General features: G+C 41.5%; 2 protein-coding genes across 4 annotated transcripts; one reads left to right on the top strand and one right to left on the bottom strand.

Moving 5' to 3' along the window:
• Positions 1-14,234: 14,234 nt before the first annotated feature.
• On the top strand, positions 14,235-29,782 carry LOC147199528 (inactive pancreatic lipase-related protein 1-like). The gene is made up of 13 exons (XM_086122015.1): positions 14,235-14,309; positions 14,402-14,456; positions 15,700-15,844; positions 15,954-16,080; positions 16,966-17,100; positions 20,742-20,850; positions 21,065-21,184; positions 21,944-22,060; positions 23,841-23,959; positions 25,853-25,982; positions 27,140-27,254; positions 28,714-28,881; positions 29,669-29,782. The coding sequence occupies exons 2-13, from the start codon at positions 14,402-14,404 to the stop codon at positions 29,736-29,738; spliced, it is 1,410 nt and encodes a 469-aa protein (XP_085978141.1). The 5' UTR covers positions 14,235-14,309; the 3' UTR covers positions 29,739-29,782.
• A 14,520-nt stretch (positions 29,783-44,302) lies between these two features.
• Positions 44,303-105,564, bottom strand: hspa12a (heat shock protein family A (Hsp70) member 12A). Of its 3 annotated transcripts, XM_086122037.1 has the most exons (13): positions 105,299-105,564; positions 87,375-87,451; positions 81,541-81,668; positions 76,631-76,817; positions 75,411-75,515; positions 74,343-74,459; positions 66,682-66,853; positions 66,557-66,571; positions 62,927-63,016; positions 61,053-61,157; positions 60,708-60,966; positions 53,618-53,721; positions 44,303-51,234 (listed from the first exon to the last, which is right to left on the bottom strand). In XM_086122037.1, exons 1-13 carry the CDS (start codon positions 105,327-105,329, stop codon positions 50,603-50,605), a joined length of 2,022 nt encoding a protein of 673 aa, XP_085978163.1. In that variant the 5' UTR covers positions 105,330-105,564; the 3' UTR covers positions 44,303-50,602. The 3 variants fall into 3 exon arrangements, with proteins under 3 accessions (XP_085978163.1, XP_085978164.1, XP_085978165.1); XM_086122038.1 differs by lacking the exon at positions 66,557-66,571; XM_086122039.1 differs by lacking the exon at positions 87,375-87,451.
• Between the last annotated feature and the right edge of the window lie 14,263 nt (positions 105,565-119,827).

The raw sequence follows: 119,827 nt of genomic DNA, 5'->3' as shown, positions 1-119,827 counted from the left end.
TAAGATGACTACAGTACAGTGATTACCGTGCAACATTTTGGCGATTTTATATATTCTGCATATTTTTAAAATCAAATCTTAAAACCTCCTATGATATGTTTGCTATTAATTAACATTTAAATAATTTGATCCAAGGTCAAACTAGTGACATTATAATACAATTATTAACTGTAATAGCAATTTTGAAGTCAGATGTTTTTTTTGTTTTTTTTTTAAAATGCTCAAGAGTCACAGGTAGTGAGTAAAGCAACACGGACTGAACATTGCTGATGACCGAAATGAAGACAGTTGAATGCGAAGGTAAGTCTGTTGTAGCAACACTGTTTCCATGTTTATTATTTATTCTGGTTATTCTATTCAGTATTATGGCACAACAGCTAAAAATTGAGGAGGGAAATACTTGTAGATACAGTACACCGCATTATCCCATGGCAATCCTGCACATCAGGCAAATATGCTGTTGAGCAATTTGACTGGATGTTTATTAATTTTCTGGTGTGGTAAAAATCAAGAAATAAATCAATAAAATGGACTGCAAGTGACAATATCACAGAAATTATGACAACATCATGGAAACCAGGTCTGACATACAGTATATGGCAGTGGTCCCCAAACTTTTTCCTGTGAGGGCCACATAACTTTTCGCTTCTCTGATGGGGGGGCCGGGGTCAGTTTATAACAGCAAAAGTGTGACTGCAAGAGAACCTAGACGTAAAAATGTATTGTTTCCCAGAACCCCACACAAAATCAAATAACTTTTTTTGATACACTCGCGGTATTAAAGACGTCTTTCTTGTCGGGACACACCACCTCTGCGACAGCATTCATGCATTTCTTGACAAACTCACCTTACCGCTGCTTGCTATCAGTTGAGCAAACCGAAAGCTAGCCCAAACAGATGGCTGGTTCAGCTGAGCTTGGCGTACAAATGTATTTTGCTGAGCTAACGTTCCTCTTTTTAGCGTTGACAGTTTGTCTGCTCTCATTTGCCCATGCAAAAAATCGTACTTGTTGTTGTGACGGGATTCATAGCGTCTCCGCAGATTGTATTCTTTGAATACCGCCACCGACAGATGAGACAGACAATCTTTTCTTTGCATTGAAAAAAAAAATCGTTTCTCCATTTTGGGTTAAATTCCCTGTATTCTGAATAATTTTTTTTCTCTTACCGCACCTTTTCGCCATGATTACGTTCTCTTTGAGAGGGACGGGTTTAGGATTTTTTTTTCTGGGGTTGCCAGATAACGGCACAGACCGCAGAAGGATGGAACAAATGTCACATTATACTGTATGTGTTTATGAAATTGTTACTAGCTAATAGTTAATCACGAAAATAGTTCATAACTAAGGAATAGTTTATTGCAAAAGCCAAATTTTATTATAAAATACAAATATACATAGATGAAAAATAAATCAAAAGACTCACTGGTATTGTTCAGGGGGGCCGGACCAAATGTGGAGGCGGGCCGGACCCGGCCCGCGGGCCGTAATTTGGTGACCACTGGTATACGGCAATGGTGACGGACAGTCATTAGCTGGAGACAGAAAGAGACATGGAGAGATATCGATGTTCCCAATTCTGGTTCTCTGATATGGTTGACCTACACTCCAGGAGGGAACCACAGGCTATCCACTAACCAAAAAGGAATTCACAGAGGTCCTGTCTGTGTTCATGCCAGTCTTAGATAAGGTTCTCAAGGAGTAAGTGAGGTGTTTCAGTCGAGCGACAAATGAGGGGTTAGCAGCCCATCAATCCCCCTCACCCCCTACAGCTGTTTATCGTGCTGACATTTCACCAGTTCAATCTCATTTCTATATAAACTCTAAATGTCATGTTTACAACTTCACACGACGGTGACTACTGAAAGGAGAATTTAACTCTTCATTCTATCTATCTTTGTATCTCTCGACAGTATGTATGTATCTATCTATCTATCTATCTATCTATCTATCTATCTATCTATCTATCTATCTATCTATCTATCTATCTATCTATCTATCTATCTATCTATCTATCTATCTATCTATCTAGCTAGCTAGCTATCTAGCTAGCTAGCTATCTAGCTAGCTATCTAGCTTTCTATCTATCTAGCTAAATAGTTACCGTGAGCAATATTAAAAATAATAACAAATAAACACTTGATAAATTAATGAACATATAAATACACAGACCAAAAACTGATGATATTATGGAATGTAGATGATAACATCTCGAAATTCCTTTCAATTGTACGTTGAGGAAAATTGTTCTAAAACTGTTCTACAATTTTCTCATGGAGGTGTTTACAAAGAGGTGAATCTCACGTCATCTTTGCTTGTGTGTTTGGCAAAAAGTACATCATTTTCTGCTGTGATGCTTACTCATACCCTTTTTCCCCCAGAACCTATAATACTCTCAAGACAACAGAGTGGATGACTGTAGCGCTCTTATTCCAACAATAAGCCGTATGAGGAGAGCGCAAAGCCAAACCCCAAATTATGTACAAAAAAACTTGCCAACAAATGTGATACATAATGTATGATTGTGTAGATGCATAAAGTAACATAACACGTAAGCTGCTGACAGTTTTTCTCAATTTCTCAGATCAGAATTGAATTTTTCAAAACTCAAACGCAAAACAACTACTTGCTACTCGCGTGCAAATCATTTTGGACCTTTTTCAGAGTTTCCGACATCTTATTGCTTAGGTCATGATCAAAATGGATGACAATGGTACTCAGTTTCATTCTTTCACAGATTTGGGCAAGTCTTTACATGCAAAATAGCTGAACAAATTGGCATAATTCACATACAGGAAATGAAGCTTTAACTCTCAGGCCAGGGTACTGAATATGTCATTGAAACTTAAGCGGCAGTTTGCATCAGAACATCCTTCCAGAGTACATATACCTGTATTCGTAACATGACTAATCAAATCTCATTCTTACACAACAACACGAACACTTGCCGTTTTTTTTTTTTTTGCTATATTCAGCGACACAAATATGAGTACATTTTGGGAAAAGATTTTGAGACAGAAAATGGCTTTTGCAGGGTAACTATGATGTTTTGCTATTCGTATGAATAGTTTTGAGAAATGCACTGTTTTCCAAATTTCAAGTGTGATCTAAGAAATGTACTAAAGCAACTGAGAAAAAGTGGAAGACAAATTCAAGACATCCCTAATGAGTTATAAATGAGAGTAAATCTTAATAAATAAATAAATAAATCAGAAATCATGAAAGGCTTATAGCAAACTGAATACTGGCCACTCTCACCAAATACAATAAAATGAAAACAGGCTCCTCTAATTAATTTTAAACTTTTGTTCGTTTAAAATCAAACATATTGCTCATAATGCCCATTTATGTATTTTACATAGCTTGGCCAAAATGTAAAATAAATTGTAAAATGTATATTTTATATTAAACATGAGCAAGCTTGCATGGATGACAAAAAATAAATAAAAACACCCCAAACAATATTTTGATGAAAGCAGCTCTAAAACATAACAATTCAACAAAAACAACATTTTATTTTAACTCACTAATGTATACTGTCAAAGTGATCATCTTCACATATTTCATAAATGATGATACATTTATTCAACTTGTATTTTTCACCCTTGATTAAATACTTACTGGAGATCCAACTCAAATACTGGCAGTGGGTAGTTTTCTGAATGCTGAATTGTGGTCGAAATCATCCCTAAGACCGAGAAAGAAACTCGGTTTGTGGAGTGAGGTATGGCGGTCACACTATGTGCTCCTCGCTGTTAAATGCCACATTCTAGGATCAATATTCCACCAGAGGGAATGGGTTTGCTGCTGTCTCCGTCTCAAAAGTCAATAAAGGAACACCGACATCTGAAGAAAAAAACCATACAGTAGTTCTAATGATTCCCTCAGAGGATGGTGTTAGGAACGAACTGAGTGTAAATATGAAAACCTGGACCCCCTCATATGTACTTAGAGACGCTGCAATTGTTTATTCAACCTAAAAAAAACGTGCACTATTAAAAAATGCTGTGCAGTTAATGTATGCATTATAATTTGTACATACACAAAACAAACTTTTTTTTCTGGCAAACAGCCACATAAATAAACATGAGAATACTCGGACATTGCACGCACAGAGGCACACGCACCGACGCGAACACCCACAGATACACACAGCTGCTTGCCCGCAGCCCACCAGACTCCGCATGCCTTGCTTGAAAAATTTTTTTTGCTATGAGTAGACCACATTTTGGTGATAGTTTTGTGGCAAATCATTTTTACATGATTTCTAAATATATTATTTTAAATGGTCAAACTAAAAATGTACATGACATATGATATTGACACCACTTTGAATATGAGCCAGACAACATCATGTCAACACAGAGGTGACGACTTATAACTGAGATGTTTTACTGCAATCGGATCTGATGGAAGCCTCTTGGGGCATATCAAGGACAAGATCGTTTTTCACAAGTCACACCAGGCTGCTGTAACATTTCCCTCTGCAACGAGTCAACAGTACGGTATAGCACAGCTGACTGTCAAATTATTGGAGCACACTGGGAGTGGCATTTATAGAACTCCACGGGCAGTGAACACAGTTTTCTGTCACACTTGCAGCTATTAGTCTATTTTACAAATATACACACACCGCCAGCTCGTGTCATTATAAAGATAATGGACTTGACGCATAAAGTACTGGTTAAAATATGAACCTGTTTATCGGATTTGTAAAATTGAACTCTTTCAGAAATGTTCCAGTGAACGGACGTTTAGTGGCTTTTTCCTTCACATGTACGATATTTCCATGGCTTGGTTTATTATAATTTCAGGAATTACATTCTGTTTGCATTTCATCACTTGCCATCCTTCATTTGACAGAGGAGTTGGACTTTTACAATATAATTAGGATTCGAGCTGAAAACACCTTTACAGTCATTACTGTTGCAAATAAAATGAAGCAAAGTCATTTTCTCCTGACTGTTTGTTCCTGCTCGGGTAGGGATTACAAAAAAATTTGAACAGGTTGATACTTGCTTTTCAAAGTTATTAACGAAACAAAGTGACTTTTGGTGATACTTTTTATGAACTGTTTGTTCAAGCTATTGAGTCTTAATTATGTCAGGAGCTACTTTAAGTGGAGGGGGGGGGGACGATGAACATGTGACGATAAGAAGATGAAAAAGGTCTATTCATATTTCAGTTTAATTGCTTTGGACAAATCTTGTCCAAACATTGTCACAAAGTCCAATCATTTATTACACTTGGAAATGACAATATCAGTTATAATCTGTTCAATACTAGTCATAAATATAGCCAGAGAAGAGATTGGGGCTGATGGCTGGACCTTCACATTCAACATGTGAGCCTTCACCGGGTCTTTGAGTCTTGTCTGAATGTTCCCCACTATTCTGCCAAGCCTTTGCAACTGTCGAAGTTGTTTTCACAACAGCAATGTATTATTTCAACGACATTTAACCACCGTACATTATTTCCTTTTCCCTAGTTATTCTCTAGTTTTTCTCAGCAAAGAATCGAAAAATCCTAAAAGTAAAGCAATTTGAAACTGTCATGATTTGGCTTGGGACCAACAGGTGGCACTGTAGGGCTCCCCCTGCAGCTGCACACCTGTTGGTCGTTATGTAATTAGTAGTTGTATAAGAGGACTCCCGCCCGAACACCCAGTGTCGGTCGGGTCATTGTTGCTGTTGGCTACTGTCATGTTTGTTTGTTCAGTCATGTTTCGGTCATGTTTTTGTTATTGAGAGTTTTTAGTTTCTGCCATGGTTTTGTTTGTTACTTTGGATTCATTTTGTTCTTCGGACTTTGTTTTGGTTTTAGTTTTCTCTGTTTTAATACAATTTGTCAAGTGCACCACCACCTCGCAAACGTGACAGAAACAGGCCAGAGTTAGGATGTCTCATGTTGCCTGCCTACACAAAAGATAGCCTCTAGTCAATATTTCAGAATGCTTCTCTGGGGGGATATACAGTATATATATATATATACACATTTTCTCACAAAAGCTTCAACCAGATGGTCGAACAAGTAAGTGATAAATATATATATATACATTTTCTCACAAAAGCTTCAACCAGATGGTCGAACAAGTAAGTGACAGGAAAACGACCAAAGGAAAAAAAATACCTGTGTGTGTTCGAAAATTTTTTGTTTTTTCTTCCGTGTGGCCGACGAAATACATACTTAAATCTCTGGAAATATTTTGTCTTGACACCAACCCTCCAACAAAACACATCAAATTGGCTGTCAGACTGGACACACCATAAGTGCTATTGTTTCACAAATACTTCTCGGATGTCCTTTTTTTTTTCCAGATCTCCACACACGTTCACACAACAACAACTAAGGTTACTCGGTAAGTTCTTGGGGATTTGCCCAATGTATTGTGAGGCCTTAGGGCAGCACATGTAAACAAACTTCCACTTGCAGTGCTTTTCTCCTCTCCCCATCTCAGCTTTGTCTTCCATTTCATTCCTCCCCCACATGCCCAGCTCAATTCAGGCCCAAAGCAGTCTGTGGTTCTACTCATCCTCCAACTGTAATACATTTGGAGGATTAAAATTCCTACAGTAAGCCAAGCTTTTCTGTGCTCACTCTCTTAGGACGCTTCAACTTGTGTTTTCATGCATGTAATTTCCCGTTTGCTTTAAAACTTCTTCACCATCCCAATACAGTAATCGTTCGCAGTATGAATGTGAGAAACATACAAAAGGTGAGTTGGTGTCAATATAGTACAGCTAGTTCAGGTTCCATTTGTAAGAGATTGGACTGGTTCAGAATTGTGTCTATGTTGATGTTAAAATAATTATTCCTTTCTTGTGTGATTTCCTTGCTGGATTTTCTGTTTTGGTGCATTCTCTTTTTATTTTCTTCGTGCCATTGAAGGTATCATTAATTTACATTTTTCTGAGGTAGTCTTTGCACGCCTCTCGAACCGAATTCAGAAGAGAAGGCACGTTGTGAAACCTGATTGTATTCGTTTGGTAGTTTCAAGAAGATAATCAAGTGTATGCCTAAAAGACAACGCTGTTGCTCTTTTTGTGTCTTAGTGTAATGAATGTTAAGCTTTGAGTGTATTCTTCAGTTAAACTCTTGAAAAAAAAAAAGATTATTTTACATGTACAAGCTATTCACTGTCGTAGCCCGCCGGGGGTGGGGTGAGGTGCAATCCACTCCTGGAATCAGCTTGGACACCCACAGGTACCACTCCAGATAATTCAAATGTCACGGCAACTGTACCACGCAGATCATTACTTTCACAGCGTGTCAACTCGTTCAAATGAGTAATCAACATAACATCAACAGTGGTCTATTTTCTTTTAGAAGTAACAGCGAAAAATGGAGGGGGGGGGGGGGTCGGTGGACAAGCGAAGTGGAAACAACACACATTACAGCCTAATGTATTGGACTACTTTTGTATTACAGCAATTAAAAGCTATGTTGAACTGAAAAAAAAGTTTGTTTTCTGTATTTTTGTGACATTTGTTGCCAATGTTTTAGATGAAATTGCTCATTAATTGACCCGTCAAAGAAAGCAAAGCTTAATGACATTATCAAGACGTTGGACCCCCCCCCCCCCCCCCTGCAATAATTATGTTTAAATATGCACTTCAACAGTTTTTTTAAACATAACTCTCGAAATAATTTCCATTGTGTTCTGAAGGGGTGGGCCACGGTGGACGCCCGGTTAGCACGTCCGCCTCAAGTACAGAGGTCATGTGTTTGATTTTCGGATCGTGGCCTTCTTGTGTGGCGTTTGCATGTTCTCACCGTTCTTACGTGGGATTTCTTTGGGTACTCCGGTTTCCACCCACATTCCAAAAATATGCCTGACGGGTTAACGGAACACTCTAATTTGCCCCAAGGTGTGATTGTCTAAATGGTTGTTTGTCTGTGCGTGCCCTGCGATTGGCTGACAACCAGTTCAGGGTGCATCCCGCCTCCTGCCTGAAGACTGTGGGGATAGGCGCCAGCATGCCCGTGATAAGCGGCTCAGATAATGGATGGATGGATGAGTCTTATTTGTCATATCATATCCTTAAAAATGGTTCCTACTAAAACATTCAAATAAATTGGGCAACTCTAATGCCAGGGCATCAATATGCCATATAGATAACAAAAGTGGCTCGATGTGAAGCAAATGGCACAACAGAAGATATTTCAAACAGATGTTATCGTTGTGAGAAGCCCAAAGCCTACACACATTATTCTGCACCATTAACTTTGTTCTTCTTTTATTTTGTTCCTCACTCTTTTGCGGAATTTTCTCATTCCAAAAATTCACGATTTTACCTCAAAATTTTCCATCAAAAACTCTCCATTCATTTATAATGCCACATTCCACATGACACATTCACATTGTTTCTATTTGAAATTTATAACATTGAGTTCATTCAATTCACCATGGGAAGGCCTATCAACATTCCAAAACTTCACACATATGAAAAGTTAACCCTTCATGCACCCTGTAACCTGATAACATGATAAGCTGTCCACTGTAGTAACCACTATCCATGAAAGGGTTAAAAAAAGTTCACAGTAATATTCAGATATTTTGACCCCCCAAAAAAATCACAAAATGGTAAATGGGCTATCACTTCCTTAGTGCTTTTCTACCTTGGCAACTCAAACCACTTCACACTGACGCAGCATCAGGAGAACTGGGGGTGGGGGTGGGGGGTGTTCAGTATCTTGCTCAAGGATACTTTGACATGGTCACAATGGACGGGGACTGAAGTAGGTTCGGAGACAACCACTCCACTTCTGAGGCTCCCAAATTCACATACCCTGCATTTATCACTTTTTTTTAATATTCAATCACACCATTCCGATTTCAACCCCCTGTAAAAATTCATGCTATTCACGGCTGCTATTTTTTCTCATTTCAAATATTCATATTTTGCCCCAGATGCAAAATGTTTCCCGGAATTTTTCTATCAATTCCCAATAGCACCTTGAACATTACACATTTACATCATTACCAATTGAAGTTTAAAAACTATTCAGCTCATTTTATTCACTTTGGGAACAATTTTCAACATGTCAAAAATTAACATTCACCAAAAATTCTATAGTTTCACTATTCTATTACCCCCACCAAAAGGTCCTTATTGATTCTAAAAGCACATTCAACAATACACCTTTCCAACATTCCAACTTCAAATTCAAAACATTCATCTAATTCAGTTCATCTTGGGGTTTCTACATGACGAAAAAATTACCATTCACCACAAATCATTTTCACAATTAAAATACCCACACAAAACAGTCCCTCTTCATTCCCAATGGCACATTCAAAAAACAGATTCACATTGTGCATATCAAATGTTCAGCCCAAGATTTCACAAGCCCAAAATTTAGATTTATGAACAATTCTACATTTTCCCATCAAAAATTCCCAATAGCACATTCAACTAAACAGACTGAAATTGTTCCTGTTTGAAATGTGAATGATTCCGCTCATTCAATTCACCTTGGGAATGTTTTCAAGAAGGCAAAAAGTCATTTTCACCGATAAAATCCCCACCCAAAATTAAAAAATGGCAATTTTTCATTTTTGTCCTGTAATTTCTACATTTTTGACCGATTCTAATCATTCCAACTTTAAACTCTTCACCTTCTTGTATTGGCGTACACAATAACATTGCCATCTTGGCCAAAATATTAGATACAACTTGGGTGCTTCTTCCCTTGCTCCTCTTTTTCTAGCTTTCTTGCTTCCTAGTTTCCTTGTGTCCTTGCTTACCTCCTGCATTGCTTGCTTGTTTCCTTTCTTCCTTGTGTGGAGCATCTTAGTTTCCTAACTTTCTTGTTTCCTTGCTTTCTTCCTTTCTTGCTTTCTTGTTTCATTGCTTACTGTTTTCAATGTTTTAAAATAAAAGTCTAAATAAAAGTATTTTTACCTTTGATTTCAATTATATTTGTTTGGCTGATGCTGTTTGTAATTTAATCAAATCTATTCACACATTTAAAACAAGGCCATTCCAAAGACCACAAATATTTTGTTTCACTAGTTGTTTGTAATAGAGCCGTTATCATGACACACTGAACACTTTTGGATGCTGTGCAATTTAGGAAATGTAAAATAAAACAAGTCTGTTTATTTTTATTTCAAGCTTTTGCAATGAGGAAATCACCCCCCCCCCCCCCCCCACACACACACACACACACACCATGTCTCCAACCGAAGCCTGACACTTCTAATTGGCAGATATTTATCCAGGAGCCGAGAGGCATCAAGCTGTTTTCACATGGGATTAACCCCGGTCCAAATCTTAGCTCACTTCATTGAGAGCACAACAACACTCCAAAAGCATCATTTGGTCAAGGTTAGCCCCTGCTGGCCTGTTTATCTAGTATGACTCCCACTCTGCTGATCTCCTGCAGATGTCGCGTTCATTGTTTGAAAGATATTAAAAAACATATAGCCTATATACGGTATGTGTGGCTTATCTTTTGTACGTGATGTCAATGAGCATTGAAATAGATCTGCAACGAATAGCGGTAAAGATACGTGTAAAAAAAAAAAATTCAGCATTTTATTTTTATGTCTTCCCATGGTGGAACAGCCACGCTTAATGTCCTATTATAAAATTTTGGGTATTCAAAGTACAGGCAAATATAGAGCCAATGGACTGAAATACATGAGCCGATGACATCAGTGAGGCCACCGTGCCACCCATATTGTTTCACTGCGTAAAAATTATAAGCAAAATACCATGCGTTAAATAATGTAGCAGTCAAAGGTGTACTGCTTATGTACAATTTACTCCACATGTAAGACAGAATTTTGAAATTTGGTTTTGTGTACATTTGCAAGTGCAAATCTTTGGAATAGAATAGAATACAACTTCATTGTCAAATGTGCTGTATATGTGTAACTTACAGCACAGATAAAATTTCTTTCCTCTCAACATAAAACAAGAGGAGCCGCTGCAGGTGTCTGCGCCACCATCTGTCAACTAATTCAAATAAGCATGAATAATGTTATCAGTATTATTGAGAAGGGACCGGATGATGTTTCTTTACTAGTATAGGATAGATAGTATGGTAGAGTAAAATTAAACAAACAAATAAACAACAACAACAAATAAAAACATCTTGGTTGTTGCTGACGTGTGAAATCAGTAACAGTTGTTTCTGGGTCAATCTTGCCAGCTCTCACAATACTTCTGCTCTCAGCTGCGGCTGTTTTCTTTCATCTACTTGTTCTCTTTTTAACACGTTGATTACACAACTAACTAGTCTTAATGTAGTCTTCAAAAAAACAAATCCCAAAAATAGAGAAGAGGCGATAAGTGTGATTTCTGTCAGTCACATGTTCCAGAGCTTTTGTTCATATGAAAGTACAGTAGATGTTCCCACATTCAGTGGCCCTGGAATGACATCTGTTGGGCATATTTGGAATGTACAAAAATCTGAAGTTCCAAGGTATTGAGGCATCTTTCACCAAGCTTCTTCTGTCATGAACAAGAAAAAAACCCTCAGTGAATTAGTCCCCCCCGCGTTTTACATTCAATACTATTATTATTATTGTTATTATTCTTATTATTATTGTTATTGTTAGTGGCAGTGTGAAAGAAGAAGCTTTCGAGATATTTTCAATAAAAAAAAATCCTCCTTAGGATTTCACCTCATTATGGTGGAATTGCCAGGGAGGGTTGCATGCCCATGATAAGAGTCACCCAGGGCAGACAGGTCCTAGATGAGGCACCCAAGAAATCACAGCTCTGAAACTCCCATGACATAAAGTCCATAATGTAATGGGATGGGGTGTGAGTTAGTTGCAAGGCATAGGTAACTTCCACATCCGTAGTTCGCAGACCTGAGGCACTGGACAGGGGCGGAGGAGCTCAGAGTGGTAAAGGGGGGCAAGGCCATTTAAAGATTTGAAAATTTAAAAAGAAATCTAAATGTATTGTGAGCCAGTTGAAAGGACGCCCGAGTAGGAGCTATGTCCCCGCTCTTCCGAGTACCAGTCAAGAGGCGAGCAGCAGAATTTTGGACCACCTGGAAACGCTTGATGGAGGACTGTCTGACTCCAAAATAAAGTGCATAATTGTAATTCAGCCAAGATGTGACAAAGGAATGAATTACTGTTTTACAGTGCTGTTAAGAAAGCTTTACTCTAGCCAGCTACCTAAGATGAAAGAAGCTGGATGTAACAACAACACCAATTTGCTGGTCCAATTTAAAATCACTGTCCAGTTTAAGACCCCAGTTTGAGACTGTTGGCTTTAGACATGAAGCCAGGAGTCCCAAGTTAACAGGATGGGTTGCAATGTTCCTTCTAATTTTCCATGCCTCTGAGGATTCACACAAACATCCCGGAGCATTCCTTGGACCACGGTGAGCAACATCAGACATGCACACGGCGGCCAAACCCCCCATCACAACTGTTTAAAACCTGCGATCAAAACAAGCTAAGTGATTTAGTATGTTATGAAAAATTTCAAATGACCTTTATATCGAGACAGAAGATACCGGTAATTGAATGGACATTTATTTATTTATTTATTTATTTATTTTCCAAGATGGCGCCCGAGTAGGCAGCCTTCAGCAAGTGCTCTTCAAGAGCCTTGCTTTTTTGTTCTTTTTTGGCATTTTTGTCTTTTGTTTTGTCACATGTTGTTTGTTGTTTCATCGTGTGGACCTGATATGGACTGTTTTCAGCGCTTTTTGGCCACGACATTCGTCAAAGGAGAAGTATCTGTGCTTGGTGGTTGCACCTTCTCGGCAGCACGCCTGTACCAGCACAGATGTTGATTTGGAGGAATGTCGCCGCCATTGACTGTCGGTGCTGGACAGACCTGGGGTGCTTGTGTTTTTTGCGCCTGTAATGGGCAGCATTTTTCACAACCCCGTTTTGTTCAGTGGCTATGTCGGCGCTGTGGGACAGTCGGCGTTGGTGCGGCTGGATGGATGGCTGCTGAAGTTGAGGATGAGGAGAGAGGAGCGTTGGCGCAGAGCGCCGATGCGTATTTGGAACTGAGAGTCGCCGCTTGGAATTGAAATGGATTTCCATGGGACAGGAGAAGTGAACCAATCTCTTTTTTCGTCAATGGATGCTACAGCTTCTTGTTGACTTTGAAACTTAGCTTGTAGCCGACGTGTGCACATTTTGAGCATGACGTCTCTGATCCACTGGTTAAAGGACACTTTGATTCTCTCCTCTTTCATCTGAAACTGCTTCAAACAACAAAGCGTGTGACGGAAAAGTGGTTAGGACTGCACGACTGTCCGTCCGTGTTTTATGTTATGTGTTGTGTTTATTATTTTACTTTACGTTAACTGTTTTGTGAAGCGCTTTGTTACAGCTGTCGCTGTTGTGAAAGCGCTATATAAATCTGCATGTATTGTATTGTATTGTATTTATGAAACAAATAAAACTGGCCCGATTTTGTTACTTTTATTGAAGCACACAGGTTATTTTAAGCATACTTAATTAAGCTAGTCTGTAATAACTATGGGCGGTTAGCACGTCGGTTTCACAGTGCAGAGGTGCAGGGTTCGATTCTGGCCTACCTGTGTGGAGTTTGCATGTTCTCCCTGTGCCTGCCTGGGTTTTCTCCGGCACATCGGTTTCCTCCCACATTCCAAAAACATGCGTCGCAGGCTAATGGAACACCCGAAATTGTTGTTTGTCTTTGTGTGCTCTGCGATTGGCTAGCAACCAGTTCAGGGTGTCCCCCGCCTACAGCCCGAAGACAGCTGGGGTAGGCACCAGCACGCCGGTGACCCTCGTGAGGCTAAGCGGTTCAGGTAATGGAAGGATGGATGGATTTTTGGCACCACAATTGAAAGCCTTCCCATTCAACACTTGAACCATACCACCACAAATTCCATGGAAACACATAATTCTACCAGCAAACCAAAGGATAGGATGTTCTGTGTTTGTAATTTCTTCTTGACTTATCTTAGAAGTACAAACTCTTTGCTGGTTCTGTGAAGTCATTCAATCAACAACTGGAGATAAGAAGTCTGACTGTATACAAGCAAATAAGGTACTCTGGCATACAGTGCATCCAAATTGATGCAAGACTATGTTACGTGCATTATTATGTACGTTTGTGGGTCGGGGGTGCTCACTACAGGTTTCTCCACTCCACACTGATTACTGTGATCCAAAGTAGAAGGTTGAGACATGTAGGAAGCCCATGAATAATTACGTTGTATAAGTTGACCAGGTTTTCTGCCATCTGCCCGTTTCCCACTAGCTCATGTGAACTAAGGCATCTGGCTGCAAAATTTAAAGCAGTCCTGACTGAAGACAGTGTTGTTTTGCAGTCTTCTTGCCTGACTTTACGGTAAATGAATTCCATCATTATGCATTGCTTCATCACTTACTTACTTTTTTGTAAACAAATAACAAAATAATCTCCTGTCAATTTAATGTCAGATGTCGCCATTGTGGAGTTTAAGTCTGCTCTGCTTACTTGCTGGTGCATCTTATGGTAAGTTATCTCTTGATTTTACGAGCCAGAAAGATATGATGTTTTTTATTTGTTTGTTTATAGTACAGGTGGATCTCAATAAGTTAGTGTTTTTTAAAGAAATTGAAAATGTGTTGATTCACTGCACATACATCAAAGGTAAAGAATGTTTTCTTTTTCAGACGATTTATTATTATATCTTTTTTATCATTGGATTATTATTATTTTATCATTGGACTGTTTGTAAACTTGCGACATTGTAGTAGTGGATTTGGTGCAGAGGGTCAACAAGGTGGTGCTCATGGGCACCGGGTAGCCCCCAAGGACTGCATGACTGGCCCATGAGCCACTTCAAAAAATAGCTCACCAGTGATGGGACATTGTGAATTTCTAGGAATGTTTTAAAAGCGATAATTTGAAAAAGTGAACACTGACAAAGATTTATAGCAATAAAGTTTTGCATGTTGATACGTCTCTGTTTCCTAATTATTGTGCGAAATCATTGGCATGATCAGTGTCTTTGCATAAATTAACATAATTAATGATGACTACCATTATTAAAGGGAATTTCTGCAGTTTTTTGGGTTCAGAAGTGTTCACTCATTCATCATTACCCAAGAATTTGCTCTCAGTTATCCTTAAGTAACTCCACTGAGTATATTATTGTAGATCATGGGTGTCCAACTCAAGGCCCGTGGGCCAGATTCAGTCCGCCATGTCATTTTATGCAGCCCGCTAAAGCAACTTGTGGGTGTCCACTTCCATGACGTTTGCTAAAATCTGTACCGAAATGCCAAATTGTCATGTGTAACAAATAATGTTGAGATTTTCTAATAATTTTCCTACCCTGTTTACACTCACTCGAACAATAGTTAAACAGGCAACAAACAAATAGTTGACTGATTTCAAAACTAGTCAGCGATCAATTTATTTTTGTGTGTGTGTACAAGTAATAATACGATGTGATGATGAAACGTTAATTCACTTTTTGTCGTCACGTCCCTCCGAGGGACGGCGTAACTCCAAAGTGTCCCGCAACAAAAATGAGTTGACAGCTGTGTTGTAGATTATTCTACCTAGCAACTAGTCAGTGATGTAGTCTTCCTTTTGACTGAAGTTGGCTGGAATAGGACTGTGCCCTGATAAACCAAAACAGACTGAGGGGTATAGAAAACGGATGGTTAGATGGTCTACTGAGGGCCAGAAACGGACTCCCGCATGCTGTTAAATTTCTGATGTAGCTGCTTGTGCTCCATATGTGTAGCTGCCGAGGTCTGTCTCGGTGAGCTTGGTTGCTTTAATGACCAGCCTCCATGGGGGGGAACCACCCAAAGACCTGCCAGTGTCCTCCCATGGGCTGCTGAGAAGTTAGGCACCCGCTTCCTTCTCTTCACCCAAAGAAACCGTTACTACCAGGCAAGGAGTTCATTTTTATTCCTTTCTCTTTTGACAATACGACAACATGATTCCTTTACCAAGTTACCAGCCCTGAAGCAGTTTGCTAAACTGTCACTGAACCTTCCAGGAGATCAAGACTGACTCAAACATCCATGCGTCAAACTACGGCGGTATGAGAAAGACTCGATTCATCATTCCTGGTTATCTGCATAAAGGAGATGAGGACTGGCCACAAGAGATGTGCAAGGTTAGAAAACTGCTCGAGTCACCCATTTGGGCCTTGGATTTCACTGCATGCCACTCAGCTTAAATATATGCCGTTTGAAATTGAGTTTACATGAAAAAGTTGTAATATATTAGATGAGAATAAAGTCAAAACATTTTTACATAAAAATCTTGATATGATGGGACATGAGCTTGATAATTAAACTAACCCACCATAGAGATTTCTTAAGAACACCATTAACATATTTCTTTCATTTCCTAATGTTCTCTGAATTGAATTGAATGTGAAACGGTGTCAATATATTAAAAAAAAAACATATTTTCCAAGGCTATTTATATACAAATAAATCTCCACAAATGTTTTACATCATATTTCAGTTGTCTATGTCCATAATTTGGCTGGTCTCGAGAGGAAAACAACAGCTGCTCATCTCAGAATAATGTTTACTTACCATTGTGATGGAATTCTACATCCATGTGTTTCAATTACGACTATTCCCATAACATATTGGCGTTTCGGGGGGCGGGGGGGGGGGGGGATTATTCCTTTTCCTAAATAAAACTAGAGCAGTGTTGAAGTGAAAAGCTCAACTTTGCGTGTACGAGCTCACTTTCCAAAACTGCACTCTGTATTCAGATTTTAAAATTATATTCAGGTTTTTAAAACGTAAAACACAGCACAAAGCAGCAGGAGTAAAGTGCAGTTTGTCACTTATGGAAATCTCATGATATGATGGGATTTTATCTACTGGTCTTTAAAGCATGAATCAGTGAAGTGGTGCATGCCTTTTGTGCAGACTCTGCAAAACGTTTGGTTGTGTCGTTTCAGTGAAGCAACCCCCTTTATACCTAAAAGTAAAATTTTAATATCACTTGAGGAAAATGACAACTTCCTTCCAATATCCAGGTTATGCTGAAGTGGGAGAATGTGAACTGCATTGCTGTGGAGTGGAAAAAGGGTGTGGGGACTCAGTATGCCCAGGCTGCCAATAATGGCAGAGTGCTGGCTGCACAGGTGGCATTCATGATGACATTTCTCATGGTACATTCTCTGACCCTTCACACTCACAAACTGCACAAACTATTATTCGGAGAGATGATTTTTCATGACAAATTTAAGGGGAGATGTGAACATGAACTAAATGAATGAAACATTGGTAAAAGCACAAGGCAAATATATTTTTGGAATAGTACGACAATGTCAGATAAACAACTAAACTCAACTGTATTTATAGAGCACTTTCAAACAGCCATCGCTGAATGCAAAGTGCTGTACATGGAGCAATTTAACATATACAATAAACAGTAAAACAAATCGGTAATAAAGACGGTAGAAAGCACCAAAACACTATATGCAATGAAAAAATAACATGAATCAAAACATGACAGAAGTCATCCAATCAAACCGAATGATTTCCATCCATCCATCCATTTTCTCATCTGCTTATCCTCACGAGGGACGCGGCCGTGCTGGAGCCTAACCCAGCTGTCTTCGGGCAGTAGGCAGGGGACACCCTGAACTGGTTGCCAGCCAATCTCAGACCACACATAGACAAACAACCATTCACACTCACAGTCACACCGAGGAACGTTTTAGGGTATCGTATTTTCCGCACTATAAGGCGCACCGAAAAGTCTTCCATTTTCTTAAAAGCTCACGGGGGCGCCTTAAAATCCGGTGCACCTTGTGTATGGTCATTATGGTAATATGTCAACCCCAAGATGGCTCCTTGCTGGAGACATGCTCTCAATGTTATAACTTGCTGTTGGTTCAGTGAACTGTGTCGCAGCTCCAAAAAAAGGAGAATTGTGGTGTTGGTTTTTTTAAAACGCACACTTTATTAATGGTTTTCACAGTCTCAACAAATACAGGTACGTCTTTGTCTGTCTCCGTTGCCTTCGCTTCTTCTGTTCGACTCGAGAGGCGTTCTTGACCGCCTCGGAAAAACGTAAATTAACTATTCCTTCAATGAAACTACGAAAATTGAAAATAATGCATCAACACAGAAAATCAAGCGAAGAAATCACAAAATAAATTTGATAGCCCCACTACAGAATTTATTTTGTGATTTCCTCGTTTGTGAAGACAGTACACAACAAAGGAATAAATAACAAACACTTCTGAGACAGTCCAGTCTCCCTGATTTTACTGACATCTGATCGTTCTGTTGCGGCTACGCTCAAGGAAATGCCAAAATCAATTCTGTCGGGGGGGGGGGGGGGCTATAGAATTTATTTTGTGATTTTCTGTTTTGATGCACGACTGTATTTTCCATTTTCATCGTTTCATTGAAGTAATCGTTGATTTTCGTTTTTTTGGAGGTGGTCATGAACGCCTCTCGAGTCTAACGGAAGAAGAGAAGGCACGGAGACGACAAAGACGTACCTGTAGCTCCATCTAGTGGATGCATTGTAGATTGCGCAATATAGTCCAGTGCGTGCAATATATGAAAAAAATTACAAAATAGGCCATTCATTGAAGGTGCGCCTCATAATCCAGTGCGCCTTTTAGTGCGGAAAATACGGTATTCAATTAACCTACCATGCATGTTTTTGGAGTGTGGGAGGAAACTGGAGAAAGGCAGACTATATCCTGAAGTGGTCACCAGTCAGTCGCAAGGTTGGCAGGCTGATTGAACCCTCAAAATTATCTCTAGGTGTGAGTGTGAGTATGAATGGTTGTTTGTCTATGTGTTCCTTGCGATTAGCTGGCACTCAGTCCACGGTGTACCCCGCCTAAGCTCCAGGATGTCCCTCGTGAGGATACAGCAGTTCAGATAACATGCGTGTGTGCGTGTGTGTGTGTGTGTGTGTGCGTGTGGATAGTGTGCGTGTAAATAAATATATACACACACACGCACGCGCACACACATTACTCACAAAAAGTGAGGGAGATTTGGCTTTCAGGTGGCATTTCAGGACGAATATAAAATGCATTCAAATCTTTACAGGTGAACTTAAGGTGACCTTTTCTAAGCTTATGAATGCATTGAATGTTCAACTGTTAAATGTTTCAGGACTTTTGCACAAGTTGCTGTTGTCTCTGTTCATGGCAAAATTCAAATTCAGGTGTTTGATCCTTGAATCAACCAATAAAAGTTGTGGTTCAACGAGAGCTGGTGTTTAAACAGTCGCCGTCATCATGCTGTTCCCATTTTGACGTCCAAGACGACACCTAACAATGGATCAACAGTACCGTGACATTGAGATGCTTCCAACAGGACGTTCTCAGACGGAAGTGTCACAGAGTGCCATTAGCCGGTTGCAACAGAGATACCGAGAGACTGGAAGAGTCACAGAAAGATGTAGAAGTGGACATCCTTTGGCTACATCCCACGCTACATTGTGCACAATGCCCTGAAAAAACGGATGATGAATGCCACTCAACTCCAGGGTTGTGAGAGCACCGAAGTTTCACGTCAGACCATTCGAAACCATTTCCATCAGCGTGGTCTACGTGCTAGACGACCTGTAAAGGTACTTGACCACACCACCAGATGCAGGCGTCATCGTCTTGCATGGGCCAGGGAGCATTTACTCGAGATGAGGAACCAGTGGCCCCTCAGTGCATTTCTCTGATGAAAGTTGATTCAACATTGAGTAGAAATGATGGGTGCCAACCATGTTGGAGATGTCAAAAAGAGCTCTATGCCTCAGCTACTGTTGTCACCAGATGAGCTTTTGGTGGTGGCAGTATTACAGTGTGGGCAGGTGTGTCCGGTCGGTACAGAGCTGGCCTACACTTTGTGAATGGTACAGTGACAAGCCCATACTACCCGAATAACATTATTAATCCAGTGATTGTGCCCCGACATGAACACCACAGGCCTAATTTCATCTTCATGGACAACAATGCTCCTGCTTAGCACGCTCACATCATCAGGGAACGGCTGTTGGACAATGGTATACCTCCAATGGAATGGCCTGCACTTTCTCCAGACCTGAGTCCTATTGAAAACCTGTGGGATCCGCTGAGTCAGCATGTTGAGGCTCGAAACTCCGCACCCCAGAACCTCAATGACACCAAGGGTTGCCCTTCAAGTAGAGTGGGATGCCATGCCTCAGCAGACAATAAGTCGACTTGTGAAAAGCATGAGACGTCATTGTCACACTGTAATTGATGCTGAATGGCACATGCCGAGTTATTGAGACAGTGATTTTTTTTTTGTTATGGTACACCCACCATTAACTTTTGTTTCAATGAATTATTTGAGATGAGGAAATCATCAGTGCACCCTTCTACTTAAATGTCCTCCTTTCATAATATGATATCACTGTCGCATGAACTTTTTACATCTTCCATAAATTTCACCTGGAATCCAAACATCCCTAACTTTTTGTGGGTAGTGCGTGCATTTATATAAACCTATCATGACGAATACTGAATATACAGCATTCTATAAAATATTACATAAAACATTACGACATGTCAGTATTTTGAACTTGGATGGCTGGATTTACCCACTTTTAACAGCAATTCTATTTCATCAAAATCAATTTGAGTTCTGCCAATTTACATCTTTATTTTCAACACTGTGCATACATTACAGAAGTATGCTTGATCCCAAATTTGATTGCAAAACAAAATGTAGGGATTTTCAAGCATAAAGAAAGGTTCAACAACATTGTGTTGTCAACAGCTGGTGGTACAGTATGATTAACTTCAACATATTTCCTGGCCAGAGCAACTACAAGCAGACAGTGAATCAGTTCCAAATTATTGGTCATAGCCTTGGCGCTCATGTTGCTGGAGAAGTTGGGAGCAAAATCAGCGGCCTTGCACGCATCACAGGTAAACCCAACGCACACACAACCCCATTCTTAGCTTCTTTTTTTTTAGATCTATACATGCACCGACATGCTCTGCATTTTGTTCATCTAAAAGGCAGTCCCTGTCCATGTTAAAATTATTTGGTAATACCAACATTTGTGAGTAAGAGAACCAGAGCAATGCCAGCGTGTGTCATGATCTGCTTTTTTTTTTTTTTTTTTTGGTCACTCCGCAGGACTGGACCCAACTGAGCCATACTTCCATGACACAGATGCAGCAGTGCGCCTGGACGCAACTGATGCCACCTTTGTAGATGTCATTCACACTGACGGACATCCTTTCGGCACTAAACTTGGTACCGAAATCATTGATAGAAATGATGAAAGTGGACATTGGATTTATGGATTGGATAAATATGAATCTATTTACTCGCACAATGTGTGTACTTAATTTAGTGACGTCATTCCAGCTTTTTTGCGCAAGTTCAAACAGACTTTATATTGAATAAGAACCATACTCATAACACAGTATTCATACATTAAAGAGTCCTAACTTCTGCCTCAACCAACAGGTTTGCGAGAGACACATTTGGTAGAGATGAGAATGTGTTGTGATAGAAATCTGCACATTGCGATAGGATTACCCGGTGGGATGGATATTATGTTTAATGATATGTAACACTTTAACAGTAACGTCAGACAAGTTTAAATTTCCTTCCTAATCTTTAGAATGGTTTCACAGGGACTCTCAAGCTGAAGGTTCATGCTCCTAACTGTTTTTTTGGAGACTCAGAAAAGCACAGACAGATGATCTGACTTCTAACATCGCTTCTTGCGATTTTTGTTTTTAGAGAGTATTTAGAGACTTCTTGTAGCCACAGCCTGAAAAATGGCAGCTTTAAAAAAAATGATAGGAGTCATTGGATTTGAAATTGTCTTCCTTGACTTCTGTTGTGTGCGGGATTTACTGCTCATGTCTTGATCCAAAGAAATTTTTGATTCTTTTTAAATAAAAAAAACATGTACAAAAAGATGAATAATTACACTGCTCTAAAATGTAATTGATCTTGGTTTATTTATTTTTATTTTTATTTTTATTTTTTTCAAACGCGCAGGTCTTGGGATGTCCCAACCCATTGGCCATATTGACTTCTACCCCAACGGAGGAGAGCTGATGCCTGGCTGCAAAGCAAACAAAGGCAATCCAACAGACCTGGATGCTATCTGGGAGGGTAAATTGAACTGACATGCAAAACACAAAAATATTCGTAGGAGCTGGGAGCTTAATGGGCTCACTTGGAAGAAAATGATGAGTTTGTCTTTTCTTTTTATTTTCTGTTTTTAAGCCAACAAATCATGTTCAATACTGTTATGTACAGTTAATCCAACGGGTCCACAAAAGTACAACATTGAAGTTGTGACTTAAGACTCACAACATCAATTAATTATCGTTGCTGCAACGAGATGAGAAAATATTTTTAAAAAAAGGGGTTGAGGGGTCTTATGTTTTGTGCTGAGTCAGTACCTTGGGCTGGGTGTTTCGTGTGTATCGACTTGTTCTTTGTTAGCCCCAATTCCTCACGTGTCCTAGGTACAACTGCCTCTCAATTAGTGCATCCAAATTAGTTCCTCACCAGAACCATCATCGATCCATTTCATTCGTGTCCACTATTCAATCGTATGTTAAGGAACTTTGCCATACTTTGTTTTGATTCATTCATTTACAGTATTTATTTGGGCTGTACCAAGGCAGTGGGAATTTGGGAGTGTTTACTCCAATCGTGCCATATTGTGTCGTGTGAACGCTGCGATAGTACTCGCTTGTCCCCCTCGTGATATTACTCGCTTGTCACCCTTGTGATAATACTCGTGTTTCCACCATGTGATAGTACTTGCTTGTCCTCCTCGTGCTAATCCTCGCTTGTCCCCCCGTTATTGCACTTGCTCGTCTCCCCCAGTGATAGTACCGTATTTTCTGCACTATCAGGCGCTTTGGATTCAAGGTGCACCTTCAATGAATGGCCTATTTTAAAACTGTTCATATATAGGGTGCACTGCAGTGTAAAGCGCATAGAATAGAAGCTACCATAGTGGCTGCGGTTGCGCGATGCATCCACTAGATGGAGGGATGCTAAAGGGAATACAATACAATCCAACAAACTTGAGTTATTTTGAGCCTTCACAACCGCTGTAGCTGTAACAAAACCATGAGAACTAGTCACAAACGGACATGAAACACATACATACAAATGGCATGGCAAAACGACAAAGACAAAAGTTCCGAAGACAATTTTTAAAAAAAGGTACACAAACCTCGTGGGCTCATATCCACAAGGGGCTAAATATCCTTCGAAGTCTTGCTCGTCTCCTTTGTCCTTCATTAAGTCAGTAGTTAATGATGCTTTCGGGGTTATCTTCATTTCATCATGGCTGTGCAGAGCTCACAAAGTAGTTGTCTGTCTGAGTGTGCGTTGACGAATGCACATGACAATTGGAGAACTCTTTATGCTCCAATTGGTTCCTGCTAATAATCCCCGCTACATGGCATAGGAACACTAACAGGGAAACAACTCAATGGGGAATATGAAGAGACTGTGACACCATATATTGCATAAATCGGATCAGATTATCGGGCGCACTGTCGGCTTTTGGGAAAATAGAATGCTTTTAAGTGCACCTTGTAGTGCGGAAAATATGGTACTCGCTTGTCCACCCCACCCCGCTGATAGTACTCGCTAGATAGTCCAAACCATGGTAGTGGACCACTATTTGCTCCTCCCCAACTCCCAGACTTGTGCTGGACTCTTCCTCAGTCGCCATCATGAGGAAGTGTCGTAACCCTGTGTCCCTCAGCTCCATCAATAGGCTTGACCTTTTCAGACAAGGATTTGGAATTTGCAATTGGTCATCATGTGCAGTCTTCAAACACTGTGAAAACCAAAAAGAAATAAACCGACTTACTCACTTACTGTTTTGCCCTCGCGGCGCTCTAATATATCTTTTCTCTGCCAGGTACGAAAAGGTTTGATGCCTGCAATCATATCCGTGCCTACCAGTACTACGAGGAGAGTATGCTTAAATCTCAAGGCTTTGTTGGGTTCCCTTGCTCCGATGCAGCCACTTTCGCAGCTGTAAGTATTTTTACTCAAACCGACCCATTAACGGATAACGCTTACCGACTGTTTCCAGGGGGTGCGCTGTTTATGGCACAGTTAGATTTTTAAAGCAGCAACCTAACCTGACCCAAATGTGTACAGACAGTAAATCGGTGCACGCTTTGGTGCAGTAGTAAAATCATACCTACAGGAATTATCGGCATAAAAACTTGTAGATTATAAATGTAAAGCAAACAAATGAAAAGCAGTCAGCACAGTCGTAACTGAGTGTGTTTTGTGCCACGTGCTGATATGTTCTTATGCCACAAAATGCCCTTAGCGAGGGATCGTCATTAACCGAGCATGCCCAATACATTGTATCTTTTGTCATATCAAATGATCAACAAAATAATCAATAGATTTATTTAGTGCTTCTTCATCAATGACCACGAACTCTTCCACATATATATTACATAAATCAAGTCCTTGTAGCACATGAATTGTTCTTGTAAAAATTCATTTTCTGTTTAGTACGGTATTTGCAAATGTGTGTAAAATATCTGCAAGCATCTACTTTTCTCCAACCACAGACAGTGAGCGTAGGACTTTATTGTTTTTTTCACTTTTATTCCTTGTAACTTGAACTTTCAATATAGAAACATTAAAGTAATTACTAGATATTGTAATATGGGGTGATATCAGCTGCAGATGAGGATTTTTTTTTTTTTTTACACTGGCCAAAGGTAATTGGTCACCTTATCATTACACCAAAGACAAATGAAAATAGAGGAAAGTTGAATAGGTTTGTGCTGTGATAGCTACTGCCCTGAGGCACAGCCATGCTGGAACTGAAAGCAAACAATTGTCCAAAATGTCTTGGTATTCTTTTGGAGAAAGCAAGATGTGGAAATTAAATGCATCTCCATACTTGGATTCATTCTGTGTCATTTTGGCTGCCCGTGTAAAAAGTGTGTCCGAGCTTTGTGAAAGAATTGGAGAAGAGTGGAAGGGTGGTATGTCCACCGCAGCGTGTTTATGGAGCCACCACCTGTTGCGGCAATGTGACACCGATACGGCTGTGAACAATTTATTTGCTTTTAGAAGTTGATTCGGTGAGGTTGGATTTTTGTTGCAGCAGAGGGGAGATATAAACAGGCTTCCTTTGTGTCTTCCATTGGGACAACTTGTATCTGCAGCTGTTGGTGATAATGGCACTTTATCCTGCCTTTGATCAAAGCCAGCATTGTGTACGCTCCGTGTTATTCCTCGAAGCTGGGAGATGCTGGGCAAAACAAATCCATTGGGTTCCCACACAGTTACTGTACATGCAATACATGGAGAAAATAAATTGATGACTTTGTCAGTTAGTGTTTGCAAAATACATTCTTGTGCAGCACACCAAGACAGAAAGGCCCTTTTCTGCTTCAGCGGGGCTACACCATATCCGTAAAGACGTTAATCGATGACTAACCCTACCTTTTAACTCACCTCACCATGTTCTTATCAAGTCAGCCCTGAGTGTAAATGCTTTTAAATCCAGGTTAAAAATGATACTCCTCCTGCCAATGAGTGTCGGGCAGAAACCTTTTAGGTTATAATTGCTTCCTGCTAATAATCACCACTAGATGGCATACGAACACTAACAGGGAAACAACTCAATGGGGAATAGAAAGAGACTGTGTAACACCACCCATAAGGCGCATCGGATTATAGGGCGCACTGTCGGCTTTTGAGAAAACTGAATACTTTTAGGTGTGCCTTATAGTGCGGAAAATACATTACTTTTTATTTCTAGACTTTGCTTTTAAATGTCTTCAACACTTTTGTTTGCAAAGGCTTTTAAATGTATTTTTGATGATGTGAAGCACATTGAAATCCCTTGTGTGAAATGTGCTCAATAAATAAAGCTGCCTTGCCTTATCTTTCCAGGGAAAATGTTTCCCGTGCGCTGATGACAAATGCCCTCTGATGGGCCTTTATGCGGACAGGTTCCCCTTGACTAATACGACCTCACAGACAAAGTACTTCCTCAACACTGGCAATGCTAAACCCTTTGCACGTAAGTACCTTGGTGAACCCAGAATATATGACCATTGTAAAAAACATAGTGATATTATCAAAAACTGGCGATGAGCATCCACACTCAAATGAGAATACAACATATTTGGTCCACAATAGCGATGCCTCAAATAGAGCAGTTTATTTCAAATCGCTTCAACCGACAACCACAATAATGAACTTTTTAATACCATTGTTAAGGTGTCATATATGCACTGATTGTTATTGTCGCTGTAAAGGAAATGATTTTGTTTTCATATATACTATAACAGGTATGTGTCGAACCCAAATGCAGTACTGTACACCAAACCATGGTTGGCAACATTTTTTTGATGTCAGCCTTGACAGTTCCAGAGGCAAACAGCTTAGGAGCTAAGCATTTCAATTTTAAGTTTAAATGACTTCAAGTAAGAGTCTCAAAGCTCAAGAATCCATAGGTAGCAAGACAGGGATATTGACGATGTGATATTTTTACAGCAGAATATAGTCACACTGAAAACGAAAAGTGCAAAAACAGAAGTTGTGGGGGGGGTTTTCCCCAGAATGTGAAAGACGAGCATGAACTTTTCAATCCGATGCACAATGTTAGTATCACGGTGGTTGACTTGTGGGTTTGAATCCGTGCTCCGGCCTTCCCGTGCGAAGTCTGCATGTTCTTCCACTGCCTGCATGGATTTTTCTCTGGGTACTCGGATTTCCCCCCACATTCCAAAAACATGCACTGAAGGTTGATTGATCACTCTAACTTGTCCTTAGGTGTGATTGTGAGTGTGAATGGGTTTTCATCTGCGTGATTGGTTGGCAACCAATTCAAGGTGTACCAAGTCAGCTGGGCTTGGCTCCAACACACCTGCGATCCTCGTGAGGATAAAGCGGTTGGTTCAAATAATGGATGGATGCACAATGTTACTTAATTGATCAGTGACTGACAACCATTTGACAGCCACAGCAGGTATGGGAAATCACTTTAAGGTGCTACGTCGTTTATTGGTTGTGCCAATGTTTTTTCATGACAAATGTTCTTTAAACATACTGTACATCATTAGAAATGTGTCATAAAAATTGTCAATAGCATTGAGAAAAAGTAAAAATTTCACACTGACTTTGAAATTTTGAGATCATCTGAACACTTTTTAAAAAAAATTAATTTGTTACTAGGTTACAGCTACAATCTGAAGCTAACTTTGGATGGTCCCAGCTGGTCTAACCTTGGCTTCATGTATGTGGCTCTTGCCGGACAAAGCGACAGCACAAAGGAATACAGACTTCACATGTAAGGCATTTCATAAAATTATGAACGCTCTCATCAGTTTTGTTTCAGGAAATCACAAACTGTCCCGAATTTCCTGCGGTCTGTGCTTTAAAAAGTAGGATTTTAAAATGGACCAAGGATTTCATGAATCGCGTTGCTTTGAGCCAAGCCTTCTTTCAGGTCGTCTTGACTGTCAATATGCGACAATGCCATTGGCCAGTCTACAGTCTGGAGGAAGATCTCTGAAAACATTCAAAGCAATAAATCGATCAATCAATCAAACAAGATACTTTAGATACATTACCATTTGAGGAGGGACTTGCCCAAGGGACATGAATGGTGACTAATACCAAACAAACACGGGATTTATTATTATTATTATTGAAACTGAGATGGAACACGATTCATTCCACAACACTGGTCAACTTCAGATTTGTTTGTATTTTGAAACTAATTAAAATGGAAATAAAAAACAATTCGTTCTCAACTCAACTGTATTTAGAGAGCACTTTCAAACAGCCATTGCTGCATACAAAGTGCTGTACATGAAGCAACGAACATATATACAACAATAAAGCAATAATCAGTTACAAAGATGGTAGTAGGCACCAAACAGTAAAACTGAGATCACATCTGAGTCATTTGTTTATTCTAAATGTAATCTTTCACCATCTTTAATCTTTTGTACCTGCACGAGTAATGCCTGAAGTACTATCGGAAATTGTCACCAGTCACACAAATGTGAAGAACCTATGCAGTTTAAAACATAAAAAAACAACACAGCACTCAATTTTAACAAGTATTAAGACGCCACTGGACTCTTCCTGGAGGTTTATAACAGTTTATATTCTTCTCTGCATGTTGTTCTCCTCTTCACAGTCCGTGTTAAGGCTGGTCATTGTGTGAAATGTTGCCCAAAAAAAAAAAAAGACAGAGAACAAGCTAAATGTGCCAAATAATGCTTTACGTTCTTATACTGTAAGTTATGTAGAGAAAAAAAAATGCAAAATGCAAATGTTGGTGCGGCTATATAAAGATTAAAATTACAGATTTGTATGATTTCAGGGGCTTCAGAGGTTCCACGGTCAAGACTTCACAACCAGAGGGGAAGCTAGAGCGCAATAAAAAAAAAAAAATTAAAAATAAAATAAATAAAATAAAAATAATAATTTTTTATATAAACCCGTTTGAACTGGTCGCTAGGTGTACAGTGCAGGAGGTTACAAAGTTCAGTTTTGTCACCACAATTTAAATCACAATATCTCCTCATTATGGCTGCCTCTTGAACATTTCTGGGCAATATGATTATTGTATGCCACTTGCCATAAGTAGGGTGAGCTGAAGCTTTTCCCAGCTGACTTTGGGGGGACACAAAGGTCAAAACGATTGTAGCAAGAAAAAAAGACCCAGACAAAATTTAATATCGAGCATCAAAACAAAGTCCAACAATTCCTCAAATCCGTGTCCTTTCTGTTTTCAGGGGCACTATGAAGCCAGGAAAGGTCTACGAAGTGCATATTGACGCCGAGATTGACGTAAGTCCCGTAAAGGAAGTCAAATTTCGGTGGAACAACCACATCCTCAACCCCTTGAATCCGAAATATGGGGCGTCGAAAGTGGAGCTACTGAGGGCAAAAGACAAGAAAATGTAAGAAAAACAAACGTGATTACTTGAAGAAGAGAAAACATCCCCACATTCTCATATCACTTTACTTTCCCACGTGTGTGCCCACATCGACACCTTTTCTTTAAACCTACAAAACAAAACAGATGATTGGAATCGCCACGTTTTTTGGCAGTTCAACTCCTTTCTCCAAGTAAATATGCTGAAGTACTCTGTTTGGCCAGTTGATGGCAGCATTGCACTGTCATCAAAGGAGTGCACTCGTATGTTGGAGGAAACAGGCACAAACCTCCTTGAATATCTTTATTTAGTCAATTACATGTATGTGTAGGCGGCCCGGTAGTCCAGTGGTTAGCACGTCGACTTCACAGGCCTCCCTGTGTGGAGTTTGCATGTTCTCCCCGGGCCTGCGTGGGTTTTCTCCGGGTACTCCGATTTCCTCCCACGTTCCAAAAACATGCATGGCAGGCTGATTGGTCACTTTAAATTGTCCCTAGGTGTGAGTGTGGGCGTGCATGGTTGTTCGTCTCTGTGTGCCCTGCGATTGGCTGGCTACCAATTCGGGGTGTCCCCCGCCTACTGCCCGAAGATAGCTGGGATAGGCTCCAGCACCCCCCGCGACCCGAGTGAGGATCAAGCGGTTCGGATGATGGATGGATGGATGGAATGTATGTGTTTTGGCATGTCAGTGCTTCCCTAATGTGAATATTTCTCTTCATTTTAAAGAATAAGGTTAAATACACTTACAACGTCAATGCCAATTTGAGTCTTTAAACATTGTATGTTAATGTCTGTTTTTGCTTTGTTTCAGCACTCTCTTCTGTGGAACACAAAACGTCGCAGAGAACGTGATTCAATCTGTGCTTCCATGCCAAGCGTAATCACGATTAACGCAAGTGGCCTATCAATAAATATCATGAATTCAGTTTATTACCATTTTCTTCACTCATTCACCATATACAAATGAATGTGGATGCCTGACAACATGATATCTTACGTATACATCTCATAATTTTCAGTTTACACTGCACTGTATGTCTAATACTTCACACCACATACAGGACCAGACTGTTCATACGCAGGCATGCAAGGAGAAATTCAGAGTGAAAGAGCCATGGGGGCGGGGCAGTGCCTTGCTCAACGGCACCTCAACAATAACCAGCAAGTAGCTCAAAGAGGAAATTGAACGTGGGCCCTATGACTCCACAACGCACGTCCTTACAGATGAGCGACTGCTGCCTGCAGATACAGCAGACGAAACCAAACCTTGTTCAAAATTGTAGCAATTGTATCCCACTGGTGGAATAAAAATTGGACACATGGGTGAATCCTGCAAAAGATTTAAAACCACAGATTTCTCCTGCTACTTTCCGTACTTCTGTTCTTAATCGGATCACAACCTAAATGGGAACAGGACATTAGTTTGTAGTTTGTAATGACTTGCCATAGATTGCTTTTCAAATTTCAACCAAGAATATAAGACGGGTAGAAAGTTCTTTGAGATATACTGTAATGACACATGGCCAACACTTTCTACATGAGTTCTGCATTTCACAAGGAGTCCATGCGGGGAAGCTAAAAAAGTCACCCTGCTTCAAGTCAGTACTCGGCAGCCATTTTGAACAATCTGAGCTTTCCTGCCATTTGATTAGACGATAACAATGGGCTACAGCCTAAAGGTCACAAAATTTTTTCTTGATGTTGTACAGGTGGTGTGGAGTAAGAAAACACTTATGGATGTCTGACTTTGCAGCTTCCACGGTACACTTCTTTTTTTTTTTATCCCCAAGAGTGTCAGATTTACGGAAAGTTGCGGACAGAATACAATTGGGCTCCAGAAACATGAACTTGGAAAGAATGAACAAACAAATTGGGGCACCCGGTCTGAGACTTTGTCCAACGGGATCCCATGGATATGGAAAACGTGGTTAAATGAGCAAGATTGGCGGTTTTTAAGACCGAAGCAAACTTGGAAAGAGCGATAAAATGAGTGCACTTGGAGAAACGGTCAACAATGGTAAGTATTACGGACTTGCCTTGTGAGGACGGAAGACCAGTCGTGAAGCCCATTGAGATGTGGGACCATTGTCGAGGTGGAGGTGGGAACGGCTTGGCGTGAATTGAGTCTTTTAGCTGTTCGGGTGTAGGCAAGGTTCTTATAGTCTGTGTAAACAGTGAACGGTTCCTTGGTGCCCTCCAGCCAGTGTCTCCATTCCTGGAGTGCCATTATGATCTCTAACCGTTCTTTATTCTTGGACTGATCATGTCTGAGTTGTCCCTCTTTGACGATGCATCCGAGAAACTGAACTGATTTGACATGAAATTCACATTTCTCCGCAATTACAATTTCACATTCGCCGAATAAGTCGCAGCCTTGTGTGCGGGCAGTGTGGGATCGGGTCGGAGCCCCAGACATGACCTTTGGGGGGAAAAAAACAAAACAAAAAAAAAATGACTGTGCAAAAACCACATATTTGTGCAGACTATTTACTATTTTGTGCGTGCACAGCCTTATTAGTTCGTGTGAACGAATTATGACTTTGTGGGCACAAAATATTTACAGCGTGCACATGACGTAGCTCTGATTCCTTATTGGACAAAAGGGTAAACAAATCAAGCGCACCTTCAAAGACTCGCTTCTCACTGACCTAATCAGTGCCTTCGAAGACCCAGAAATTATTGCATTTGACGTTTTTATTTTATACTAACATAAATCGTGATATTATAAGAAAAAGATTTCATTTTGTATACATCCACATAACCATGATTACTCCCAGAGTGTAGCAGTTGCTGAACAATAAAATCCATCCCAGTGTCCAAATCGTACCTCCGCAATCTTGCAGTCAACAGCCTATTCAAATGACTCTCGGTGATAATGATTCCTTGCAATGCCAGGATTTTCATAATGTCCTTATAACTCATCCCAAACCTAAAATAAAAATTGATCACGCTGTCCCTGTCCATTGCGCAGCTTTCCTTCGGCATTTCAACTTTGAAAAAAAATGCGTTCGATTTTCCAGTCAAGTGACCCGCAAGGAGCTAGGGCTATTTCCTGTGCATGCGCTTGAACTCCTTCGTGCGCACTTTCTTACAGCTGTGCGTGTTCGTAACAAGATCCCTGAAGCAGCTGTCTATTCTGTGCACACGATGTAGTACGTAGTTCCTCGTGCGAACATAATAGTAATAACGTATGCACAATTATTTTAACTTTTTTTTTTTGCTATGTCATGTCTGAACGTGGCGATTATGTCATGCTAATTTACATCGTCGATTAGAACAGGGTTACCCAACCGCCGGTCCGCGGACCGGTACCGGTCCGCAGGGCATTTGGTACCTGGCCGCACAGAAAGAACTTGCCTTATTCCTGTTTTATTTATTTCGGAATAAGAAAGATGTTTTATTTGGAAAAATTACGGGATTCTCCGTTACATCTGTCTGTGTCACGCTTGACTCACGTGAAGCCACGCTTCTCGGTCACGTGACCGATGACGCTCAAAAACAAAACGCTGAAGCCCGCAAAATGAGTAAAAAAGCTGCTTGGAGATCGCAAATGACGGCAACCCTAAAAAATACATTTGAGACAACTGGATTCAAGTTACGGCTGAATACTCTGAAATCGCCACAATAGCACTGTTGCTATTTCCGACATCCTACCTGTGTGAAGTGGGGAGTTTCTGCAGCAACGGCGACTAAAACAAAATTACAAAGTAGACTGGACATAAACCACACACTTGAGGTGTCATTGTCTCCTATTACCCCGAGATGGGACTGTCTAGTTGCGGAAAATCAAGCTCGGGGCTGTGGTGAGTCGTCATTTTCATGCACTTTGAATTTGCGTTGTATCGTATTTTGAAGGCATTAAACATTACCATAGCGATAAGAGTGTTGCGACCAGATTAGAGGCTCCTTGTGTTTATTATTATATTTCGAAAACACCACAGTTTTCATGCAGCTCATACCATATTATTTTGTTGTATTAATCCGCCACACCTTAAATGCCGGTCCCTGAAAATATTGTCTGACTTAAACCGGTCCGTGGGGCAAAAAAGGTTGGGGACCCCTGGATTAGAAGACATTTGTCAGAAGCATTTGTACAGTTTACAAGGTGGTACCGTATGTTTTGCAGTAAGTGCAACTTTTTTCAATCACAAGTTTGAAATAAACAATTTCATCCAAAAATCGACATAATAACTGTCTCAGTTGTGTTATTAAAAAAGTAACTGCAGTCACACTCCAGGGGTTTTATTCGAGATCTCAAACTGCTGACATACTTGTTGTCACTGTCAAGGCCTGTCAAGACAAGGAAAGGGTAAATATTACCCTTATTAATGCAGAGACATCATGTGCCATTTATGCAAACACAAAATCAACAGCAAATTACATGGTGAGATCACTGCTTTCACCTGCTCTTTGAATGCACAACGTGTCACATATATGTGTAATTCCAAAGTCTTGCGCTGGCACGTTTGTGAGCGCGTCTGCAATGCACTCATTAATCTGTCCGTGGCCTTTCGCTGGTTTATGAAGTCCTGATTGTGCGTCATTGTTTTGGCTTCATTTATTTAAACGCACACCCTGTAATCACATTTGCAAATACACAGCTTTAAAAAGGCGAGCTGCCATTTTCATCATGGCACTAACAAAATCACTCCGAGCCGAGCCATCAGCGCTCACACAATACCAATCAGAGGAAGAAACTCCTTGCTTCCATGCTTCAAGTCTGACTACATTAATAATATTAATAAAACAGCAAAGTGAATGTGTGGGCTAAGAGGTGGCGTCGGGGGTGTCTTGAAATCCTCTAAAGACGTCCGTCTTTGTCTCACAGTCTTGTTTCTCTTTTCATTATTGGCTCATTGAAAGTGAAGGCTAATGACAAAATAGCAGACTAATTCCTGTAATTATGTGTGTTTGTCAGAGAAAATTTCCAAATGACAGCACTTCCTTTCTCCGCTCTTTAAGCCAGTAGCGTTGGGGGTGGCATTGTTACGAACAAAACATTTTATCGACTCGTCGTGAATTAGGTGAGGTAAGGATGTAGGTGGCAAAGGAAAAATGGCACCCGGAGGCAATGCTTGCACAACAAATGTAACCTTTAGCCGCTGAGCTGTTGGTGTCGTCTTCAAAAGAGGAAAACAATATAAGAGATGCACAAGACATGGTGTATCCTGTTTTTCCAACAATGAGGCCGTATCTAAGTTTGATTTCACTTCAAGGTATTGAAGTGGCAAAAATGTCCATCCATCCATTTTCTGATCCACTTATCCTCATAAGGGTCGCGGGGCATGCTGGAGCCTATTCCTGCTGTCTTTGGGCAGCAAGTGGGGGAAACCCTGAACCGGTTGCCAGCCAATCGCAGGCCACACAGAGATGAACAACCATCCGTGCTCACACTCACACCTAGGGACAATTTAGAGTGTTTCATAAACCTGCCACACGTTTGTGGAATGTGGTAGGAAACGGGAGTACTTGGAGAAAACCCACGCAGGCATGGGGAAAATGTGCAAACAGGAAGGCTGGAGCCAGAATCGAACCCTGCACCCCTGCACTGTGAGGCCGACACTCTAACTCTAACTCAACCACCAGGCCGGGGCAAAAATGTCAAAGACCTTAAATATTTTTGACAAGCCATCAGATTAAAAAAAATGTGAAAAACATTTACTGTTCACAATAGTTGTTGACAAACACTGGTTAGGTGGGGACGCTGTTATTCCCTCCTTGGGCCCGCAACAGACCTTAAAATTGCCTCTGGCTGAAGTGACACCAAGTACAAGGAAAATATATCTTGTATCCCAAGTCCCAGTCATGTTTTTTCAACACATGCCGTAAAGAGAGAGGTTGGTGACGAGAACAGCCAATTTCAGGAAAAACAAGAAATTGAATGTTTTTGTTGAGAACAGGAGCACCGTGACATATCTGACATGACATGAGAAAGTTGCTCAAGAAGTCAGACGTCATTATGAGGGGTGTCACAATTCTCCATATCCTTGATTCGATTCGATTTTCGATTTTAGGGTCTCAATTCGATTTTAGTCCTTTCTTTTATCAATTTCTTTACAGAACACAGGTCAATGTGTATGGCTTTTTTTATCGTCTACAATCATTAGTTTTATTAACTGAATGTTGTACAGTAAATCATATTTCAAAGGATGGGCTCAATATAAGTGATGCAGTTTCCATTCTTCTTGTCATGATTTGGTTTGGGACCAACAGGTGTACAACTGCAGGGGGAGCCCTACTGTGCCACCTGTTGGTCATTATGTAATTATTAGTTGTATAAAAGGACTCCTGCCCGAAGACTCAGTGTCGGGTCATTGTTGCTTTTTGCTGCTGTCATGTTTGTTTGTGGCTGTTGGTATGCTACTGTCATGTTTGTTTCAGTCATGTTTTTGTTATTGAGAGTTTTTAGTTTCTGCCATGGTTTTTGTTTGTTACTTTGGATTCGTTTTGTTTTCATGACTTTGTTTTGGATTTAGTTTTCTGTGTTTTATCAATACACTTCTTCAAATACACCCTGCCCCTCCCTCCTGCCCGCTTTTAGGGGTCCACCACCACCTTGCTACGTGACACTTCTTGTGTAATGTATCACATTAGCCACTAATAGCCAAATGGAAATCATTGATTTCAATCAAGTTGTCGAGCTACACTAGCGAGTTTAGGTCCACAGAGCCATATTACATGATGCAGCCGCTTCTCCTCCACATCAAGAGGAGCCAGGTGAGGTGGCTTGGGCATCTGATTAGGCTGCCTCGTGGACGCCTCCCTGGTGAGGTGTTCCGGGCATGTCCCACCGGCAGAAGGCCCCAGGGATGAAGCTCTGTCATCCGGCAGGGGCTCAGAGTCAAGCGGCTTGTCCTCCATGTCGAGAGGAGCCAGATGAAGTGGCTTGGGCATCTGATTAGGATGCCTCATGGACACGTCCCTGATGTGGTGTTCCAGGCATGTTTCACCAGCAGGAGGCCCAGAGGACGACCCAGGACACGTTGGAGAGACTATGTCTCCCAGCTGGCCTGGGAACACATTGGGCTCTCCAGATGAAGTGGAAGATGTGGCTGGGGAGAGGAAAGTCTGGGCTTCCCTGCTAAAGATGTTGCCCCTGCAACCTGACCCCGTATAATTGGTATAGAATGAATGGATGGATGATTGAGTTGTCTCAGTCTTCATGACAGTTCAGTGAGTTTTAGCACTTAGTCTTAATTCGTCTTGGTGCCATCATTAGTGGTGGCTGTTTGTGTACATTTTTATATGTATTCCAGACTACCTCAAAATTTCGGGAGGTTAAACAAACATTCAATCCAGACAAATATTAATTCCCTGACCCTTGTCTTTTTTTCTCCCAGACAATGAAGCCTTAAAAAGTGAGTCAGTCTCCCTGTTATAGATTTTCACTGGGTGGCCACAGTGCACTGAATCATGCAGTGATCAAAAGGAGAGAATAGATGTGGGAGAGCAGTAGAGTGAAGGACCCTTTGGAGAGTTCGGGTGCCGCCCGTTTACCGTAGCAACTGCTCTCTCTTGATGGCTATTTGAGGAAAATGGGCCATGCCTATGCAACCTCTTCACCCTGTCCACAGTCTGCTTCCACAAACACACACTCGTGCACATCCAAGCTAAAACCAACCTTGCCCTGTGACGGGTTGAGTGGCTCCTTAGTGCCACTTCGGTAAAAATAATACTCTTGATGCACAAATGTAATATGGTCATTCAGTGCATTCCTGTGGTTAATTTGTAGTTCAACCGGTGAATCATTGTTGGAAGTTAACTTGGGGAGTAGTACTTTGGTTTATTTTCAACAAAATAAATATTACAGTTAAATACTGAATGTTAGATATAAAATATGATGGCAGAAATAAATTATATGTTTATCGTACATGTGACAAAACAAGTAACAAATTTTTTTTTATTTGTGTGAAAAGTTCCACACACAAACAAGGCCAAACAATCCTGAAAAAGTGACCAAAAATAAAGAAAGAAACACTACACAAACTGCTGGAGTCGCAGGAATTATTCTCAATATATATATATTTTTAAGAAAAGTGATAGGACAGAATTTTCAGACAGAAGAGGAATATTTGACCAGGACTGCTGCTAGTTGTCAACACGAGTAACTGATGCTCTACCGGAAAAAATATTTTTTGCATTTACAGATAAAATAGTAGTTCAAACTATAATACAGTAATCCCTCGTTTATCGCAGTTAATGGGGACCAAAACCACCCGCGATAAACGAAAAACCGTGAAGTAGCGACCGATTAACATATACATTAAAATAAAATTGCCCCGCGTGGGCCTTTGCGCTTGAGCAGAGCGCACTAACACACACACACACACACACACACACACACACACACACACACACACACACACACACACACACACACACACCACGGGCACACGCGCACGTGAGCACACACTCGAGCGCATACGCACACACACACACACACACGGGCGCGCACGCGCGCGTGCACACACACACAGACACACAGGCCAGGATCCCGCTGGGAAGATGTGTTTATGATTAGTCAATTAAGGATGATTAGACAATTAAGGATGGAAGAGACCTGCCTTTGTTCTTATAAGCCTCCCCTCTCTCTCTCTCTCTCTCTCTCTCTCTCTCTCTCTCTCTCAGCCACACACACACACACACACACCCGCTCAAAGAGTAACCCACGTGATAAAACAGAAAGAAGATGCAGCGATCACTGTATACTGCAAACTAGGATCCCAAAACAGCTTTTTATGGATTATCCGGCCAGTGTGGTCCATTTTTCACTAGTCAAGTGTGAAATAATTTCAGAAAATCCATTCATCTATCCATTTTCTGATCTGCTTATTCTCACAAGAGCCGCGGAGCGTGCTGGAGCCTATCCCAGCTGTCTTCGGGCAGTCGGCGGGGAACTGGTTGCCCACCAATCGCAGGGCACACATAGACAAACACCCATCCGTCACACATATGGACAATTTCGAGTGTTCCATTAACCTGCCATGCATGTTTTTGGAATGTGGTACGAAATCGGAGTACCTGGAGTAAATTCACGCAGGCACGGGGAGAACAAGTAATGAAACAAACTACATTAAATACAGCATGAAAGTATAAATTCTATTTCATAATTTGACTAAGTAAATGTTTTCCCGAAGTGAGATCCTGGCAAGTGACACACCGGGAAGTGTAAGATCACTTCAAGGACAACAATAGCAGTGCTCAATATGGAAAGTGTACAATTTGATTTGGAAAGCAATGTTTCAAACTTATCTGAGGGGATCCAGGTGTTAAAAGAGTTTTCTTCAAAGCCGTGGCATAAGGCACATTACCTCTGCTCTTCACCACCCAGTTGCCAACAGTTTGAATGTTTTCGTACATGATTCCATCCATGCACATGTATAATATTTGGAATCAAATGCTTTAATGAACAACAGCTAGAGTTATTAATTGATTATCACATCTCCCTTTTTTGCAAATCAGGTTAAGAAAACAGGTCTTCTAAATGCTTGTAACAAAGAATGCTCGTCGAGTGCATCGCCGAATAACACGATAACAATAGCAAAGAGCAGTTAACGGGACAATCAACAATGCAGTTCAATGGCTGACTGGAGACTCGGCATGCTTTGAATGACGTCATTCACCGGAGATTGCCGAATAGAAGCATTTTGTTATTGTTGCGATGGGTCTAACCATGAACCTGCGTGGGTTGCGTGAAAAACAATCAAATAACGAAGGTATGCTTAAAACACTTTTAGCCTTCAATAATACTCAAAAGATGGTTGGCCAAGTTTACTTCAAACTTGACCTTTAAATCACTACATATTCTTTTGTGGGGAGGGGCTCAGGGGAGGTGGAGTTTTTACATAATTTTTATGATAATACGAGTGCCAAATTTCGGCCCATTCAAGTGTCCCTTTAAAATACATTCAAGCTCGTGCTACAATATTATGAAAAAAAAAAGCCTTTGGGTGGCCCAGTAGTCCAATGGTTAGCGTGCCGACCTCACTGAAGTACTCGGTTCAGTTCCAGCTCTGGCCTGCCTGTGTAGAGTTTGCATGTTCTCCCCGGGCCTGCGTGGGTTTTCTCCGGGCACGCCAGTTTCCTCTCACATTCCAAAAAAATGCATGGCAGGCGGATTGAACACTCAAAATTGTCCCTCGGTGTGAGTGTGAGCACGAATGGTTGTTCGTCTCTGTGTGCCCTGCGATTGGTTGGCAACCGGTTCAGGGTGTCCCCCGCCCCCGAAGACGGCTTGGATATGCGCCAGCACCCACCGCGACCCTTATGAGGATAAGTGGATTGGAAAATGGATGGATGGATTAAGAAATTATTTACTGTATTTTCGGCTCTATGAGGCACTTCGGAGTGTAAGGCACACCTTAAATCAGGGGTGCCCAAACTTTTTGGACCGAAGATCTACTTTTCGATCAACTAATCTCACGGGATCTACCCTTATCGGCACGTGCGCGCGTGCGCGCGCGCGTGCACACACACACACACGCACGCCATGTTGAGAAACAGCCTGAAACTGAGGCATGCAATGCACTTTTGCAGCCTGTTAACTATTGTAGCTCACATGTACCATTTTAAAGTGCTTCCCTGGGCCCTCCTAGATTCCTATTCTTTGCCCGTGCCCTCGGTGAATTGTACACGAAGCAAACTCTGAATGAGAATAATGACGATAAAAGATAGAGCGCAACAGCTCTGAACACAAGTTGCAATTGCAGACTGCTGAGCGCTAACAACTTCCGGTGACGTAATCACGCGCCACCGTAAATTCAGGATTTACCTGCTTTATTTTATTTTTTTAAATATTTATTTTGTGAAAATGAGACTGATAGGATGATTAGGGTGCAGCGTACATTAACACAAAAAAATATATTACTAACAGGTACAAAGACACACAAATGGTTGTTTTTTTTTTTTCTCCTCGACACTCCTCGGATCTACTTGGGACCTGTCTTAGATCTACCGGTAGATCAGGATCGACGTAATGGGCACCCCTGCCTTAAATGAATGGCCTATTCGTCTTATAATCACTAGACTATAAGGCACTACAAGCTACAATAGTGGCTGGGGTTGCGTTATGCATCGACTTGATGGAGCTTTGCTAAAGGTAATGCAATACAATACAGCTTTATTTATATTGTGCTTTCATAACCAGTGCAGCTTTAACTAAGCACTTTGCAGACATTTAAAATACTACATCCAAGAAATTCGAATATTGATCCATATATATAATGCGCATTGGATACTAAGGCGCACTGTCGTCTTTTGAGGAAAGTGAATGCTTTTAGATGTGCCTAATTGTGCGGAAAATACAGTAGATATATAGACCTAATATACAATATTTTAATTCAGTCATATTATTATAGTCAACTTCAATGTCATGAAATGTTGCATGTACGAGCGTGGTTTTTTCCCCCCCCTCTCCCTCCCTTGTTTCTTTCTGACTTTCGGGTTGAGTGAACGCTGGCGCGTTTTGGCTGCCGCTGCTCAACCCGTATTGTTTTGTGTTTTTTGTTATTGTAAAGTGTCCTTGGGTGTCTTGAAAGGCGCTTATAAATAAAATCTATTATTATTATTATTATTATAAATTCATTTATTTTATCTAACGTAATATAACAATGTACCTTGTTCTTGAGTGACAATAAAGGCGCCTTTAAATAAGATGCACTATCATTATCATTTCGAAACCCCCCCAGAAGAACTTATGCACATGCACATGTGATGAAGACTCTCATTGACTTCCACTAACAACCCAGGCTAAACTTTGAGTTGCTCCTCCTCAATGTACAAAAGCTCGCCTCCAAAGGCATCTATACGCCAATGTGACAGAGGGTCAACCAACTGCCACATCAGCACCGCAACAAGTTCACCATGACGTCCACTATGCACCTTCTGCAGGAATTATTATTGTTATTCTAATTATATTACTATACTCTAAACGTTATGTGGGTTATAAGAAAGGGGTAGGAGTAAATAACCTTTTTCTTCTTGCGACTCATTTTTGATTATGTTCAATGCAATTTAATTTTGTCATTTTCACGTATGTTCCGTCCAAAATTTTCATTCATGACAGGGCTAACTGCGCTCATGAGTACAGTAGCACACATATCTTTAACAACACGAATGAAGTAAACTAAATAAAATCACGGCAAAATTAAGGCAGATTAAAATAAAATTGAAGAAAAAGTTGCAAGTGGGCATGCGATCTTCAGCATTTCTGTACTGCATTTGATTTTTTTTTTCTTGGAAGAACAGTGAACTCTGACATTCAAAAGTAAAATTGTTCAGTTCTTATGACAAAAATGAGAACCGTTCCCCAATTATCACAGCATCATGTCTGAAGCTGATTTAAAGTCCAATGGCCTCGTATTGCAGCGTTACACACGCTTACTCTGTGCAGAAACAAATACTGAAAAAAAAACTGACATTCTGCAAAAATCTCGCATGGTGGCAGTGTGGCATTACAAAACTTCCAAAGCAAGTGATGAAACAAAAACAACTCAACAAGCGTAGGGACGTACAAGCTTCAAATGCGCCGAGTCTGAAAATCACCACAATAAATTGGTGGTGCTGATATATTTTTTCAAATGCTGAACATACATAACAAGTAACATTACACGGCGCTAATGAACAAAATGCTTCCATTAACTGCACGGCTGCCTGTCAAAACCCCATCAATATTGAATTGGTGCTTCTTCATCCAGACGTAGTCGGGGACACTGCTTTAATATAAACTCATACTAAATTATGATTGCAAGTTGTTCATATTATTGGAGGCATTGCTGCTGACTGTGGAATGTGAACCTGACCGTTCGCATTTGGATTGAACTCCAAAATGGCATTATGGACATTCAACATTTAAACTGCAGACATGACTGTTAAAATTTCCCCCTCTACTTTTTAATTCATCCATTTTGAAGATCACTTGTCCTTGAGCCTTGCCCTCTGCTGACTATAGGCCAGAGACATGATACACCCAATCCCAGTTAGTTTTTTTGACAACTTTTGATGACAACAATCACACCTAAGGAGTCTTCAGTTAACCTAATATAGAAGGTTTTGAAATGATTCAAACCCAGAACTGCTCAACTGTGAGACAGATGTCTCACCACTAGTTGAATGTGCTGCCTGTATTTAAATATAACATATTTGCATCTGCAGCATGGTGTGAATAAGAGTGTGAAAGGTTGTCTACGTCTTTTGTTTCCTGTGATTGACTGGCAATCGGACTAGGGTGTCGTCAGCCTTCCACCCTAAATTGGCTGGGGTAGGGCGCAGCTCACTAATGAGTTTATTAAACATAGTCCGAGTTATAGATAATGATTACATGAATGGAGTATTACATTTTTATTTCATTTTACATAAAACAGTCCATAATGATGTTTTAAAAAGTCTGAATAAAAGAAATGATGACTACTCAAGTATTCACAGCCTTTGCTAAATACTTGTTGATGCACAAGCTTAGCATGTGTATCTTTTGGGTAGTTTTGTTCGGTCCTCTTTGCAGCACCTCTCAAAGTCTATCAGGTTGGGGAGCACTGGTGGCACCAGCCATACTGAAAAAAATGATTAACAAGCTCCCATTTGACAATAGTGTTCTGAGTGACTTGGTGGTATTGGACTCAAGAAAGCGAGATGTGCTAGACCAGGGGTGGGCAAACTTTTTGGCTCGGGGGCCGCATTGACTTTTAAAATTTGACAGAAGGGCCAGGTCAGCACGAGCTATGGTACATTAAAAAAAAAAAACTGCATTTGTTGACAGTCCATATCAAACATCAACAGAACAAAAGCATGAAAGTACGGTATTAATATACTTTTTTAAAATGACAAAAGTGTTGTTGATGACCTATTTTAGCCTGTGCATCGCCGCAGATGGGTTGTGATCAGACCAGTAGAAGTAGAGCCATACAGAGGTACTAGGTGGTCGAAAAGATTGCCCCGCCCCCCGTGTTCTGCAACTTCAAGTCAATGCGCCACCTGGCGGTGAAATGCCTGTCATTACAAGTCCAATTGAAATGAATGCAATCATTCACATCGAACCTTAATTGTGGACCAACCTTCGGCGGGCCGGATTAAAAAGACCAACGGGCCGGATTCGGCCCGCGGGCCGTAGTTTGCCCACCACCGTGCTAGACTATCCTCATATTCTTTGGTTAAGTGATAGGTTTACTCCAGACTTTGACCAGGAAGATATCAAGGATGAATGGGAAGATTACCAGCTAATACCTGATGATCTTCTCCCACAGAAAAGCCAGGATGGAACACCTATTCATCCCGAGACATTTTGGCCTGAAATATTCAAAATGAAGAATGGATTTGGACAAGATCGATTTCCACTCATGAAAAAGATTTATAAAGTTCTGCTCAGCCTTCTTCATAGCAATGCTGATAGCGAGAGAGTTTTCAACCATGTGAGGAAAACCCATACGGAATATAAGAAGACCATGGGATCGGACACTCTCACTTCGTTATTGCAAATGAAATTGAATTGTGACAATTGCTACTCACAAGTGAAACCCTCCTTAGAGCAGATAAAGTCTGCCAAATCATGCACATCAGCGTACAATAAGCAGCACTGAGGGCACGGTGTGTGTTTTTGTGAATTGGAAAAAAGAACTGAAAGAAGTATTTGAATTGATGTATTGCATTGCAAACTTTGTAATTTGAATAAAATACTTTATTTATACAAATGATCCTTGTTATTTATATTACACTGTCTGGTTTCCGCGAGTAAATGTTAGTATGCGCTGCGCGGTGCATGTTGCAAGGGTTTTTGTTGCTTTGTAAGGGGAATCGTAATCATTTATAAGGGCAGCTATTAGCCGAGGTTGACAGGTATGTGGTGCAGACATTTTCAGATCCCTCCGGAGATATTCAATCAAGTTCAAGTCTGGGCTCTGGCTGGGCCACTTCAATATATACACATAGCGTAGGTGCCCTGGAAACCTGAAGGCATTCTATTTGATATCTTGGCTGCATGCTTAGTGTTGTTATCCTACTGAAAAAAGCAGCAGCTTTGAGATGAGCCCTGGCGGTTCCGAATTTTTTGCATTTTCTGATGATGGAGGCCCGTGTACTTAATGGGACCGACGAAGCAGCAGAAATGCTTCTGTGTCCTTCCCCAGATCCGTCGGTGCCTTGAGATAATCCTGTCTTGGAGCTCTACAGGCAATTCCTTTGACTTGATGCTTAGTTTGCGCTCTGACAAACTGCCAGCTGTGGGCCCTAACAAACTATGGACGGGTATGTGTCTAAAGTTTCCAGTCAAGTGAATTAGATGAACTCCAATTAAGATGTAGAAACATGATAAAGTGGTTCAATAATAAAGTGTACCTAATATTGTGAATGGTAACACTATGGCATGACTATTCTGATTTGTCGTTAGCATTTTCTCTTCATGGCGTACCTCAACAATAGAACCACCAAAATAAAGACAACAAAGCAGAAACAAACGTTCTTTGAAATCCACATTTTTATTCATGAGAATCTGACAGTGAAAGCTGTACTTATTCATGTGGTTAGAATACACTTTATGTGAAATTGGCGGACGAAGACGTGAAGCAATTCAAGACAAAAATAAAATAAACCTCATCCATTGAAAAATGAACAACAAAAACTACATTCAGGAGTGAGGGAGAAGATCCGAAGTGGAGCCCACCTCAAGTGTTTGACTTACTGTAAAACACGGTGAAAAAAAATACAATGCTTGATTTTTATTGGATTTCCACTTAAGTCTTAAACTCTTACAACTCAGCAACCAACAAATTGTTGAATATCCTTCTGCCAGATTCCGGTTTATCCACGACAGAAAGCATTCACTTGAGCTTTAAAGTCCAAGGGTACTTTCACACCTGTTGTTTTGCGCTCTCTGGTCGCAGTCAGCTTGTAAACACTTTAGGTTTGGCTCCTGTGCTCACAGTAAACGTTCCCAACGTCTCCCTCTTCTTTTATTCTTCTGAACCTAAAACAAATATACTCAGGAACAAGGTTTACTGTTCGGTGAAGCAACTAGAGTTTGGAATTAAAACAAACTAAAGGGCTCTTAGTGTGAAAGCATCCAATAAACTGCCTATAGAAATTGTGTTAGTGCATGATTCCATTTCACAGTTGCCTGTGTGAGCCTGCATCTTGAAAAAAAAAAAGGTAATAGCTTATATCAGTACGGTATACGGTGACGTGGTGGCCAGCTCACAGATTCCTCCACACCTCCATGTCCAGTAGCATTGAACCTTGGTTGTTGTGCGACTGCGGTCAACTTGTACAGTTTTGATCTTTTAGGACGCATGCAAAACGTGCATTGCAGAAAGGTGATCTGATAAGAGCCACGCGTGCGCTGCACGAAGCACGACCAGCTAGAATTGGCATTTCAAATCATCAAAAAGAGAACCGGACAATAACACAGAAGCACAACATGAGTAATAACAACACTACAAGGTTGCTGACTGACATCAGGCGTTTGCTGTAATTCACAGTTGTTGTTTTTGGGGGAGGGGGGGGGGGTTGTTTTGTTTTTTTAGGTTTTTGTGTGCCAATGTGTAAGAATGATGTGTGATCCACAACCCTGCTCAATATCACAATAGAGAAAAACAGCAGTAGTAGTATCCAACCCTTTCTGTGCTCTACATCCCTTGAAGACCTTGAATATAGTCTATACCAGTGGTCCCCAAACCCAGTCCGTTTGGACACAGAGACAAACCTGCGAGCCGTGAGCAAATTTGCATCGTCAGACGTGGCGGAAATTTGTACGACTCTAGCCAATCGGAGTCCTAATTCGAAACATTGGTTATGAAAGTTGAAATAAACCGAATAAAAGCCAGTAAATGAAAGAAGAAGCACAACAGAGAAAGTAATAGTTACAAATTGATGTAACGCACATCGATCGGCTGCCGTGACTTCTTAAGATGAAGCTATTTTGACAAGAGAAGTTCCACCCCTTGCGGGAAGCTGTTGTGCGTGCTATGTCGACAAAAACAAGACCGTTTCTTGTACTGCCAAACCCGTTGAATCGTTTGAACAAGTAGCACCCAAGTGATCAAATTTCAAAACATGAAAATGCGAAGAAGAGTTTGCCTGCAGACGTAACCATAAGCAGTTTAATCACTAATATCGCAGCAATGAACCCTGTCACCCTTTGCAAGTAGCGATGATGCTATAACATCGTAGGTAGGATCGTAGCTTCGAAAATGATTGTTTACATTATAGGGCATATTTATTATTCCTAATTGGCCCATTTCTTCGTAGTTCACTGTGTTATTTTATTTTACATTTGTTGTGCAGTAGAATAACACCGTTTGAAATGAATGAACGTTCATAAAATGTTGAATTACTCTGTGATTATCGTTGTTGTCAATACCAATGCTTTAAAATTGGCAATTTAAAAGCAATGAAAAAAAAAGGTTGGGGACCACTGGTTAATATATTATATAATTATATACAGAGTAATTCAAACTAAATATATGACATAAAATATGTGCATTTATGAAAACAGCCATGTATTAAAATAGGACCATTGGTCGCGAGTTGATTCGTGAGATGACTTTCATGCTGGCACATTATTTCATAGATTGCGTTGTATTGTGTACTGCAGTAATTGTTGTCCATCATGATGATACTGGCCCAAGACTTTCATGTAAAACAGAAAGAAAATTGTACACTTGACTTGTCTACACACTAAACGTCTAGACAGCACACTGGATGTGTGGAATTGTAAACGGTGACAGACATAATACGCAATTAATCAAGCTTTAAGAATTTGGCCAGTTTGCCGGAATACTTTGTACATGGCGTCTTGAAGAAACTGAGGCAAAGTAAAGAACCAGTGTTATTCTGTTCAGAACAACACTTTTAAACATATTAAGACAATTCTGAAAGATTCTTTCGTCCCTTTGGAAACAAATTTTAAGAACCCAAGTGAGGCTGAAGTAAAATAAAATGTTTACATATAGTTGTATTCAGTGTTAAGTTCAGCAACAATTACAACAGAAATAGTTAAATTCCATCTTATCAAGTACAACACTATGAATGACAGACTGACAACCTGTGTACTATATTTTAAAACGCCCCCTCCCCAGCTCCCATCAAAAAACAAACACACTGCAAATGTCAACTTTTCAAGGCACAGATTCCCGGGTTAAAAATGGAGGCAACAATAGTATTACCGTACAATATCCAGCATTTTGTGTCAGCTAAGTAGTAACGCAGTTGCAGAAACAAACTGCGGCCGCGCTTGCTGACAGTTTCCAGTCACCCGCAAGCGGTCTAGAAGATTTTCAAATTTGTGTGCCAAACACTGCAAAAACATACATTTCCTTTAAAATCAAACTTCGGACATTTTGACAAATGTAAAACGATGAAATGTGAAGAACTGCAGCATCAGTGTTTGGGACACTAAACATTTAACCCGTCATTTATTGACTGACTATTAAGATATTAGGAATGGACGTATAAATGGATGAGTGTAGAATTTAGAATTCTCTCGATGTGGAATTCATTTTTGAATAATTGCATGATGATGCACTTGAAGCAAAATGGAATGCACCATTTGGGTGGAACTAGTTAAGGTGCTAACATGACTAGCTAAGGCCTCCTTAGAATCGATTACAAGAAACTGTTACTCCTGTTAATGTCCCGAATTTCACTTCTGTGGATCACTAAAAGTTTATCTCATCTTCACACAGTGGTAAAAAGAGATATCTTACTATCTATATCCTTAAATCGAAGGTCTCCAATGTGAATTATATTTCTCAAACATCATGACGTGTGACTGGATATTTTTTGCTGATTGTACAGTATTTGAAATTTAAGAATGGATTCCCACAGAATTCTTCCAACAGGAAACAACGATAACAAGTCTTGTCTTATAGCCAGTCACCATAACCTATAGCTTAATTTGAATGGACAGTACAGAGCAATTAGTCCACTTCTCATCTATTGTAGTACTGAACATTTACTTTCTCAGACAGCACACATTAATGATGGCTCCAAACCATTTTGAAGAGGTAGGACACTGACAACATGCAAGCTGGCAGAGTGGTGTGACATGTTAAACAGAATGGAAAGGGTAATGAATGAATGACCTGTTGGTCCGGCAAAAATGTGCCATGCTGTCTCTCGTGCTGTGCTGGATGACGTGCTGACTATGAAAAGTGAAAGCACGCGCATAAAACGACTGTGGCTAAGGCTATCGATTCGATGCAAAAAAATCTGTACAATATTAAATACTGTATCTACAGAAATAAACAAAATATTTCTCTTTGTCACACAAAGGCTGTGCACATCCAAGTGGGCAAGCAACATTTCATCTAATAAGTGGAAGCATTAAAACCAAGGCAACACTAAATAGGATCTAACGGTGGTACTTCCTTGCAGCATGTTTGACATTCCTTCGACTCATTACCGATATTCAAGGACGAGTTTTTGCATGATTTTCGAAACCCCGGCCAAAAGAACAAAACGCGATATACCACAACCGTATTTTCCACACTAAAAGGCGCACTGGATTATGAGGCGCTCCTTCAATGAATGGACTATTTTGTAATTTTTTTTCATATATTGGACGCACCGCTTTATAAGACGCAATCTACAATGCATCCACTAGATAGAGCTATGCTCAAAGAAATGCCAACAGAACACTACACTACACTACACCCTGATTTATATAGCGACGATCAAATGTCAGTAAGACTTATTTCATAAAGCAGCGACACAGTTCACTTAACCAACAGCAAGTTATAACATTGACTCGTTAACATTGAACTCTCTTGCCACTGCTCTATTTCCGTGTTCAACTGTGTAACCAATCGCCTTAAGTTTGAACTCTCCGTTGTCAGCATGTCTCGAGCAAGGAGCCATTTTGGGGTCGAACTATTACCGTAATGACCATACACAAGGCGCATCGGATTTTAAGGCGAGGTGTGAGCCTTTAAGAAAATGGAAGGCTTTTAGGTGAGCCTTTTAGTGCGGAAAATATGGTAGTTTTTAAACTTTTTAAAGATGCAATGTTGCTTCACTGATTCAATGAGCGGATGTAAGCAACCAACATAGCCAGTGATCACAAAGGTACATCTGTGTACCTGATGGCTGCAGCCTTTGTCCCTTTCAAGCCTATCTGAGGGAATCCAGGTTTTTGAAGAGTTGGAGAAAGAGGAGGTTATTGGCAAGATGTATGTTGGACCACACACGTACGAGCCAGATGCTCAGGCTGTGGACTGGAGACGAAATCCATCGGGATTGGAAGAACGGTAAGCTATATCGGCTGCAGTTGTTAGCCTAGCGTTATTGTTTGCAATTCGATGCTGGGCCTTGCTGTAAATTGGGCATGATGGCATTACCGACTTGGTCCATGCATTCCTACTAGCACTGAGAGCACATGTCATAGAGGGTGCGTGTCCTGCATTGTCATTGCTAAGGTAGTTCTGTTGCGTTATTGGCCTCTCCGCACATTATGTCGGCAAGCATTGTTAGTTGCAAACCATGACCAAGGATTCCATCCATGCACTGATAAAGTTTGGATGTTTTCGTATATGATTCCATTCATATATGAGTACAATATTTTGAATCAAATGTTTTCATTAACAGTGGACAGTTTTTAATTGATTAGCCTCCCCTTTTTGCAAATCCGGTTGACAAAACAGATCTTGAGTGCTTGTAACAAAGAATGCTCGTCCACACCGGGGTGGAATGTATTATATTTTCTGGTCCATTTACATGGCTTATTCTTTTCTTTTGGCTACTCAAACAACTGTTCGCTTGAATGTGAACTGTGCATTTCACAGAATAACTCGATAACAATGGCAAAGAGCAGTTAATGGGACAATCAACGATGCGGGACAATGGCTGACTGGCAACTCGGTAGTCTGTGAATGACGTCACTTGCCGGAGATTGCCGAACAAAAGCATTTTCGTTGTTAAGCACGTTGCTGTGGGTCTAACTATGAACCTTGGCATTAAAAAAAAAACTAACGCAAGTATTACTCAAAAGATGCTTGGCCAAGTTTACTTCACACTTGACCCCTTAAGGCTATTTTCCATGTCTCAATTAACTCTTCATTGTGGAACACTTTCACGTTTTTTGAGGGGGGGGGGGGGCTGGCAGGTAAAAGCACGAGTGTCATAATACTTTGGGTTACTTTGCCATTTCATGCAGACGGTACAGTTGGATTCCCCGCCAGTTCCTCCAACCCTGCATTTGGCGTGTTCAACAAATAATGACGGTGGCTGAAGTGATGCCTGATGGCATGTGCTGACCGTCAACTACATTTGGTGAGAGTTGAACGGACGGACCCTTCATACGCAATCAAGACTCTCATCCAAATCCAATATCAACTAAACCTAAATGTGTAATTCAGAAGAGAACTAACAAGATGTATACTTGACACCAAGCCTTACTTATAAGTTCCTCTTTACTGCTTCTTTCACATAAAGCTATTTTGCAGAGCACATATACCAGAGGTACATTCAGAGCATCGGCATTATTTTCAATGCAATTAATCCACACCGAGTTTGCTTTTTTTTTTTGTTGTTGTCTTTGAGACCTTGTGTCATGATATCGTTCAGCTAATAAGAGAACAAGCATTAACAGTACATTTTAGTGGGCCGTTATAACGCCACCGCTGGATAATAATGGTTGAAGTGATCGGACTGATTTAATCGTACAATACCCCAAAAATCCTCAATTGTGAACATTTGAAATATTCTACTGGTGGGTATGTGCAGGTGAGCTGTGCCATTTCCAACGAGCTCTCTGCCTTCTACCTCAATGGCTGAGGAAGTCAATACTGGCCTTGACCGTGCGGCCGGTGGACACGTCCACCGCCATGGCCCGAATCTCGGTGTCACCAAATTGCATGAGCGTCTGGATCTCGCGGCGTGGCGCCGCGCTTTCCGTGCCACTGACATCCAAGCGAAGTGAGCCGCACTTCTTGACGCCCGACTCGCTGATGAAGCCCACTTTTTCCTTCTCGGTGCCGTAGACGTGGATGACGATGACCTGCTGCGAGGGCTTGGCCGGCGTGTAGCTACGCTTGACCATCTCGCCGAGCGCTACCGACTGGTCGGCGGCGATGAACGTGTCAAAGACGTCGGTGCACCAGCGCGTTCCGTCCTTCACCAGCAGCTTCTCGGGAGGATGCTTGCCCTCTACAAAGCGATTGAGGACACCGACGCCGTACGTAAGCGGCGAGCGGCGGACTTTGATGATGCTGGGGTCCAAACCGAACAAAACTGCGCCCTTCAGGATCGTGAGGCCGACATCGTGGGGGATAATGATGCGACTGCGGCCCTCTAGCATGTTCTGAACGGCCTGCTGTAGCAAAGCTGATTCGGCGAAACCCCCGACTAGGAAAAGGAACTTGATGTCGCTCACCTCAGGTTTCTCAAAGAGCTCATCTACAGGGGAACACAAAATCAAACATTATTTTTATCATGAATAAATGCAGCTCACTTCCCTGCGTGACATGTACGAAAAATCCATCTGGATGAGAACAAAACAATAATTGGCAGTTTTTTTTCTTAAGTTAAACATATACTAAATGACAAAGTCATGCAAAACAGTCAAATGTTCTGACTGAAATTAATACTGTATTGGCCTGAATATAAGACGGCCCTGATTATCAGACGACCCCCTCTTTTTCAAGACTCAAGTTTGAAAAAAGACTTAATTTTTATACAGAAAATAATTACAGTACATCTGAAACAAATGATTATAACGAGATATTTGAGAGAAAAAGCATGTTCGTTTGCCTCATTCAAATCACATTCGTAAATGAATGTGTTTGAATGTGTGTCTGGTGTTTGAAATGTAAATTACATCATAACTTCTCCTCAGCTGCCGGGTAACCTGGCCGATCTTCGACCCACTTTTCTCCAGATTGTCACTACGTTTCTCCATTTTCTGTTGTCTCTTCTGTTATTTTCTTCTCTTTTCCTTCTTACCGCTATTTTTTATTTTTCTTCTTCGTGCTACCACTATTTTTATTTTTATTCTTCGTGGCAGGGGTTCACTTTGGCCTGGGGAGTCAAGTTCAGCATTGGCTTCAATGTATCTGGCGCCATCTAGCGTCATGAATGGGTATAATGTCTAGACCTCGAATATAAGACGGCCCCCACTTTTTCAGTCTTATTTCAATGCAAAAATCACCGTCTTATATTCGGGCCAATATGGTATTGTGTGTACAAGTTTTAAGGGACCTAAAATAAAGTTATTTTATTCATTATAGATTTTTTTACATTAATCAGCCGATTAGTCAATCAGAATATTATTCAGACAAATATCATAATCGCCATTGGCTTCAGAAAATCCATATCAATCGGGTCATAATTACATCTTTAAAGTTTAGGGACTTGTGAGTTTTGCATGGCTATCATGAGGCAGGAAATTAACGACAAGCTGTGTTTATTGTGAAAGTAAAAAATGATTCTGTTTACCCATCCGCAAACAATGTTTACATTCTGTCAGTTGCTTTGATGTTAAAAGAAAAACTGATTTCATTACATTTTTTTGCTTTGAGTTTCGGCCGAGTTTTGTGCGATTGAGTTGAACGCCCCCACTCAATGGAGTGTTGAGGCAGCGGTACTGTGTATGCGTGTCTCACTGAAGCAGCATGTCCCCTGATGTCTGTGTTGAGCTGGTAAATTGTTTTTGTTTATTGTGATGTCAAATCATCATCATTATATTGACAAAATAGTTACATCTGGACAGCCAAGATATGGATTTAGCGATTCCTTCTATACTACTACTACTACTATTACTGCTGCTGCTACTAGTCAGGCTGAACAATTTTGAAAAATAGTCTCATTACCAGATTTTGCCCTGCAACATTGCCATTGCAATTTAGTCTGCCATTATTTTTTCCAGGTCCTCTTCGTATGTATTTGTTTATTTTTTGTAACAAACATAAGCAATAAATTAATCTGTGTTATCATGGGTACAGACTAATATTTTTTACAAGATGCACAGTAAGCCTCGAACTTCAAATTTTAGGGGCACTGGAAGAAAATTTTGGGCCGCACACTGGAAAGTAAATATTTAAATTTCCCTCCGTTCTCAACAAAAAAAAATTGTAAATTCTTGTGTGTATGTGTGTGTGTTTTTTTCCCGATCATTTTTTTTTTTTTATCGGTAGATTTACTGGTCACACAAGTGCAAGATCAAAAATGTATTCATCCGCTGACATTTAAGAGAGAACATTTCAAAGGGGCAGTCCGGAGCCCGATTACAATAAGCAATATCAAATTTATTATTCAGAAATGCTTTCGTCCTATAGTTTATCTTACATTAAAAGAAAGGGAAAAGAACCACGAATGATTATAAAAGACAGTTTATTGATCTACTTCGATCAAAACTGTTAAATTATTCAACAATCAGACTTGCCGTCCTTTCTGGGCTCACTACGACAACGGCAAAATTCTAGCAAACAAATGTGGCGTAAACACAAATTAGTAAATCGGGAATCAGATTACGGTTAAACAAGAATGCATACAAATCTGTGACTTTATCCACTTTTCACGTTTCATGACACAGGTATGTAAAAATGAGAGAAAAAAAAGTCCATAAAATGACCGGAATTAATCAGTTTTTTCCCCTCCCAAAATTGTGATATGAATTTTGTTAAAACCAACCGTTACTCCACTGGTCTTAAGCTTTTGTCATCTATTATTAACAGAAGCTTGTAACAAACATCAAACTAATTCATCGGAAAATACAAATGTTGTCAAACGATCAACCCCGCGAACAGATTTATTTCATGCGTGTGTTTCAAGTGTAGCTTACTGAGGTGTTGAATGATATGGTCGATGGTGGGCTTGAAAAGGGAATTCATAGCATCGGGACTCATTCTCAGCATCCCCTGCGATGACCATTTCACAAAATCCACACTGGAGAGAAAAGTGGTCAATATCATGAAACAATGCCTATGAATACGTTATCATTGCACAATCAATAGTCTCAGGCAAGATTACATTGAAGAGAACGGTCCAAATAATGACAAACGAGTGTTCTTGTTCGAACTAATGGAAGAACATTGACTTCATTTTTATGACCTTAATATATTGTCAGTGGAAATTACAAGAGACTGAGCTCTAACGTGAGGTACTCAGTCTAGCACGGTGTAATTTGATTCAATGCGAGAGCTTCTGCTTATGGATGTGCTCAGTTTGACACTATCAGAAAGGTAATTGTGAAATAGATGCTTCTTATTCTTGCTGCAGTTTGCAATTGTGCTGAAGTGATCTGCATCATACGACTAAAATGTGCCTTTACTCTCATTCAGGGGTGGCCAACCTGCGACTTGCGAGCCGCATGCGGCTCTTTGGCTGGTTTAATGCGGCTCCGGGCTCTCACACGACAAGTGTCGAAAACGCCTCGGCAGTGGCGATGCCATTCAAACAAGGCGCTAACTTCACAGAATGTACTATGTCAGCCTATCATCAATCCCGTTACTTGATTGACATAGAGGGCAACCAATCAGATGACTGCATCACCGCTCATGCGCAAACAAGGGCGCCAGGCGCTAAGCTAGTCAGCGAATTACCTCTGATTTTAAGGCAGGGGTGCCCAATACGTCGATCAGAATCGACCGGGAGCCAGCGAACTGGTCCCAAGTCGACTGCAATGACTGTTGCTCATCATGGTGTGCGTGCATATGTGCTCGAGTGCACTGGTGGGCACCCGCGTGAGTGCGAGCACGCGCGTGTGTGTGTGTGTATGCTTGCATGTGCACGATCGGGTCGTTCGTGAGAAGCTGGTCGCTCCAAAACTCGATCTTTGGCCAAAAAAGTGTGTGTGTGTGTGTGTGTGTGTGTGCGCACGCGAGTGCGTGAGGAAGGGTATGATGTGGCTCTTTGCAGTAACACAGTAAAATAATTGGCTCTTCGTCTCTGACTGGTTGGCCAGCCCTGCTCTAATTGCTTACTTACTGTAATGATGAGCAGGGAAAAAAAAGTCAAAAAGAGGCACTGGTTATTTTGGAATTATTCCAAGCAGCATTATTCATCCAGCTAGCCTTTGATTCAGTCATGTCTTATGAAGAAAAAAATTGCAAAAATATTTTCACATTGAAAGAAATATAACCCCTTTGGAGGTCCACAGGAAAAAATGTGTCATAGAAAATCTTACGAATGATGTTTTCTTGAATCGAAACCTAATTTGAGGATATCGTATTTTCACGACCATTCAGCGCACAAAACATACGCCAGCTTAAACATATGGCATGCATGCACGCACGCTAAAAACACGTTTTTAAAAAGGCAACGGAAGCAAAACCGAGTTCGGTTGTACTTTATTTCGCCATTTTACAATGTACTCACATTTTTCTGTTCACCTCTTATACGCTCACCCTTCACTCGTTGGCGACTGGTACCTGCTAGGAGCGTGCCTTTAGCATCCTCTTATACGCCCACCCTTCACTCATTGGTGACTGGTACCTGCTACGGGCGTGCCTTTAGCGTCCTCTTACACGCCCACCCTTCACTCATTGGCGGACTTCCGCATGCCGTCGTCATCCACGCCGCCTTTTCTCTATATAAACAGCGTGTCGGCCAGAAGCGCTCTCAGTCATGCTTTGAAACTTGGCTCATACACTAGACGCTCTGCATTATAAGGCGTCCTGTCCATTTTGGAGAAAATTTAAGACTTTTAATGGCGCCTTATAGTCGTGAAAATACGGTAATTAATTAAGCAAATGTTGAATGAAAGTTAAACAAAAAAAGCTTTCATGTCCGATCTATTTCAATATTTTAACTGGTTATTATTTTTAATAATATAAAACAAATAAACAAACAAAAACCAGTTTTAACCAATTTGAGGGGGGAAAAGGGCTCAATAAATGCAACAAATATTGTCCAAACTATAAGGCACACCTAAAAGTATAATCTGATGCGCCTTATATATGGATCAATAATCTGATTTCTTGGACATAATGTTCTGTAAAGTGCTTTCTTACAGCTGCAGCGTTGTGAAAGTGCTATATGAATAAAGCTGAATTGTATTGGATTCCTTTTAGTGTAGCTCCACCTAGTGGATGCATAACGCAACCTCAGCCACTATTGTAGCTCCTATTCTATGCGCCTTATAATGCAGTGCACCCTATATATGAAAACAGTCTTAAAATAGGCCATTCATTGAATGTGCGCCTTATACGCTGAAGCACCATATAGTGCGGAAAGTACGGTACATAAGTCTTGATAATATAAATACTCGGTGGTCCAGATAAAAGAGTATCTCAAAACAATATTTTACCCATCTCAGCACAGACATGTCATTGTAGCATGTACTGTATTAACTCACTGCAACTTTATTTATGCTTGTGTCTGGCAAAATCCATGCATGTACAAGTACTCATGTGTCCAGGTGATGTGAATAGAGACAGCGTGGGCACATTTACATCAGCCTCTGTGTCCTATCCTACAAGTGCAGATCAATATCGATATTTTCTAATTCAGTGTGTCTGTTAAATCGTAGCTCTTGAAACAATCAAAACAATTAGAACTATAATCCCCTGTGTGTGATATTATGTGCATTATGGTCATGTGAGAGAGTGTGGGCAGGAAACAAAAGACATGCTTTTCTCTTCCATCAGAGAACCATTCAAGGCTCTTGTTTCAGCCTTCGGAAGGTCTTTGAATGACTTGCATGAGGGGATTACTAAAATATCCAGATAGGAGACAAGGCAATTCAGTTCTGCACAATGAGTGGCTTCCTCCTCTCATTACCATTACTGCAAGGGGAAATCGGTCTTTATGAATACTGTATCATGTCTATCAAAAAAAAAATAATACAAATGAAAAGAAAACGAAGAGAAAAAGCTTGTGCATTAGCTTATCATTTAAAAGTGAGAAGCATTTTATCTGTTGTTTTGGCCTGACTTTAGACTGAATAAATATGTACTTGTGCTGATGCACAAAGAAACATTGAGAAACAATGAATATCCAAGGACCGTATTTTCCGCACTATACAGCACACATTTTCTGCTTGGCTCTCGACGAAGGCGGATGCTTTTTTGCTCTGTTCCTGCCCTCCCCTCACCCTTCCCTGCTCGCCACTCAGTCTATGTGCTGTCCTTGTCTGACTTTCCTAGCCTCCTGCCGTACTTTCATCCTAAAATAAACCATGGAATTGGTTGGCTGGTCTCTCGATGCCATCGACAAAATTTTGTCGACGAGAAGAGCAGGCAGTGGGGAGCCTACTTGCCCCTCGGGGACATTTGCTGCTGGGTACACCCTAGATCCCTGGTGGAAGTGGAGAATGGTGTGCCTGTCAATACTGTCCGTTGAGGATGTTGAAGACATCTACATTATCGGTCTTCTGATAGCAGGTATGCTGCTGTTTGGTGTTAGCAGTTTCCTGATCTATCGTAAAATTCAACTGATGGGAGCAGCTTTATTGGAAGTGAAGAAGCTGGACCCAAGCGGTGACTGAGCTCAACCGCAAATGGATGCGGTTTTGGAGCGTCATTGCAAGATGGATAACTTGGAGAAGTTGGGATCCGCGCTCAGGGAAAAGAAATCGGGGATTTGGCTGATTGGCGCCATTGAAGAGACACAGGCCACGGACTCAAAGCTGTCTGGAATTGTTGGCAACCCTTCCCAAAACATCTGCTATCTTGACCTTTCCCCTGGAAGAACGTACGCATGGAAGCTAGTGCCCTACCACCACCCCCTCCTTCTCGGCCATAGACTGATAAGCCAGGACTGTCTCCATGAGAAGACCTTGACGAAGCAGCTGTGGCCTGACACACACACACAACCAGACAATCACACGCGCATACACACCCTTGTATCACCGCCTTCATTGTTCCTGGTTTTTCCCCGCGACGTGAACTGATCTGCTGAGCGCTCGAATGGACTGGGCAGCTCGCCGGTCGGGCCGCGTCTCGCTCCCCCCCCACTCCCCCATCCATCCTTTGGGCTCTTTGCCCGACACTAATTGACGTGTGCATTCGCCAACACACACTCAAACAAACAGACAACTACTTTGTGAGCTCTACACAGCCATTATTACACAAGGAAGAAGGACACAAGCAAGACTTCTAAGGATATTTAGCCCCTTCTGTATGTGAGCCCACAAAACTTTTCCCTTTCATTCATTGTTTTGTAACGCCATTTGTATTTATGTTTCATGTCCGTATTTGTGACCAGTTCTCATGGCTTTGTTAAAGCTGCAGCAGTTGTGAACGCTCTATATAAGGGGTGGCTATAATGTCGATCGCAATCGACCGGTAGATCACGGACTGGTCCCAAGTCAATCGCGACGGGTGTAGAGGAGAAATAAAACAAACAACCATTTGTGTCTTTTTGCATGTTATCCATATTTCTTTTGTGTTAATGTACACTGCACCCTAATCATCCTATCAGTCTGATTTTCACAAAAAGTATTAAACAAACAAAATAAAATAAAGCAGGTAAATCTTTAACCTACGGTGGCGCGTGACGTGCATCACCGGATGTTATTAGCGCTCAGCAGTCTGCAGTTGCAGCTGTTGCGATATATCTTTTATCATTATCGTTATCGTTATTCTCATTCGTGTACAATTCACCGAGAGCATGGGCAAAGAATAGGAATCTAGAGGGCCAAGGGAAGCACTTAAAAACGGTATGTGTTTGCTATGATAGTTAACAGGCTGCAAAAGTGTGTCGCATGCCTCCGTGTCAGGCTGTTGCTCATCATGCCGTGTGTGTGTGTGTATGTGCGTGCGTGGTAACGGGTCGATCGCGGAAGGTTGGTTGATCGAAAAGTCGATCTTCGGTCCAAAAAGTTTGGGCATCCCTGCTCTATATAAATAAAGCTGTATTGTAACTCCATCTAGTGGATGCATTGCACAACCGCAGCCACTATTGTAGCTTCTATTCAATGCGCCTCATAATACAGTGTACAATATATACGAAAACAGTTTTAAAATAGGCCGTTCGTTGAAGGGGCGCGTAAGAATCCAAAGCACCTTGTAGTGCAGAAATACGGTACAATGTGCAAACTGAAACTTGGCTTTCGATAGAGAAAGAAAAATCAAATGGATCATTGTGCTAAAACGTGCCGTAGCGTTGATGAAAATGAGTTATTCTTTTCAGCTCTCAACAGTTACTTTGTCAGCCCCTCTTGCCTTATTCTACAATTTCCAATTTACAGTCCAGATGACAGACTCCCAGGAACCTTTTTAAAATGTATTCATTTTCTTTTGACTGTTTGCTTGTCAGCATAAGTAATGTTTTACATCTTAATAACTGAAATACAGTATTAATATTTGTTGTGCTAGTTATGTTCTGTGAGGCTGCGAATTCTATATAGGCATCCTGCCTTCTTTCATTCTCTCGTCATCTGATGAAAAATAATGCTTAGAAAGAACATTTAAAAAGTTGCTCTTGTGACAACAAAGAGTTAAATGTTAGGAATCATGATCCATTTTTGTTCATCTTTTGGAATGTGCTTTGGTTTTCTTGTTTGTTTCCTCGCATCTGCTTGTCGTTGTCTTTGTCGTCACCAAGTCTCTTCAATTTTGCTCCCCTCATGTCAGCCAATTCGGTCTCTACATCCACTCACGTCTTATCCAGTTGTGCCTTGTCAGTCTGTGTGTAGTTCTTTCTTTCCATACCTTTTGTTGCCGATCATGGTTTTTGTTGTTGTTGTTGTTGCATCGTTTCATATGTCTGTTGCGATGCGGCCGAAATGAGTTTTCTCCGCAGGGTGTCCGGGCTCTCCCTTAGAGATAAGGTGAGAAGCTCGGTCATCCTGGAGGGGCTCAGAGTCGAGCCGCTTCTCCTCCACATCGAGAGGAGCCAGATGAGGTGGCTTGGGCATCTGATTGCTCCTGAGCGCCTCCCTGGTGAGGTGTTCTGGGCATGTCCCACCGGGAGGAGACCCCGAGGAAGACCCAGGACACGCTGGAGAGACTATGTCACCCAGCTGGCCTGGGAACGTCTCGGGATCCCCCGGGGAGAGCTGGAAGAAGTAGCTAGGGAGAGGGAAGTCTGGGCTTCCCTGCTAAAGCTGTTGCCCCCGCGACCCGGCCCCGGATAAGCGGTAGATGATGAATGGATGGATGGATGTTGCGATGGGTCTGGTTTTTTTTTTAGGGGGGGCGGCGTTATTTCTACATTTCTTGACCTGAATTATGATTGGGGTTTTTTTTTTCCCTGTTAAGAACCTCTGCTTTTGATTTTGAAAATTAACCTTTTATGGCATTGCCCCTGCACTCTGCCTGACAATGGGAGTTGGTGTAGTGGAGTGCACTACACCAACTCCCATTGTCCATCCATCCATCCATCCATCCATCCATTTGCTGATCCGCTTTATCCTCACAAGGGTCGCGGGGCATGCTGTAGCCTGTCCCAGTGTGACATTAAAAATTATAAACATATTTACTAAGGTCTGCACTGCTATGCCAGTGGTGTTACAAACTCCCACGGTTAGAAACACGAGGAAATAAACAGATAAGATCTGATATACTGTATATCTATTTATTACCAAATATAGATGCAGCAAATTCACTCAGGCACTACTAATGGGCTGAGTTCACACTGACAAGTTTTTTTCACAGATCAAATGTTTTGGATCTGTTGCCTGCACATTTACTTCGATGTTCATGAAAAATGTGGCACAGGACAGGCTCTATCCTCCTCTCGGCAGTGATTCCCAATCCCTGTGTCCATTTTCATTTATAGAACTGAAACGGTCACATGTTCTTCCACTAGATTGCACAAGGTACAGTTCACCTGTTTATTCACCTCTTGCAATTCATACGTCAGAATAGCTCAGTTTTACATACTATACAAGTCCATATTTCACACCAAGTATATTTGTAAGTAAATTGAGACAAGAACATAATTTCAGTGTCTCAAAGGTTGGGAGACACTGTTCTTGGCGCACTTACTTGCTTTTACGCAGGGCGTGTTCAACACTGTGGCCCCTGAACTTCTTGTAGTAGTCGATGAATGAGAAGGGCAAGTTAATATTGAGGGGGTTTGCCCTGCCTGGTGCTGCTGCCCGCTTCCGTGATTCAAAGGCAATCATGAGGTCCACCCAAGCAGCTGGCCGCTTGATTTTGAACTGGTCAATGAAATCCTGGCCAAAAATCTGACACAACAGCTTTTCAAATTCATAGTCAATTCCAAGAGAGCCGTATGGTCCACCTAAAGTAGGAAAATGAGTGAGCTGATTGAAAAGCCAGAAGAAAAACGTAGAGGAGAATATACAATAAAAAATAGCAAAATATTACCAGAAGCTTTGTACAGCTCTTTCAGATGTCCTTCTGGGAGACGGATTTGATGGACAGTCAGGTCCACTGTCCCCCCGCCACAGTCCACCACCACATATCGGTCACCTGCATAAAAGGGGTCATAATAGTGTTTTGGAGAGATCTGGTAGAGAGAACAGGTAATTTCAGCTGACACAGTTGGGAAAGCTAAACCCTGATCAACAATAGACAAAACGGATTATTGTAAAGCAGCCTTTTTATGTAAATTGCTTCATCCACATGCATGTATGTTGTATCCTACATAGGGTTTTGATTCTATTCTCAAATAATTGCTGTAACAGTTACTTTGTCTAGTTCTTTTGTCGTACAGTAGACCCTATTCACGGGGGAGAAGAAGAAGTGAATAACAAAAATCCACATATAATTAATGGCCACTGAAAGACATTGGGAAAAAGAAAAAACAAATAAAACAAATCCCCCAATTTTTTTTTTAAATGTGGACAAACATTTCCACAAAAACAGAGGGGTTGAACTGGGAGGGAAGCACCCTCCCTTTTTTCCAAAATGGAACAAACCATTTCAAATTATTGGAAAAAAATCTGTGAGTATGCAGGGATCCACTGCACTGTAATTCCGAACGATTGAGCGGACCCGTTAATTCGCTGTACCTCCTAAATCCATCAAAGAAAAATGCAGCGGACTATGAGCTGCAGGTCTTAATAATATTAAATGGGATATTGACACAGAAAGATTGGTTTTAATTTTGAATTAACTCGCACGCAGGGATGTCGCTACACCAGGGTAGCCCCGTTAGACATCTGCATAGCCTCAGCTAAGCATTTTATTTGATATTCTCAAAATATTTTTATTATTTATGAATTCTGTTCTCAATCTCCCATCTATTGGTCAAGCCTGGGAGAGAAAAAAGATCCAAGAGTCGTGCCCGCACGCAGAGTGTAAATGCCTCTTCAAAAGGAATTTTTTTCCCCTCTGTCGTCATGTACTACACAATCTCCTGATTTGCTGGTATCCACAATCCTTAAAGTAAAGTACTATCCACGTTGTAATTTGATAGACTGGGATGACTTGCAATTTGTTGCTATGCTCAGACCCATACTGTTGATGTAAAGAGTTCTTCAAGTTCTTTCACCTTGCTAACAGTTTTGGATATAATAATTTTTGCTGCTAACCAAGAATCATGAGGGGCCATGAATGGAGGAACAAGGAAACGACCGAAAATAAAATCAAATATGCGTTATATGTCATGTTTTGAATTCGAGTGGTTTCCCCAGGTGAAGTCAGGTGTCGCCACAGAGTCATTTTAAATTGTTCTCTGCTCAGACACGAGCTGTAAGGATCGCGGACGACTGAGCTGTAAGGATCGCGGACGACTGACGCACATCTGACTTTTCTTCTTTTCATTGTTGTGACGTAAAACACAAATAGGACAGTACCTCGCTAGCTCGCGGGCTACAATTTGGCGTTGCTGCCACTTCCTGTTGTGAGGTCAAGCCTTCTGAGATTTGAAACACCATTTTGTTCTCGTGAACGCGTACATTTGAGGGTTGAAGGGTCAATATATTGGCAGCCTGACGAGTGTAAAAATAAATTAGCTGCATCACTGTTTAAGCTGCAGGGTGCAAAGCGTGTGGAAAAAAAGTAGCGGCTTATTGTTCGGAAATGAAAGGAGTTGTAATTTGCATTGACGGCAGTTCATGTTTCAGAGCATCGTGGTTGTACAAATTGTCAAAGCCATTTTACGATTCAATACAAATCCTAAGTCAGTCAGTGTCTACTCAAGGTCAGACTGCAGTCGAGCAAAGAGCAAGAGTTATTCTCAAGCAGAAGAAGGAAAAGAGTCACAGGCAGGTAAAAAAAAAAAAAAGAGACGCTACCTTCTTCCAGCTCCGACCAAAGCTCCCCTACGACATTTTCCACCAAGAAGGTGCGACTTTGCCGGTTGCGCCGGACATGCTCCTTGTTGGCTGGTTGTTAACAGGAAAGAGAGTTTTAGTCAGTGTGATAAGGAATGCAAAGCTCTGCTTTGTGCAGTAGTGTGGTTCACTTAGTGTGACAGACAAGGTGGTTGGGATGCGCATGAAACATACATCATATTCATTCAAAAAGAACAAAACAAAAGCTACGAAATATGGAATTCATTGAACAAAAATAGAAAAGCACTATTCTGTTTTTGTTGCGATTTGACATCAACTGAACTTAAAAATCAAGAAAGACTACACAAACGGCATAAAGTACAGACTGTATTCCTCTCAAACGTAGATCTGCCTGAATCTGAATTCCTGAGGAGTTCTCCGTCGTCAAGACAATCGATCCAACTCACAGATATGACGTATCAGGATGCTGATTAAACAGCATGGTTATTGTACAGGTACAATTTCAGCATATTCGTGTTGCATTTACATTTTTATTCTGGATCGAAAAGCTTGCTGTCCCGGTTCTAAAATGGGGATCCTTTGAATATGGTTGCTACGATTGCAAATACGCAAAGCAGAAATTAGAAAGTAACATAGAAAGACATTCATTTAATAGACATATTCAGACAAATATTAGTCCCTCCACTTTCTACATTGCATATCCCGTGAGGCTATAAGCTCTGCTGGCTGGCTTAGAGTAGTTGACGTTTACTCTGGTCTGACTTTAGAGTAGTTGACCCTGGTCTGTCCACTGGGTGATAGTGGTCAAGAATTCAACAGCAAATTCAACCTTTGCCAGCTACCTATAAGACAGCTACTCAGCAGACATGTCCAGCTCCGGGCCTGGAGGGCCACTGTCCTGCCTGTTTTCCAGCTCTCCCGCCTGCAACAAACCTGATTCAGATGATCAGCTCATCAGCCAGCTCTGAAGCAGCATTCGAACGATCCTGATGATTTGAATCAGGTGTGTTGCTCCTGGGAGAGCTGGAAAACAGGCAGGACAGCGGCCCTTGAGGACCGACTTTGGACACCCCCGAGCTACTATATGTGAACTGTTACATTGACATTGGCCTTCCAAGATAGTTCTTTCTTCTTTCCTAAAAGAGTGACCATTTTGGACTTTATTTTGGGGCACAACATTGTCTTTGTCGTCTTCCTCACCATCAAGATGATGAATTATGAAAAACTGATTTTTAACTGCTTGAATACAAATAGTTGGGCCACTAGAGTGCCTGCCCATCAATTAAATGTGAAATGAAACAACAAAGTACATCTTTTATTAACTATTTTGGGAAAAGTGTCGCCTTACATAATACCTTTTGGCTCCTCACCAACACCAATTTCACTAATGAGGTGACAGACCTGTCTGGGTGAAGATCTACCATTTTCAAGCAACTACAGGTAAACGGAAGCACTATAATGGCAAAGAAAAAAGGGATGCAGAGCTGCGGTGTTAGCACCTATTAGCATTAGACACTGACAACAAATACAAAAATTGACTTGACTTGACAATGTTTGAATGTTTGGTGAATTGTTCTGGGCTATAATTGTGTTTGTTGGTGTGTTCACTGCATCGGGTCAGCTCCACTAATTGACAAGTATAATTTTGTGGTTTGGTGACAAAGTCTATACAAAGAAGTTCTTTTGTCTTCGGACTCTAGGCTGTTTGAAAACAAACAGCTGTTCACCGAGTCTCTACGGCCTCCGTTGTACTGAATGTCATACCAAAAGTCATATGCTGGATCTAATTATTTCCAAATGTTTCAATATCACGGAGGTTGTGGGGACCAGTATTGCCTCAATTAAGACCAAGGTTTTGCCAGTGATGAAAAAGTTGCCATGGAGAAATGCTCTGCTAGTTAAAGCTCAAATAAGAGTATGTAGACAAGCAGAGTCCCAGTCACTCCTGATTCTTTACAACACATGCAAAAACAGTCTTCACATCTCCACAACCACGAACTGAAAAATAGGAGACAATAATTCTTCTCAGGGGTTATCAATGGAAACAGTAAAAATGCCCATACATTGTTTTCTGTTGTAGACAGACTGCCAAATCCCACAGAATCAGTCCCTTTGAAAATGCTGTCCAACAAGTCATGCAACAACTTTGCAGCCAGATAAAAATATTCCAGATACGACAAAATGTAAATGGCTCCCCATTATCACTTGTGCCATTTGATTTTCCAGTTAATCTTGAACATTTTAACCTTTTAGACTACACAACTTTGAAAGAAATAGTTTTCAAGTTAGGACAACATCTCGATGTTCTGCGTTCACAATTTTTCATAAAGGATTTGATTGTATAGCTGCAAAGGTATAAGTCATGTTGAATAATTCTCTTCAATAATGGCAGGTACCAAAAAATTGAAGTAACATAACCACTTTTAAAAAAGCCTTCAAAGATAAGTAAATACAGGGCAATCTCAAATGTTTCGATTTTTGGGAAAAATCATCAAAACGGTTGTTTTTAAAGAAATTCACAGTTTTATGATGCAAAAGAATCTCTTAAATGCATTTCAATCTAAATTTCGACCGCACCACAGCACTGAGACTGCACTTATTAAAGTCTTAAATAACATACATCTGAATAACACTTTCAAAGCCACCGTCTTGGTATTGCTCGATCTCACTGGTGCATTTGACATAGTTGATCATAACATACCGCTCAACAAGCTAAAACAGTGGGTTGTACTTAATGGCACTGTGTTAAATTGGTTCAAATCTTACTTGAAAGATAGGAACTACTTTGTCTCAATTGGTAGTAATGAGTTTGAATGAGTAAAGATCACATGCGGGGTTCCGCCAGGCTCCATTCTTGGAGCACTTCTATTTAACTTTTATATGCTGCAACTAGCTCAGATTATGGAGCGCCGCAACATCTCATCATACTTTTGCAGATGACACGACACTTTACATTTCACTGTCATCCCTTAACGATAGTCCCTTACTTTCATTAAGTGTATTCATCAAATCAATGACTGGATGGGCCCACGAACCCACGACCTCTGCACCATGAGGAAGACGTGCTAAGCAGCCGGCCACAGATGTCTTCAAGCTTTATTTTTACATTTACACAACTGCGTCGGGGGGTTTATCAAAAACAATTTTTTGTTGCTGTTTCACCCGATGGCTACTGCCTCTTGAAGTTTGAAGCCGATGTTGTTAGTTTTCACATTTAATGATCAATAATGTGATGAGTGAAAAATGTGAAGCCGATGTGTAATGAAGCATGCATTAAGCATGATGAAAACGTTGCTATATATGCTTTTTTTATGGCTCTACATCTGTTTAAGCCAGTGTGATAAGAATGAGGCACTGTTTAAATACATGCCCATTTACATTGTCTTAAGGGTGAACAAATACATTGTGCGTAGCAATGTGGTACGAATAGACAAACCATATTGTCTTTATTGTTCAGTCCTTCTCTTAAACTGATATTTAAAATAACCCCTCGCTTAATGTTAAACGCAGAAAATAACTGGGTGGGAATTTTGGGCAAAATAAATTCAAATATGATGTGGAAGGTGGAAACAAAATCTATATTTAATTGACATGCATCTATTACAGTACATTGTAAAAAGATTTGTTTACCATGGCTCGGAGAAGCTACAAGAGAATTAACATACAGCAGAAAAAGACATTTTTGATGAAAACATGAGTCACAGTATAGAAAAAGATGTGGTCGTACTCTTAAATGACTGTTTCATGGAACGTACCTTGAGTCATTGTATTTCCAACATTGTCTGTGGGACTGAAATCATTCTGAGTGGTCTGGATACTCAAGTCCACCATCTGGTGGAGGCGGAGTTTACGGCAGTAGATCGATGCAGCCTCAGGTTCCAGCGCAATGACAAGCTGCTCAGGGTTGTCACGGGACACCAAACCAGACTAGATGAAGGAAAAAGACATTTTTGGAATCAAATACAACATTAATCTGCATCTCAGTTTGTTGAACACAAATCCAGCGAATTAGGGACACATGGAAAACACTGAATCTGCCAAAGTTATAACAATCTAATGTAATCACCCTGGTCTATTTCAAAGAACCCTGATTTTCACACACAACCTCCTAGAGGGTTGTGATAGTGAAAAAAAGACAATTACATGCAACGTCACAAAGCACAAATTTAAAATGGTTTATTGAATATGCTTATAAATGTAACGTAATGCTGCCAACAGTGACAAGATCCTGATCCAATACAGCACTTTGACAATGTGATGGAAAGGAAGAGTTTCATTCTGGTTGTGCAGCTCAGAAACTGGCACCAATCAAGTGATCCTATCATAAAATCAATATGATCTAAAAAAAAAAAAAAGTTTCAACCACCTTGTTAAAATTTTCACGCGAAATGAAGTCATTTTTAAATAGAATAACATATAGAATCCGAAATAGAATCCAACTCCAAGTCACAGAACCACTGCCCCCCCCCAAAAAAACCCCAACCATGCTTCCTTCACCAACTCACTCATCACCGCACCGCCCAAAAACATCATTGTCCAACAGATGAAAAATCATATGTGATTAAAATGGTAAATGGAATGCACTATAAATCAGTTGAAGAAACCATATTTTTTGCATTATAAGGCGCTTTGGAGTATAAGGCGCACATTCAATGAATGGCTTATTTTAAATGAGTTTTCATATATAGGGCACACCGCATTATAAGGCGCATAGAATAGAAGCAACAACAGTTGTTGCGGTTGCATTATGCACCCATTATATGGAGCTACGGTAAAGGGAATACAATACACTACGATTCAATACAGCTTTATTTATATAGCGCTTTCACAAACACGGCAGCTGTAACAAAGCGCTTCATAGAACATTTCAAATGTGGCCGAGGCCACCACTTTCTATAACTTGGTGGTGGCCTCGGCCATCCATTATGACATTGTCTGCTGGTCAGGCAACATCTCAGCCCGGGACAGAAAGAGACTGGAGCGACTGGTCAGGAAGGCCAGTTCTGTCCTGGCTGCTCCCTTGACACTCTGGAGGAGGTGGGCAACAGAAGGATGCTAACTAAGCTAAAAGCTATGATGGACAGTCCCTCCCACCCTCTCCAGCCCGCCCTGACAGCACTAGGTAGCTCCTTCAGCCAGAGACTGTTACACCCGCGCTGCAAGAAGGAGAGATACCGACGCTCGTTCTTACCAACTGCTGTCAGGCTGCTGAATAAAAATAACAACAATAATAATAATAATAATTAAATGATGTGAAAAACAATTGTAAATAGCACTGCGATTTATCCATTTTGTATTTATATTGCACTTAATTGAACGGTGTTTGTTTGTTTTTTCTTCTTTCTTCTTTCTACCTACATTCTTGCTGCTGGAGGCTGTAAATTTCCCCAGTGTGGGACAAATAAAGGATATCTTATCTTATCTTAAAATACAGAAATCAGAATATTGATCCATATATAAAGCGCATCGGATTACACGGCGCCCTATCGGCTTTTGAGAACATGGAATGCTTTTAGGTGCCCCTTATAGTGCAGAAAATACTGTATATACATCATACGGTTCAGGCCCAAAGAATTTTACACGCACATACACACACATGCATTCCATATACACCTATTTGGCAATAAATTGAACTATTGAGGGCGGCCCGGTAGTCCAGTGGTTAGCACGTCGGCTTCACAGTGCAGAGGTACCGGGTTCGATTCCAGCTCCGGCCTCCCTGTGTGGAGTTTGCATGTTCTCCCCGGGCCTGCGTGGGTTTTCTCCGGGTGCTCCGGTTTCCTCCCACATTCCAAAAACATGCATGTCAGGCTGATTGGACACTCTAAATTGTCCCTAGGTGTGAGTGTGGGCGTGGATGGTTGTTCGTCTCTGTGTGCCCTGCGATTGGCTGGCAACTGATTCAGGGTGTCCCCCGCCTACTGCCCGGAGATGGCTGGGATAGGCTCCAGCACCCCCCGCGACCCTAGTGAGGATCAAGCGGTTCGGAAAATGGATGCATTGAACTATTGAGTACAGCGGAAGCACGGTGCTAGCTGCCTGCAGCTGTTTTAACTCCTAAAATGCTAACATGTTTCATTGAAGTTAATAGAATCTGCCAATAGATGAAAGAAGAGGCAGTAAACAAAGAAAAAAATAGAAAAAAATAGTAACAATGACCCAATGTGCAGCTCAACATGCAGCTGATGGCCATTCTTGTCTTTGATCACCAGCCCATGTTCAGGCAGGTCCTTCTTTTTTAATAGTTTTGCAGGATGCCAAACAAAAAAAAAAAAACTAAAACACAAATGCAGAGTTACTTCTGGCTGAACTTGACAGCAGTGAGATAAGAGTAAGTCTCAAACAATTTGCTGGAGTTTTACGTAAGGTTATGTTATGGAAGTTTTTGTGCAACTTTAAAGGCATTTTTTAAAAATATTGATTGTATTCCACATTTTCACTGTAATACTGTATCTGAAAATCATCTCAACTAGCATGCGTAAACTCGATCCAGCCAGTAAATAGAAATAGTACACTCTAATAGGTAAATAGAAACTGCTTTACAGCTGAAAAAAAAAAACTACACTGCTTCTGCCGTTTCAAATAATCCAGCGGATAAAATGATCTTTTATGCCTCAAGTGGCCAAAATAAAAGAGGTTCAGTAGATTATAAAAAAAAGGGGGCTGTGGATTACGTCACGACCCCCAGGGGAGAGAGAGTTGTGGATCCCTCCCTCTGTCCTCCATGACCGAAGCTCAGTGCCAGTGCTGAGTCACTGCAGATGCCCAACCCATCCACTGCTCATTTTCTCTCCACTGCATTCACAGTTTCTCTGTCAGCTCACCCAGATACACAACTGATAAGACCTAAAAGACCCTCCCCTTCCTTCCTGTTTCTGCGCTCATGAAATCATCCACATTCCCTCTCTGTTTTCATGCCGATTTTAGCCCGCACACACATACACACGCAGGAAACATGTAATCACAACAAAAGGATGACATCACTGTGGAAAGCCGGCATACTCTTATGTATCAGTCCAATCAGTATCCCAAAATTCAAAGACTGTTTGGAGACTATTTCCAGATGAACTGCAGTGCAGCCAATTGCTGAAGCCATCTGGAAAATAGGAGAAGGATCTGAACGATAAAGCAGAAGGCTCATTCGCATCATCATAGCAATGATGAGGCATTCAATGTGTCAGGAAGATGTAGCATTTGGATTACATGGCCACTCATACTATAATGCGCAAGATCTAATTTCTGCTAATTCCTATTTTAACACGAGAAAACAGTGCAAATGTCATGTTAGTGTTTCCCAAATGAATACAACTGGATGCATTTACGACACCACACGACGCAGGTCTGGGTAGATCTACGCTACGATTTTGACACATAAGGAAGTTCTAGGCCATTTACCCAGCAGGGTATTTAAGAAGTTAATACTGGAAAATAATAATAATAAATTTCATTTATAAGCGCCTTTCAAAACACTCAAGGACACTTTACAATCAAAACAAGAACAATAAAACCACAAATAAAATTATAAAAAATAAAAGAAGTTAAATAGGGCTTGACTCATAATCTCTGCTCTAGTTCATCCCAGAGTTATTTCATGGTTTTGGAGGTTAGCAGCAAGTCAAGTAAAAATGTAAATTGTCATACTTTATTGATACAGTTCATATATAAGCAGTTGAAAATGTTACGTAAATTAACCACTCTCCGGTACTTTCATTTGATCATCCTTCAGCAAATAACACCACAACACTGCTTAATATTCAACTGCACGTGCAAAAGAGAACATTTTTTAAAGCTATTTAAGCATTGTTCCATGAAATAAACTCTGCAAAGAATATCAAAATTTTTTACCCAATTCCTTAAGTTTATTTAATTTTTGCCCTTGAGCCTCCATTGCAATCCATCACATTCTGGATATTATCTGTTGCCTCGCTGCAGCCTCATTTCACACTGCAGACTGCCACGCCCAAGTGAGTCACACATTAATGGTCTCGAGGGACAAGCTTGAGCCATTTTCATTGCTCGTTTATCTCAGGGGTGGATAAACGTTTTGAGCTCAAGAGCCACATTAGAATGTTAAAATGGACAGATGAGCCAGATCATTCATAGAGGTATAAATATATAATAGAGGTCATCATAATAATGAAATAATTCCTTCTCTTTTTATTTGGTCCATAATTCATATAATTATTGATTCAAACGCATTTGAAAAAAAAAGGAATATGTATTCTATGGTGGTTATTGTTTATTGATTGTACTGTATTTTTTATTCAGTCAAAAAATGCAGCACGGTGAGCAACTCTGACTAAGGGTTCAAATCTGGACTCTGGCCATCCGGTGTGGATTTTACGTGTTCTTTCCATGCCTGGGTTTTCTCCCAATTTTTGAACATATGCAAGGTTGGATAAAAGAAAGGATTACATTGTCCAGGAGTGTGATTGGTTTTTGAATTTGTGCCGTGCACAATTGGCCGGCGACCAGTTCGGGGAGTACCCACCCACTTGCCCCAAGTCAGCTGGGATAAACTCCAGCACACCCGTGACCCTAGTAAGCATAAGCAGTATAGAAAATGAATGGACTTCATAAAAAATCCAATCCATTAACCAATCATTTAATAAATGAACATTTTAAAAACGATTAAATATGTGCTGCAGGAACATCAGCCTCTGGGTGTGGCCTCTCCTGTATTTAAAGATCAGTATAAATTGTTTTGATTGCGTCTTGGACCATTGAATAGCATTTGTCTAATTCAGTGTGTCTGTTAAATCATGAATCTTGAAACAATCGATTCGAAACTACCTGTGGGAATCCCACGAGCGATTCATGTGCATTATGGTCATTTGAGAATATGCATGCAAGAATTAAGCAAGACAAAGACATACTGTGCCAAGCACAGCTCTGCATCACACATGCACAGGACCCATTGAAGGCTCCTATTTCAACCACGGAAAGTACTCTTCGTAAAGCGGGAGCCTGTCTCTGCTCACTTAAAGGACTGATCACCATTCAATCACAATGATAACACAAAAATAATTTTTTATCCAAATCATTTTCACCCACGATCACACGAACGCTGAATTTATAGTGGTGAATGTACACAGACATTACTGTACTCCATTATGACATGCTCCACTATGACCTGCTGTAATATCGGTATTGGTAGATGGTGTCCTTTGTGATGTTGAATAATTATTACTATTCATGTACAGAATATAAATTACCGTATTTTACGGATCATAAGGAACACTTAGAATCCTTTCATTTTATTAAACATTTACGGTTTGCCTTGTAATGCCGTATCCCCTATTGCAGGGGTGTAAACCTCATTTCTGTCCTGGACCACTTCGGAGTTACGTTTTCCCTCGGAGGGCCATTGAAACCGTAAACATTTTTAATCGTCTCATCGCATTATTATTTGTACACAACAAATTATTGGATAACTACTTTTTAGATCAGTCAACTATAATAGTTTGTTCAATTATAGTTCAAGTGAGTGTCAACAGCATAGCAAAATTATTGCAAAATCTCATTTCTTATTGACTACACATGACAATTTAACACGTCAGTGCACATTTTAGCAAGGATCATGCAAGTTGACACACATGATTTGCTTTCATGTGCCACATAAAATGATGTGGCGGGCCAGATCTGGCGCCCGGGCCTTGAGTTTGACACCAATGCCCTATTAAATGGATGAATGTTGCCTTTTCAGTTCATTGTCTTGAATTCAGAATTCCTTCCCATTAAGTTTGCGTTGTCATTCTCACCTGCATTTAAATGCCTGCAGGCATCGACACATTTTTGTCATACCGGAATGAGGACATCTTCCTGCCTCTGTGTCATGGGAAATATTTTTTGATGAGCCTAATGCGACCTATGTTTGGCTCTGTATTTCCAATGTTAAAATGTGGGAAAATATCATTGCGGTCCGTGGGATCGGGAGGTAAACATTAAGTTCCTTCCTATTTGCTTAAACATTCATGTTTGCTTTCTCATTCTAATCCATATCTAATCGCTAGCAGGCATCTGTTTTGTCATACCAGAACGACAAAATACTTCCTGATTTCATCTTAGACATGAAAATTGTAAGTATTTTCTAGTTTTGGTCTGGGAAATCATGGGAAATGTCCTACTAACCTAATGCTAGCAGTTGTCGGTGAGATCCAACGTAAAATGAGCTTTTTGGGCGGCATATTTCTAATCTTACAATGTGGGACTGGACTGGCTTCCAGTAGCTGCTGTAAAAATGTTGGAAAAAGGTGAGTGCATTGACTTGTTTACAGCTGTTGAACTGTCAACCAATATATCATTTAGCATTCGCCAAAGTAATAACAACCACCATTCACCAGATTGACTCGTGATGTTCAAACTTTCATCATCTGTCCGAGGAACCCCTCCCCTCCTCCGCTCAAAGAAACCCCCCATGTAGTTGCACGACGAACAAAAACAAGCGAGCCATGCAGCGCTACCTGATGTTTTTGACCGATCGAAGCTGAGAATGACAGTGCTAAATCTATCAAATAAGCATATGGTATAAGTAGAATAAACTATTTCACATACTGTACGTTGTAGAAAACCAATCATCCAAAACTCGTACTTTGCATCCAGCAGCTAACGAGATCTTGTACGATGTCCACTCCCCCTTTCCACGTTACAGACCAAACCAGCAACTGAATCATGTTTGTGCAGAAACTGCACAAACATGATTCAGTCCATTTTTTCTTTTTTTTTTTTGGAAAAGTAAATGGATGGATTTTTGGACAGAATCTTCTTTTTTCAAATCTTGAGTCATCAATTGAAGAGAAATATTGACTGCGTAACCAATTACACTTGTCAAAAAATGTTTATTATTATAATAATTGTTATTATTGTATTATAATTATAATTATTATTTTATGAAATACGCAGGTAAACTTTTCTAGATAAATTATTTGAGGTGATTCTGAATTTGACCTCATTTTTACTCAAGCACATTAGGTTTTCACAATAATAATCATTATAATAGACAGTATTTCATCATAATTAGGTTCAGCACCAGCTGTCATTTTTTTCTGAAATGCTATAAATTACACATGGTAAAATCTGCACTGCACAAGCATTTATAAGTCAAACTTAAAAAACAAAAAATGAAAATATCTCAAAAACCTGATGTGCGAGGAAAATAATTAAAGACTTCTTTTTTTTAAATCAGCCTCAAAAATAAGTTAAGAGACACAAAGCTTTTTGACTAAAACTTGCTGGTGACCAGTGTTATTAAAATAATGATTCGTGAGTAGCTCTAACATTTAAAAATGTGCAGCTAATCCATGCGAATGGTATCGTAATTGGCAGCATAAAATGCTGATCAGAAGACCACTAATAAAATTGCATGTGATACTGTCATCGATGCACGAATAATAGAAGGTGGAGACCCTTAGCTCACCTTATAAGCAGCTTCCCTCATGAATTGCTTTGCAGGCATTTTCCAGATGGCAGGAACAGTGATGACCCATCTCACATCATTATTGTTAAACTCGCCACCTGTCTGATCACTCAGCTCCTGCAAGATGAAAACAAACACACTCTGTGGACTCCATGTATTCTATGTACAGTATGAATGCATGTACAGTATTTATGTATGGAATTATAACTATGGTTGCATGCATCATATACAATATATGCATATCTCACAGTCCATTTTTTTTCTTACCTATACTGTGAATGATTTAGGGTTTTTGTTAATCCATGAACAAGAATACATTTCCCAAAATGCACTCCCTGTTCACGTAAGAAATAATGCGCAGCACGGGTGCCCACCCTTTTTTGACCAAAGATCTACTTTTCGATCAGCCAACCTCCCGCGATCGACCCGTTACCATGCACGAACTTACACACGCATGCCCTGATGAGAATGCGCCATAACGGCCCCTAAGATAAACGAAACAGAAAATTAAAGTAGACACAAAAGTTTGTGAGTTTTTGAAAAGCAAATCACTGCCTACCTTAGTTGAGACCCGACGTCTCGGAGGTATGGAACGCACTTTTGCAGCATGTTGACATCGTAGCTCACGTGTACCGTTTTAAAATGCTTCTCCCGGCACTCCAGATTCCCATTCTTTGCCAGTGCCCTCGGTGAATTGTACATGCTGCAATTCCAGACTACTGACCGCTAACAATTTTGGGTGATGCAGGTCACACGCCACCAAAGGTTAACAGTGATCTGCTTTTTTATTTTATTTTGTTCTTTAATATACTTTTTGCAAAAGTGAGACTCAATGGATGTTCAGGGTGCAGTGTGCACTAGCACAAAAATATATCATATTAATAACACGCACACAGACACAAATGTTTTGGGTTGTTTTTTTTTCCTTCCCATCTACACCCTTCGCGAACGACATGGGACCAGTTTGCGAACTACAGGTCGATCGCGATCGACGTATTGGGCACCCCTGATGTCGACAATGTATGAAAATACAGTATATACTGTTGATCATCAATACCGGGACATTACCTTTAGTGCTTGCTCCTTAAAAAAAGCCAGTGCATAGGCAAAGATATCCAAAGCTTTCACCCGCTTCCCATTGGCTGCCTGGAGATCCGTGTTGATGGACAGATTCTGTTTGTGGGGATGATGGCAACGATATTAGGATCAGCTTTATCAACAATAACTACAAAACAAATGCGACAATGATCGATTCAATCTTTTTTTTAATGTTTAGTTGGTTCATAGGTAGGCTTATTTGCTCAAAATAAACTTTTATTACATCCTTATTTCTACAATCAGCTTTGTCCTTTCCTTTTCTGTTTTCCTTTTACTTTTTTATTTACCGGTTCTAGTTGAGATGGTATAACCCATGAGGCAAGGTGTCGCTTGCTACTATTGCCAGTTGCCATTTTATCTATTCTAATAAAGCACCAGTCAAACGCCATCATGTCTTGTGTCGTTATTAGACAAACAGATGACGGAAGTACAACAGAGAGCACGAACGCAACGCATTCTAGCCATACGTAATCAACTCTTCTCATGCGTAGCGAGGCTACTCCCCCCACAAGCGAGCATTTTCTCCGGAGCAAATTTTTAACCCCGTAGAGTTCACACGTACCATTTTACATCGGTGCTGCCCCGCAAACGAGCATTTGCTCTGGAGCAAATATTTAAACCACCTCCCTGAGTTGGGTTAAATTTGCTCCGGAGTAAGCTGTTTTCGGGGCCTACACCGGTGTAACTTTGCACGTGTGAACTCTCAACTGGGGTAGCACCAGCGCAACACCGGAGCAAATGTTGCCGTGTGAACACCCCTTAGATGACCTTGACTATGTCCTGCTTACCTCTGAGACAATCCATCGCCCTCAAACACATTGCTTCAGAACAAAACAAATAAAAACAAAAACTGTTCTGTACATGTATCCCGGATGAAGTGAGAATGTTGTTGTGAGTACACTTTGCATCACCTACCTGGGGGGAGGGATACCGAAAAAATTAGGCTGAAAATCTTTTGTGAAAAGACCACCTAAACGTTGCACGTGCAACACGTGCATCAAACTTTATGCATGTGCAACAATAAACCACCGGTGAAGATTCATTTGGTGCTTGACAGCAGTGTCACAAGAACAAGTACTAGTCAGGCAACAAGATGGACATTTTACATTTTTCCAAACAGTTTATATGGAATGTGCGTTTGGAGTGTTATGTTGCTGACGTTGATGTGTGAGTGTCAGCATGATTCTTACCGCTGTGGTATGGAGCTTCATTTTGAATTTCTCCAGGTAGAGCCAGTGCTTGGACTCACTAGGGTCTAGGTCATGATAAAAGTCACGTGCTGCATAGCCAAAACTGTGGAACTTTCTGTCTGGGGTCAGCAAGATTGTGGTCGGTGTCTTCTGGTTGGATACGCCAGGATCGCCACCCTCCCAACGCCTAGGGAAATTAGGTCATCATAATAATGTATAGCAGGGGTGCCCAAACTTTTTGGACCGAAGATCTACTTTTCGATCAACCAACCTCCCGGGATCGGCCCTTACCGGCACACACACATACGCACATGCACACGCACACACACGCGCACGCACGCACGCACGCCATGATGAGAAACAGCATTTTTGCAGCCTGTTAACTATTGTAGCTCACACGTACCATTTTAAAGTGCTTCCCTGGGCCCTCCTAGATTCCTATTCTTTGCCCGTGCCCTCGGTGAATTGTACACGAAGCAAACTCTGAATGAGAATAATGACGATAAAAGATAGAGCGCAACAGCTCTGAACACAAGTTACAATTGCAGACTGCTGAGCACTAACAACTTCCGGTGACGTAATCACGCGCCACCGTAAGTTCAAGATTTACCTGCTTTATTTTATTTTTTATTTTTATTTTTGGGTGAAAATGAGACTGATGGGATGATTAGGGTGCAGCATACATTAACACAAGTAATATATTACTAACATGGACAAAGACACACAAAAGGTTGTTTGTCTTTTTTTCTCCTCTACGCTCCTCGGAACTACTTGGGACCTGTCTTAGATCTACCGGTCGATCAGGATCGACGTAATAGGCACCCCTGATGTACAAGATGTGTCATCAATCAATATACAGTACCGTAATTTCCAGACTATAAACTGCGACTTTCAACTCTGCGGCTTATTTATATAAAGCGGCCTATTGAAAGATTTTTCTAATGGCCGCCGGGACGCGCTCAAGCATAAAAGGTAAGAGTGAGACAAGTTGATTTATGTGTCGAGGAAGACACTATTTTCTGTCAAAGTGAAAACAACCGGGCATGAGAGGGCGCATTTCACCTGTGTTTTGGGCTGCACTGTATACACCAAGGATTACTATGTAAAAAAAAAAAAAAAAAAAAACCTTCCGAAAGACATTGTCGTGAAAGTTGACACGAAAGCATAGATGGTAGAAAGCTTAATGAAGGAATGGTTGACCGAGTGTTTTGGCAAGTGAAGATTATTTTCATAGAAAAAAAGAATTACTCGACAGTGAACAGTGACTTTTATGTGGGTTTTTTTTTGTTTGTTTGTTTGTTTGTTTTTTAACCAGCCCTGTGAGTGCTGTTTTACAAAACAACTGCCACCGTGTTACAGGCACTATTTGGAAAGAAAAGTTAAGGTATGTCATGAAAACTTTGAAAACACTTTCTGTGTTCCTTCTTTTTCTTGGTAAATATCTCATGTTACAATGTGGGCACCTGCAGCTTATAGACAGGTGCGGCTTATGTGTGTACAAAATTGTTTTTCCTTTAAAAATGTAGTGGGTGCGGCTGATAATGAAGTGCGCTGTATATTCCGGAAATTGCACGTTATCTGTATGAGTCCTTTCGGAAGCATTAGCTTCTTAAATGATAATTTCTTGGGTTAAAGTCCAACTCTCTTTCAAACACAACAACACTTTTCCCATTATAAATGGGAGACATTGACACCTGCTGGTATAAAATAGTTACAATGCATAGTAAGTAGGCACTCCATCCAACTTCCTGTTTCTGATAATAGTCATGTTAGAACAAGCTCTTTTTAAGGTAAGATTTCTGGATGAGTGGAGGTCTCCTACAATTAGGGTCAACTCACTTTTCTGAGCCTACTTGAGACCAAGCGTTGGGTGGTATTCAAATTCTAACACAGTTGTAAAGTCCACTTATTACACTGCGATGTAGGGTAATACCTTCACAAATTTTAGACTTACAGTGATCCCTCACTTATCACGGTTAATGGGGACCGGCACCCTGCCGCGATAAGTGAAAAACCGCGAAGGAGGTTTGGCTTCCCTCCTTGGAATTTTTGTGTCAGTGTATGTGGGTAGCAGTATGTTTAAAATATGTAAACAATGACTATAAGATACTTTACATATTTGAGACAAAGACTACCGCAGTACATGTAATTACTTAAATCTTTAATCATAAAACTTTATATAGTAATTAACATTCATCAGCATTGCCTTCTGCCCAAAAATACGGTAGTTTAAAAGCCGCAGCGCTCAGTGAGCTGCGCTTTTCTCCCTCCCCCAAGTGTCAGGGAAGATTGAGATTAAAAATTCTCGCTCTCCAGATGGGCGAAGAGACTTGTGTTATTGGAGGTTTCTCTCACTTTATGCTCTTGACGGTGTAGCCGCCGTTAGCCTCCAGCTAGCTCCTGGCCAGCTATCCCCGCGCAGCCGATGTGCTTTTGATAAGACATTTAATCGGTATTGATGAGGAGGAGGCAAAGAGACGTGCTGATTTTTTCGTACAAGCCCAATCATTCTCTACGAGAGGCAAACGAGAGTTAACAGCATGACGAGACACACCGATCAGAGAGTCAACAGCGTGACGAGACACAAGTGAAGGTGCTGGGCATGGCTGCAAAGATGCACAGCCAATCAGCTCACAGGATAAATCCACTCGTGCTGTCATTGGTCGACGTCACGCCGGGAACCAACTTCGGCATTTGTTTTCGGAACACAGTCCTTGGGGGGAGGGGGGGGGGGGACACACGATGTCGTGAAGTCGCGATAAATGAAGTGCGATATAGCAAGGGATCACTGTATTTTGTAACTTGTGCTGACCACCATGAGTCTGTATAGTGTAGGGCGGACTCGTAGCCGAAATACAGGTTCGATGTTTGTTAAATTGCGACTTTCCAGTCACGGCAAAATAACCACTCTGTCCTCGCTTCGCTCTTAACTTGTTGAATTCTTTGGCGATTTTGATGCAAATTGGTTTGTTACAAACATCAACTATGGATCTATGATACAAGTGGTGTCATTTTATAATGTGTCATTTCAACATGGCACATCAACACTCAATGACGGCTTTATCTATCAACAATTACGTACTCCCAATATCTGTGTGCTGACGGCTGCCTGCCTGAAATGTACTGTATACATTTTGCTTCCTTTTTCTAAACGATCGTCAGCCCATGTAGCATTTCATAATGTGTTGCACAAGTTTTTGTTGCACTGTTGGTGTTGGAACTAACAACCAAAAAACATAGTCCAAATTGCGGCAGTTGCATTTTTTTTGGGCGACCAATGCGCTTGAATAACGTGCCGCGGACTGCCCGTGGGCTGTCATGTGACTAATAGAACGTCATTCCAAAAAAATTACACAAAACATGATTTCCTTCCTTTAGTTTTAGATAGTTATAATAACATTAACCCTCTGCGATTGGCTGGCAACTGGTTCAGGATGTCCCCTGCTTACTGCCCGAAGACGGCTGAGATAGGCTCCAGCACCCCCCACCTCCTGATGTTATATTATTAGGTCCTGATGTGCTGCAGATTTTTTTTTTTCGATTACCGTGTTGAAAGTGGCAGCATTGCTATTTGTAGACACCACGGGATACTGTACAACCATAATACTGCCCAACTCGATTAGGAGTTAAATTGAAAAGTACTATAGTAATCCCTCGTTTATCGCGGTTAATGGGGACCAAAACCACCCGCGATAAACGAAAATCCGCGAAGTAGCAACCAATTAACAGATATTAATTTTTTTTTAAGTCCGCAAATGGTCCGCGACAAGCTGCGAAACTCAGCAAAACAACAGCGAGTCACATCGAGCAACATATACAGTACTGTACTCCATGTATATGAATTTTTAATTTTTAATTTTTTTGTTTTAATGAATATGTTTGAAAAAATCTGCGATGCACTGAAGCCGCGATAAACGAACCGCATAATAGCGAGGGATCACTGTAAGTGGAATCAAGAATAAAATGGCTGAAATGCTATACCCATTCAAGTTAAGAAACAATTCAGTACTGAGTTTTTTCAGGAGGGCAACAGACAGGAAAGCCTTATAGAAACCTATGCAAGACTATGTACTGTACACATATACTGTAAAAAGGGCAAAGATTAATGAATTTATCCTCCAAACTGCTTATCTTCACTAGGGTCATTGGCATGCTGGAGCCTTTCCCAGCTGTAATCAGGCAGTAGGTGGGGTACCCCATGAACTGGTCACCAGTCAGGCGCAGGGCACAGATAATCAACCAAACACACTCACTTTCACGACTACGGACAATTTGAAAGTCTTCAATTAACCAGACGGTACAGAAAATTCATGGATGGATGGGTGTGCTATCGTCTCTAAAATTTCAATCCTCCTTTGATAAACTGAGCTTTACCCTTGAACGCTTGAACAAAACTTCTACCGTATTTTCCACACTAAAAGGCACATTGGATTATGAGGCGCACCTTCAATGAATGGCCTATTTTGTAATTTTTTTCATACATTAGGCGCACCGCATCATAAAATGCAATCTGCAATGCATTCACTAGATGGAACTACGCTCAAGGAAACACCAACAGAACAATCAGATGTCAGTAAAACTTATTTAATAAAGCAGCAACACAGTTCACTTAACCAACAGCAAGTTATAACATTGATTTGTTAACGTTGAACTCACTTGCCACTGCTTTATTTCCATGTTCAACTGCGTAACCGATCGCTTTAAGTTTGAACTCTGCGTTGTCAGCATGTCTTGAGCAAGGAGCCATTTTGGGGTCAAAATATTACCATAATGACCATACACTGAGCTTTTAAGAAAATGGAAGGCTTTTAGGGGCGCCTTTTAGTGCGGAAAATACGGTACTTGAAAATGCCTCACTTCAAGATCAAGTGGTTGTTAAACTACGCCTTCATAAAAATGACATGACGTACCTCATGGTGTGAATGCACTCAGGCTCCTTTGTGAATGCATAAGCATAGCCGCTTGATGTTGTGCCAAAGTCAATGGCTACCACCACCACAAAGGCCATTCCTGACGGAACCTGGTCTGTGTCATTCTGCTGCATAAACAGAACATTGACATGGAGGAGAGTTAGTGCATGAATGCAATGCTTTTGAGCTTTTGTAAACTCGTAGACATCCACAATAGCTACAAGTTTAAAGGGTGGAAATATAACAGAGCCAAAAAAAAAAAAGACCAACATAACCAAAAGAAAGACAGAAAACTCAAAAATCACACAGAATTGAATGCAAAACATCAGCATACAGCAGTATATTGTGAGAATTCAACTCAGGGAGAATCTGTTTTCTGTTTTTTTGGGATGCCATCACTGTCGATCATTAGTCGTGCCGCACATGGTCCACGGATTGGTTGGTACAAAAAAAATGTGTGCGTTCACATGCAGTCCACATTCACAATAGAGCATTTTTTTCTGCCTCGGGTAACAGTTTATTTAGTGTGTGTTCTGTCATTTAGACATGTCAAGGTAGCTGCACACATTCTCAGAACATAACACGCCACCAATGCAAAGACTAATTTAAGAAAAAAAGCTTACCAAATACCAGACATGGGCACTTTACCCTATTTTGCTGGCCCTTCCTCCGTCTGCGACCTGGACACCCCTTTCATCATCGTCCCACCGTCCATATTCATAAAATAATCCTTCTCCATCCCCATCCGTCCTCGTTCTTTTAAAGCACTTCCATCCTAACATTTCACCAGTCTGCCCCCCCCACCCCTCCCACAAAAATAAAACAACAAAAAAAAAAAAACATCCGTGCTTGACGCCCGTGGTCTATGGAATGGGACTGAGACGCATACAACCATCATTGGAAACCGGCAATGTGTCGACATTTTTTGACGGAGTACGAGTGCCCCTACTCTTGTCCGCACATTCAGTCTGAAGTACTTTATTGGCGGATTACACACGCAAGACAGGCTGGGCGTGTTTCTATCAGTCGTCAGTGAAATGGGCGTCTGTTGGTACTTGACTCGGTTAGGCGAGGGACGAAAACCCACTTCCTTAGTCTGTCTTTTTTTTAAAACTTCCTCTGTCTCCAAAATGGGCCCTTTCATCCTAGGCATGGCATGCCCACCTCTGCCAAATACATTGACACCAATGCAATAGCCTCAGTCGGATTTTGATTTGAAGTTGGCCTGTAGTGGCGTGACAGCTAGCTTGACTTGTCTTTTCAACATTTCAGCATCTGTTCCAGATTTTGATGCATTACATAAATGCCACCAACATCAATACAACGCCATCCCGAAATCATATTCAAACCCTAATTTAGGATGCTAAGAAATTGTTAGTTCATTACAGCGCCATTGTATGATATGGCACAAGTCTCCAGCATTTGCTGCCAGAAGCTAGCCGCTAGCGGCTAGCAACGAGAGCCCAACTGCCAACAGCAAGTAATCTGACGGCTGCTGCTTTGCTTTCTTTCTTTTCTTCGTTTTCAAGGATGTGGACATGGGCTGAAATGTAATTCACTCTCCATGTTTGAAGGGAGAAAAACAATTGCACTTTGAGGTCTTTTTCAGCCACGGTCCGTACATAGCATCATCAACATGTTTGAGTGAGGGGGTACTCATTGTGTGACAGATTGGGAACCATTGCGATTCATAACATCAATTTGCCTGGAGCATTCTTCCTTCTGCGTTTACTGATACAAACACTACACACCATCAAAGAGTAGTTTTATCCATCCATCCATCCATCCATCCATTTTCCACCGCTTATCCGGGGTCGGGTCGCGGGGGCAGCAGCTTTAGGAGGGAAGCCCAGACTTCCCTCTCCTCAGCCACTTCTTCAAGCTCTTCTGAGGCGTTCCCAGGCCAGCTGGGTGACAGCGTGTCCTGGGTCGTCCCCTGGGTCTCCTGCCAGCGGGACATGCCCGAAACACCTCACCAGGGAGGCGTCCAGGAGGCATCCGAATCAGATGCCCGAGCCACCTCATCTGGCTCCTCTCGATGTGGAGGAGAAGCGGCTCTACTCTGAGCCCCTCCTGGATGACCGAGCTTCTCACCTTATCTCAAAGGGAGAGCCCGGACACCCTGCGGAGAAAACTCATTTCGGCCGCTTGGATCCGGGATCTCGTTCTTTCGGTCACGACCCACAGCTTGCGACCATAGATGAGGGTTGGGACGTAGATCGACCGGTAAATTGAGAGTTTCGCCCTTTCGCGCAGCTCCTTCTTCACCACGACAGACTGATACAACGTCTGCATCACAGCAGACGCTGCACCGACCCGCCTGTCGATCTCTCGCTCCCTCCTGCCCTCACTCGTGAACAAGACCCCAAGATACTTAAACTCCTCCACTTGGGGCAAGATCTCCTCCCCGACCCGGAGAGGGCACTCCACCCTTTTCTGACTGAGGACCATGGTTTCAGATTTGGAGGTGCTGATCTTCATCCCAACCGCTTCACACTCGGCTGCGAAACGCTCCAGTGAGAGTTGGAGAGCCCTGCTTGAAGGAGCCAACAGTGCCACATCATCTGCAAAAAGCAGAGATGCAATACTGAGGCCACCAAAACGGACCCCCTCAACGCTTCGGCTGCGCCTAGAAATTCTGTCCATAAAGGTTATGAACAGAATCGGCGACAAAGGGCAGCCATGGCGGAGTCCAACCCTCACTGGAAACGATTCAGACTTATTGCCGGCAATGCGAATCAAACTATGACATCGGCAGTATGGGGACCGAACAGCCCGTATCAGGGGGCTCGGTACACCATACTCCCGAAGCACCCCCCACATAACTCCCCGAAGGACACGGTCAAACGCCTTCTCCAAGTCCACAAAACACATGTAGACTGGTTGGGCAAGTTCCCACGTACCCTCGAGGACCCTGCTAAGGGTGTAGAGCTGGTCCACAGTTCCACGGCCAGGACGAAAACCACACTGCTCCTCCTCAATCTGAGGCTCAACTTCCTGATGGACCCTCTTCTCCAGCACCCCTGAATAGACCTTACCAGGGAGACTGAGGAGTGTGATCCCTCTGTAGTTGGAACACACCCTCCGGTCCCCCTTTTTAAAAAGAGGGACCACCACCCCAGTCTGCCAATCCAGAGGCACTCTCCCCGATGACCACGCGATGCTGCAGAGGCATGTCAACCAGGACAGCCCCACAGCATCCAGAGCCTTGAGGAACTGCGGCGGATCTCATCCACCCCTAGGGGCTTGCCACCGAGGAGCTTTTTAACCACCTCGGTGACTTCAACCACAGAGATAGGAGAGCCCACCTCAGGGTCCTCAGACTCTGCTTCCTCCGAGGAAGGCGTGTTGGTGGAGTTGAGGAGGTCTTTGAAGTACTCTGCCCACCGGTTCACAACGTCCCGAGTCGAAGTCAGCAGCGCCCCATCCCCACTGCACACAGTGTTAGTGGTGCACTGCTTCCCCCTCCTGAGACATCGGATGGTGGACCAGAATTTCCTCGAAGCTGTTCGGAAGTCGGCTTCCATGGCCTCACCGAACTCTTCCCACGCCCGAGTTTTTGCCTCGGCGACCACCGAAGCTGCATTCCGCTTAGCCAGTCGATACCCGTCAGCTGCCTCTGGGGTCCCACAGGCCATAAAGGCCCGATAGCACTCCTTCTTCAGCTTGACGGCATCCTTTACTGCTGGTGTTCACCAGCGAGTACAGGGGTTGCCGTCACGACAGGCACCAACCACCTTACGGCCACAACTCAGATTGGCCGCCTCAACAACAGAGGCACGGAACATGGTCCATTCGGACTCAATGTCCCCCGCCTCCTCCGGGACATGGGAAAAGCTCTGACAGGGGATTCCGCCAGACGCTCCCAACAAACCCTCACAATACAATTGGGTCTGCCAGGACGGACAGGCATCTTCCCCCACGATCAGAGCCTACTCACCACCAGGTGGTGATCAGTTGACAGCTCCGCCTCTCTCTTCACCCGAGTATCCAAAACATGCGGCCGCAAATCCGATGATACAAACACAAAGTCAATCATCGAACTGCGGCCTAGAGTGTCCTGGTGCCAAGTGCACATATGGACACCCTTATGTTTGAACAAGGTGTTGGTTATGGACAATCCGTGATGAGCACAGAAGTCCAATAACAAAACACCACTCGAGTTCTGATCAGGGGGGCCGTTCCTCCCAATCAGGCCCTTCCAGGTCTCACTGTCATTGCCCACGTGAGCATTGAAGTCCCCCAGCAGAACAAGGGATTCCCCTGCAGGAGTACTCTCCAGCACACCCTCCAAGGACTCCAAAAAGGGTGGGTATGCTGAACTGCTGCTTGGTGCAGATGCACAAACAACAGTCAGGACCCGTCCCCCCACCCGAAGGCGGAGGGAGGCAACCCTCTCGTCTACCGGTGTGAATCCCAATGTACAGGCACATCAGCAATGAGAATGCCCACACCTGCTGTGCGCCTCTCACCGTGAGCAACTCCAGAGTGGAAGAGAGTCCAACCCCTCTCGAGAGAACTGGTACCATAGCCTGGGTACCAGAACCCAGGCTATGTGTGGTGGCAAGTCCAACTATATCCAGTCGGAACTTCTCTACCTCGCACACAAGAGAGGTGACATTCCACGTCCCTAGAGCTAGCTTCTGCAGCCGACGATCGGACCGCCTTTGGCTGCCGCCCAGCTCACACTGCACCCGACCCCTTTGGCCCCTCCCATGGGTGGTGAGCCCATGAGAAGGGGGACCCACATTGCCTCTTCGGGCTGAGCTCGGCCGGGCCCCATGGGTGTAGGCCCGGCCACCAGGCGCTCGCCATCGAGCCCCACCTCCAGGCCTGGCTCCAGAGGGAGGCCCCGGTGACCCGCGTCCGGGCAAGGGAAACTGAAGTCCATTTGTTTTGTTCATCATGAGGGATCTTTTGAGCCGTGCTTTGTCTGGTCCCTCACCTAGGACCTGTTAGCCATGGGTGAGCCTACCAGGGGCAAAAAGCCCCAGACAACTTAGCTCCGAGGATCATTGGGACAGACAAACCCCTCCACCACGGTAAGGTGACGGCTCACGGAGAGTGAGTAGTTTTATGACAGTTAAATATGTTAAAATATTACTTGAAAACAAAATCAGTACATTTAACATTTTATGGTGGCAGCAATTCGACAGTCATTCAATTTCAGTTTTTATGGAAAAAAATCTTTTCTGAAAAGCACAGAGGTTGAAAATTGGATTATGGTTGTGATTGAATTGCCTTTACTTTTGTGCATGCATTTTTTTTACTTTGACCCTCATAACAACATAATAAAGTCCACATCTTTCAGTATTAACATCACATGTTATACCTAATTCACTTTATTTAATTTCTCTACTGCAGGAGTGTCAAAACTCATTTTGGTCGCGGGCCATATTGTAGTTTCAGTTTCCCTTGGAGGGCCGTTATGAGTTTTGGGAAACCATATACATATTTAATCCCCTCCACATATTACATACACAGTGCACAACAAATTGATGAATAACTAGTTTTATAATCAGAAGTCCAGGAAAAATAACTGTTCTTGTGGATTACATATGACAATTTGAAAGTTTGGTTCAGACTTTAGCAAGCATCATGGAACTTGACATGCTTGATTTGGTTTCGCGGGCCACATAAAATGATGTGGCGGGCCAGATTTGGCCCCCGGGCCGTGACTTTGATACCTGTGCTCTACTGGGTTGTTCAAAGCAAAGTTTCCACCCTAATATCGTCGGTCCAAAACAGTTTCTACAAGGCGGCTTCAGGATGGAGCGATTTAATGTCACAAACAGCTATGATGGTGATGAAAAATTTTAGAATAGAGGAATTGCCTGAATGTGTGTCGGAGACAGCGGTGTGATTCCAGGATCGCCGAGACTCTTTGCTGGAGATGGGTTTGCCATTTCATCTGTAGAAAAAGAAAGGGAAACATGAACACAATTCAATATCTCAACAAGCATCTTTTTTCATGAGCCAACTGTAAGATAAAGTGGAACCTCTATCGTCAATCATCCCTGATGTCACACAATTTGGTTTTTGAGCAAAAGTCTCTTAAACAAGAAAAGGACCGACCTAACAAGCTCAAAGAGAAGACAAATATTTAGAACAAACATACCGGAGTCCATTTGACGATTTTGCCACTGTATTTTGAAACTTTTCTTACTCTTTTAGCAACACCCCTCCCCAAAAACAACTAGATCTTTTAATTTTTGCTCCGAAACAGACATGTTTGGAATAATTTTCACATTGTTTTGAGATTGAAAAAAAAATTGCAGCTCGGTGGAAGGAAATCATGTTGTCGATCTTGATTCACATTGCTCAAGGCACCCATTCATTTTTGTTGCAAAAGCAGTGTTTTATGGGCATTTTGGAAACGTCTTCTTTCCAAGGTCACCTTCCCTCACGTGTACAACTCAAAAAGAGAGTTGGAGGCAGTGTGGTGTTACTGTTTGCAACAGACATATGGACTACCCGAGCCATACACCTTGAAGGCTTGTTTTTTTAAGTTGAACATTTAAAATGTTGATTTCAGAAGGATGATTCTGATTTTCTCGGTTCGGATCAGGAGATGGAAGTGCTCCAAGTACATTCATCAGCAAGTGCAAGCAGACCTCCATGGACATATGATGTTAAGTTGTCAAGTTCAAAAATTGTTGAAAAAAGTATTGGTTGAAAAAAAGATAACGGACCTCGTTTGAGCTCAAGCTTCAAGTTTTCACGCCTTGTCTATTGAAACATCAGCAAAGGTAATTTGTACCCTCCTTAAAAAAGAAAAAAAAGAAGAAAAAAAAAGACATGACATTTGAATTGAATGGAAGCGCGTCTCCATACATATACCATTACTTTTATTTGTCTGTCTTAAGAGCCGAAAGTGTACTGTGAATGCAAACAATAATAATCATTTTGTCTGATTTATTATAAGAACCTTGTGGAATTGTGTCCCAGCAGGGCATCATGTTATCCAATACAATCCAATCCTTTTATCTACCTCACTCATCTTTCTTCTTGTCCACCCCTATGGAGAGGATGAGTGGTCTGAAGTCCCATAGTACACTTTGCCAAGCAATTACAGAGCCAAATTACAGACCACCTGTGGCGACACCCTGTCTAGTCACAATCCAATATGTTTTCCTGCAGCAATGGCAGTCAACTCCCAAAGTCACCTTTACAACCTCTAGTTTGTATTCCCCAAAATGAATCATAAAAGGCACATCATGACTGGAGAATTACTTTAATCGCTTTTCATTCTTACATGAAGTGGATGAATCAAAATGGACTGCACGGATTCTACAAAAAATGAACTTAATTGCGTATACTTGTCTAGCATAACTGGAGCAGTGGTCAGGGCCTGCAAGGCTTTCGCTGAGAAGCACTGACTCATAGTTAAGACTAACATTCTAATATATATTGCATGAAATGTTATTGCCAACAATTTATTATCTTTGTTTTGTCCAATCAGATCTAATTCTTTATGTGCTACGCTGTCAGACAAATCTTATCAGGGTTTTCAGAAGTAGTAGGGTGATGTCACTGAAAGCAGTGATTCCCAAAAACGGTCCTGTGGCACCGACAAATGATACATGATAAGAATGACTACATCTTGTTGGTCCTTTAGAGATATATATATATATATATATATATATATATATATATATATATCAGTGATTTATAGCAGGGCTTGACATTAACGGTGGCCCAACGGCCCAGGGACACTAGGCCACTGTGTCGGGCGACTACCCACCTTTCGACCCAGGCCTGATGGGGTCACTAAAAATTTCAAAGTCACGGCCGCCAATAGTGGTAGAAAAGTGCTTTTTTTTTCTAGGGCTGAGGCTATCAAATGTTTTGGGATCCGGATTAATAATTGAGTATTGGGATCCAAATAAGAAATACATATGTTTGCTTGATTAAAGAACAATTATGAACATGGAAGCAGCAAACTGTATTTTATTCTCTACAAACAAATTCTCGTGAAGTTGAGACGTTATGTTCAATCAAAATATGTCAAATAGCCTCTGTTTTTTGTATGGCTGACGGTATCTGGGCCGCCAGCACGGTGTTTTGCCGGCGTGCTCTCCAGCTCAGGACAACTCAGATACAGCGGGATCGAGCTCTTAAACCTGTGGGTGTATGGACTTCTGCAGTCTTCTAGCGTGCTGGAAGACATTCCCGTGGAATTACAGCGGCGACACACGCCAACGCCGAATCGTCCCAAGAGGATTAGGAAGCGGGACAGGAGAGGTGGCGTTCGGCAGCGGGTGTGGAGAGCTGTCAAACTTCCACTCCCACCCATCCTGCTCTGCAATCCACAATCACTCAAGAACAAACTGGATGAGCTGCGCACCCAGGCAAGAGCAGGCTTCGAATATCGTGAGTCTGGCTTGCTGGTGTGACCTGGTTTGACAATTTTGTTGACTGGTGTAACGAGCACCATCTAAGCATAAATGAGGAAAAAACTGAGGAAATGGTGTTTGACCCTAAATCAATTGGAGACCACAGCCCCATCTCTATTAATTGCCCGAACATCAGGCAGGTCTCCTCTTACAAATACTTGGGGATTTATATAGATTGCGGGCTTAACTGGCAGACACATGTATCAAAAGTCTGTTCGAAGATCCATCAGCGCCTTCATTTTTTGCGACGTCTCAGGATTTTTGGAGTTGGCAGAAGCATTCTGTTGATCTTTTATAGAGCAATCATCGAGTCAGTCCAGCGCTTCGGAATAACCAGTTGGTTTGGGAACCTAACTGTTAAATCTAAGGCTCAAATAAGCTTGTGGCTCCATAGTAAATGAGTATGGGGACTAGGTTGGCCTGCCTGCAGTCCTGACTTGTCTCCCATTGAAAATGGGTGGCACATTATGAAGCATAAAAGAGAGGGGGAAAGAATTCCACCTACAAAGCTTTAACAATTAATGTCCTCAGTTCCCAAGTTTATTGAAAGTTGTTCACAGAATAGGTGATGTAAAACAGTGGCAAAAATTCTCGGTTAATGATTTTTTGTGAAAAACAATAATGATTATCTGTTCGAACATGAAATATAGTGTCTTTGTAGTGTATTCAATAAAATATAGGTTCACGAGTCGGGCGGTCGCTCACTATGTTGATGTTTGCCTTGGACATTTTCGAAGGATAGTTAAAAGCCGACAAAAGCAAACGTCCTTGGATCAGTTCTTTACAAAACATCTATTTACATGGAAAACGCGTCTCTACTTACAAAATTTTGTAGTTGAGAAATTTCTTCCAGAACCAATTAATTTTGTGAGTAGAGGTACCACTGTATACAGAACCTATTTTCTTATAGGTTGAGCTTATTGCTCTGTGTTGTGACCGCATGAATGTGCAGCACATATCCAAACTCTACTCTATAGATATTGAGCCCAGTTAGTACTCTTGGCAGCATGGTGGCATGGTGTGGTCGTCTCCCCACCTGAGGGTTGTGGGTTCGACTCTTGTGACTATGTTAAAGTGTCCTTGAGCAAGATACTGAACTCAAATTTTCTCCCAGTGGTACTGTCAGTTCCGTGTATGGCAGCAGCATCACATTAGCGTGTCGATAAATGTGAGGCTTTGTGAAGCGCTTTGGGCACCATACAATATGGTGTCTATAAGGTGCGAAGGAAGTGCATCCCGTTTACCATTACCGTTTTGTTTGTGTTTTAGGATGAACATTATATGCTTGGTTTGGTCTTGACCAAGAGCTATTTCACCTTTGGAGACATCTGACTAAGACATTCAACAAAGATGATAGCATGATGATGACAGCAACGATGATGACATAGCAGCAAAATAATGATTATTTTGAAAGTTGTTCTTTTCTTTATTGATTTTCAAGTGAGCTCGATCATTCTTTCGATGTGACAGAAAAGCTCGGAGCTGTCCTTTATAGCTCATGGATTGTTTCACACTGTGCTTATTAATCGGGCAAACAATCAGACTTTGACGTTGACCTTGATTTGATCCAGGTCTAGAACTGAATGTACAAATAAGCTTTTTTGAATATGGATAATAGCAGTGTGGTTGAGAAAATAGCGCCTGCTAAGATTGTGATAGGAGTGAGAGCAAGCAAAGCCTCCATTCTGGTAATGACAAAAGGAGGAGGATACTTATTAAATTGTGTAAACGTAGAAAACTGAGGTGTCACACAAAGACTTCAAAGAACCATGTTCATTCTACATCAGAGGGACTGCAGTCAAATGAGTTTGGCCAGTGAATCTGCTGTTTCTTTAAACCATCTGATGTCCCTTTTTATTCATGCCCTGCAGAAAAACAGGCAATCTCCCAACACCCTCCCTCTCATTGCCTCACGCTGACAAACTTGGCCATAAGCCCAGACACACAGAGCAGGGAAACAGCCTGACAACGGCAGTCATGACACAATGACAAACCCTTCAGAGGCCCTATGTTCTAAAACAGGGGTGCCCATTACGTCGATCCTGATCTACCGGTAGATCTAAGACAGGTCCCAAGTAGATCCGAGGAGTATCGAGGACAAAAAAAAAAAAACAACCATTTGTGTCTTTGTACATGTTAGAATTTTTTTTTGTGTTAATGTACGCTGCACCCTAATCATCCTATCAGTCTCATTTTCACAAAGTCTCATTTTCACAAAAAATATTTTAAAAATAAAATAAAGCAGGTAAATCTTGAATTTACAGTGACACGTGATTACGTCACCGGAAGTTGTTAACGCTCAGCAGTCTGCAATTGCAGCTTGTGATCAGAGCTGTTGCGCTCTATCTTTTATTGTCATTATTCTCATTCAGAGTTGGCTTCGTGTACAACTCACCGAGGGCAAGGGCAAAGAATAGGAATCTAGGAGGGCCCAGGGAAGCACTTTAAAACAGTACGTGTGAGCTACGATAGTTAACAGGCTGCAAAAGTGCATCGCATGCCTCAGTTTCAGGCTGTTTCTCATCATGGCGTGCCTGTGTGTGTGTGTGTGTGTGTGTGTGTGTGTGTGTGTGTGTGTGTGTGTGTGTGTGTGTGTGTGTGTGTGTGTGTGTGTGTGTGTGTGTGTGTGTGCGTGTGCATGTGCGCGCGCGCCGGTAAAGGTAGATCCCGGGAGGTTAGTTGATCGAAAAGTAGATCTTCGGTCCAAAAAGTTTGGGCACCCCTGCTCTAAAAAGACTGCAGAATACCTAATTTCCTTCCCATACTAAATATTGCTAATTGTGGAAAAGTATAAATGTATTTTCAATATATTCTACAATAAAATTGTTGGGAAGCAAAAAATTCAACCACTGTAACTGACTTTTACTCCCCCCAGTAGTGTTACTGGGTGTGGGTAGGATGCATCTGTATATCAGAGCTCAGCAGAATATCTGATGAGTAAGCAAATTAAAAAATAAAAAAAATAAAAAACCATATGCATTAAATGAGAGATTTTGTATTTTGGCTGCACACCAATCAATGCAGATATAACTGGGCAATAGCAAACATGTCACAGTTGGGGACTGACCCTTTCATAACTACCTACTTGTCACAACAGAAAACTGCACATCCTGGCAATCTTCTCTTGAAAAAAAAACATGTTTAGAACCTCCACATAGAGAAATGTGTACGGAGGTCTACTTTTGGGTCTATATGCACCGATTCACATGAAATCAAACGGTACTGTTTTCTTTTCATAGCATGTCTTTCTAAGTTGCGGGAGTGGAAGAGTTGGCGGTATTCCATGGCGCACTTGAACGCAGCAGTGCACACACAAAAGCATAATGACGTCACCCATTTACATGGGCTCACAGAGGGACTGCATACATTTTTGGGTTATAAGCAAGTGAGACTCAGCCACTTTCAAGCCACGAAAATACAGTAAATATCCATCCATTTTCCGATCCACTTTATCCTCACAAGGGTCGCGTGGGAGTGCTGGAGCCTATCCCAGCCATCTTCGGGCAGTAGGCGGGGGACACCCTTAACAGGTTACCAGCCAATCGCAGGGCACACAGAGACGACTCACACTCACACCTAGGGACAATTTTGAGTGCTGAATCAGCCTGCCATGCATATTTTTGGAATGTGGGAGGAAACCGGAGTACCCGGATAAAACCCACACTGGCCCGGGGAGAACATGCAAACTCCACACAGGGAGGCCGGAGCTGGAATTGAACCCGGTACCTCTGCACTGTGCGGTCGACGCGCTAACCACTGGCCCACTGGGCTGCCCAAAAATAAGTACAAAATACAAAAAAATTGAAAAAATAATGAAGCTGCACACTTTTCAGCATGTTTGACAGAGCATGGGGAGACAGAATTCTCAGTGCAGGCACCGGGCAGTGGCTGAGAATGTGCCCTGGTTCCCTGCACGATGGCTGAAAAGAAGAACACTGCTGCATAAAATATGCCTCTAGTTACGTTCATGACTCGTTATGTGAACAGTCTGAGCATAGATGAACAGGCAGATTAGTGCTATTTAACCGTCATTGCCTCTGTACGTAACTCAACATTTTTTTCCCCACTCAATCATATCTCTGAATGATTTAAAGGTTACGGTTGTCTGTAAACGGTCGTGGGTCCACATACAGTACCAAAAGGAAAGTTACCTGTTTATTCAACACAGCGGCACACGCTGACGAATTTGAGTACATACCCCCTGCTAGTCATCAACCCCACAATGCTATGTGCAACTGCATAGATGTCACACTTGAAACGGGTCTCAAGATTTATTTTGACATGTTATGCATAAAACAGTAGAAAACATTAGATTATGATGTAAGGGTACCTTCAAATACTGACATATTTGCATGATGACACGCATGACCCCACAGCAGCCACAGGGAACTGATCAATGTCTCTGTGAATGTGTATTGGGAGCATGAGTGAAAGCTGATATTGACAAAGCCATTCTCCAAGAAATGAACCAAACTCAGCACAATTCTGATTCCGATACGCTTGGGAGGGAGTTTCGCCAAAGATAAATTGAAGCATTTTATTCCTCAACTCCTCTGAGATTGTCAGCTGATGCAAAGTTGTTGGTGTCAGTCATTTTTCCAGAGCTAATTGAGCGTGTAGCAACTATAACTGGGCACTTCAGCTGGAACGGTTCATAAATCCACAGCTTGGTTCGTATCTCCGTTTTGTGCTCACGGTTTTCATTTCTGTTTGGTACGTGTTGACTCTTAGAAAAATTTATTTCTTGTATAGTTAGGTTAAAAGTGTTACTATTATCAATTACCATATTTTGCACAATATAAGGCGCTTCAGAGTATAAGTTTTGTTAAGCGCTTTGTTACAGCTGCAGCTGTTGTGAAAGCGCTTTATAAATCAGCCGTCAATGAATGACCGATTTTAAAACTGTTTTCATGTATAGGGTGCACTGCATTATAAGGCGCATAGATTAGAAGCTACAATAGTGTCTACGGTTGTTTAATGCGTCTATTATATGGAGCTACTCTAAAGGGAATACAATACAATACAATTCAATACAATACAATACAGCTTTATTTATCTAGAGCCCTGGCTGCGGTTGTGTTCACTTAGCCTTCACAATGGCTGCAGCTGTAACAAAGCGCATTACAGAACATTGAAAATACTAATCCAAGAAATCAGAATATTATGTAGCTCCCTCAGGATGTAGCATGAAGCACGACACGAAGTCCAAAAAAAGACAGGGTTTATTCCTTGGCAACCCATGAGAAATGGTCAGAAACACTAACATGAATCATAAATACAAATGACATTACAAAACAATAAGGGGAAAGACAAAAGTTAGGAAGATAATTGATTCAACAAAAAGGCACACAAACTTGGGCTCACACCCACAAGGGCCTTAATATCCTTAGAAGTCTTGCTTGTCTCCTTCTTCCTTTGTTTAGTCTGTAGTTAACTATGCTTTTGGTATTATCTTCATTTCTTAATGGCTACGCAGAGCTCACAGAGTAGTTTGTTTGTTTGAGTGTGTTTGGCAAATGCACACGACAATTAGTGTCTGGCATCTTTTACGTTACAATTGGTTCCTGCTAATAATCACCACTAGTAGGCATAGGAATACTAACAGGGAAACAACGCAATGGGGAATATAAAGAGACTGTAACACCATATATAAGGCGTATCGGATTATAAGGCTCTGTCGGGTTTTGAGGAAAGTGAATGCTTTTAGGTGCGCCTTATAGTGCGGAAAATACGGACCTGTTTTTGTAATATTATTTAAAACATTTTTGATGTTGGTCTATCTATGTCTGTGGTATATAGTGCCTGGCAGAACAAATAAATGTTCTTCAGTTGGATGACAAAAGGTACACCCACCCTGTGTATACAACTGTTGCCATTCATACAAGAGAAAAAGTCATTAATCTTTGCAAATATATGTGCTTTGTGTTCAACTGTAAAAGCCCAGATTTCACACTGAGTAAGTACATTTGTGACTGAACTGCGACATGAACATAATTTCAGTTTGCATACTTTGCATATTTTTGTTTGGTGCTTTATTGTGAGGTTTTTCGAACGTAAAATAGGTGCCTTGGCTCTACAAAGGTGGGGGAGACACTCCTTAAGCCCCTACCCCATTGAAGGGCGGCAATTGCGACTATAGAAAAATGTAGAAAAGTACACGCTAATGACAGAGTTCGTTCAAGGTTGCAAATGTTCACAAAACAAGAGTTTTAGTGATTTTTCTTGTTGCAAGGAAATGTTCAAAATTCCCTTGTGGCAAGTCAAGTACAGGTGAGCGTTTGGTGAACATCTGCGTCCTTGAAAGAACCCTCACAAACTGATATGAGCGCAACGATTCTTCACCGCTCAGTGGGAGAGGTGCTTTGATAAATTCTCAAGTTATTATATAAGTCCTATACAATGCATATAGTCTAAAATGTTTAATTCATACAAGTAGGGATTGAAGAGTGATTACAAATTGCAATATTATCGACCTGATGGAAATGAGCTCAGCTCAGACATAAAGTAACTTCTTCATCTCTTCATTCATGAGACTTGAACAGAATTCACATCTTTTTGGCTCAAATCACCACCACACTAGATTTGAAATGAAACAAGATGTGCCTTTTGTGTATTTACATCCAAATCAGATAAATGCTGTAGGGATTAGAACCGTTTGTAAATGTCCCCACTCTTTAAGGGCGTAGGCTAGCTGCACGTTAGCATTTGCGTATCCTCGGGTTAAGACAAGTTTCCGTGGTAATGAAAACACCTCAGTCACAATTAGCGACAATTTTCTTTCCCCGATGGTACTCAATTATTTTCAAAACCCACCAACCTAATGAATGAATGTAAAAATTTGGGCAAAGTAGGGCCCTTGGGCCATATGCGGCCTGTCTACAGTCTCTGCAGCTTTTCGGAAGTCAAACTAAAAACGTGAAGTATGTGCTGCTTTTATTTTGATGTGCATGTGTGTCAGCAGTGCTAATGAACAGGAGCACCGACCGATGTTTATTAAAAAGTGATTTAACCCTTTCAGTGACAGAGGTTACTACAGTGGACAGCTTATCATGTTAACTCATTTACACCCTTTGACGTATAAATACGTCAATTATCGCATAGCCGCTCCCTGCCCATGACGTATTAATACGTCAATCACGTTTTTGGGGGAGGGTGCAAGAGAGTCTGATGCAACTTCTCACCAAAGGATTAGGCTTGACGGCAATGTTAAATAGCAAAAAAATGGCCATCGGGTGGCAGTGGTGCAAAAATCCACCAGGATTACGCCGCAGAAGTAGTAGAAAGGGCGTATAGTGGAGGAGGGGCGTATGTGGATAGTGGATTGGAACATTAGCAACTAGCAACGATGGAGAAAAGGAAACAACTAACTAAAAATGATTTTTTTTTTTTTGGTATAAAAGCGTCCTCGAAACAAAACAACAAAGGAGATGGTGTTTGTGTGGAAGAGAAGATGACGCTTCGGTCACGTAATCGAAAGCAGCACCCGTCAAACGAACGTCAGCCTGCACAAACATGACGTACTGCACGCGGCCCGCATAGCTCACGCCGAGTTTCGAGTTCATCTGATGAAGATGAACATGCTCCACGTCAGGGACCACCGCTTGGCAGAGCATTTTGTGACTCCCGTGGGGCATATCGCCCACAAATCGTCTCCCCGGCAACTTCCAGCGATGACGGCAAAGAGGCTGCATTGCTTCGCATGGCCGACGCCGGGCACACGTCAGCGATTCGCTGGAATCGTCTCGTAAAGACGACAGCGAAAACGATGAATTGGAGAGCGATTTGGATCCCGATCTGTCGGACGAATAAGTACCTTCGGACATAACGGAAAGCAGCTGAGAGTTCTCGCCAGAGCCGCTGGAATGAGGAGGTAACTGCTGACGAGCTTGCAAGTTCCCATTCAAAACTTCATCACTTCTTATGCCTCATCAGTCACTTTTATGTACCGCTACGTTCCCCGCTATACTATAAAGTTGCCAGTAACACTTATCATTTATGTACGGTTGATGCGTCTCGTAGATGTGGATGAAAATATGCGCCGTAAATGTGCTGACTTGCGTGTCGCCATAGGTTTTCAAAAAACAAAACAAAAAAAACAGGACACATTTGGGCCGCTCAGCTAAAACCACTAGTGTTAAATTCATATTCCATGTCATTTCAAATTGGATGCTGAGCAACGTGGAATGAATGGTGTAAATAGCAGTGTGCGAGCATGTATGTGTGTGTGTGAGAGATGCTGAAATGTAAGTGGAAAGCAACAATAAAAATTAAAAAAAAAGGTAAATAAAATTATTATACCTCACTCTGCAGCAAGATATATTTGCAACTTTATATGTTTCTATAATTTACAGGTCCTGCATCTGGATGTGGTGGGATGAATCGATGTGGTGACAAACTGGATGGAAGCCAAAAACCATCCTCTCCACAGCTACACTTTCGTTCATTGTTCAATTTGCACTTTTGTTCATAGTTCAATAGTTTTGTTGTGTGCAAATAAATTATTTTGCTACAAAAACATTATTTGTAATGTTCTTTTGTAGGAGGAACACATTATTGAGGTATTTTAGCTGTCACTAAAGCAAAAAATAGTGTAAAACTTGAAATGATGCTTGAAATGCATGCTTTTACAAAAAGCTCATTTTGTGGAGTATCATAGTATCATAAGGAAATAAAACATGCGCATGCGTAACGTGTACTTCCTTTCCCCGCCTTGCTTGTGACATATCGAAAAACCATGGTTTATACTTCTCTAGACAAATCAATGCTGTGGTCTATCACACACCGTAAAAGGATGAGAGAAGAGAGAAAGGAAAGATGACGGAAGTACAACAGAGCACGAAAGCAATGCATTCAATACCCGTATGTAATCAACTCTTCTCATGCGTAGCGAGTCTACCCCTGTAGCATTCACACGTCCCATTTTATATCTGTGCTGCCTCGCAAACTAGCATTTACTCTGGAGTAAATTTTTAAACCACCTCCTGAGCAGGTTTGCTCCGCTTTAAGCTGTTTTCAGAGGCTACACCAGTGTAACTTTGTACGTGTGAACGCTCCACGGGGGGCAGCACCGGTGCTACACCGGAGTAACAGTTGTCGTGTGAACACCCCTATAGATGATCGTCCCATAGGCAGTGTGACATGATTCTGTTCTTGGGTGTCTCTAGCAGGTGGCAGAGGAGGGTCTTCCCTCCAGCGCGCACTCCTGCTGCCGATGTTTCATCAGTTAGCCATGTATTTAATGACTGCGTAATTGTCAAGTCTCCATTGGATTATTGACCTTGTTTCCTGCTCATGCTCAAGTGTTGTTTTCGAGACCTCTCGATCTCATCACTGTCGTTTTTGCTCTCTCGTCCCTCGTTAGTAAGGAGTGAAATTATTTTGGTCCTTTGAGCTTGCTCTTGTTTTGTTTTTTGTGTCAGGATTTTCTTTATGCCTACGTTTGTGGGATCCAATAACCATTCAGCTCGTCCACGAACTGTGTCCCAGTGTTCCGCCTCCTGCTGCCCACCACTGCTCGAGTCTCGCTGCCATGAGCACATTCAAAGTCAAGCAGGCCAACATAACGGTTGTTCATACGATGCAATGCGCCACATTGCCACCGAGTGAAGGTGTGGATGTGGGTGTGAATGGTCGTATGTCTCTATATGTGCCTTGTGACTGGCTGGCAACCAGCTCGTTGGATGGAGTAATAAGAACCTGTCAAAGAACAAACTTCACTGTTTGCATCGACCATACGGAATACATCATTTCAGTATCGTGAATTGTGTCTGACAGAGGTTAGGTTTACATTTTTCAGCAAATTTTGTCCCAATGAGCTCGGCTTTCATTCCATTGTTGATGGTTCTGAAAACATGATGCAGCTGAATATTTAAGTCGCACTCAAAGATATACCTTAAAAGAGAACATTTTTAATTGCATTCTGATGCAATCTTAAATGCGCATCGCCATTCAATAGGGGAACAGAATCGATGGGCATTACAATTAATTAGCTAAGAAAACATTGAGCTTGCTTATTTTGCTGCATGGGAAAAAATATTTCTTTCATTCGATGAATAGATGTCATTTCTTTAGGTATGTTAAATATGACAGTAATGTCAATTCTATATTCTATATTGGCTATATTCAACACCCATATCGCATACCACGTTTTCACAATACCTTGAAGCTCTAATGCATACAGCAAACAGATTTTGTAGTTTGATACATACATGTCAAACATGTCACCAACTTGTTTTTATTTATCTTATAAATCAGCGCAAAACATTTGTATAATGATGGAAGGGGACCTTTAATTTATTGACAAAGTACAAACCATTAAAATCCTTTTGCAGTGTCCTGTTTTCGCAAGTGGGCAGAGCGCTATTGCAATTCATGTTTGATCACCTGAAACAATGTTTGGGCGGTGACGGTAGCCACGTCTATGAACACCTTTTGAGATTGGTGGGTTGAATAACCCATTTAATCCCAAATTTTTCCCAGACATTCAAGATCAGGTGTCATTGGTAGCCCTTTTAAGTCATCAGTAATGAAAAATTTTAGAGCCCTGTAAATTAAATCATTGTTGTCCTTCACAAATGTGACCGGTGGGATTAAATGGGTTACCTTTTAATGAAGATAAATATCTTTCTTAGTGGTGATAAGGTGCCATTTTGCAAGGAACACATTCATGGCACACAAAATGACATTTTGTGGGCAGAGTAAACGAATGGCTAAAATCTACCGAATATGTTATGTGTGGGAAATACCAATACTTGTACTGCACACCCCTCCTACGCCCACCTGTTTACAAGAAAAATTGACTAACCTTTGCACCAACAACCCAAAGACTCAAGTGTTGGTCCTTGTTAACTTGTTCCAAATCAAAGGTTGAACCTCTGAAGCAATTATAACATAAGACATTAAATTCTTGCTGTTTTAGAAACTACTGTCACTTTTGCACTTAATTTGCCTCTCAGAAATGTAACTTCTGAGAATAAAAGACAAAAAGCAAAGATTTATTTGCCTAACCCTTTCAGACAGAACTCACTGAAATGGGGCATTTCCACATGCAAAACACAGCAATTTGGATTTTCCACATTAAGATATTTGCATTTATGCCCATGTCAGTCAATCACTTCAACACAAGCAGGAGTGTTTAGTGTCTTTCAAGTGCTGAAGTTCACACTTTCCTGACACACTGGCGACATCCCACCAATGTTATGTCTCTGATACGTCCTTGGAAGATGGAAAAAAATCTGCTTGTCTATGTCAACCCGCCAATCGCATATCAGTACCTTACACATAGGTCAAGCCGATAAAAAGCCAGTGTGTAAGGGCTACTGATGTTGAAAAGACAATCCCATAACAAATCATCTGACTGTGATGTTATTTCACATCATGGTGCAACATCCTGTATCAAGTTATTGCAGATGAGTTTAGCTGTTAGGGACTCAAAGCTAAGAGCAGGTAGTGCTTAGATGGTGGAGGAAACCTCTGTGGGCTTGGGAGCAGTGCTGTATTCAGGTCACATTGGAAATAATCACAAAATGGAATGAGTTTTGAAAGAGGACTTTTACAGTTCTTCTTTTGCTCGCTGCCACAACAACTGCAAGCTTGTAGTAACATCTGCTCCCTTCTGACTTTGTTAAGACCCAAGGTACTCGTTTGTATTTCTTCAACCCAACATAGATTTTCACATTGGCCTGATAATCGGCTCTCATCACTACAGGACATCAGGTCACAGGCCAAATAGTATTCACGATGCATTGCCAAGCTGTGGGATGTTACTAGCAATATACTCAATAGCCAAAAGTGTTGGCACTAATATGGAGTTGATCTACATTTTTCAGTCATGCCAGCTTCTACTTTTGGAGTGAGCCTTCCATTTTTTTGTCAACTCGCCCAAACTACATCTGTGAGGTTGATAAATGACACTGGACATGAATTTTTGCTCTCCATGCCAAAAAGTGTTGAGTTACCTCAACTCAACTTAATTGTATTTATAGAGCACTTGAAAACGACCACCGCTGTATAGAAAGTGCTGTACATGGAACAAATATCATATATACCAGTCTTCCTCAACTGGCGGACCGCAATCCACGACCGGACCGCCGACCTCCTCTGTCCGGACCCTCGGCAAATTGTATAAAATAATAAATTATAAAGTGATGTTTACGTTATACATTTTATATTTTTGGACTATAATCTGCGCATTACCGCGATCGCTTGTTAAAATTATTCGTTGTATTCTTTGCGTGCACTAACAGATGTAATGCAGAGGACCGCAGCAGCGCGACTGTGTGTGTATAATGTTTGACTAACTGGAGACCCTGGCTGAGCAGGGCATGTCGGCGATAACGATGCGCTGATTGGCTCCTCTGAACTGAAGGTGTGCCCATACATAAGCGTCAGCATATACGATGCGCTGATTGGCTCCTCTGAACTTAAGGTGTGCCCATACATAAGCGTCAGCACGCGTCTATCCCAATACACACGCATTCAAAATGGATGATTGTGTCAGGAAACAGACGTATGCGCGACGCCACAGTGTGCTCACAGCTTCAGCCCAGGAGAGCCGCACACAGACAATTAGACAAGACGAATCGTGGGAGGTTTCGATCGTGTGCAGTTTTGCTCCCGTCTACCCGGGGATCGTTGCAGCTGTTTAACAGCAGAACACCGCAACATGGTAAATGAACATCACAATGGCGTCCTCAAATAATATTTGCATGCCTCAGACATTGCATTCATCTTTAGTGGAAGAACAGCACTGCACATTCCTGTGCTCCCTTGTGTCAGTATTTAAAATGGTTCTGAACTCCTCTTCTGATATATTTTTCAGAGGGGATGTGAAAAGGGGAATTGTACAAATGAAAAGGATATTTTTGTTTTCATGTTTAGTATTTATTTTGGTAAAATGAATATTTTGTTTTGTTTTTGTTAAATTAAGGGAATAAAAGACAACTACTGTTTAACAAAGTTAAAGTAAAAATGACTTATTTCCCTAAAAGGGCTATTTCTATTATTAAGCAGGCACAACTTAACAAAATAAAAGAGTTCCTGTGCCTCAATACAATACCTCTCATTATTTGCTGTTCACTGGCAAAGTGAATAATTGTTATTTTCAAGCACCCCATTATTGGTTGGTTGTGAGGAGCGTTGATTTGTATAAGCTTGGCTTGACCATACTAAATGGGCATATAGCCCTGCTCCCCATGACCGCCGTGCATGGGACCGGACCTTGGTCTTATTAAAAAAAAAAAAAAGTGGACCGACAGCATTTCTAGTTGAGGACCACTGATATATACAATAATAAACAATAAACAAGAAATTAATAACGAAGACAGTAGAAAGCATGAAAATAGTAAAAACAAAATCAAGTCTGAGTCATGCTGAGGATACAAAAGAGTTTTGAGACGAGTTTTAAAGATGTCCAGTGAGGGGGCTGTGGCTCCAAACAGCCTGGAGCAAATTTACTTCCACAAACACTCCACGTGATGTCTTTTGTGAGTGTCACTGAACGTTGTGCTTTGTGTGCACGTGTGTCACATCACAGACATGTTCCGTTCACATTTGTTTTTATAATGTCAACGAGTTGATCAAAACATTGTATTTAACAAAAAAATCTGAATCAGGCAGCACACCCTGCAGTGTGAACGTAGCCTTGGATCTCATCTATATGATTGTGACATCTAGCAGCCAGGATGACATAGAAATGTCATCTTCTGCACCTCGCCCAATATTCTGCAGACTGTTTTGATTTCCACAGAGGGCATTGAAATCAGCAGTAAATTCCGTAATTGTAGAATCAGGGATTCCTGGAGGGATGAGCTAGTCCACCAGTTGATAGGCAGTCAGCTTGACAGCTAACAGTGGCATGGAAGATTCCAATGCAGGTCTGACTGGCAGAAGCCATTCCTTGTGGGGAAGACACCGGAGAATATAGGGCGGTACACTTCCCAAGATGCAGAGAAAGGTCCAGATCGCTTTTGGCAGTGTTGGAAGTTAACAGTTCGACAGTCAGGTACAGTAAATCCATCAGTCCATCCATACCCTGTACCACGTACAGTATCTTCACAAGGGCTGCAGGTGAGCTGGTGCCTGTACTGGCTGACTTTGGGGGAGAGATGGGGTACACCATGGACTGGACACCAGCCAACCGCAGGGTACAATAAGTGCCAAACGAAGGGGAAAAAAGATAAAGATTCTATAGCAAACTATAAAACGAAAAAATGCTGGCATTCCATTTGTCGCCGAGTTCAAAACATCATAAAATATCTAATGAGAAATACTGTATATAGTAATTACTATTTTTCTGGTATCAATTGAAAATTTGAGGTGTACCACTATATGCAATGTGCATTAACACACCCATTTAATACTGTACAATTGGTTGCCTGTTAAATGTTTACAATACAGTGCAGTAAGATGATAATATCAGGCTTTAACTACAGTACTGTTTGTCTCAAAAGCAGTTCTTTTCATTGGAATGTCGTAGTTGTTTTAAAACACAGGTGTCACAGTCAAGGCCTGGGGGCCAGATCTGGCTTGCCACATCATTTTATGTGGCCCGTAAAAGCAAGTCACGCGTGTCAAGTTCCATGATGCCTGCTGAAGTCTGAGACAAAATTTCAAACTGTCTGTCATATGTAATCCACACCAACAGTCATTATACTTCACTTCTGATTGTTATTCATCAATTTGTTGTGTGCTATGTATGTCATATGTGGAGGTGATTAAACATTTATATGGTTTCCCAAAATTCATAACGGTCATCCAAGGTAAACCGTAACTACAATGTGGCCCGCGAAAAAAACGAGTTTAACACCCCTGTTTTAAAATGTGGTTTAACCTGACTCACTAAAGTGCTTTTTTATGAAATAAACTTCCAAGAATAATTCAGATTGTGAAGGTTTGAGTGGCGTTGTGGCCCGCCCTCCGCAGCCAAGCCTGAAACATTGCGCTACCTGAGGACACGGTGCAGATTTTTTTGCTGCAGTGCCTCAACTGTGGTGGGATGGGCCGTGATCCATCTCTGTACCGTTATGAAGCGCCAGGTGTTAATATTAAACGCTTATAAATTACACAAGATGGCAAACATGATTGTAAAAGGATGATTAAGTTTTAATGTCGCCATGTTGCCTGCAGTCACGATGCGCTAAGCCCGAGAGGTGAGGTTCACACACACTGCGGTTCCCTTGAACAGAACGAGGCAAAGGCGAAAGCGACCCCTCGGTCGAAAACATTTTTCGGAGCTTACACACGCCAACAGAGGTTGTTTTGAAGGGGAAATCACCTTTTAGCACTTTAAACGCCACAATCTCGCGCGAAATGTACCCGTGCCGCGCTCCGAACGATGACTAAAGTGTGATAAATTAACCTACCTGTTAAAATGTTGTCTTCTTTCGTCGTCATCGAGCCTCCTAGTTTCTCCTCCTCCCGAGCCTTCTCCCCGATGCAGCTACACCAAGCAATGGTCTTGTTTTAGTGGGATAACCCGGCCAGAGGTAAAAATAATATATGTATATCTATAATGATAACAACACCGAGGGGGAAGGCGAAGCTATTTTTTGACTAGTAGTTGAAACTTCACTTCCCTTTGCACCGTCCTGTGTTCGCGAAAATAAAGCACATGGAGAAACGGAGAGGCGGGAGGTCTCTGAAGTGAGTGAAGTGGAGGGGAGGGAGGCAGCGAGCACAGAGGATGTTGGGACCCCACATTGCTGCAGCTGCTCTCAACGCCCCGCCCATCACATTCTCGGCTGTCCTGGTCTGGAATACAGTACGTGCTGATCACGATGCTGCAGCTTGGCGCAGGACATCCTGCAGGATGCTCTGCAGTCCTCCAGACAAATGTATGCACGTGTTGATGAAGGCCGCCACCATAATACCACCATCGTTGATCAAAGAAATATATCCTGCGAATAGATGCAAGGAACATGTCAGACCCCCATGAGCATTTTTTGCACAATAGTATGTAACACTCTGTGAAATGCAAAAAATATATATATTTTTAGCAGATTATATATTTGTTATTGCAGGAATTGTATTCTTAGGAGGAAATTTTGCATCCATCCATCCATTTTCTAATCCGTTTAGCGTACTGTAGCCTATCCCAAATGTCTTCAGGCAGTAGGCCGGGTACACCCTGAACTGACTGCCAGCCAATCGCAGGACACACACAGTCGGACAACCAGTTACGGTCACAATCACACCTAGGTACAATTTAGAGTGTTCCATTAACCTGCCATGCAAGTTTTACGAAATGTGGGTGGAAAATGGGGTACCCGGCAAAAAAACACGCAGGCACGGGGATGACATGCAAACTCCACACAGGAAGGCCGGAGCCAGAAATCAACAACCATAAAACATCTTTCAAGAATAAGTTCTATGCAGCCCCTCGAGTCTAAACATATCATTCTGATTAATATTGCATATTTGAAATATGAGCTCAGCAGCAAAATCCACCTCTTTTTAGCCATCTCAGCGGGTGGCTATTTTGTAACATTCTGTCAAATGAAAATGAGATCACCGTGGCTTCGGGCTCAGGTAACATCCAATCATGGTTCACCCTTTTTCTGAAGCTGAGCCATGATTGGCGTTACAAGAACAACCGTGATGTTATTTTCTGTCAACAGCAGGTGGCAAAATGTCTGCCCCCTGAGTTAGACAAATGCGGGTGGATTTTATTGTTTAACTCATATTCCACAAATGCAATATTAGTCAGAATGCTGTTTTTCAACTAGTAGCACTGCATAGAACTGATAAATGATCAATCAAATTTTGGGGTTGATTTCCCCTTTAAAACAAAAAGCAAAGATCACTGGATTTGAAAAACTGTACATTATTGTTAAAATTGTCACAATTAATTTTGGTGAAAATGTGGCTTGGTTTAAGTTTGACATTACGTGTTTTGTCGATTGTCTGCAATAGCCATGTGAACTGCAACAGACAGCAAAACCTTTACGTACGGTATATTTGATCTAGTGGAATATAAAATGGCACGATTAATGTATAAAGCAAGACAAAACTTGCTGCAGGTCAATATCCAAACTATGTTTTCAGAGAAATAGGGTGGCCATAGTTTAAGGGGAATATACAACTTAAAGGGCAAAGTCAAGTCAAAAATGTTCTTTACACTAATATGTTCTCTGCAGCGCCATTCTAAACACAGCAGTCTGATTTGTAGTGAGTTTGAGGAATATGAATTAAGCAGCAAAATACCTGTACACCCATTTTTATCCATCTCAGGGGGCTGTCGTTGCCACTGAAAATGACATCACAGTGCCTAAGTGCAAAGGTAATGAACATTAGGAGCCGGCTCACCTGTTTTCTGGATTTAGTCATGTGACATTCACAAAGCTAATCATTTTCTTGCCAAAAACATACCAAAATTGCTAATTGTCTTGATGTTTCAAATATTTTTGGGGACGCCAAACCCTATTTTACATTTAATTGAGCAATAGTTCATGCTATTCATTGTTTTCCGATTTCAGAACTCGTTATTGATCAATTTAGTGTCTGTATTTTATATGATGAGGCCTGCCACAGGAGGTGCTACGCCAGTTCTACACGGCGGTCATCGAATCAATCCTGTGTTCTTCCATCACGGTTTGGTTTGGGGCCGCCACAAAAAGGACAAAATCTGACTTCAACGGACAGTTAGGACGGCGGAAAAAATCATTGGCACCGCCCTACCCACTCTTGAGGACTTGCACACTGCAAGAATGAAGACAAGGGCACGGAAAATCCTCCTGGATCCCCCGCACCCTGCCCACCACCTTTTCCAGCTTCTCCCCTCAGGCAGGCGCTACAGATCCATGCGCACCAAATCCAGCAGACACTTAAACAGCTTCTTCCCTCTCGCCATTAACTCCCTAAACAGTCACTGACGTAGTCACTCTTCTTGTACAACAAATACTCCTACTGGTCACTCTAAAATGGTTAAATGATTTTCTGCACCAACTGTACAAACTGTCATCGTATTGTATTCTACCACTGATCACTTTAGCTCTGCTTGATGCTTTGCACATTGTCTCACAGTTGTCACTGGGTGGTACCACTGCACTACGGTTCACTTACATTACGAAATGTCCTTCCATACTTATTTGTCATGTCCTTATTTACGATGATACTAATGCAGCGTGTTATACCGGAGACAAAATTCCTTGTGTGTTCTACATACTTGGCCAATAAAGATGATTCTGATTCTGATTCTGATTATACATTTATGTGGTTTCACAGTTGTAATGGGCCTCTGAAGGTCCCCATTACAACACGTGGCCTGGGACAACAATGAGCTTGACACCCATGCTCCAAATTGTCCTTTGGTTTGAGTGGGAATGGCTGTTTGTTGTTTGAGCCCTGCAGATGGCTGGCGACCAGTCCAACTAATGAGGGCAAGCAGTAAATATATGGAAGGCACCACTCTATTGTCTTGTTGCCAATGGCAGAGCAGTTGGGAGAAAAATAACTTGTTATGGCACAGATTCATCCAAAAGGGCCAGGAGACAACGGGATGAAGATAACCAAATACGGAAAAAAGAAAAAAATGAACATACCATGTCCTCCACCCATCATACCAAGTGAATTTTGCCCATGATCATTACATAGGCCCAGCCTAAAAGTCACACTCGTTCTCAAAATTGACCCCAGATGTCAACGTCCAAACCATACACGAAAACAAAGGAGCCCATAACATCTATTTTTGGAACATGAGAGAATGCAAGTTTGAATAGGTGGGTTTTGAGCTGGTTTTTGAATGTGGGAAGAGAGTCAATATTACGGATGTTGGGTGGAAGTGAGTTGCAGAGTTTGAGGGCAGAGCGGCTGAAGGCTCTGCACCCCATTGTGCTGAGATGGGCAGGGGGTACAGAGAGGTAGAGGGAGGATGAGGACCTGAGTGAATGAGAGGGAATGGAAATTTGAAGAAGATCTGACAGGTGGGGGGGGGGGGGGGGGGGTTATGGATGGCTTTGAATGTATAGAGAAGTATTTTGAAATTGATTCTAAGTTTGACAGGGAGCCAGTGGAACTGTCGGAGGATGGGGGTGATGTGATGAAAGGAGGGGGGTCTCGTGATGATCCGGGCTGCTGAATTCTGAACAAGTTGAAGTTTATGGAGAAATATGTGATGGACACCGAAAAGAAGTGAATTGCAATAGTTGATGAGACTGTGAACAAGGATAGCAGTGGTGTGAGGAGTGAGAGAGGGACGGAGACGGTTGATATTACGGAGGTGGAAATATGCGGACCGCATAATGTTATTGATGTGGGAGTGGAAAGATAGTGAGCTATTGAGGATGACACCCAGGCTCTTAACCTGAAGGGAAGGAGGTACAGTGGAACTATCAATTGTGAAGGAAAAACTGTCGACTTTGTGTAGGGTGGATTTGGTACTGACGAGGAGGAGTTCTGTTTTATTGCTGTTTAGCTTGAGGAAGTTATGGGTGAACCAAGATTTGATTTCTGAGAGACAGTGAGAGAGGGAGGAGGATGGGAGGGAGGCATCGGGTTTGCTGGAGAGGTAGAGCTGGGTGTCATCCGCAAAGCAGTGAAAGTGTATACCAAAATTACGGAAAATATTGCCAAGGGGGAGAAGGTCGATGATGAAAAGGAGGGGACCCAGGACAGAGCCCTGGGGTACACCAGAAGAGACAGGGAGGGATTGTGAAGTGAGGTCGACACGCTAACCACTGGATCACCGAGCCACTTGGAGATATACAATATACTGTATAATCATTCCGCCATGCAAAGAGTTTAACTACATCATTAAAAGTGTCAAATTAAGATGCCATTCCTGAGCACATTGTAGCAAGTCATGCCACTGAATTCAGAAGAATGGTGTCAGTTTGTGGTACTCATTTTTAGGGACTGTTTTCACAGGAACATGAACCAGTTGTTGTGGCCACGGTTACAACAGCAACAGTGTTTTGGAGACTGATTCATAACTCGTGACTACATGTGTCCCTGTCTAAACAATGGGAAAAAATCCGTTTGTATGTGCTTCAACATCAGTTGGTGGGCATGCATGAAGTACCTGCCATGCATAATACAATGTTTTGAAAAATATTTTAAAACTCTTTGTAAATGTGGAACCTTCGGACAATGCTATTGTCTGGATGTGAAATGCTTCAAAAACACAAAGTAAGAAAACTACTAACCGTGACGGCTGCAAAGCTCTAGGCACATCCAAGCCACTATAAAATAATCAGCGCCGCCAAAGAAAAAAAACACAATGCTACCCCATAAAAAAGCACCTAATTAAGCCAAGTTAATTGTAAAGCGATGCATTGTCTCATGTGCTATTAATGGAGTTGCTCGTCAGATGTTGCTCGACTCAGTTGCTCAGGTGACCATGGTAGAGACAGCATGGATGGAAAAGACACTCCCCAATGTTCAAATCCAGCCCCTTGATTCAATTCTTCCTTAATGAGCCACTGGCGATTGCTGCAGCAAATGGTACGGAGATGGTTGGAGTGCCTGCCTGCCCACCTATCAAGTCTAAAATTAGACAACGAAGAAGGCTGCAACTTTTGATAGCTACAACCTATACTTGTGCCCCACTCCTAACTGCCACCAACAATTTGTGGTGGACGTTGATGCCTCTGATGTCATGGTGGGGGCAAATGTTCTGCTTTTGATCAAAAGTTGTTTCCACTGTTCTCTGTGCTACACCCCTGCTGAGAAAAAAAATATCACACTATGACAAGGCAGGTTGGCAGCTGGGTCATGAAATCTTTCAGCCAATGTGGTTAAACAGTGTAAAAATCTTGTTGCCATATTTAAGCGTAGTTAGCCCCAACATTGTATGTTTATGTATCGCCAGTTCACCTGTTGATCTCCTCTCATGCTATGTGCGCCCCCTCACGCACACTATTTGCAGACGTAGCCTAAATAATGCAAAACACATAACACTTTGGAGAAGATATATTTTTTCAGGTTGTGGGCATTGTTCGATGGCTAACTGCACATTGTGCTGGTAAAAATTGGCCTGGCCGATAATTGGTCTGTCAAGGAAACCCAGACTTCTCTCTCCCCAGAGACTTATTTCAGCTCGTCACGGAGCATCCCAAGGTGTTCCCAGGCCAGCCAGGGGACATAATCTCTCCAGCGCATACTGGGTCGACCCCAGGTCCTCTTGCCGGTGGGACGTGCCCAGAACACCTCACCAGGGAGGCACCTAGTAGGCATCCTAATCAGATGTCCAAGCCACCTCATCTGGTTTCTCTCAACGTGGAGGAGAAGCAGCTTGACTCTGAGCACCTCACGGATGATCGACTTCTCACCTTATCTCTAAAATAGAGCCCGGACACCCTGTGGAGGAAACTAATTTCGGACACTTGTATCTGGATCTCGTTCTTTTGGTCAAGACCTACAGCTCGTGAACATAGGTGAGGGTAGGAACATAGATTGACCGGTAAATCAAGAGCTCCGCCCTTTTGGCTCAGCTCTTCACTACGACAGACAGAAGTCTGCATCACAGGAGATGCTGCACTGAACCGCCTGTCGATCTCCACTCCATGATGATTATTGACTAAGCCTGACACAACCAAAAGTCCTCCTGCCAAAGAAATATCTGAATTCCCTCATGTGGTTTTGATGCAAGATATCCATATAGGTGTTGTCTCTGACGGTGAAGCATGCTAACATAAATTCAGTATGTTAGCATAGTTCTCTGTCATCTTTTATGACCTCCTGGTTCTTGTAACTCATCTACACATACGCCCAAAGTGCCCTTGTTAGCCCCACCACTGATCTTTCCTCTTTTAAGTTCATGTATGAGTTCCACTTTTTTTTCATTCCATCTGCCATGGGTAATTTGAATAATTTATGGTTAAAATCCATGAATCTATTTTTGTACATCTCCCCCCAAAAAGATTCTGCCACAGACACGACCATTCCACTCTGTTATCAGCCCGTTGGACCTTCTTATTCTCGCCCCTCAGTAGCAGTCACGCCATCTTTCTGATTGGATGAAGAGGAGAATGATTGGAAAGTGGTACGTTCTCAGAAACCGAAGCATAATTGGAATTTGATTAATAATTCTCAGGATGTGTCCACCCTCCAGACCCTCTCTCACTATTCCTTGCTGCTTTTCTTAAGTATTTGTCAGTTGTTTGCTTTTCACTATCCTCCTCCCCACTTCTGTAACTTCAACAGAAGCCTTTTGTGGGGGACGTCCGGCCGTGTAAAATCCAGGTCGTTCATGTTATTTGTTAGGGGAGAAAACATCAATAAATGTTTTACAATACCTGACACATCAGGGTTTGTTTGTTTTTTTAATTTGCTACATGGTTTCAAAGTGCAGGTAATTTCAGTCAAATGTTATTTTTTATTTGCTTCAATGGAACTTTGAAGGTATTCTGTCTCTCTTTTCCCCAACTGAAATATTTTATATTTTGAGAGGGCGCACCATCTTAATTGACAGCTGCCTCAGATCTATCTTGGATATCAGGGCTCTTAAATTTTTTTCTTTTTTTCCATTCTCTGAACTCTGGGCACTAATATTTCCTTTTTTTTAAATACATGAATGGCACATAGATAGATGACCTCTGTCAACAAAAGTAACTTTTTCTTTTGGAAACAGTGGCCTCTACTGCCACAAGGCGTTAATCGCAAAATACCCTTTGAAAATTCACCTCAAGAGCAAAAAATGGAGAGCAGAAAGAAAGCACCTGAGCAAGGTTTTGAGGAAAGGTGAAAGAGTATCCTGAATTTTATAAGAATTATAAACATGCGTACACACTACTTCTGGGAGACAGTTACTTGGTAAGGTTTATTTGACCCGCAGGCCATAATAATAATAATAATAATAATAATAACAACAAATGCTAAAGCTAGAGTACAGTATTTTGTTGATGTTGCTAGAAGTCAATTACAAAAACAAAAATCTGAAGTACTGAAGTCAGTGACAGCACTAATATTTTCCACTCAGACTTGCATATTAATTTTCAGCATTTTTTTCGGCCAATATTTGGCCGTGTAGAGAGCCCGATTTTCTGACAATTATATAAAGCATATACTCATTACAATTTCTTATTGATTTGAAAGTTCTTATTATTAAATAACATTTCTCAAATATTTAAAAGCAAGACCGTTTAACAAAATAATGAACAAAAGTGTTCAAATATCGTTTTTAATTTGAATTTTTGAATTATCTGTTTCATAGACTGATTTTATGTCAAATTTAAAACGTTTTATCCCCCCTCCCCCTTCACTTGTAAATGAAGGTTCTTCAGAGCAAAAACTTGTTACTTTCCTGTCATTTTCTTCAATGAGCGTCAAAAATCTCTTCGTCTAAGTAAGGATTAATGCCCGCAAAAAAAGTCCTCCTTGATCAGACCTCTTCCCAATAAATGTTTTGAGTATTTTTAATGGCAGAATGATCTTTCCACTGACTCTGTTGGAGCTGACACAGCGAGCTCAAGCTGGAGTAACTTTGTCACCTCTGGTACAGTCTTTATTAAATACTTTTCAGCCTAACCTGAGAAGCTGTCCGCAAGTTTTACCTATCATTTGTCAGTTATACAGTGCAACGAGATCACCATCCAGTTTTAGTCAAAGAAACCTTAGATTGATAAGTGGCAACAGAGAGGAGCAGCACCAACATCAACATCCTGTATGTGCTCATGCTCCCCCTTCAGTGTGGCTGCCACAGCCCCTCGAAGGACGCCTCCTACCACAGTGTGGAGGCAGAGTCCTGTCACTTGATCTGCGTTTTTTAGGTGGATCAGCAAAAACAAATATGGAACGCAAATGACATTTCAGGAAAAGTTCCAGACAGAAATGGGAATATACAATCATAGACACAGATAATAAGTTTTGACAAAAATATATTTCCTAAAAAAACGCAAGACTGACAAAGTGCAACAAAGGACATTGGGAACAAAAACCAGGAAAAGGAGAGAACAAACAGAAAACGCTTGCAAAAGATAAGGAATGGGAAAAACATAAATTGCTTGTCAACGCAAAGAACAAGAAAATCCAATGCACGAGAATACATAACAAGAAAATACTTACATGAACAACATGAACTAACTGGTGAAAAGCTATGAGGAAAAAAATGTCAAGAACGTCGATAAAATTAAAGCACTTGGGAGTCGTGAGCAATAATAATAATCCGACAGCCAGTTATCGGTGTGGCATGTTTTTTTTTTAAGGCAGCTCGGTAACGAGGATGATTCGTGTCAGGTGTGGCTCAAGAGGGAACAACGCTCACTCTCCAGCTGGAGACTGAATAAAGCTTCATCCTTTTTAACGAACCTTGCGTGAGTTAAAAATGTCAAATGTCATTTTTAGTTTTTTTTTTTTCTTAATTGATGGTGGGCCCCAAATGGCCCCACTCCTGGTAGACACTGTTCAGTTTTGTTCCCAATAACACAGTGCTGTCACTGCATTTGTCCAAAACATTGTTACAGTGGTGAGAAGCATGATTATCTCCACATTTTTTAGCTAAGCTTTTCATTGTACCCCAACGGTATAATTACAACTTAGCACGTCTGCCTCACAGTGTAGAGGTGCAGGGTTCGATTCCGGCTCCGGCCTTCCTGTGTGCATGTTATCCCCAAGCCTGAGTGGGTTTTCTTCTGGTACTCCGGTTTCCTCCCACATTCCAGAAAAAACATGCATGGCAGGTTAATGGAACACTCTAAATTGTCCTTTGGTGTGAGTGTCAGCGCGAATGATTGTTCGTCGATGTGTGATCGGCTGGCAACCAGTTCAGGGTGTACCCCGCCAACTGCCATAAGAGAGCTGGGATAGGAACCAGCACGCCCGTGACCCACGTGAGTATAAGCAGATCATAGAAAATGGATGGACGAATGGATTTCTTTGTGATAGAGCTCACCCATTTTTGCACTGGCACTGGCTGGCAATCAAATGCACGCCATCTACTTAAAAGCAGTATGTGCTGTAGCACTACCTGTCACCTGTCAATAGCAGAGCACAGATACAGTGTAGAGACACTTACATACACATTCACACATGGGCAATTTGGGATCTTCAATGAACGTAATAAATTAAACGTAGTGGGGGGTAGGTGGGGGGGGGCAGTGCATCCAAAAAAAGCCACACAAGCATGGGATGAACATGCAACCTCCTCACAGAAGGGCCTGAGTCAAGATTCAAACCAAGAACCTCTTGACTGTGAGGCAAACGTGATTAACACCACTTCATAATTCTACAATACAAAAATGCATTTGTACAAATATAGGCTTCCACCTAAATATACATAACATAATCTACAGTATGATGTTTCTCAGGCAGAAAGTTGCAAATGCCCTGAAACCTAATCCAGCGAATGAAACCGTTGCAATGGGATTCTTATTGTAATATATTAATCACATCCATAACATACATCCATTAACTTAGAATTGATGCATCTCTAAAAGCAGGCTTTTCATTTTTGGTCAGATCTTGAGAAGGCTGTCCTTGCTTTTATCCCATCAAGGGTTGATTATCGTAACACACTGAATTTAAGGTTGAGGCAAAAAGCCATCTCACAGCTACGACAAATGCTGTAGGTTTTCTATTACCAAAAAAGAAAATAGGACAGATCATATCTGTCCCAATTAGGCCACTCTTCACTGGTTACATTCTACATTCAATCTTAGGATTGATTTTAGGACATTAGGTAAAACCACATTTCATGGCTCTGCTACATTACTCCACCATGAGACAGGATCCAGCCTCATATCCTCAGTCTGACACTTAACACATGGCCATGCTTTCAGTTTCTCATTTAAAAAAGTACTTTTTTTTCTCTTTCTCTCTCTCTCTCTCTCTCCCGCCCCCCCCCTCTCTTTTTGTCTGGGTGGAGTATTTATTGAGTAATTATGAACAGTTCCAACAACCAGTCAGTGTTAGCACAAAACCTTCAGAGAGACAGACCTCTGAGAAAAAGAAAAAAAATGTCAGCAAAAGCCTACTAGAAAAGCTGGCATTTATTAGAGGTTAGTGGAATACATTTTAAATGGTGGCAGGAAGTGTGCTGACTCCCATTTAACGTGAGCTTGAATATGATTTTGTTATTCTGAACACAGCCCCATGCCTCGTGCACCCACATTTTCTCAGTTGTTTGAACAGTTTACAAAGTATCATTCCTTGTGAAAATTGTTTCGATGTTTTTGTTTCCTTCAATCGAGTTGTATGTGTTTTAGGTCACATTAATGGTGAAAAAATTATGCACACAACATAACCGCAAAAAAGGTGTGCAGCTGAAAACTCAATTGTTCGTTTTTTCTTTGCACATTGAACCCATTAAACTGGATGATGGCAGCCAGTACTTTCAGCAAGTCTTCGGTCAACAAGCGGCGTCCTGGTTAACACCTCCACCTCACAGTGCTGAGGTCATGGCTTCAATTCCAGGCCCCGGACTTCCTGTGTCAAATTACCCCTGTTCATCCCGTGCCTACATGGGTTTCTCCAGGTACTCTGGCTTGCTCCCACATTACAAAAACATGCATGAGAGGTTAATTGAACACTCTCAAGCAGTGTTTCTCAACCTGGGTTTGATCGAACCCCAAGAGTTCAGTGAATCGGTCTCAGGGGTTTGACGGAGCCTGCCATGGAGATTAAGACACACCCAACTCAAAATGTCAATTAGTTATGACACACCCACTGCAGATGATCACATAACATTGTTTGTCCAATCAGTGCTGTGGGAAATTTAGTTCGCTCAGTCGTCAACGTGTTCATGTCATGATAGTACATTTGGTGATTTTTTAAAAATACATGCTAACTATTGTCGAGCAAAAAAAGAAAGTGGTCGTACGAATATGTACAACATGGATTCACATGCATCACGGAACGTGATGGGACTCATGGTTTGTCATGCCAAGTTGAGCAACTCAAAACTGAAGGAACACTCATATTTTTATGTTTCACGAATGAAGGGTTCCGTGAATGTGCATATGAACTGATTGGATTCGGTACCTCCAACTGTCATGATTCGATTTAGGGACCAACAGGTGGCACTGTAGGGCTCCCCTGGCAGCTGCACACCTGTTGGTCATAGGTAATCAGGCCTTTAAAAGGACTCCCAGCCCGAACACTCGGTGTCGGGTCATTGTTGCTTTTTGCTACTGTCATGTGTGTTGCTGTTTGCTTCTGTTATGTTTAGTTCATTGTTATGTTTTAGTTTCAGTCATGGGTTTTGTTTGATACTTTGGACTTCGTTTGTTTTGGATTTAGTTTTCTTTGTTGTAAATACAATTCTTCAAATACACCCTGCTCCTCCCTCCTGCCTGCTTTTTGGGGTCCACCACCACCGTGCTACGTGACACCAACAAGGTTAAGAACTTCGAAAGTGTCCCTCAGTGTGATTGTGAGTGTGAATGTTTGTTCGTCTATGTGTGCTCTGCGATTGGCTGGCAACAAAGCGGTTCAGATAACGGATGGATTTATATATATACTGTATATGTATACAGTATATATATATATGTCGTGATCATAGATAAAGGGCAGAGGAAAGCCGTTGTAGTGGATGTAGCGGTCCCAAGTGATGGAAACATCAGAAAGAAGGAACACGAGAAACTCGAGAAATACCAAGGGCTCAGAGAGGAGCTGGAGAGAGCCTGGAAGGTAAAGGTGACAGTCGTGCCTGTGGTGGTCGGAGCACTCGGGGCAGTGATCCCCAAACTAGATGAGTGGTTTCAACACATCCCGGGAACAACATTGGACATCTCAGTCCAGAAATGTGCAGTGCTGGGAACAGCAAGGATACTGCGCAGAACCCTCAAGCTTCCTGGCCTCTGGTAGAGGACCTGAGCTAAATGAGGGACGGACACCACCCGAGGGGTGAGACGAGGACTTATTTTTATATATATATGTATATATATATATAGCCGGCATGTCATTCATTTTATTGTCTCTCATCATTGTATGAGGTAGGCATTAGCGTGAAGGATCTTGCCCAAGGACCCACACTGGATGGTGTTATGTGCTCATTTTTTTTGCCCCAAGCGGGATTCGAACCACCGTCTCCCGTATGCCAAACCGATGCCTTACCAACTGAGCTATCCAGCCGCCCAAATTATATATGTATATATATGTGTGTGTATATATATATATATATATATATATATATATATATATATTCCACTAACCTCTAATAAATTCCAGCTTTTCTAGTAGGCTTTTGCTGACATATATATATATATATATACATATATATATATATATATACATATATACACACACGCACACACACACACAAACACTTATTCAATAACATTGAGCGGTTTGAGTTGTCCCTGTCACACCACCCATCAAAAGTGATTCTTCTGCTGATACCAGTTTGAAACCACAGTGTCAAGAAAAGCAATGTTCCCATTGAAAGCACACCTGGCCAAGTTTGAAAACATGACTAGGATATTTTAATTAGGTGCAATTAGAGATGGTGACCATACATCGACCAAGAAAGCCCCCCCGCCTGCTCTTTAGTCAGGAAAGAGAAAAAAAGATGCACTAATTAGGCCGAAGGCTACTTTTATTCATGTGACCTGTTGAGACCCCACACAAGCTGTTTCATGTCACAGCCAATCCACAAATGGGAATTCATTTAAGAGGCTCCGTGTTGACGTAAACAGACGCCATCACTTTTACACAAACGAGATGAGTTGTCTGTGTATGAGGCTTGAACGAGCAGTACGTACAAAAAAATGCAACAGGTGACTGTCCTTTAAGCACTAAAAATGTGCGTGGTTCCAAGACAGTGCAACATAAGTACTTTATTGTCTACATTTTCCTCGAGAGTGTATGGATTAATTCAGTTGATAGATTTTTTTATTCCCCTTCAAGTAGCCCTGGCGCCAAACTTCAATTTAAAGATTTGGGGAATAAATTTTAAGGAATTCAACATACTTTGTCGGGAATACATGCAATCGGAAGACTACCGGAAATCTGTCGGGGGTGACCCCACCTCCCTCTTACACGATGGAAACCACCGCTTTAAACAGACATTCAGTGTTACTCTTCAGCGATAAATTAGCTACCAACACTTTTCATCCAGCCCAATTTCATGTGCCATTTATGTCAATTAGACCAGAGTGGCCTGGCTACATTTTCATGTCAGTTCCAGCAACATTTTTTTTAAGTGTGTAGACACCCTGCTGTTGTAACCTTCGGTCCTCTGCAAACCAAAAAAAAAAAAAAAAAGAAAGTATAAAATAATGTCCCTATTTTAGCCATCTTATATGACAAGAGAATGTCCACGAGAAGGCTGTAGTTCACCATTATTGGCACTTTGCAACTCAAAAGGGTTTGTGGTCTTTTAATGTTTCTTAAGGTTATGCTCAAACTGTTGCTCCAGGTGAGATCATTCTGCTCTGGTATGCCTGTATCATTAAAAGGGGGATGACTGCCCTTTTGAATCGTCTTTCTTTTTAATGTATGTATTTCTTTTCTAAAGACACACCAATGAGTGTGTCAAGGAAAATAAATCAACTCCAAGCGAACAACCAGCATGTTGCAAAAGGAAGCTATTCTTTTTCATCCAGGCGGAGGTGACAACTCAGTACATATGAGAAAACAATTTAAGAATAGCGTGCTAGCGAACACACAAATAATTGCAGTTATTTTTATTTTATTTTATTTTTTTGTGTCTGTCCTATTTTGATTCCCATTTAGTCACATTCAGTATATCGTGGTAAAAAAATGTAGCCCTGTCAAAATTAACTAATGAATGTGCGAAATTCTGAGTATCTTCTAAATGCTGCTCGGTTGCAGGTGTAAATAACGGCCGCCAACTGGCATAAGTGATGGGATTTTAAAATTCAAAAACGTCTAAGGAGAGCCGTGTGGAAAAAAATAACATTCTCTTTATAATGTTAATTTCTCTGGATTTGCGTATCAACTGCATGTTGATTATATATTCATTTGCCCAGTCGTTTATTTATTAATTTTTTGTTCCG

Source organism: Hippocampus guttulatus, chromosome 10, assembly GCF_054856545.1.
Source record: "Hippocampus guttulatus isolate MCC_2025c chromosome 10, RoL_Hgut_1.0, whole genome shotgun sequence".
NCBI lineage: Eukaryota > Metazoa > Chordata > Actinopteri > Syngnathiformes > Syngnathidae > Hippocampus > Hippocampus guttulatus.
Note: the sequence above shows the minus strand (reverse complement) of the source record. Positions and strands in the feature narration are given on the sequence as shown.

Bases quoted from the DNA above. Each gene is read 5' to 3' on its own strand.
- LOC147199528 (XM_086122015.1), top strand. From the start codon at position 14,402: ATGTCGCCATTGTGGAGTTTAAGTCTGCTCTGCTTACTTGCTGGTGCA. The intron at 27,255-28,713 runs GTAAGGCATTTC...TTCTGTTTTCAG, and splicing joins AAGGAATACAGACTTCACAT to GGGCACTATGAAGCCAGGAA. The intron at 28,882-29,668 runs GTAAGAAAAACA...GCTTTGTTTCAG, and splicing joins AGGGCAAAAGACAAGAAAAT to CACTCTCTTCTGTGGAACAC.
- hspa12a (XM_086122037.1), bottom strand. From the start codon at position 105,329: ATGACGACGAAAGAAGACAACATTTTAACAG. The intron at 74,460-75,410 runs GTAATGTCCCGG...TTCATCTTGCAG, and splicing joins TTAAGGAGCAAGCACTAAAG to GAGCTGAGTGATCAGACAGG. The intron at 66,854-74,342 runs GTGAGCTAAGGG...TCCTTCATCTAG, and splicing joins TGAGGGAAGCTGCTTATAAG to TCTGGTTTGGTGTCCCGTGA.